Source organism: Gastrolobium bilobum, unplaced genomic scaffold (genome assembly GCF_033153095.1).
Source record: "Gastrolobium bilobum isolate Gb01-03AN ecotype WA unplaced genomic scaffold, APGP_CSIRO_Gbil_v1 utg19213, whole genome shotgun sequence".
In the NCBI taxonomy this organism is placed as follows: domain Eukaryota; kingdom Viridiplantae; phylum Streptophyta; class Magnoliopsida; order Fabales; family Fabaceae; genus Gastrolobium; species Gastrolobium bilobum.
Genome location: NW_026898822.1, coordinates 135,588 through 252,730, shown reverse-complemented (window position 1 = coordinate 252,730; position 117,143 = coordinate 135,588). Strand labels below are relative to the sequence as shown.

The 117,143-nt window shown below is 36.4% G+C and overlaps 8 protein-coding genes and 1 pseudogene across 12 annotated transcripts; 4 read left to right on the top strand and 5 right to left on the bottom strand.

Moving 5' to 3' along the window:
* Positions 1-3,196: 3,196 nt before the first annotated feature.
* On the bottom strand, positions 3,197-4,723 carry LOC133284390 (uncharacterized). The gene has a single exon (XM_061481392.1). It carries the CDS (start codon positions 4,721-4,723, stop codon positions 3,197-3,199), a length of 1,527 nt encoding a protein of 508 aa, XP_061337376.1.
* An 87-nt stretch (positions 4,724-4,810) lies between these two features.
* LOC133284389 (coatomer subunit alpha-2-like) lies at positions 4,811-14,623 on the bottom strand (annotated as a pseudogene).
* Positions 14,624-37,174: 22,551 nt separating this feature from the next.
* On the top strand, positions 37,175-40,144 carry LOC133284398 (uncharacterized). The gene is made up of 5 exons (XM_061481398.1): positions 37,175-37,302; positions 37,412-37,611; positions 37,729-37,830; positions 39,562-39,613; positions 39,724-40,144. Exons 1-5 carry the CDS (start codon positions 37,206-37,208, stop codon positions 39,834-39,836), a joined length of 564 nt encoding a protein of 187 aa, XP_061337382.1. The 5' UTR covers positions 37,175-37,205; the 3' UTR covers positions 39,837-40,144.
* Positions 40,145-43,801: 3,657 nt separating this feature from the next.
* On the bottom strand, positions 43,802-72,067 carry LOC133284383 (DNA mismatch repair protein MLH1). 2 transcript variants are annotated; one of them, XM_061481385.1, is made up of 16 exons: positions 71,807-72,067; positions 71,525-71,697; positions 71,302-71,374; positions 70,416-70,550; positions 70,099-70,309; positions 69,591-69,739; positions 63,286-63,384; positions 61,585-61,654; positions 61,289-61,478; positions 56,899-56,993; positions 56,703-56,811; positions 55,278-55,443; positions 53,052-53,213; positions 52,573-52,744; positions 46,106-46,266; positions 43,803-44,108 (listed from the first exon to the last, which is right to left on the bottom strand). In XM_061481385.1, exons 1-16 carry the CDS (start codon positions 72,005-72,007, stop codon positions 44,064-44,066), a joined length of 2,211 nt encoding a protein of 736 aa, XP_061337369.1. In that variant the 5' UTR covers positions 72,008-72,067; the 3' UTR covers positions 43,803-44,063. The 2 variants fall into 2 exon arrangements, with proteins under 2 accessions (XP_061337370.1, XP_061337369.1); XM_061481386.1 differs by lacking the exon at positions 61,585-61,654 and having other exon boundaries at positions 43,802-44,108; positions 61,289-61,464.
* A 1,501-nt stretch (positions 72,068-73,568) lies between these two features.
* Positions 73,569-75,587, top strand: LOC133284388 (uncharacterized). Its single transcript, XM_061481390.1, has one exon. The coding sequence runs from the start codon at positions 73,569-73,571 to the stop codon at positions 75,585-75,587; it is 2,019 nt and encodes a 672-aa protein (XP_061337374.1).
* Positions 75,588-76,400: 813 nt separating this feature from the next.
* On the top strand, positions 76,401-79,268 carry LOC133284387 (uncharacterized). The gene has a single exon (XM_061481389.1). It carries the CDS (start codon positions 76,401-76,403, stop codon positions 79,266-79,268), a length of 2,868 nt encoding a protein of 955 aa, XP_061337373.1.
* Positions 79,269-91,051: 11,783 nt separating this feature from the next.
* On the top strand, positions 91,052-96,541 carry LOC133284415 (uncharacterized). The gene is made up of 10 exons (XM_061481424.1): positions 91,052-91,241; positions 91,498-91,627; positions 92,810-92,954; positions 93,109-93,236; positions 93,553-93,624; positions 94,392-94,521; positions 94,615-94,721; positions 95,177-95,218; positions 95,839-96,051; positions 96,251-96,541. The coding sequence occupies exons 1-10, from the start codon at positions 91,102-91,104 to the stop codon at positions 96,317-96,319; spliced, it is 1,176 nt and encodes a 391-aa protein (XP_061337408.1). The 5' UTR covers positions 91,052-91,101; the 3' UTR covers positions 96,320-96,541.
* A 1,623-nt stretch (positions 96,542-98,164) lies between these two features.
* Positions 98,165-103,275, bottom strand: LOC133284402 (uncharacterized). Its single transcript, XM_061481402.1, has 5 exons — positions 102,846-103,275; positions 102,224-102,294; positions 100,262-100,367; positions 99,387-99,519; positions 98,165-98,551 (listed from the first exon to the last, which is right to left on the bottom strand). Exons 1-5 carry the CDS (start codon positions 102,920-102,922, stop codon positions 98,387-98,389), a joined length of 552 nt encoding a protein of 183 aa, XP_061337386.1. The 5' UTR covers positions 102,923-103,275; the 3' UTR covers positions 98,165-98,386.
* A 2,797-nt stretch (positions 103,276-106,072) lies between these two features.
* LOC133284403 (glycerophosphodiester phosphodiesterase GDPD4) lies at positions 106,073-112,119 on the bottom strand. 4 transcript variants are annotated; one of them, XM_061481403.1, is made up of 9 exons: positions 111,893-112,119; positions 111,648-111,734; positions 110,954-111,051; positions 110,768-110,828; positions 110,331-110,411; positions 110,007-110,105; positions 109,007-109,096; positions 106,633-106,775; positions 106,073-106,543 (listed from the first exon to the last, which is right to left on the bottom strand). In XM_061481403.1, exons 1-9 carry the CDS (start codon positions 112,073-112,075, stop codon positions 106,375-106,377), a joined length of 1,011 nt encoding a protein of 336 aa, XP_061337387.1. In that variant the 5' UTR covers positions 112,076-112,119; the 3' UTR covers positions 106,073-106,374. The 4 variants fall into 4 exon arrangements, with proteins under 4 accessions (XP_061337387.1, XP_061337389.1, XP_061337388.1 ...); XM_061481405.1 differs by having other exon boundaries at positions 106,633-106,760; XM_061481404.1 differs by having other exon boundaries at positions 110,013-110,105.
* Between the last annotated feature and the right edge of the window lie 5,024 nt (positions 112,120-117,143).

Below are 117,143 nucleotides of genomic sequence, written 5' to 3'. Positions count from 1 at the left end.
TGCCATAAGGAAACACCTCTTTAACCATAAAAGGACCAGACCATCTTGATTTCAACTTACCTGGGAACAACCTCAGGCGAGAATTATACAGCAAAACTTGTTGACCAGGCTCAAATTCCTTGTGTCGGATCTTGCTACCATGCCATTGCTTGGTCTTTTCTTTATAAATCCTTGCACTTTCATCGGCAGACCATCTGAACTCATCAAGCTCGTTCAATTGAAGCAACCTTTTTTCTAGAGCTCTTGATGGTTCAAAATTCAGAAACTTTGTAGCCCATAAAGCCCTATGCTCTAATTTCACAAGCAAATGGCAAGACTTCCCATACACCAGTTGATACGAGGACATACCTATGGGTGTTTTGAATGCAGTCCTGTATGCCCAAAGCGCATCATCCAGCTTCTTCGTCCAGTCCTTCAAGGAATTCCCAACAGTCTTTTCAAGGATCCTTTTAATCTCTCTGTTAGAGACTTCAACCTGCCCACTAGTCTGCGGATGGTATGGGGTAGCCACTCTATGCTTCACTCCATATTTAGAAAGCAAGCTCTCAAAGTGCTTATTACAGAAGTGACTACCTCCGTCACTGATGATAGGCCGAGGAACTCCAAACCTTGTGAAAATATTCTTTCTCAAGAAATTCACAACCACTTTAGCATCATTAGTAGGAAGAGCAACAGCTTCAACCCACTTAGAACATAGTCAACAGCAACAAGAATGTATTGGTTGGAATAAGAAGAAGGAAATGGTCCCATGAAATCAATTCTCCAAACATCAAAAAGCTCCACCTCCAGTATGCTATTGAGAGGCATTTCATCCTTGCGGGATATGTTACCCGCTCTCTGACACTTATCACATTTGTCAATAAAGTTTCTTGCATCTTTGAAGAGTGTAGGTCAATAGAACCCGCTTTGTAACACCTTCTGAGCAGTTCTATTACCTCCAAAATGGCCTCCATAATCTGAGGCATGGCACTGCCACAAAATCTGGTTCATCTCAAACTCTGGTACACATCTTCGGATGATACCGTCAGAACATTGAAAATACAAGTACGGATCATCCCAGTGATATTTCCTTTCATCTCGCAGAAACTTCTTTTGGTATTGCCTAGTAAGATTGGAAGGCAACTCCTTCACCACCTTGTAATTGGCAATGTCAGCAAACCACGAAGGAATAAAGATAGCCATGACCTTCTCATCAGGAAAAGAATCATTAATCTCTTTTTCCGGACTATCCTGCAACTCTTTCTCTTGGATTCTGGACAAGTGATCTGCCACTTTATTCTCCACCCCAATTTTGTCTCGGATTTCCAAGTCAAACTCTTGAAATAAGAGCATCCACCTCAGCAACCGTCGCTTTGCATACTGCTTAGTCATCAAAAACTTAATAGCAGAATGGTCAGTAAAAACAATGACTTTAGAACCCAACAAATAAGGCCTAAATTTGTCTAATACATAAACTACAGCTAGCATTTCCTTATCAGTTGTTGCATAATTAACCTGAGCTTCATTCAGAACTTTGCTAGCATAGTAAATAACATGTAACAATTTTTCCTTACGCTGACCAAGAACGACGCCAATTGCATAAGCATTGGCATCACACATAAGCTCAAAAGAAAGACTCCAATCAGGAGCTGTAAGCACAGGGGCTGTAGTGAGCTTTTCCTTCAACAAGTTGAAGGCCTTGAGGCATGCACCATCAAACACAAAATCAGATTCCTTCACCAAAAGTTGGCTCAACGGTTTTGCTATCTTGGAGAAATCTTTGATGAATCTCCTGTAAAAACCTGCATGTCCTAAAAAACTTCTAATACCACTAACATGAACAGGAGGAGGAAGTTTCTCAATCAACATCAGTTTAGCTTTATCAACCTCTATCCCACTCTTAGAAATTTTATGCCCCAAAACAATCCCCTCATGAACCATAAAATGACATTTCTCCCAATTCAAAACAAGGTTAGTTTCCTGGCATCTTTCCAAAACTTTAGATAAATTATCTAAACATGAATTAAAACAAGAGCCAAAAACTGAGAAGTTATCCATAAATACCTCTAAATATTTCTCTACCATATCAGAAAAGATAGAGAGCATACACCTTTGGAAAGTGGCAGGTGCATTGCAGATACCAAATGGCATCCTCCTATAAGCAAAAACTCCAAACGGGCAGGTGAAAGTTGTCTTCTCTTGGTCTTCAGGGGCTACTGGGATTTGATTATAGCCCGAATAGCCATCCAAGAAACAGTAGTAAGCATGGCCCGCCAATCTCTCCAGGATCTGATCAACAAAGGGAAGTGGAAAATGATCCTTCCTTGTGGTCGTGTTCAACCTTCTGTAGTCCACACACATTCTCTAACCAGTTATGGTTCTAGTTGGAATCAGCTCATTTTTGGCATTTTCAACCACAGTCACGCCTCCCTTCTTCGGAACAGTCTGTACCGGTCTCACCCAAGCAGCATCAGAAATTGGGTAAATCATACCTGCATCAAGAAGCTTCACAACTTCTTTTCTGACAACCTCTTTCATCATTGGATTAAGCCTTCTTTACGGTTGCCTCACAGGTTTGATGTCTTCCTCCATGAGTATTTTGTGAGTACAGAAAGAAGGACTTATACCCTTCAAGTCAGAAATAGACCACCCCAAGGCAGTCTTATGCTCCTTCAAAACTTCTTTCAACCTCCTCTCTTGGTTAGAAGACAACCCTTTATTAATGATTACTGGGTAAGTTTCCTCATCCCCCAAGAAAATATATTTCAAAGTGTTGGGCAAAGTCTTCAATTCAACTTTAGGTGCTCCAACTTCTATATCATCAGCTTTTTCTTTAAGCATTTCTACACCAACTTCCTTCTCTTCAAAGGGAACATGGTCACGGGCTTTCAGTTCATGATCAAGCTCTTGAGGGCGAGATTTCTTTTGTTGTACTATCTCTTGAAAGAAAATTTGGAAACAATCATTATACTCAAAAGGTCTTTTCATAGCATCAGAAACATTAAAAGTGATTGCTTCATCATTCATCCTCAATTTAATTTTCCCTTGCTCGACATCAATCAAAACACGAGCTGTAGCCAAGAAAGGTCTACCCAAGAGAAGTGGTTTTTCACTTCCTTCCTCCATGTCCAGCACCACAAAATCAGCAGGAAAAATGAACTTGTCTACTTTCACCAGAACATCTTCAATAATGCCATTGGGTGTTCTTAAGGACCTATCAGCAAGTTGGAGAGAGACCTCCGTAGACTTCAATTCCTTGATCCCCAAAGATTTGTAAACAGAGAGGCATCAGATTGATACTTTCCCCAAGATCACACAAAGCCCTGCCAATACCAATATTACCAATGGCGATGGGGATATTGAAACTTCCTGGATCACTAAGCTTTGGAGGAATCTTCTGTTGAATAAATGCACTGCACTTCTCAGTAAGTGTCACAGTTTGACATTCCTGCAGCTTATGTTTCCTTGATAAGAGATCCTTCATGAACTTGGCATAATTTGGCATACTCGCCAATGCTTCTGCAAAAGGAATATTTATGTGCAGATCTTTGAAGATATCCAAGAATCTGCCATACTGCTTGTTCTGAGCATCTTTCTTGAATCTCTCAGGATATGGTGCCATAGCCCTGACATACTCAGGACTCAACTCATGCTTTTTCTCAACCACTACATGTTGTTCTTTTGCCTTCACGTTCTCCTTCTCTGCTGGCTTCACAGTCTCCACAGGTATCTCAACTTCTTTTTCAGCTTCAACTGTCGCATCATGTTTCTCTTCATCTCCTTCACACTCTATATTTGGATTTTTAGGAGATGCTACCACCTTGCCACTTCTAGTAATAATGGACATACAATCTCCCCTTGGATTAGTAACTGTATTACTTGGAAAAGTACCTGGAATTCTTTCTGAGACCTTCTTTGCCAGTTGGCCTACTTGATTCTCCAGATTCTTTATGGAAGCATTTGTATTTTTATTCTGAGCTCTAGTTTCTTCCATAAAAGCATTAGTGGTCTGAGCTATCTCATTAAAAGTCTTGGCCATTTGTGCAAAGGCTTTTTCCCACTCAGCAGGCTCTCTTTGTTGACTTTGTGAAGGCTGAGCATAATTGTTGGGCTTGAAATCCATACCAGCTCCTTGACTTCTCCTCTGAAAATTACTACCACCACCACCAGAAAAATTCTGGTTTCTTTGAAAAGTCGGTTGCTGAGGCCTTTGATCATACCATATACCATTCACCTGCATTTGTTGAGGAGAATCAGAAGAAGTAAGAGTAGGACATTCATTAGGTTCATGATTGTCCTGGCAATAATCACAAACAAAGGCCACGGATTTAGCCTGAATGCCAGCAATTTGCATCTTGTCAAGCCTTGAAGACAAACTTGCCACTTGTTGACATAACAATTTGTTTTCAGCCAATAAAGAATCATTGTCTCCCAGCTGAAGGCTACCTTTCTTAGACTTTGATGATAATCCCTGATTTTCATTCCTGGCCATCCTCTTTATCAGCTCAAAAGTCTCATTCGCCCTCATAGTTTTAATAGTACCACCAGCTGCACCATTCAAAACCATTCTATCCTCAGGTGTACTGCCATTGAAGAATATTCTGACTTGATCGCCAGCAATCAAGTTATAATGAGAGAACTTCCTCATCAAATCCTTGAATCTATTCCATGTCATGCACAAGGTTTCACCCTCAATTTGAGTGAAATTGGTGATGTCATTCACTCTTTGATTATATCTCTCCATGGAAAAGAATTCAGAGAAAAATTTCGTAGATAAGTCATCCCATGTAGCAATGCTCCGTGCCAGTTGTCTTTCTAACCAACTGAGAGCTTATCCCTTAACAGCAAAAGGGAATAAATGCAACCTGATTGCATCATCAGATACCCGAGGGTGCTTAGTCGAATCACAGATCATAAGAAATCGATCTATGAATCTATGAGGGTCTTCATGCTCTTCTCCTCCAAACTGAACTCTTTCCACCAATTGAATGACGGAAGATTTCAGCTCCCAATTATTGTTGTCAATCGTAGGCTGGACAATACTTGAATTTGGCATGTTGAACGTTGGAGTGAGAATAGTATCTATAAGTGGATTTTCTGCCTCATTCTTGGCTGCCATGTTGTGTACTTCTTCAAACAGATTTTCTAACTCGTTGAAAGCAAGCTTCTTCCGAGTAAATTTTCTGTTCCTCTTTTCTGTTTTTGTAATCTCCCAATCAAGTGGAAATTCGGGCTCTTTACCTCTCATACAACTCAGAAAAAGGATTAGTAGCACTGTTCAAGAATCACAGAAAAATAAAAATAAAAGAAAAATCCAATCTTAAAAATCAAAATTAATTGATATAAGAAACGCCAATCCCCGGCAACGGCGCCAAAAACTTGATGCTAACCGGCAAGTGTACCGATCGAACAAGTAATAAAGTGATGAATAAGAGTATCGTATCCACAGGGATTGTGATCGACTATCAATTAATTTTTCCTTTTAAGATATAAAAGCTCAAAAGATTGTGGGAAGAGTTTGTGAATTTGTGTAAAATAAAATTTGAATGTAGAAACGTATTTTGATTTTATAAGATCAGAGATTGTATCAAGAATGAATTTGTAAAATATGAGAAGGTATTGTAGATAGAGTGCACTCACCGAATGATCCCCGCCTTTCACTTTGGAATGATTTAAATTACTCAATTATAATAAATATTCAAACAATTTATCACCAACAACATGAATTAACTAAACCCCAATTCCTTGCAGGCTCAGTCGTTTAACCCCAATTGGAACCCCAATTCCTTGCAATGTTCCTTTCGAAATTAAGCATTAACAAGATAAATTAAACGTTTGCGATAACACATGCCTATTTCTAGCACGCATACAAATTGTTACCCTATCCTCTTTCTAGGTTAGAAAACCCCAATATTCCTATATAGGGTTCTAACCCTCAAACTATCCTCCACTATTAAATTGATCAAGTTTAACACAAAGAATAGACAATACGCATAGAATAGGAATAAAATAAATAAAAATAACCGAGAAGGATAAATCAATCCGCCGTCAAAGAGGTTCACATAGGGTTTGGGACCCTGACTACAATAAAAGGGTATTAGCCGACCATAGTCATGATTGCTATACAAAAATCTGTCATAAAACTGTAAAAGAAATGGAAAAGTAGATGAAGATGAAATTTCTCTCTATTGAACTCTCTGAACCCTCGCCTCCTCCGTCTCTCTATGTCTCTTTTCTCTTTAAATAACAAGACCCCTTCTTCCAAATTTGACCTTGACAAAATTCTCAAATCGCAAACTAGCGCGTACCCGCTCCACTCTAGCGCGAGGTCGCGCCAACTTCCTGGAAAATAACTTGGATCATTTGGCGCAAGATCGCGCCACACCCGCGCGGACCCGCACGAATCTCTGGACTTTGGCCTGGGAATATTTTAACAATGCATCATCTGTGACTTTGTCTGATCTTTGTCCTTCTTTCCTATATAAAAACAAAAAATATGTGAGAATATAAACTGAAATAGAAAAACAAAAATATAAAGCAAATACCTACTAAAACTACTCTTTAAGGACTTAAAACTTGTTGTTTTTGTCTTGGAAAATCACATATGCCAGAGGCACATCAGTGGCCGTGACGATCTTAGTGAAGAAGACCTGGTGGCGACACTTCCATCCGGGGATAAATATTGACTTTGTGGTATTGACGGACTAAGGAGGAGAAGCAATAGATACTCCTTTATAGCAGGTCATTATCCGCATGACACATGAAAAACAAAATTCGCTTTTAATGATGACGAGTCTTGTTCTGTGGTATGCCAAAACGTGACATTTTGGTGGTTTTCCTGCAATTGCAAGTCTTGTCATCTATAACCATCATGTGATACAAGTAGTACCTCTCACTTTGAAAGCAGTTTTAAAGTAATAAAAAAGAAAGAAAGGAAAAGGTAAAAAATTATCCAAAAAGAAAATTCACAGATAGAGAAATTTACTTGAAAACAAAAAAAAATTAAAAAAATCCAATGCTATGAGAATATCAAGCTCATTTATCAAATATGACAAAAAGTAATCTATTATTACATCTTTATAATTATTTCTAACTATATTTATGTTTCTTAATAATAAAGGAATCGGTACTTCCATATGAGTAAAAATATCCTCCTCTTGAGGTGCAGCAGCACAATCAATGTATCTGAGAAGGTGAATACAGCAGTCGAGAAGCATCTTCCCTTACCACTGCGAGATCACGCACATTACATAACTTCCTTTCGTGGCTTGGCACAAAACGACAAGTGCAATATCAGCAAGACATCCTTTTGTCCTCCATAAATGGGCACACATAGGTTGCACCACAAATCACAAATGGGTTTCTAAAATCATACTTCAACTCTGTGCCATCTGTCATATTCCTTTATGTAGTTGCTTGCCACCACTTGCCTTGGGGGTTTCAACACTAGGGTCTAGGGTTAGTCTCAAGTAGCCTCATGAAGGTTGTTTGCCTTAGGCATAAAGTCACCCACATCAACCATGTCAAGCTACTTAATTACGAGCTCATCTTTAGTACATCAGTAGTACATACTACTTCCATTCAAAATTTAACACATGTATTTAAGACCATATATTTTTTTATTACATGTCAGCATTGATGTTTGGTGTTTGATTTTGATTGGAGGGATGTATAGAAAAGTGGGTACATCTGTAGCGTATTGTAGAAATTTCCCTTAATTACCCCAATCAGCTTCAGCTGCCTCATATTCTTCATCAGCAACATCATCAAATATGCCTTTCATGACCCTAAGAAGGGGCCAATCACCACCACACATGACTGGAAAAGGTGGCATTAAAAGAGATGGCATTTTTCCCTATGCAAAGATGGAACATTCCCTCCAAGTTCTACTTCAAGCCGGTTAGCAACATCATGCATCTCATGAACTGAGGCAGTGGTGTAAGCAAGAGGCAAATGACCAACATTCTTCAAGATTTTAACACGTTCTCGAACATCACCCATATATAAGGCATTGTGAAACTGACCCATCACATCATTCTTTATTTCAACAATTTTCAACATCTTCGAAAGTTTCTCCATGTTACCAGTGATGAGATAAAGGAAAGACAATCTCTATTACAACTCATCATCTATTTATCTGGTGATGTATCAGTTTATATTCATTAAGTTAGATGAGTTGGTTCATTAAGTTAGTTTCTTACCGTTGTGTTAGTTCCCTAATTTACGGTAAAGTAGTTTCGTTATAGTTGCTACATAGCTGCTGTATAAATAGTGACTTGAACGTGTAGTTAACCAGTTTTTCTGTTTCTAATATTTCTTCAATAAGATGAATACAGTTTTCTCTCTTTCGAGTTCTTTGGATTCTGATATGGTATCAGAGCTCTAGGAGCTCTGGTATCGCGTTCTTGCTGTTTCGTTTTGATCATTAGCGTTCTTATTGCTTCATCTTTGATCTTCAATCAGCAAACTCTTCAATTGCGAACCAAGCTCCTCTTCTGGATCATCTTACGAATCCTTCGAACTCTTTGTATCTCCATGCAAATGAGAATCCAGCACTGGTTCTTGTTACACCACTTCTTAGTAACAAGAACTACCACACGTGGCTTCGTGCTATGAAGATGGCGCTCCGTTCCAAGAATAAACTTACCTTTGTGGATGGCACTTTCACCATTCCAGCAGCAACAGATCCTACGTACTAGGCATGGGATCGTTGCAACATGATGGTCTTATCGTGGATTCATCACTCCATTGAACCCTCCATTGCCAAATCCATTCTTTGGATCGAAAAGGCACAAGATGCTTGGAAAGATCTCCAAGAACGGTTCTCACAAACAGATGTGTTTAGTATTGCGGATTTGCAAGAAGAAATCCAGCGTCTTCATCAAGGAGAATCATCAGTAGGTGATTTCTTTACTCAACTTAAAACTCTCTGGGATGAACTTGACAACTTACAGCCATTGCCAAATTGTTTCTATGGTGCTTCGGACAAGTTGAAGAAATACCGAGAGCGTGATCAAGTGGTCTGTTTCCTGAAAGGTCTTAATGACCAGTACTCACATGTTCGTTCGCAAATAATGCTGATCGAACCTCTCCCTAGCATGAACAAGGCTTTCTCGCTTGTTACACAACAAGAACGATAGATGAACACTGAGTTCTTGACTGAAAATATATCAAGTTCACGAGTCTATGCAGTTGAGCATCAACGTGGAACTTATGTGGCTGAACATCAACGTGGACGTGGTAATTGCTATAACAGAAGAAGGAATGGCAGAGGACGTGGAACCAAATTGTGCACTCATTATGGTCGCACCAACCACACAGTGGAGACATGTTATGCCAAACATGGATATCCACCAGGATTCAAAGTTAGGGGAAGGACTGTATCAGCCAATGTAACCTTTCTTGACCAATTGAAGATGCTGATGGCACCAAGGATACTGATAAAGTTTCTATAACTCAACAAGAATATCAAAATTTTCTTGATCTAATGACTCAAAGCAAAACTGATCATGCAGGTGATGCAAGTTCTCACACTGCAAATTTTGCTCAAGTCCAGCATGCTCAAGTTCAGCATGGATCTGCTTTCAATGTGAATTCTGGTAAGGTCCTCACTCAATGGATTCTTGATACGGGGGTGACGGATCATATATGTTCAATGTCCTCATTATTCTCTCATTTTAACAAGATTATTGATCCTATTGCAATCACACTACCTAACAATCAGAAAGTGATTGCTAAATACTCTGGGACAGTGGTTTTATCTGAATTTTTACAACTCGATAATGTGCTTTACGTTCCTGAATTTCAAGTGAATTTAATTTCAGTTGGGAAGTTAATATCTTCAGCTTGCTGTGAACTCACATTTCATGATTGTGCTTGTTCCATTAAGCAGATATCGACAGGCCAAGTGATTGGTTCTGCTAGGCTCCACAATGGGCTCTTTGTGTTGCTTTTGGATGGAAGATCTGAAGTCAAGAGATCAAAGTTTTCTGTTAATAATTCATCATGTATACATGCAATAGTTAGCAATAAAAACACGATGGATGCCTCCATGTTATGGCACCATCGTCTAGGACATATTTCCCATTCTGTTATGTTCCATATGCACAAATCTTTTCCCTTTATGACTTGTAATAAATTGAATTCAGCTTGTGATGCATGTCATAAAGCTAAACAACGCAAGTTTTCCTTCAATGACAGTAGGACCATTACATATAAAGCCTTTGAGTTAATTCATGTTGATATATGGGGACCCTTTGCTACCCCTTCTATTAATGGTGATAAGTACTTCTTAACCATAGTAGATGACTTCTCAAGGTTTACATGGGTTATTTTGATGAAAAACAAAGGAGAAACAAGGCTTCATTTGCGCAATTTTTTTGTTATGGTCGAAACTCAATACGCAGCAAGCATCAAAACCATTAGGACTGACAATGGTCTTGAATTCATGATGGAACACTTCTATGCATCTAAAGGAACTGTTCATCAAACCTCTTGTGCCTATACCCCAGAGCAAAACGATTTTGTTGAAAGGAAACACCAGCACTTACTGAATGTTGCACGATCATTGTTCTTTCAATCCAATATTCCTATTAAGTTTTGGACTCACTGCATTCTTCATGTTGTCCATCTTATCAATCGACTGATTACTCCAACATTGAATGTGAAGACTCCATTTGAAGTTCTCAATTCTGTTCCACCTTCATTTAATCACATTCGCGTATTTGGATGCCTCTGTTATGCTACAACTGTTGCTTCTACCCGACACAAGTTCTCTCCTTGTGCACGAAAGTGTGTCTTCCTTGGATACCAAATGGGTACCAAAGGTTATGTGCTTCTTGACCTCTCCTCTCATCATCTATTCATATCACGAAATGTAGTCTTCTATGAAAATTCTTTTCCTTTCATTGAAAATTCATTAATCCCTACTGTTGACATTGTTGTTCCACCTAATACATCATCTCCTACATTTGATGATTTACCTCCATCACACTCTTATCCTATTATACGTGAACCTATACATACTTCTCATATTCATGATCATCACACACAGCATACACCTGATACTATACCTGAACCTATACATGCTTCTCCTATTCATGATCATCACATAACCGAACCAATGAACATTCCTACTCGACGTTCTTTACAATCTCTCCAAATTTTTGGTCCTCTGGTATGCATACTCAACTATTGCAGCATTGCCCTGTCTAAGAGCCTCAACCCCTAATCGATGCCATTGATCTTTCTCATTGATTGCCTTAGCTGAAGCAGCTGCAATCTGAATGTTCCCAATCTCTAAAGCCAAATTGAATCGAATTCTCTCATCATTCACAAAATGGAGGGCAATCTCAGGAAAGCCTTTTTGCTGAAGATAAGCCGTCATAGCCTGTCCACAAAGCTTCAAATTCTTTATCATGTTCATAACATGGTCGTATCTTTTGTTCAACAAGGAAAGCTTAAAGTTATATTCAGTTGCGTCAATACTTTCGGCTCTTGACAACCCATCCCGATCCAGGAAGAAGACGATGTTTTTGGTAACCTTAATTTGCGATATAAATGGGGACTGCCAGTGTTTCTATTATCCCACTTTCTCCATTGGGAAGACAGTATTTGATGTGATTCAATGTTGTGTAGATAAAAACACCATTGTCATCCCAGGCTCCACTTTTTACACGGAATTTCTCGTGGAGAGTGCATTGATGCACAAGCTTCTTGTCAGCAATGATAATGGCATGTTTGCTGAGCAAAGCAACACTTTCCATTTCATTAGACCAAACAATATACTTAGTCAATGGCGTGTGAAGTTCACCAAGAACAATACTCTTTTGAAGATCAAACAAGAAGACCCTATCATCTGACCTACAAATCAAGATGTGGGTTCCTGCATGGAATATAGCATCAGCGGGAATGGGAAGGGCAATGTTATTAACAAGCTCATTCTTCATATTGTTTAAAAGGACTAATTGGTTGTTGCATTTGTCAAGCACAGCAAATGTATTTGGATCCACGAACACTGCTGATCCTCCAACACCTCTCTTTGGATCAAGCAATGCAGCCTTAACGTAGCCTTCCTCGGGTAAGCAATGCAACTCAAAAGAGCCACCATCATCATCATCATCCCAACAGAGAAGAACTGCATGTTGAGTTGGGTTATAGGAAAGAATCTTTGGACGTCGTTCAAGTGGAAGCATGTATTTCCATCTCCCAGTTGAAAGCTTATCGAGATACAAGCCGTACCGGGATTGGTTGTATAACAAAGAATCACCAGTAACTGCAAAAGCAGGCCTTTCCCTCTCAAGCTTAAACACAAGCATGCCATTATCATGACCAGCAGTCAACAAATTTATTTCAGGATGTGCGGCGAGAATCCAAAACCGATCACGCTCTCTGGGGAATGTTTGAATTTCAGTCACCTTGCTGGTTAACCTTGTATTCCACACACGAATGCTTTTATCGAGGGAGGTGGACACAATAACCTCTTGATTGGCATGGAAGACGACGAAGGAGACATCATCCATGTTCCCTCTCAAGGTCTGCACATCCCATTCCTTTGTGTCGTTTGAAAAACAATTCATTTATTCAAATGAGCAAATATACCAATGATTCATTCAATGTTTTTTTTTTATTCCTTCACTTTAATTACTTCCTTTGCCTTTGGGGCAAGTCTGTGTCCCCACAACCTAGCTATGCGAAAAAGAATAAGGTAATGTTCTCGTCCATCTACATAGGCTCGGTATGCTGGGCCAATTAGCTACAGGCTCAATGAAGGTCCTTACCAAGATATCCCTCAACAGGCTCACCTTTTCTCACATTTTCTCTCTTTTATAAGGTTTATGCAAATTTTACCGATTTTTCCTAGATTTTGTTTTGTGTAGAATTTTTTTTTCAAAATACCATCTAAAAATATAATCAAATGGGTGATATTCTTAGAATAAAATCTCGATAATATTTTAGGGAAAGTAATTTTAGCCCATCATATTCCTGGGAATTATGATTTCCTAACACGAAAAAATTTATCCTCTACTAAACGTCCTTTTTAAGCAATATTATTCCCCTGTATAAATCCTACTCTCCAACAGAAAAGCATTTGAATTTAATAACTTTCATGAGATGTTATTCTATTGAATTTTAGAGTTACTGTAGTTTACACACCATTCATTTTTTGCAGCCCTCTCTGCAATAGAACTAGCAGTGACTTTGCTTGAATTTTGGTCCATACCGCTAGTTGTTTGAGCACCTTCGTATCGATGTACTACACCCCTTAGGAAATACCTATGTAGCACCGACACTGACACGGAACACGTGACACGATACGACACGACACTCCGACACGTTAATTCCAAAAAATGTTAGATTTCGACACGTTAGGACACGTTTTGATATTAAATAATATTTTTAATTTATGTAGTGTATATTATATTTAATATTCAATAATTTAACAAAAAAATGAAACTAAACTTATAATATTCATAAATTTTGCAAAGAAACATAAGATATCCCAAATATTTATATTAAACTCAATAAAATAGTAATCGTGATCCAACGAATCTAATAGTTGGAACTAAAAACTCAACACAACGAAACCTTTAAACCCTCTTTTGAATTTCTATAACGCGTGTTGAAGTGTCGGAGAGTGTCAAAGTGTCGGAGTGTTGGAGAGTGTTGAAAAGTGTCGGACATGACACGTCAGGATTTTTGAAGTATCGTACTTCATAGGGAAATACAATCCTAACTTTTAGTATCACTCTAACTTTGCAACAAGACTCATAAACGAATTTTGGTTTACTTTATAATTTTCTTTTATTTAGTATTTTGGGTTTATGCGCGGAAATAGCTGCTACAAATCAAAACCTATTTATGTTATCTTATAACTTAATGCATGGTAATAAGTGACATATTTACTTGACATAACCTTACGTTAGAGGGAACAACCATTGTGTAATGGTCGAAGTCGCCCTAACAATTCACTTACATTCCTTAATATCTTACCATTGAACTTCCAAAACTTTAGTTGGTGGTCATCTGAGGCGGAGACAATTTCAGGACACCGTACACAATAAGGATGAAAGTGGGCCCAATTGACACCGCCGTCGTGTCCTTCCAACACGTACTTAACAACGACGGCAACATCTGAAGAAGACTGGCTGTTGAGGGAGGAGATGTCCCAAACGCGGATGGTCTTATCAAGAGAGGCCGAGAGAAGGAGGTTTTCTTTTGGGTGGAAGGAAGCGGACATGACCAAGCGATAATGACCGGTGACGGAGATGCAACTACGCGACTGCCAGTTCCATATGCGTATGGTGTGGTCATCGCTGGCGCTGACAATCCAAGGTGAGTCATGATGGAACTGAACGGTGTGGATGTAACTGTTGTGTCCGAGGAGAGTGAAGACACATCTGCGGAGGTTGTAGTTCTACACCTTGATCTTGTAATCGTCACCACCAGAGACAAACAGGGGTTCAGATTTGTGGAAGTGAACACCATGAACTGGACCTTTATGTCCCTCGAAGCTGTCAATGATGGTTCCTTTTATATAGTCCCATAACTGGATGACTCCGCTGGAGAGGCTTTCGAGGATCGTCTGAATGTGAAAACTGAGGCCTGTTACTGTCTTGCTTTTCGTTTCGAACTTGGTCAGCATCTTCACAACTTACACTTCCTTAAACTTGTTATTACAAAAGTTTGTTGGGAGGAGCATATTTGAGAAAAGTAAAGGTTATAGAAAGATATAGAGGAAGAGAACACTTTTATTACTACACAACTCTTTTTCTCTTTGGCTTTTTTACAAAATGATGGAGGACACACCTATTTATACTAGTGGCACCTCCTTAATCAATGGTTAGGATTGTGCCAACATAATTCTCATCTAAGGGCTACAAATTATTCTCTAGAATTTTTTTATAACCTCCTAGCCTAGATATTTATGATGGTAGTTTCTAGATACAACTATTCTCTAGATATTTTGATGGAGACATCTAGAGTTGATTATTCTAGAATTTGGGCTAGATAACTCTTGGATATTTCTAGATGTTGGGCTAAATGTATACTAAGCTCAATGGACCAAAAAACTAAATCAAGTTTATTTATTCAACACCCCCCCCCTTAAACTTGATTCTGTAACTCCAAGCAATTGTGGAACACATTTGTCCGGTGGCTTTGGGATTGGTGGAAGATAAACAATCTTTATCAGTGTTTGTGGCATCTCCGGTACATACACGATCTCTTCTAAATTTGACCAAGTAATCCTTGGTTTTTCCCTTTGCTCATTCTCCAAAATATCTTCTTTCTTTTGCTTTTCTAGCACATCAACGAGAGTTTATTTTTCTTTTATTGGAATTATTTCTCCTTTGTTTGTCTTCTTTGTTGGTACTCCCCCTGACTTGTTGCTACTGCTCCTTGGCTTCACTTTTTGTTTAATTTCTTTGTTGTTGTTGCTTCTTCCTGTTGATGGTGTAGATGCAAGAGTTGTTGGAGTAGGACTTGGTGGAGGAGTTTGATCATTTCCATCTTGAACTATCTGCCTTTCTGAGTCATCAACATTTCTAAAGAATATGTCTTCAACTTTCATTTCTTCAGTTGCTATATGCTTTTACTTGGTTGTCATTGTTTCATCCAATATGAAATTTATGTGGGATTTTATAATATCCCTCACCTAATTAAATAATAAATTACATGTAATTAAGTAAATTAGCATGTATTAGTGAGTTGAAATAAATAAAATGCCTAATTAAATTAATTAGGGTCACTTTTGAGGTAAAAAGTGCAATCAGTGAGAATTAAAGGGGTATAAATGAGTGTAGGAAAAAGTACCCAAAATATAAAAGTAATAGTGAAAATATTCTTAGAAAAATATTCCAGACCTTTGGGTAAAGTTTAAAAGAGAGCGGAGTTGAATAGATAGATGAGTTCATACCCGGTTAAAGTCACTTAACCTTTTATAAGTGACAAAACACTTAACCCCATGAGGGTGAGAAGCCATGAAAGTTGAGCTCTAAGCCATAACTCTCTCATTTCTCATCCAAATCAACTCATTCCAAAGCCAAAACCACTCCAAATCTCCTCCTCTTCATTAACCCTAACTTAGTTTTGAGTGGGAACCATTGTGGAGGGAGATATTGCTTGTAAAAGGGGGCAAAATTTTGGTATTGGTGGAGCTTGAGGTGGATTCTTCCATTCTTGTGGTTTGGAACTCATCCATTAGACCATTGTGGTTGTGTTTGTAGTAAGAAATCTAACCCATTTGGTTATTTTGATTTTGAGCCATAGTTAGGGTTTGGTTTATGAAGATGTATGAATATTGGGGTATGTTGGAGAGGGATTGAGACTAAATTCCTTTGTAAAAGTTGTTAGGAATGGTAATTAAACGGTGAAAATGAACTTAGATAGTCATTGGTTATTGTTCATTATTTTGGAAAATTTCATGCTTGAAATGTTGAGTTTCTTGCATTGGTGAGCCATGACTTGGATTGGTTGTGTTGATGGTGTTCATGTTACTGCTAGGATTGAGGCAAGTGGACTACATTGAGTGATCAAGCTTTGGTGGAATCCAAAGTTGATTTGGCTAGTTGTTTGGGTATTGGTGATTGGAAGGAATTGCCAAGTGGACATACCAAGAAAGGTTGGTGTGGATATGTGAGCTAGAAGAAAGCTTGCAAAAGAGGAAAAACATCATGAGGTAAACCTTTGGATCTTGGAGGTTAATCCCTCTTATTGTTCCATCATTGCTTTTATGGAAGTAATGGTTAATGAATGGATGATTGACTGGTAATGTTAGTATTATATATGTTTGCATTCATATAGTATTGTTGTGTCATTGGAGAAAGGGCCAATGGACAAGCACTAGGGGCTAGGTTGTAGGCTTAGTGGAAAGGACTAAGATGCAACAAGCGTGTGTGATGATTTGATTGTTTAATTCTGTGGCCATTTGGATGCATGAGTATGTTGTAATTAAATCATTACTGTTATTGCCTCTGGATATAAGATGTAGTTCATGCCATGTGGATACTAACCCTTCATGCAGGAAGTGAACTCTGGGGTTGGAGCAATTCTCCAAGAACCCTGGGTTTATTGAGTTTTATCTCACCCCGTTTGGGGAATGCTATTTCAGGTACTAGAATAGATGATGCGGAACGAGGCAAGAGGCCTGAGTAGATTGCTCTGTGATAGCATGTGAGATGGCTGTTTTGGATTGCATGATGTCTAAGATTGTTAGATGTATGTGCCATTTACATAATTATGTGTTTGTGAAATTTAAGGCCATATGATGTAATATGATATTATGTTGTTGTAATTATAGAATGGTGCCAGGATTATTTAAGGTATTAAAGATAAATGATGGGATGTAAGAACCACAATATATGTTGGATATTGTTGGCCATTCCTAGTCTATTCGGTGTTAAGAGAATGGTGAAAGAGGGAGGAATTTCCTCATGAGATTGTGTGAAAACAGGGGAGGGTATGTTTTTCCTAGGTGCAGAGCGTTTTAGCACTGAAATTGCGCTAAAACGCGCTATGTTCGTAAAATGGAGGAAAAGTCTCTGCCCTTGGGCGTTTTAACGTGAAAATAGGCGTTAAAACACTCAAGTGGGCGTTTTAACGCGCCGGTTAGGCGCTAAAATGCGCTGAAGGCATGGAGAAGGCAAAATTTTCTGCCTCTGGGCTTTTTAACGCTCAGTTTGGCGCCAAAACGCTCTACCCGAAATCAACACAAACATAATTTAGTAAAACTGGCATAACTCGAGCTACGGTGCTCCGATTTGAGCGTAGTTTGAACCCAAGCGTAGCTATCGAATAGATCTAAAATATAGTAGGAGATAAGAACTATAGAGGAATTAAAGAATTCATTTAATAATAAAAGAGATAAAGACATTCAACAACGTGTGATCTAATAAAAAAAGAATATAATGTTAAGCTTAGTTTCATTTATTCCGCAACGTCATATGGTTATGATCACGCAATTAGTTATTTTAAATTCGACTTTGTTCAAAAAGAAAAATTTATTCAGATTTCTAATTAAACCAATGTGATTATAACTGCGCTTAATATCATAAAACAATGTTAACAAACTGATTCTAGAACGGGGTGTTACAGGTTCTATCTTTGATTCTGGCAGTGTTAGTACTGCTTCATTTTCCTCTTCTTCCTCACGTTCCTCATCATCATCATCGACGTCGTCAGGATCTCCACTACGCTCGCTGTCACCTTCTCCTCTTATTTTTTCTTCATGTTCTTTCATCAAATCGGATTTATTTATCCACTCAGCAGCTTCTGTATCTTCTTCCATATCATCAATATTATCAGCTTCAGCTTCAGTTTCTTCTTGATGTTCTTCTTCTTCTTCCATAGTCTCTGATTTCTCTTACTCCAATTCATTTTGGATATCGAATTCTGATTCTGGATTGCTTGATTCTGTCTCTAGATACCATGTGTTCTCTTGTTCTCCTACATTGTCATTGCGTACCATCAACAGAGTGCCATCTTCGTGACTCCTTTCCTCCGCATAGTTCGCCTTCTCCTCAATTTTTCTTGTAGAAGTTCTACATTTATAAGAATAATGGTCGAACCTCTGATAGTTGTAGCACTTGATTTGAGATTTGTCACGTCTTGGGTGCGAGCCACTTCTTCCACGACCTCTTGTTGAGCTCTCTCTAAGATCTTCATTGGCATTGTTGTTGTTAAGGCCTATTCTTCCACGTCCACGACCTCTTCCTCGACCACGATATCCTCCTTGTCCTCTTGTGTTGCCAAAGTCTTCTTCCTTTTCTTTGAAGTTGAGTTGTGTCTTGAGTAATTGTTCACCAACCCCTTGCTTCTTCTTTTGTTTCTCCTCATATGCTTGTAAGGAGCCTAAGAGTTGCTCTATTGTCATAGTTTCCAAATCTTTTGTTTCTTCTATGACAGTGACAATATGATCGAATTTCGAATCTAAAGATCGCAAAATTTTCTCTATAATTTTTACATCATCTATCTTTTCACCATTTCTTTTTAATTGATTAGTCACCGTCAATGTAACAGCTCGTTACGTACCGGTATTGTTAACATTGATTATGATATTAAGCGCAGCTACAATCACAATAATTCATTTATAAAAATGCGAGTATACTTTTTCCGTTTTATTATGCGAGCATTTAAAACAATAATAAAGCGTAATAATTAAAAGTTGTAACCGTAACTGAAAAATCTTTGCGGAAAACTTATTTAAACTACTTAAATATCATACAACACTTCTCTCATGGCACCAAGGGATTTCCATAAACCCACTTAGCCAAAATCTCACTTTTACGTTTTCTACCTATCCGAACATGGTTTGGTCTTTTAATTACTGCGGATAAACGGCATGCCGCGAACCTATCATATTTTAGTATGTTATTCTAGACTTATTTACCTTTCTAACAAGCTACACGCGAGTCATAAAGTTCTCGTTTGCTCCGGATATCATCGTTTGAAGTTGGACAAGAAAATCTGCCAGCCAACCCCAAACAGCACCCAAAACAGTCTTCGCTCTAAAAATTATTACGGACAAACCACTTCACCAATTGCTCTCGAATTCTTATATAGTAAAATAGACACCTCAAGCTTCAATTTTACATATCATGCACTTAATTTGACCAAGAAATGAAGCAGGAATAAATTTTCCAAAAACTGCCAGAGACAGCCCCATGTGCAGGGGCGTTCTAGATAGTTAGTGTTCACAGGCTTCTACAGACCAGCGTGGTTCTCCTTTGGTTCTAAAATTTTGATACAAGGTATTTGACATCTCAAGCTTTAAAATGGATTATGGCACGTTCCTATTGGACTTTTGTGGAGGGATATATGTTCTCCCAAAGTTCACCCAAATTCTGCCAGAGTTTCCTTTGTATTTCCAATCAATCCCATCTTTGAAGGTGTGTTATCTAACCTCAATTTTGTACCTAATAATCATGAGTGGCACTCAAGGACCAGCAATGTCTTCGTGCTCTTACAACCTTTCACAATACTTTACGACTCAATCATTTCATTATAAAACCATAAATCATTTCAATCACATTAATTCCTTTTGCATGCATTCTTCTTGACATAAAACATAAATCATATCCTAAAAGAGGCCTATTGCCCTTTCATTATATAACATGCTTCAGTATTTCATCAAGTTTTCATAATACAAATTACAAGCCTCTTTACAAATATTACAACAATTCTCCAAATATACATAATAATCCACCAAAATAAATCATGATAAACATAAGCTAAACTTAGACAAAATATGGCATGAACAACGATGATACAATGCATAAGCCTAACTCTACATACAGTGTTCATGCCCTAAGTCTAGCCTAGGCCCAATGGCCACAAAATGCAAAATGGCTCTATGTCCAAGCTCAACCTACGGGCCTCTTGCCCGCCGCTCCAACTCCACTGGCACTACCTGAAATAAAGTCCCCAAAGCGGGGTGAGAAATACGGATACATCTCAGTAACCCAGAGGTTCTGGAGAATACTCCGTCCAATGGCTCACTTCGATGCATATCAACAACATATTATAACATTTAAAACGGGATAAAGCAAGGGATTTAGTGAAGTAGGGAAGCATAGGAAAATAAAATACGACGAAGCTGGAATGGTCAATGCCAAACCCACGCAACGTCAGGCCTATTGGCCTCGGCACATAGCCTACGGGTTTCAAACCAAGGAGTGTTCCCATAACATCAACCAAGGCACCCTCCATCCATATACACTCGAGACTTCTTAGTGTGCTCCTCTACGGACCACACACCACGACCCCAGGCCAACTGGAACTCCCTCATGAAGACCTAACCAGTGGAAGTCCGTAACGCACGAAGGCAACTGTCTACATCCTATGTACCACTATACATACAATATGCATGATCATGTTATATTACATTATTCACATACACCTCCAACCATTACCCTCAACGGGCATGGTGAAGCAAACACGGGGATCAAACCCCAGTACCAAGGGATTACCTGAATAATCTCCTCCGCTTGATAGCTCTTAATCACACTCTCAACAAGCTTGGTTCTCCAGAAATGCCTACACATAGTCCATTTCCATTTCAATATCAATCGACCAATGAATATGCAAGTTTATACAGTATACATGCATAGGTTCAAGACCACTTACCAAAATCCCTTTGGTCCAAGACCAAAGGCAACCCACCAAGCTCACAGTTCGGAGTTCAATTCCGCAGGAGGCAACCTACAATGATCACACAAGGATCATCAATACAAGGTGAAATCAACAAGATTTCAAAACACCAAAAATTCTCCCTCCCACTAGGTAGGTTCGGCCAAACAAGGCCATTTTTACAAAATATTTTCCTAAATTTTATTTTAATTTTTCTTTAGCATCACAAGGTTATCACAACACCATTTTAGGTCCCGCTTTCCATCCTACACCATCACAATACCATTTAACAACACAATACATCCATTGCATGATTTTACAACATCACACCCCATAATTAGCTCTCTTGGCCGAAATATTCATGGCCCTACACCAAGAGTTATTCAATCCAATTCAACATTCTCACACATCATACAATCCTACTATTAACTCAAACAAACACTCAACAACTCAATTACACAATCCTACAATCAATCAAAATCACAAAGTCATGGAATCACAACCCAAAAATTCACTAAGTTATCATCCAAATTTCTCAATAATTGTTATGACATTTATCACTCTAAAACATCATTCTAAGCCACAATTGTCTAATACACAATTTCCATTTGAGCTCTCTAACTACATCAATCATGCAATTCGGCTCTAGGTTTTCAAAATCTAGATTAATGAATCAAGCCATAAAATACGTTGAAATATTCTAACAAGCTTGGCCTAGGCCCCTCCAAGTGATCCCCAAGCAATGGCTTGAATAGACAACTCCAAAAAATCCCAAAACTCTTATCAAATTTGTGGCTAGTTTTGCCCCTTTTCTCTCAAATGAGAGGGTTTCAAGGAAAACTAATCGGTGGGATGTGTTCGAATGATGATTTCCAACAACTTTGCTCACAAACTTTACTTGATTTGAGGTTGTATTGAAGGAGTTATGATGGAAAGAAGATTTGAAAGAAAATGACAATGGAGCGAGGGTTCACAGTTTTGAGGAGAGAGAGGGAGGAAAAGGATGATGAATAGTGACATTGTGATGTTGTCATATAGTCACTTAAGTAAGGTGGGCCCCTCCGCCACTTCACGCGATTCAAATTAATCCAAATCTCCTGCCTATTCCACTAAACGTCCATAATTTCATAACCTATTTAGAAACTCTAATTTTTAACATTAACCATTGTCCTTTAATTTTCCTTGATCTGATGAATCCGGAGTTTTCCGATCGTTCGGAGAAATCGTAGTTTTAAGCTGTTATGCGCGTCGTGGGCACGCTTCCCCAAACTCACTAATTTCCGTCAATTTTCATCCGAAATCATATTTCCTAGTCCTATGTACCATTTATAACTTATACCCATTCCTAGAGCTCAAAATTCAATCGGCACACTTTACGGTGCAATTGTACTGCGATTTTTTTACCCGGTAAAAACATTATTCATCAAATTTTTAGAAACTTGCCTAACCACTCAATTTTTCGTTCTGAATCCATTTCCAGGGTTATTTTTATCATTTGAGACCTCCTACTCAATTTTATCTTCCTAGGGTTACGTGTTTGGCTAATTACTGTTTTACCCTTCCTTTGTATTTTGACCTAATTTTCAGGATTTTCACTAATCCTTCCCTTTAATTCATATTTAATATATTAATATATGTTTTAAAAATGCGATGTGTTATATTCACCCCTCCTTTTTGAAATTTTGTCCGCAAAATTAAATCATACTTGTCTGTTAACTTAGGATACAGCCGGAGAATCTCATCTTCCCGTTCCCAAGTAGCCTCTTCAGGTGTACGTCCTCCCATTGAATCTTTAACATTGGAATATTTTTGCTTCTAAGCCTCTTTTCACTGCGGTCATGTATATCAATAGGACCTACAGGAGTCTTCAAGTTCTCCTGAATCTCAATATCATCCGGTATCACCACGTGTGATTCATCCAGAACATAACACCGCAGCTGCGATACATGGAAAACGTCGTGTAGATTCGACAACTGTGGTGGCAAGGAAAGCTGATAGGCCACTACTCCAACTCTTTTCAATATCTAATACGGCCCAATAAATCGAGGACACAGCTTCCTCACGCCCAATGCACGGCCAACACCCGTAACTGGAGATAATCGCACAAATACATGATCACCTTCTTCAAATTCCAGCGGTCTGTGTCTATTATCATAGTAACTTTTCTGCCGATTCTGTGCCTGTTTAAGCTTTTCTCTGATCATATCAATCTGTACTGTATTTTCTTGAACAAAATATGGACCAAACCTCTCTTTATCACCTACCTCAGTCTAACAAGTAGGAGTACGACATCTTCGTCCATGCAATGCCTCATACGGTGCCATGCCCAGACTGGAATGAAAACTGTTATTATACGAGAATTCAACCAATGACAAGTATCTATCCCATGCAGTACCCTGCTCCAGTGTGCAAGCTCTCAGCATATCCTTAATTGTCTAAATGGTCCTCTCAGTCTGACCATCAGTCTGCGGATGATACGCAGTGCTCAGCCTGAGCTGAGTGCCAAAAGCCTGCTGCAAGGCTCCCCAAAAGAGCGAAGTAAATTTTGGGTCTCGATCACTGACAATACTAACTGGTATCCCGTGGAGCCTTACAATCTCATTTACATATAATCTTGCTAACTTCTCCGTAGAGAAATCCACTCGCACTGGTAGGAAATGTGCAGACTTCGTAAGCCTGTCCACTATAACCCAAATTGAATCGTAACCGGCCTGAGTCCGAGGCAACCCAACAAAGAAATCCATAGAGATGCTTTCCCATTTTCACTCTAGTATATCTAGTGGCTGAAGTAAACCAGCAGGTGTCTGATGCTCTATCTTTACTTTCTGACAAATTAAACACCTTGATACATACTCAGCAACATCATTTTTCATCCCAGGCCACCAGAACTTAACTTTGAGATCTTGATACATTTTTGTAGCACCTGGGTGAATAGAAAACTGACACTTATGAGCCTCAACCATTACCTCCTCTGCCAGCTCCTTGGGCACAACAATCCTGCCCTCATATAATAACACTCCCTGTTCATTCACAGATACGCCGCTCTGGCCTTTCAAGTATTTCACACTATCATTCTGTATTTGTGTTTCTTTAATCTTCTCTAGCAACTCATTCTAAATTCTAGTCATCTCAATAGAACACACTATATCTGCAAAGAAATCCGATAACTTCAAATCCCGGAACTGCTCAATCACCTCATTATCCCACATCATCAGCTGGGACACACTGACAGACTTCCTACTCAAAGTATCTGCCACCACATTAGCTTTACCCGGGTGGTATTTCAGCTCAAAATCATAATCTTTTAAGAATTCCACCCATCTCCGCTGTCTCATGTTCAACTCTTTCTGATCAAACAAATATTTCAAGCTTTTGTGATCACTGAACACAGCAAATTTCATCCCGTATAGGAAATGCCTCTAGATTTTCAAGGCAAACACAATAGCAGCAAGCTCCAAGTCGTGCATTGAATAATTTTCTTCATGAGGCTTCAATTGCCTAGACGCATAAGCAACCACTCTCTTTCTTGCATCAACACACTCCCCAAACCTTTCTTGGAAGAATCACAATATAGTTCAAACTCACCTTCCAGATCGGGAAGATTCAACACAGGAGCAGTAGTCAACTTCTCTTTAAGTGTCAGAAAACAGTCTTCACATTCCTGGGTCCACACAAAAGGAATATCCTTTCGTGTCAGTCGGGTCAACGGCAATACCATAGCGGAAAACCCCTCTATAAATCTACGATAATAACCAGCAAGGCCCAGAAAGCTCCTGATCTCAGTCACAGTCTTAGGTCGTTCCCAGTCACTTACCGCTTCAATCTTACTCGGATCCACCGCAACACCACTAGCAGAAATAACATGACCCAAAAATTGCACTTCAGATAGCCAGAATTCACACTTAGATGGCTTAGCATACAACTTCTTATCTTTCAACACCTGCAACACAGTCCTTAGATGCTCTGTATGCTCCTCTTACTTTTGGAATAAATTAAGATGTCATCAATAAACACTATTATAAATTGGTCCAAATACGGTTTAAAAATGCCATTCATATAGTCCATGAACACCGCCAGGGCATTAGTAAGCCCAAAAGGAATCACTTGATATTCAAAGTGTTTGTATCTGGATCGAAAAGCCGTTTTAGGCATATCCTCCTGCTTAATCCGGATCTGATGGTATCCGGACCGGAGATCAATCTTAGAAAATACACAAGCACCCCTCAACTGATCCAACAAGTCATCAATACGTGGCAATGGGTACCTATTCTTAATTGTAACTTTATTTAGCTGCCGGTAGTCAGTACAGAGTCTCATGCTACCGTCCTTCTTTTTCACAAATATTACCGTTGCTCCCCATCGAGACACACTCGGCTTGATAAAATTCTTTGCAGATAGCTCTTCAATATGCTTCCTCAACTTAGCCAGCTCCAGTGGCGACATCCGGTAGGGAGCCAAAGAGATAGGCCCCACACCAGGCAACAGATCAATCGAGAATTCAATCTCTCTCTCAGGTGAAAATTCTGGTATCTCATCAGGAAATACATCGACAAATTCATTAACAACCGGAATACTTGAAATTTCTAACTTCATATCACCAACTAATCCACCCAAGAATACATAACCCAAATCACCAGCCTTCAAGGCTTTAATTGTTTGACATACAGACAGATAAGGAGACGGACAAACTAAGGGCTTCTCATGAGATAATATCAATCTCTTTCTGCAACAATCAATCATTGCGCAGTTTTGAGACAACCAGTCCATACCCAAAATCAAATTAACAGAGGCCAGGGGCAAGATAATCAAATCAATAGTGTAACCCCTGCCTTCGTAGACAAACCAGACCTCTTTACAAATAAAGGAGGAATTACTAACCTCTCATGTAACAGTAGTAATACGCATATAGGGAATCATCTGTGTTACTCTTAAACCCAACCCCTTAGCAACATATTCTGCCACGAATGAATTCCTCACTCCTGAATCAAACAAAACAGATAAATCAGTATTAGAGATGAAAATTATACCTTTAACCAGATTCGGTGCCTTCTCCATCTGCTGCGCATTAGTATTATATACGCGTCCAACCGTAGGAGCAGATGGCAAGGCCTGCAGATTCGCAGCCTGCCAAGTATTACTATAGCACTCCCTAGAAAAATGTCCAACCTTACCACATTTGAAACATGAATTCGGAGCCGCAGTACAAGGACCCCGACGGTACCTCTTACACTTATCACATTGTGGAGCATAATTTCTGTCATTAAAACCACTCCTCTGACCACCACCCCCTCTTGAATTGATCGGGAGGCTGCCTTACCTGCAACCCCCTACCTCTGTTATTATTATGATGGTAGCCACCTCTATTATTATTTCCAGAAGGACCAGATGTCCTCTTAATTTCCTGCTCTCTTGAAGAAGTAGACTTCTGATACCTGCCACATTGATGATAGTGCTTTTAGTTTGAGTTGTATAAACTATCAGGGTTTGTCTGGTCTATGTGTTGTAGTTCCGGGACTAGAGACACATTTATATTATTTATATATTGAGGTATTTCAGTTAGCTGTCTATTTGCAATTACATACAGGTGATGTTTTGGAAAATGATTAAGTAAGCAAGTTGGTAATGATAATGACGTCATAATTGAAAAGAAAAAGATATTCCGCATTTTAAAATTAAGCGTAGCTTAATACGATGACATGTTAAAAAAACCGGGTATACACGGGGTGTTACACATGTCAATATTAATGTTTATATAAATTTTATTCTTGTTTTCTGATCATAATTGATGATGACAGGGTCTTCATGGAGCTCCTAAGTTTGATATATCAAGTGTTATTGCAATGCCACATCTGTTGGGTTACATTTTAAGTAAGACTTATCATTTGGTCCATTCTTATTTTTCTAACATAATTCTGTTACTTTATTTCATCTGATTGGGTTTTTCTTGCAGAACTTAGGATATCATCTCTGAAATGTGTTACACATCATATCCCAAAATACTATTCTACTTCCAAATTCTGGGCTTCATGAAATAGTTATCAATTTATAATAACCTTTCTAATTTTCTAATTTCATTTATGCAACTCTTTGATTTTTTTATTATTTTTGAAAGCCAAATTCTATTTAGTTATGTAACAATGGGATGGTGTAATATTGGTTTTCAAATTATTGATATGTATTCTAATATTAGAATGAAATTTTAGCTGAAAACTCTTTGTATTGAATATATTTTTTAATCGTTTTGAATCTATGTGGTTTAAAAGGAAGATAGAATTTTAAATGATTTTTTTTTTAATTTTTCAAATAGAACTGCGACGGTTTTACCCCGGCGCTTCACTTAAAAAAAATTAATTAGATCCTGAGTCTGTTATTCCGTTGGTTATATAATTCGACGTCAAATCTCATAAATTGATTTAATGGCGTTATTTTTGTTGTCGGTTTTAGAAAACGCCATTGAAATTTGCAAAGGCGGTTTAAAGAGCCGTCAAACCAAATTAAAACCGCCCCTTTTTTTCCTAGTTATTTTGTTGATGAAACAAAGGCTTTCAATTTTGTGGGTCCGTTGCTAGGTTGCTGTTGTGAAGTTAATAACGTGCTAGCCTATATGTTCAAAAAAATTGTGGAGGTTAGTAAAACCCAGGAAATAATACAATATTTGTAGGGGTCTTAAACCTCCAGAAAGTGTAATATTTGTGAGGGTCTGCAACCTCCAGAAAATATTCTAACAAATTGTGACGCTGCACACAAAGACGCCACAAAATATGTTGTGGCGTAGGCAAAACTGGAGGTTGGGGTGAATGCCACAAATGTCTTTTGTAGAAGTCAAAGACCCCCACAATATAAAAATATGACCCCTACAAAATGCCTGAATTTTTATAGTGTTACACTCAATTTTGACCATTGATCCACTTGTATTCAATGGCTCACATTACCAAAAAATTTGAGCCCTTATATATAAGTGAAATCAACGAACAAGATTTACACTGGTGTAAAATGATCCTGACCCATATATATATATATATATATATATATATATATATATATATATATATATATATATATATATATATATAAACGCACATACAGAGCCAAAAGCAAATGGCCAAAAACTTATAACCATTCCTTGTATGGTGACAAACCAAAGATGATCTGGTACTTCAACAATTTTAAAACTTATCATAATTTATAGGGTAGTGTTTCCAAAGTTGCTATTTAAAAACTCTACTTTATTTGCTATTTGGGACCCTTACTTTAGATTATATCGATTTTGAAGATGGAAGGGTTGTGATAAGTTTTTTTTTCATTTAAACTTGAAAATTCACTGTGTGAAGAGGGTTTGTGACTAAAGAATCACAAAATTCCAAGTAATGAGTTTGACTCAAATGATACACAATTTAATCCTAAGAGGTGAAAGTGAATTTTTCAATAATATTCAATAAAAAAATTTATTTTAATTTATTTCTGTTAATTAAATTTAAGTCTTACTAATCTAAAATATCTTATCTAAATCATAAGCCATAAATGTTGTGAGGGGAGAAAATGATGGAATCTATTTCCATCATGTTATGACTGATCAATGCATCTACCTCCTGGTCTATGTTAATGATATTATCATTATTAGTAGTGATCAGGTTGGAATTGAACAACTGAAACAATACTTGTTTGGTCAGTTTCAAACCAAACATCTTGGTAAGCTCCATTATTTCTTAGGTATTGAGGTGGCACAATCAAGGCAGGATATCTTCATCTATCAGAAAAAGTATGCCTTGGATATCTTGGAAGAGACTGACATATTGAAATGCAAGCCTATTGATACACTCATGGATCCTAATATCAAGCTTCTACCTGGACATGGGAAGCCTTTTATTAATCTTAGTCATTATCGAAGACTAATCAGGAAGTTGAATTATTATATTGTAATAAGACCAAATATCTCTTCCACAGCTAGTGTGGTCAACTAATTCCTTGATTCTCCTTGTGATTCCATTAGGACACAGTTGTCATAATTATTTGATACATCAAAGGAGCACTAGGTAAAGATAAGGGCCACATTGATGTTTGTAGCTATTTTGATGCTGATTGGGCATGTTCTTCTTCAGATAGATGATCTACTTCAGGTATAGTGTCCTATTTGGGGGAAATCTATTTTTTAGAAAATTAAGATAAGCAAATTGTGATAGCCAGATCAAGTGCAGAGGCTGAGTATCAAACAATGGGAGATGCAACCTGTAAGCTTATCTTGTTAAAGCAATTGATTAAAGAACTTAGTCTATGAGAATAACGTCCTGTGAAACTAAATTATGACAACAGGCAATACTACACATATCTTTTAACTCAATCTTTCATGAGAGAACCAAGCATATTGAAATTGATTGTCACTTCATCCAAGAAAAGATTCAGTAGTGAGAGTTCGAGACAACATTTGTCAATTCCATTGATTAACTTGCAGATATTTTCACCAATGCTCTTAGAGGTCCCCGAATAGACTATATATGTAGCAAGCTTGGTGCATATGATATATGCACACTAGCTAGAGGGGGTATTGGAAATACTAAAATTATGTGCAGCTAATGTAGTAATTATCTATAGTTATTAGGATTTGAGTTTATCCTTTAAACCTAATGTCACGACCAATTTCTGGCTAGATATTGACTAATCTCTCGTCTCCCTTAGCCAATATCCTCCTAGATACTCAATAAAGGCATTCATCGCCCTTTGATAAAATAAAGCAAGTTTAGGGGAATTGAATAACAAGAGATGAAAGGAATTATGAAATAATTCGTATATTGAATGGGTACAGGTGTGTACAATATATAGAAAACCTAATGGGCTTAGCCCAAGCTTAACCTAAATACTACTAAGGAAAATATATATTTATAATATTATTTCCAACACTCCCCCTGAAGCTGGAGCGTATAAATCATAAGCGCCAAGCTTGTTACATATATACTCTATTTGAGGATCCCTCAAAGACTTAGTAAATACATCTGCTAATTGATCATTAGAGGGTACAAAACTAATTATAATTTCACTAGTAAGGACCTTTTCTCAAACAAAATGACAATCTATCGAAAGTTTAATTTCTTTCTAATATATTAAATTAAAATTAACATCTTTATAGTAATTAATTTTTTTTATCTTTTTTACATAATGATATTTATCATTTTTAGTTTTTATATTTAATTTTAAAATTTAAATTCTTTTGTATTAATTATACATACTTTTAAAAAATAATTTTGTTCTCTTTTGATTTTATTATATATATATATATATATATATATATATATATATATATATATAATGGATTATACATATATATTTAAAATATTTTAAAAAAAATTTCTTGTACCAAAATTTTTTGCTCTTTTTGTATCATTATTTTAAGTTAAGATTTTAATTTATTTTATTTTAAAGTATAAATATGTCATTTCTTTTTTTTCAATTAAATTTCAAATTTTAATTATGTTTATCAACTATACATATATTTTTATAACTTTAATTATTTTTTACGTTTAATATATAATTTTATATTAAATTTATTGTATATATCTTTTTTCCTGCTTTATAATTAATCCTAATATATATAATAATTAAGGCCAGTAGACATAATAATAAATATTATTAATATGCTTAACAATTTTCCATGCAGAAAGTAGTGAGAAACATTAAGTGTTGAACTCTTTTCCCGCCTATCAAGTTCAAAATTCAAATTTAGAAAGTTTAAATTTTAAATATAAATTTGTTTCCCACCCAATAGACATAATAATATATGTTATTAATAGGCTTAACAATTTTTCATACAGAAAGTAGTGGAAAACATGAACAGAATGTTGCGCACATTCTCCAAGTAATAGTCTGTAAAATACTTAATGTCAAACATCATTTTACGATGCAGAAGTTGGATGGTCATTGGTTACTGAATGATCATTCATTTGAGTTGAGTTATTAATAATAATAAATAATTATTTGTTATGAATATTTGTGGCTTTTTTCCACAATCTAAATTATTTATGTTTCTTAAAATTAAGCCCAATAGACATTGATAGGGATATTTGAAGAATTGATACGGAATAAAATAACAAAAAAGAGATGTTCTTTTCAACTGAGAAGTCATATTAATTAAAATAAGATTGTCTCATTCTTAGAAGTGGGGATTATAGTTTGGGATACATAAGAAAATTGAGGGAAAGAAAATCTTGATCAGAAGTACTACAAAACAACAAAATATCAAGTTCGATTTTGATCTCGCTTGACACCTTTTTTTGAAGCCTACAACCTCTGGTACATTTGAATCCAAGATAATCTTTGTCATATATTTTGTATTTGTTATTTCGATTTTCTCTATACAATTAAGAACACGTAAAAGTGGTAGATACAGAGAGACAATTAGAGTAGAACAGAGTTAAAAATAATTAACAAATATTAAAAAAAATTTAACTGTTGATCCTCGCAAGCTTGACTATTATGATGTTCTGAGAAGACTGATTATTTGCCAAAAACGTTTGCACTTCATCAACACATTGCTTCCACAAAATGCACTCAAGCTTGTGACCCCTATTTTCGCAGAAGTTGCATGCACTATTTTAATATCAAAACGAAATTTAACAAATAAACAATAAATATTCCATAGACATAACATAAATACCTGATATTGTCAAGCTATAACACAACCATTTTTGCCGACCTACAAAGAACCCTTGAGAGTAGCATGGATCTTTCTACCCTACAAAATACTTACATTAGTATATCAATCAAAACCAAATCAAGCAACAACAGAGTTGTCAAAAACAAATCGAAAACTATTACATGTTTATCTAACAGAACCATATCCACGTTATTATCAAAATCTTTACGCTAAAAATTAGGAACCTTCAAACTCTTTACCACCCTAACTTTAATCCTTCATTCCTTCTTGGTAGGATTCAGATCCTTTATGCAATCATATTTGGAGTACATAGCTTAAGAAGTCGAAGAAGAGAAACTGACCAAAACAAAAAGAAATACGTTAAAAAGAAAGTGATTACCAAAGGAAAATATGCACCACAACACATCTTATTTATAGAGGAAGTATTTCATTTTTTGAACTAATTTTTATTGTAACAATTAATAGCTTAACAATCAAAGTAGTGGGTCATTAATATAGATGTCTGCCATCAATGAATTTTGAATTTTAAATATATTCCCACCCACTTCAAGTTTAAATTTAAAATTTAAAATTGAAAAATTAGTGGGACATTAATACAGTTGTCTGCCACTAAGGAATTATGAATGTGAAATATTATCTCACCTATTTATTAAATTTTAATTTTTGAATAATAAAAAGTTTCCAAAAGAAGTAACTTTTCAAACTAAGCTTCAGTGTGAACACAAAGCTAAGAATGAAGGAGAGAGCGACACGTCAGCAAACTTTCCAAAGTTTGGTTCTGCTTTCTATATATTAAGATATAGCATAAAAAAGTTTTTTAAATCAGTGGTGAAATGTTTTTTAACAAGAGGATTATTAATTACGAGCTTAAGTAATTAAGCCTGATTCACTTATTATTTGTCATTAGAAGGATGTAGTTGAAAGTCACTAGGTATGGTATAATAGTGAGGGGTTTGAGTAGTTTGTATTAGGTTGTAGGTTCAATTTCCATCCATGTGTCAAAAAAAAAATGATGTAGTTGGTTAAGTGATAATTACTTACAATGTTTCTAGTTATCATCTTGTATGTATCTTATTGCCTGTTTGAATCCTCTTATTTTAAACTCCTCTTAAAAAGCTCTTTTTTATAATAAAGAAAAAAATCAAAAACTAAAAACTCCTAAGAAGAGCTTTTTTTTAAACTCCTATAACTTCTTTTGAATTGTGTATTTTTTTTCAAATGAAGAATCATAGAGAGAGAAACTTTTCTTGAAATATATATTTTTAAGTAATTTTTAAGTTAAAAATATTATGTAATAATCAAATAGCTTTTAACCTTTTTTTTAATTTTAACTTAAAAGTAGCTTCTAGCTTAAAAAAAATAGAGGATCCAAATTGTCTCTTAATAGGTCTTTCATTATTCTTTATGAATAATTGTAGACTGCATAATAGGAAATTATCAACTCTCCTTCAATAAATTTCACTCTACTGATTCTAAGAAAATAAAAAATAAAAGAAAAGAAATAATAGAAATGCTGGTTATACTTTCTGACAATTTTTTTAACACATTCTTAATTATTGAGTATATTTTATGTACGTTTCACAAAATAGAGAGTGAGTTTAGATAATTTGACGAAAATCAAATGAAATTCACATAAAAATAAAGAGGGTACCAATAATTGTTTTGCTGTTATTTTTCAAATTTTAATTTTAAACATCCGAAATAGAGACTCAATGTTTATCCTTGAAATGTTTGTGCAAATAAATCTCCTACTAGGTAGCGTAATTTCATAAGTAACAATTATTTTTAACTTTTCTAGCAATATATATATATATATATATATATATATATATATATATATATATATAGACTTTTTGACCCTTTTGGCCTTCATTAATTAATTAATAATCATTTTGCCCCTTATCCGAAACTATTTATCAATCTGTCCATCTTTAATCGATTAACTTGAAGATTTAATTGATTAAATGGTCAAAACTGGCAAAAATGGTTGACTTGAAGATTTAATCGATTAAATATATCTCTTACTCAATTAAATCTCCCTCTTAATTGATTTAATCGATTAAAACTTATATTTAATCGATTAAATATACCAAATGAGCGTGAAAACATTGATTGATTGCGTTTTGTATTTAATAGGAGCTGATTGCATTTTATTAGGAGTTGTCATTTTACGAGTTGGTTACAAATTGTCACCAATTCAAATTTATTTGTAATTTGTAATTCTGAGCTTATTTACGGGCAACATTTCAATGAAATGAGTAAATACACCAAATGAGCGTGAAAACATGATTGCGTTTTGTATTTAATAGGAGCTGATTACATTTTGTATTTAATAGGAGTTGATTGTGTTTTGTATTTAATAGAAGCTGATTGCATTTTATTAGGAGTTGTCATTTTACGAGTTTGTCACAGATTGTCACCAATTCAAATTTATTTGTAATTTGTAATTTGCGCATAAATAGACTCAGAATTACAAATTACAAATAATTTTGAATTTGTGACCATCTATAACCAACTCGTTAAATGACAACTCCTAATAAAATGCAATCAGCTTCTATTAAATACAAAACACAATCAACTCCTATTAAATACAAAACGCAATCAACTCCTATTAAATACAAATCGCAATAAACTCTTATTAACTTGCTGATTTGCTTCATATGCATGGAATCTGCTTTTGTTTATGGAGGAGATTTGACCTTTATTGTCTGTTGGAAGATTTAATCGATTAACTTGAAGATTTAATCGATTAAATCTTCAAGTTAATCATTTTTGCTAGTTTTGACCATTTAATCGATTAAATCTTTAAGTTAATCGATTAAAGAGGGGCAAATTGTTAGATAGTTTCGAATAAGGGACAAAATAATTATTAATTAATTAATGAAGGGTAAAAAGGTCAAAAAACCTATATATATATATATATATATATATATATATATATATATATGGAGAATGATCCGTTTACAAACTTTTTGTACAATTTTTTACAAATTACACTATATAATCTAGTGTTCTTCCGGGAGAAAATAGTGTAGTTTGTAAGAGTTTATAAATATAATCTGTCCATATATATAAATATATATATATATATGAGGTATGATCATTTGACACCTCATCTGAGAGCCATTAGATCAAAAAAGATCAATGGTATCACATGCTTACAAATCAGAGCTATTGATTTTTTTTTATCTAATGGCTCTTAGATGAGGTGTCAAATTTGAAATTTGACACTGGTGTCAAAAGATCCTACTTATATATATATATATATATATATATATATATATATATATATATATATATATATATATATATATATAGAGAGGCAAGATATTCTTACACCAGTGTAAGAGTTAAAAGTCTTACACTCAATCTTGACCATTGATCCACTTGTATCCAATGGCTCATATTACTAAAAAATTAGAGCCCTTAGATATAAATGGAATCAACGGATAAGATTAAGAGTGTAACTTACACTGGTGTAAAATGATCCTGACCCAATATATATATATATATATATATATATATAAATATATATATATATATATAAATATATATATATATAGGGGTTTACATTTTTGCAGCTGCTGTACGTGCAGCAATCAAATACTTGCCATATATATACGTGTAAGCATTAAATGCAGAAAATCATAACCATACAAAAGATGAAAGCATTAAATGTGGAGAATCATAACCATACACCTGTCATTGTTGTACGTAAAGCGGCTGTAGAAATGATCTTACCATATATATATATATATATATATGTGGGTGTTAGTTTTATTATGTTGCCGATGATAAACCATGATTCCTGCAGACACATAAATATATGGGCCCACCATTTTATTTCAAAAAAATCAAACAAAAAAATGGCACAAGTTTCGATCTATCAGCATAAGAGGAAATATGTTTTCGTACAACAGGAGAGAATGTTTTTCCTATATATATATATATATATATGAAGAGAGATCATTTGACTCTAGAGTAAGACTTATAAGTCTTACTTCCCATCCTAGCCATTGATTTTCGTCCATCCAATGGTTATATATATATATATATATATATATGGAGAGAGATCATTTGACTCCAGAGTAAGACTTATAAGTCTTACTAACCATCCTAGCCATTGATTTTCGTCCATCCAATGGTTATAGTTTAGGAAGTTATATTAATTAATTACACTATAAATGACAACCGTTGATTTCCGTCCCTCAACGACTGAGATGGGGAGTAAAACTTTTAAGTCTTACTCTGGAGTCAAAAGAACCCTCCTTTATATATATATATATATATATATATATATATATATGGCAAAATGATTTCTGCAGCTGCTGTACCTACAGCAAGCAAGGATACACGTCCGAATCCTAGGATACGGCAACGGATCCTGAGTTTTTTTTTTTTTTTTAAAGTCGTGGGGCCCACTTTTCTGTGTCAGCTGTAGATAACACTATCTACGGCTGCTGCAGAAATGTTAAGCCCTATATATATATATATATATATATATATATATATATATATATATATATATATGCTTATTATTTGTCAAGCTGCTTGAGACAATGTTATCTCCGGCTACTAAATCATAACCGTACATAAATGGATCAATGGTGATAAAGGAAGAGAGAAAAAAAGGGAATCATTACCATTCAAAGATGAATCAATTAATATAAGGAAATAAATAAACAAAACGACGTGGTTTTGGGGTGGCCGGAAATAAACTTATCTCAAGCAGCTTGAAAAATGTTTCTCTCTCTCTCTATATATATATATATATATATATGAGAACAATATTTCTTAAGTTACTTGAGATATATTTATCTTTGGTCAGCTTAAAACTACGTTATTTTTGTTTATTTATTTCTTTATATTAATTGATTCACTTTTGAATGTTTATGATTCTCATTATCTCCATACGGTTATAATTTAGTAGCCGGTTATGAGTTTAATGTTTCTCCTGCAAATATTAGATAACTTTATCTCCGCACACACATTGATATAAGTGGAGCCAATGAGGAAAAAAAATGAATTCAATCTTTTTTTATATGTGTACAAGAGATAAAGTTATCTTATGTTTATAGAAAAAATATTAATTTCTAAAGGTATTAGCTAAGTTAAATTTATACATAATTTTTAATGGTTTACTTTTTGATTTTGCTAGCTAAATGGGTCTAAGACAAAAATAATAAGTCAAGCATAAAATATTGAATGAGAATAGATTCTCTCGTGTTAGAATTTTAGATGATCTAATCATATAAAATTTTGTGTGTTTATTTTATTTATTAATGATAATTAAATCTCACCTATTTAATACGAGCATGCATGTTATCAAACCAATAAGACAAAAAGAACTCAATTGAGAAAAATTTAAAAGAAATTAAAAACTCATTTCACACCGTTTTAAAAAATCGTAGTATATCATCTCCATTTGAGAGTTATTGTTTCCTTTATTGACAGAATGGAGAGGGAGAGTCCTCCTGCAAACGATCTGTGTTCAGTGTGTCATAGCGATTTCCACACTCCATGCCAAGCTAACTGTTCTCACTGGTTTTGCGGTATCAATTTTTTTCAGTCACTCTTTCCATTTCCATTCGAATGTGTTTCTTTCATCACTTAATCGTTAAGTTTTGTGTGTTTTTTTTTTTTTTTAATCAAATTTTTCAGGGAATTGTATTATCTTGGTGTGGCAGCATGGATCGACTCAGCAACCTTGTAAGTGTCCACTCTGTCGTCGTATCATTACTTTGTTGGTTCCATCCGAAGAATCTCAAAGGCAACGCCATGACCCTGAAGTGGCTCAGATTCTAGACAAGATTCAAACCTATAATCGATTCTTTGGTCGAACCTCAACGGGTCTCCTTCAGGTTTTTGTTTTTTTGCACCTTTCTTCCCATTAATTAAAAGTTATTACTTGATTATTGAGTATTGAGTATACTTACGAGTTACGACACCGTTTCTTCTTGTTGTTTTTTTTTTGACAGAGGATGCAAGATCTTCCTTTTCTGTTGCCAAGGCTTCTTCGGGAATTCTTGGACCCTCACAGATCCCTTCCTCTTGTCATTAGAGCTCGTGTTTATATTGCAGTTAGTTACAATTCTACTCTTTCTTGTTTTTCTTTAATTACATCATGTTAATTAATTAATCCGTTCTTTGATTTTATATAGGGTCCGTCGCTTCTCATGTGACTGCTAATGAGAAAAGTTGCAGCAAATTTTTAACACTAGGATACACGTGCGGATCCTAGGATACACGTGCGGATTCTATCAAATAAAAAAAAAAAACAGGATTCAGACGCGTATCCTGTGTTGCTGCAAGTTTTTCCTTCTGCAGTCACATAAGAAGTACTTTCCCCTTTTATATATTGGAACTAAATTTTGAACAATGTGAAATGCGATATCTTCAATGTTGTTAGTGACTTGTATTCCTTAATTGCAAATGCCAATTGCGATTATTATTTGCAGCGCGTTTAATAATCCTAACCATTTTTTTGTTTCTGAATGGTCGAGATTTGTGCATGTAATCTCAATAATAAAACTGTTCTTACTTCGATGTATTTATATATATAAATTACTTCAACTTAGTACAATAGGGCGAGCCCGGAGCAGTGGTAAAGTTGCTCCGAATATGCAAAGGTAAGACTGCGTATAAGGATTGCCCTCACTCTTACTCTCGATAGGCGGAGTTTATGAGGAGTGGTTTTACTTCAACTTAGTATAAGATGAGGGGGAACTGTACAAGGGGTTTTTGGTGTGTGCACCACGACGAGTAGATGATATAGTGGAGTTTGGAAGAAATTATGGCATGGAATGACATGAGTGTGAACTGTGAAGTACTAGGGTAGGATATGGGTGGTGCAGAAGTACTAGTGGAGTGGAGAATATAATATTTAAAAGAAAATTATGAAACAGAAGAATTCATGAGGATGATCACTAGTAGTTTTGATTTTCAGAACTATGTAACTTTTTGCTGTTTGTGAATAGGTGTGTCTTTTTCAGGTCAGCGATGTGGATGATAAGAAATTGTTGAATTGGTCATAGGGAGGGAGAAGATGCAACCCAATTATTCATTCATTTGTCATGGATATATTGTTATTCTGTTTCTCAACAATTTGATGGAGGGTTATTGAATTGCAGTCCTTTTCTGTTTCCTTGACCCCATTCTTATGTTTTTCTAGCCCAGATAAAATCATAAAGGATTTGGTTTCATTGACCCTTCTGGTATGTGATTGTGCAATTTTTTTCCATATTGGTACTTGGTATGCCTCATAAGGTTTTGTAACCCCCCCAAATGTGTGTGTTTTATGTGGAGCTTGCTTAGAATCAAGTCCACATTATTGTTCTGCTGCTAATTCATTATTGAATTCCTTGTATGGCTTTTCTGGTGAATGTTCAGTTTGCCCTAGGTCCTTGGACCAATTTTTGATAATTTGCTTTAATGATTCTGGTAGGAGTCTAGGGGCTAAATTTTTAAGCCAATGTGAAATCTTTGTTCAACTTTGATTCATAGGGTTGGTATGTAACTCGTTTCTTTTACACAGATGCTAATTTGGGATAATATTAGGCATGTACCTACCTTCTATTTAGTATAAAGCACATTTTTTAGGGTCCCGGACTGATATGTTTAGGGATTGGGCAGTTTTGCTCCATTGCTGTTTTCTTTTTTCTTTGTCATTTGTTTGAGGATCCTTTAACTGCCAAATTCATTGTAATTTCTTATATTCTTCTTAATGTATTTATTCTTTTATATTAATATAAAAAAGGATCATATTGGTGCATCTTCATGTGAGGGTTCTCACACCGTTTCTTTTTATACAGATGATACTAAGTGCTGTATACATCGTCAGTCCTATTGACATAATTCCTGAAGGTAGTGTATTGGTCATTATAATTTTCCATTTTGTTGGATTTGTGTAGTTGTTACATAAACTAACTATTGTTCATGCAATTTTTTACCCTCGTTATTCATCTTTCCTGCAGGGATACTAGGAATAGTTGGTTTATTGGATGATCTCCTAATTGGGCTCATATGCTTCCTGCATATTGCTGCCCTTTATAGATCAGTACTCTACACCCGTCATGGGGGTTCCTGAACTACATGTTTGCAATTTGAGGTGAAGTGGTGAAATGAGATAATGCCTAAGTTCCTGAGCATTATTCTCTCATCTTGAAAATTGACATACCCTGTTTTGTACAGAGACAACTCCATTTTCAAATATAGGATTTAAATGACTCTGCAAACGGTCAATGGAAAAAAGCTTCCTTTAAATTTCAAATAGGTATTGTGAAATAGGTATATTTCGTTTTAGAAAGCTATCTTATTGAACCTCTGAGAGATGCGTGAGGGAGGGGGGCAATTACTATCTTCAGTATAGGGGTATTCAAAATCCAAAGCAATCCGAAAATTGAATTAAAGCATACCAAATTTATAGTTGTAACTGGTTGGAAAATTGAGCAATATTTGATTTGGTTTAGGATTAGGTACTTATTTGTTGAGCAGAAATTTCCTATGAGCAAAAGGAAAATTTTGTAGCTGCAAAAGCTAAAACAATTATATCATTTGATACACCAAATAAATTGACATGGAGGATGATCATTAAGCCCAACAAATCCCGAAAACACCACGATCTAAGATTATGTACTTTCTTTAGTGTCGCAATCCTATTCCTGCAATAATTTTATAGCTGCAGAAAAATGTGAAATCGATGCTAAGCAAGCTCCACATGTAGCACGCATATAAGAAGAAAGAACCCGTGGTTGCTTTTGAACTTGCACTATTTTTATTGGTATTAATTTTATTAGGTAAAATGATCCAAATAAAAGACTCGGCTTATAGAGAGCTTGAGACTTTCGAAATAGTTAATCATTATGGAAAGTAACTCTATTCAACAAATGAGTTAGGAAATGGCTAAAGAAAATGCACAATACACCAAAAGGGACTCCAATTCAGAATATGTACCCTATCAAATAGTTAAGAAAAAGAAGAATAAGTTATGCATGAATAATTGGATTGCATCCTCTCCTTCCCTATGGCTAATTCAACTATTATTTACCATACATGCTGTTGACCTTCAAAATACACACCTATACATACATAGCAAAACGTTACTTAGTCAGGTCAAAGAATACCATGATTTGAGCATGGAAATCCAGCCTTGTATTCAGTCTTAAGAAAATCTAGAGAAAGTCCATTGCTATAGTGCTTGAGCGGAGCCTAAGAAGACCCGTGAGCATTTTGTTTCGTTATGCCTTTCTTCTCTTCCTCCTTCGTTACCTGTGGACTTGCTAAAATACCTTTTCTCTTTAGTCACACACACCCTTTTCACTTTTTTCTTTAATTTATCTAAGAGAATTTGGGTTCAGTCACGCACACCCTTTCCACTATTTTTTCCTTTAATTTATTTTTCTTCCCTAGTGAGAATTTGGGTAGTTGCTGTCATTCTATTTACATGCCAACATACGCCAACGAGGTTTGGTTCCCCCAATCAACTTTTCAATCATGATAATTGCATCACTTTGGACTTAAATGTTGAGCTTGTTGTTTGCCTTCATTGTAGAATAGAAAGAGCTTCCCCTTCATTCTAAACTTTTTATTCAACAAAAAATTAAATGAATTGTAGTTGTATTTTAATTATTATGCCAAGGTTGACCAACTCCCAAATCTGTCTATTATATTATTTAATAAAATATACTATTATTAAAAATTAGATTCTTTTTAACTGCATAATTATTAGAATACATTCTCTTAAGATTGATTAAATCTATTTGTATATTCTTTTTTAAAGACTAATACATTCCCAACTTTATTTTCTTTTAAATTCTATATTTAAGCTCTTTTAAATTATTTATGCATATTTTTTTATATAATTTTAAATATTTTCATATATTTTAATTTGAGACATTTGGAAAAACCAATTTCATCTCCGCCATTAGGGGTGAACTGAGTTGGGCCAGCCCACAGGGGCCTATAGCCCGGCCCATTAGTGGCCTAGCCTGGCTCGGCCTTTTTACTTAGCAGGTTGGGCTTGGACTGGTGTAAAGGTTTGATTACATAATTGGGTCGGAGACTTAATATATTAAGCCTGACCCATGAGCTTCCAAGGCTGGCCCAATTGTTTTGGATAGTTCTGCTTTGGAATCTCAGTTACTAGAGTTAATAACATACCAAGAATTCATTTTACTCTTTACTCATATCTTGTAAGACGACAGCGTTATTGCTAAGCCTTATCGTTCTAGCTTGGCTGAAGATACCATCCAAGCTTTAATATGTGGAGGAGATTGGCTACGTAATAAGTATGACTTGAAGAAAAAATAAAAGGTATAAATTTAATCAATTTAAATTATTTTATAATTTAATTATATTTAATTAAATTTTAATTGAAATTTGGCTTTATTTTCATGTAGGAAGAACCAATATCTCAGTATGTAAGATTGCCTATGTGAATCTATTAAAAGGTTTTTTTGTTTCTTAATCTTGTTTTTTTTGTTTCTATTCTTTATTCTTGTTTTTTTTCTACATTTACAAATTATTTGCCAACTTGTGTAACCTTGGAATTGTATTTGCAGGGGAGAGAAGATGAAGATAAGTTTTTGGCTACTCTTGTAGTCATCATGATGTGTTTGTTGTATTCATGTAGTTATTTTAATTTACATAGTATGGATTGACTTGTTAGATCTGATGAAATATATGTTATTTAGTTTGAGCATTTTGTTTTAATTGTGATTTTTGTTTTAACAATAGAATTTGAGTATTTTGTGGAGTTGATTCATGATCTGCTTAGAAGTTAAAAATTAACAGGTCAACGGGTTGGGCCGGGCCATTTGTTTATTTTATAAATGGGTCAAGACAGACTAACAGTTAGACTCATATTATGCTATTGGGCTGGGCCAAATTAAATTTTTTTGACATAAGCTTGAGCTTTACGGGGCAAAGCTCGGCTCAGCCCAGCCCACTTTCACCCCTATCCGCCATAACATTTTGAAACAAAATATACATATTTTCTCACATCGATAAGGTTGGCAATTCGTCCTCAATCTTTTATTCTAATAAATTTCCTCAATCTTTTATTCGTTCTCACATATTTTCACTTTTAATCCTAGCAGATCTTTTAAACAAAAAAAAAAAAAAAAACTTAACAAAATTTAATTTCCTGGGCTTGAAACTTCCTTCTTGTTAGTGAATAGATGCTTCTCTCGTTTGTTAAAACAAGTCTACCTATTATAAAATCATGTCATCCAAAAGTCAATAATAATATAATAAAAATAATATTAATATATGATAGAAATTTATTTTCAAGCATAAAGTGATAGGAATGACATGTTACAACATGACTATTCGAATAGTCTCTAAGAAAATATTTTCTTCTAATGCAGACAAATTTGCTACTTCAAAAATTTTCTATTTGAAGACAAATTTTAAGGTGCCGAGAGTATAATACTTTGCCTCTTATCTAAAATAAGACCACATTTCTTGCTTCAACTTCACCTATTATGTATCTTAAATTTTTATTTTTTTGGTTTTCCATAGTATCCTCCGACCGACCGTCGAAAACTAATCCTTTCGAAACAGGAGATCACATTAAGTAGGTAAACCTCCCAACAAAATCTTTTTCATTCACATGGAGATCTACCTTTTTAGCCTTTTTATCTAACCTACCTGATTTCTTGAAGGCACATTATTAAATTCATCTAATCATATTCCTGTAAGTGTTCCAATATTCTAAATATCAATTGATCATGCTCTCATGTACGAACTTCTCTACTCAAATTTGTCAAAGAAAATTGACAATCCCTGCCTATTTGCCTCTACACCTGGGCACATATAGGGGCTCTAGCTTACTTAACACTCGACTTGAGCCATTCTATACGTTACTTATAAGTAACTACCTAGCAAAACAAAAAAATTCAATTAAACTTTACGCTGATTGCCGAAGCTTAACATAATCCTTCTATTTTATCTAAAGCTTAGGACCAACGATGTGAAGTTGACAAAAATGCAAGATATAAGAGTACATGACAACAATATGACAAAACTCATAAGTGAAATTCTAGTATTCATCATTTTTCTAAAAAAATATCTGCATCACTGAGATAAGGCCTATACATTCGAAAATACTATACAAGAAATTACCAAAAAAAAAAAAAACTTTACAACTTACACCATGACGCAAAATCACTGACCAAGAAATCCTACAGGGCACTTGAATTATCTAGATAGATATTCACGAGCAAAAAAAGATGTAGCATGGAGCGCAATTACTCCCAAAACCAAAAAAGGCTGACAACACGCGAGATTAGTTTCATAAATTCCATATGGCTGCCTAGCATCTTTCAAAAATTCTATACAGTTTCTCCAATGAAGCTACCTGCATAAAAATACAAAGGAGAAAAATAAAAATGAAAGAAGTCAATGACGGTACTAGTTAAATTCCTTCTCCGGGAATAAATTGCATGTTTCCCCTCCCCACTTCATTATGATTATAAATCAGTAATTCTTAGCTATTGGCTCATGCCACGAACAAGAAATCCAAGAGAAAGATAAAAATAATACATAGGCTAGGCTACATTTATAAACATGTACAGCAACTTCAAAGGAACATAATGAGGCTACATTATTTCGTGTTCCATATAACAGACCTTAAACACAACAAAACTCGTTGGCTCGACTTTGAAGTATTATTTACCATTCTAAAAACCATAACTAAGATTGTGTTAAATGAATATGTTGAGAGCATATCTGAGTAGAGGAGACTGGGATGAGTTCAAGAACACTAACAGGAGGCCGAGTAGCAGCTGAACGTAGTCAGAAGAGTAAAGATGTGGACTCAAAGTGCTTGACGTGCACATGAGGGTGATTGGAGGGGTTATGGGGCTGGGTCTCCGGTGGTCGGCAGGTAGGCAAACAACAATTGTGCTGGTTGGGATACAGTTGGAAAGGAGGCCGCGAATAGTGGAGGCAGCAACAGAGAGAGTTGTCGGGAAGAGTTCGAGCACAACGAAGGCACAAAATGAAAGGTCAAACTGGCTGCAATGAAGGCGGTAGCTGCAATCAAGGAACATTGGGGTTTTTATGCAGTCTCCCAAATAGGGAGTTCCGATACCAAGTTGAATGGAAAATTATTGAATATTATTTCTTGATTATTCATGTACAAAGTGTGACAATATATAGATATCCATGAGTATTTACTTTTCTAATAAAGAGATGATTCTAGGAAAACAAAAAAGAAAAAAATCTACCCTATAATCTCTTGTAAATATGTCCTATAACCTGTCCTAGCAAATCTGTCTTATAAAAGGGAAAAAGGAAAAAAAATACAATAATTCCAAATTTATTTCTTTTATATTTACAACAAATTTGATAAATGTTTCAATGTGTAGCTCTCCCAAATGAAACAAAAGAGAGAATGAACTCATGGTGTGTATGTGTCCCTGTCTACGTTAGTGAGTTGTACGTATGTATTATGTATGTAAAATTGTTTTTGCCATGTTAATGGAACAATTAAAAGTCTATAATTTTTACATGAAGAAAGAAATAATTACACAAATAGATAAATCATCAGAGACATGAAAAACTTTGATCATTGTAACTGCATCATATCAATTGATGGGAACAATAGTAGAGATGTTTTCCATGTTAATCTAAGTAGACAAGAATGATAAACCAGGAAGATTTGACAGGTTATTTAAGGAAAAATGTTTAGATCATGATGGGCCACGACAAGTGGGCCCAAGTCCAACAATTCCTAGTGGTTATAAGCAGGGGAAGGAGGGGCATGGAAAAATTGCAGTAAACATGGGGAGGTATTTGGGGAACTCTTCAAGCAGGTGGTAGCTTGTAGAGGGAGCTGATGAGTATGGGTTGTTGTACTTGTTATCTTTTAGTGTTTTCTTCTGCAACTGTTAGTCTTATATTTCCATTATAGTCGTTTGTAATTGTGAGCGGTGTCTGTGTTAGAAGGTGGAGTCAGTGTCTTGAGTCGTCTGGTAAGGGCTGGTCCCTCGATTTTCAGTAATCAGTACAATTGTGTTTTTCTGGTTCCATCAGATCACCAGTGATGCTTACATTTAGCCTTACCTTATCCCCTCCCCTCACCAATTCTCATGACCTTTGCAACAAGAGAAAGAGAAGAAGAAAGAGGGAGGGAGGGAGGGGGGAATAAGTAAACGCGTCTTAATGCATACTCAAGTGGCAGGCCAACATATATAATCAAGAATATGATGCAGCTGTAAGGAATCTGTCATACATAATGTGTGTGTGTGTGGGAAGAAGGAAGAGGGGGGTTCTATGTCATAAATGAAATGTGAGCTCCCAAGATTACCAATATATATTAGTAATAATCAGGAAAATATATATATATATTACCTGAACAAAGGTTCCATTACTAGCCATAGAAACTGGTGGTTTGAAAAAAAGTCTCATGGAAGGAAAAAGTACATGTTGTATTGACCATTCACGCTGGGCCCATGTAGTCTCAGCTTCGGAAAGCAGTTCGTGTTCAACTTTATTGTCAATCACATCACTCCCTGAACACAGAACTCACTCACATTGGAGCTTAATAACAACCAAAAAAACTTAAATGGAAGAATAAAATTCAAAGTCAATTCTACCGTATTGCACCTCCCTAATGACATTTTTTCTTAGTAACAGTTTACATATATTTTCCAAATTAAGAACCAACAAGTTTACATGGCTAAAACCACCTGACATGATACAGGAAGTTTGAATCAAGTTGAATTTTCAGCTTTTAAAGTTCAACAGACTTAGTAAATGAGTACTCAAATAACATGCAGTATTCAAAGCAAAAATATATGCAATATGCTGAATACATAGTTGAACTGAAAGTAGGAAGTAAGGCCTGTTCTAATCCAAAATGCTCAGTGTAAAGTATCCTCGTATGTGCTCCTTAAACTTTCAAATCTACACAAAATTACACATTGTACATAGAGGAGTGAATAATGATATACTTTACTGTACAAAAAGAATCAAAATTGAACAGAGTCTAGCTCAACAGTCGAGGGGTTTCTGCAAGGACAGGGGTTGGAGCACATGGGAAAATACTTGTGGGGAAGGGCACCCTCGGAACTGTGAGCAAGGATTGGTTCGGCTGAGGTGGGTTGGGTCATCAAGTCACACTACACATATGATCACCCCAGCTCCAACTCGTAAGACCCAGATGTATTTTCCTTTCTTTTGAATATTTCCTTCCTTTACAAATAATAGCCCCTAAAAATGTTTAATCATTGAAGCCTATGCCAATAGCAAAACCACAAACTAGTCCTTTGCATCTACTACTTGACTTGGATTGACATTGCGTCCATCATCAACAACCAAGGTTCCCAATTGAATTATACGCCTAAGTCATTAAACTGCCAATTTTCCCACTGTGATTTTGATATATGATAAAAGTTGAAAAAGAGATAATCTTTTTGATAAAATTGTATATTACATCTGTACAATTGCTCTCTATTTAAAGAGACTAAATAACTTAATGGGCTAAGCCCAAAAAAGATTCTAAAATGGAAAAATAAATAAATAAATAAACAAATACAATTATTTACAATACTCCCCCTCAAGCTGAGGAATAGATATTTACCATTCCCAACTTGCAAGTAAGCTCTTGAAACCTTACTGAGGGAAGTCCATTTGTCAGAATATCAGCTAATTGACGTTCAGAAGAGATGTATGGAGTGGTGATCAACCCGCTATCAAGCTTCTCTTTGATAAAATGGCGGTCGACCTCAATGTGCTTAGTCCGATCATATTGAACTGGATTATGAACTATACAAATGGCGGACTTATTATCACAAAACAGCTTCATAGGTCCTTCACATCTTATTTTAAGATCACTAAGTATAATTCTCAACCACAATAATTCACAAATGCCTTGAGCCATAGCTCGAAATTCAGCCTTAGCACTCGATTTGGCAACCACGTCCTGCTTCTTACTCCTCCATGTCACTAGGTTACCACAAAGAAACATACAATAACCATTGGTAGATCGACGATCAGTTAGGGATCCAGCATCGGAATAAACTTCTAAAAAGAGATTGTCATTACGCCGGAATAATAGTCCTTTACCAAGAGTGGCTTTAAGATACTGAAGAATTCTCTCCACTGCCTGCATGTGTTTTTCTTTCGGATTATGCATGAATTGACTTACAATACTGATAGCATAAGCAAGATCTGGTCTAGTATGAGCCAAATACATCAGTCTCCCAACTAACCGTTGATATTATCCTTTATCAACTGGAGGACTCCACTCTTCATAACCCATCTTGTGATTCTGCTCAATAGGCGTACTAGAGGGTTTACACTTGGGGTGCTAAACGACCCAGGGGCCTTTGGCTCGGCTCGTGAAGGCTTGAGCTTACATGTCTAAAATTGGTTGTTGGCATCAGGCTTAAACTTGTATAAAAGCTCGTTTAATAAAAAGGTCTCATACTCCAATTCAAAATCTCGGCCTTAGAGCCTCTCAGGCTGGCCTAGTATATTATTTTTTATTTTTTATTTTATATTTTTTATACTACTTGTAATAGCCTCTCTTTCTCTTCAATCCATTTCACCCCATTTTATTGGTTAAACAGACTTTTTGAATGATTTTGTTCTATATTATGTTGTTTTGATATACATTAAATTTATGAATATTTAAGGAATTACTAGTGTTGTTGATTATATATTCTGTTTAAATAAATTTTTGTTGTCTTATTTTTTTTAAACAGGCTAAATCAGGCTTTTATTTTTTGTAAATAAGTCAGGCAACAGACCGGTAATTATATTTATAACAAGTAACAGGCTTGGTTAGCCTGACACATTTAAACACAATCTTAGCTTTTTAAGACCAAAGCTCGACTCGGTGCGTTAACACCCCTAGTTTAAACAAAATTTTCCTGCTTCTTTAAGAAGATCAAAGACATATTTTCTCTGGCGGATAAAAATTTCTTCCTTTGAATGATTTATCTCTATTCCTAGGAAATATTTCAATCTCCCAAGATCTTTAATTTCAAACTCAAAGGCTAGCCGTGCTTGTAGAAAATGTTTCTCCGTAATATCATCACCTGTTATAATAATATCATCAACATATACAAGGAGCACAGTTAGCTTCCCATCTTGGGAGTGCTTGAAGAATAATGTGTGATTTCCTTGACTGTGTTTATATCCTAAGGCCAACATAACCTTAGTAAATCTCTCAAACCAGGCACGAGGAGATTGTTTCAATCCATACAAGGCCTTTTTTAACCTGCAAACTTTATTTCCTCCATCCATAAAGCCAAAGCCAGGTGGGATTTCCATGTAAACTTCTTCTTCTAACTCAACATCAAGGAAAACATTCTTCACATCAAATTGATTCATATCCCAGTTGTAATGGGCAGCAAGGGACAACAAAGCTCTCACAGTATTCATCTTTGCAACTGGGGCAAAAGTTTCTTCATAATCAATGCCATAGGTCTGAGTGTAACCCTTAGCAATTAACCGAGCCTTATATCTCTCAAGAGTACCATCAGAATTATGTTTCAAGGCATAAACCCATCTGCACCCTACTGCTTTCTTTCCATCAGGTCTATCAACAACCTCCCAAGTTTTATTTTTCTCCAAGGCATTCATCTCATCTTGCATGGCTCGCGCCCAATTCTCATCTTTTAATGCTTCATGTACTAATTTTGGGATTGAGATAGAATCTAGTGTTGAAATAAAGCTTTTGTGCTGCACAGAAAGGTTACTAAAATGAGAGATAGGGTGTTGGGTACAAGATCTTTTCCCTTTTCTTAAGGCAATAGGTAAGTCATCGGAGGTACTGGGTAAGCTATTAGAAGCAACAGGAAAATCATTAAAGGCAACAATATTAGGTTCAGAAACAGGAGAAGTAATAATTTTAGGATCAGAAACAAGAGATTCAGGACTTACTCGTGGTTCATACGATTGAGGTTGCTGGTGAAGCAGTGTGGGCTGCTTTCTCTTGTGATATACCAACTCAGGTGTCACAATCCTCCGTATTTTCGATGTATCATATGGGTCAGACACAGAAGAAACAGAAACAAGAAGAAGAGGTGTAGGAGAAGACATAGAAGGTTCAGACTCAAATATAGAAGGTGATGAATCTACTGAACTGCTCTCCCCATGAAGATGAGGACTTGGGAAAAAAGACTCAAATTCATGAAATGTGACATCCATTGCGACAAAGAATTTCCGACTAGCAAGATGATAACACTTATAGCCTTTTTTATCTAGGGCATAACCAAGGAAGATACATTTGAGAGCCCTGGGATCCAACTTACTGCGAAAATGTTTACGAACATGGACAAAAACAACACACCCAAACACTCGTGGCTGAAGACTCTGCATAGAGGGAATAGAGGGAAAGAATGAAGTCATTGAATGAATAGGACTTATATCGTCAAGGACCCGAAATGGCAAGTGGTTGATTAAGAAAGCTGCAGTAAGAATGGCATCTCCCCAGTAGCACTTAGGTACATGATTCTGAAAAAGAATGAATAGTGGAGCTCATACCAGCCATAGCCAAAGTACTAATACTAGATGGCTTACTCAGAGAATCAAGCATAGTCTGAATCCGCTCCAACTCATCTCGGCGAATAAATTCTGAAGATGTAACATTTGAACCCGCCATAATGTTGAGGTGAAAATCACACAAACGCAAATCCAAATGATGTCTGACCGAAGACAAAAAAAACAAAGATCTGGAAAGATGAGACACTTTTTTTTTTGGCATGGACAGTACCCCGTGAACAGTACCAATGAACAGCGCACACGGTGAACAGTGCCGATGAACAGTAAATGCGAACAGTGCCCGAAAAGGTCCGTGAATTGATAGATCTGGAAAAACGGAGTCAAGCAGTAGTCCTCTTGGTCCAAAAGGTCCCCGAAAAATTTTCGGTAGCAGCTAGTGGCGACGAGAGGCAAACATACGATTCCGCTCTAAAGGCGACAGTTGCGGAAGCAGAGCCCTCATGATCGAGTGCTTTGATACCAATTTGAAAAAGAGATAATCTTATTGATAAAATTGTATATTACATCTGTACAATTGCTCTCTATTTAAAGAGACTAAATAACCTAATGGGCTAAGCCCAAAGAAGATTCTAGAATGAAAAAATAAATAAATAAATAATTAAACAAATACAATTATTTACAACAATAAACAAGTAAAAACAACGGATGAAATAACTAGGCTAAGTCTTGTTAATTCTCTAAGTGCTAATATATATATGATCTCTCATCAAATATCACATGAAGACAGGACAGTTGTACTGGAAAATGTAAAATGCATTCCGTTGCAAATAGAGTAATTTAGTGAGGGATGAAATCCCACATCATCTATATCACTTTGTGATTCCTTTTCATTTCGATATCACTTTTGTGATATGGTATCTATAGCCTAATGACAGGAACCCTAATCAATGCCTATTCGGTGGACCAATTGTCCACTAAGTAAAAAATATTTTCCCAAAACCGTCATGCTCGTTAGTTTCCGGCCTCGGTCCTTTCCGATAGTCGTCCAAAAGCCTTTGACCACCGTTGGCCTAGATTATGGAGACATGTTCTCCCCAATGGCGAAAATGGCTTTTGTATACCTTTTTCTTGCTATGGCTGCTATCCTTCACTAGCTTCTTTATCAGCTAAATGTCAAGGATGTTTTCCTCCATGGATATCTTGCAAAAGAAGTTTATATGGAGCAATATCCTAGGTTTGTTGCTCAAGAAGAGTCTGACCTAATTTGTTGTCTCTATAAGTCCATGTATGGTCTCAAGCAATCTCCACAAGCTTGGTTTGGAAGATTTAACATTGTTTTACAACTGTTTGGCATGACTTGGAGTGAGGCTGATCACTCAGTATTATATCGCGACTCTGTTTTAGGATCTATATATTTGGTAGTGTATGTTGATGATATTGTCATTAAGGGTAATGATCATCATAGCATTATTCAGGTAAAACATCTATGCTATCATTTTCAAACAGAGTACCTTGGAAGACTCCGGTATTTCTTGGAGATAGAGGTGGCCCAATCCAAAATTGATATTGTGATATCCCAAAGAAAATATGCTATGGACATTCTTGATAAGACAACTATGTTGAATGCTAAGCTCTCTGAGTGTGTGCTACACCTGATTAGCTCTCTGAGTCTGTTAGTGTGTTACAGGCTGTCATGAGCTGTTACACATCTATAAATAGTTTGTTACTGTTGTATATTAGTTTTACGCAATGAATAAACACTTTAATGGCTTCTCTCTTTTCTCTCTCTCTCTCCCCTATCTTCTCTCATCTTCGAATCCTTTTCTCTTACTCCATGACAAAAGAATAAAATAGAAAGCAGCCAAAAATAAAATAAAAAAATCAATGGAGCAAAGCTGGTCAGCCCCTCAACATAGCAAGTTTGGGTATCCATAGTAAGTACTTAAAGAAGGCTCCAATGAAAGTGGGGTGTGCGTGGTATAAAGATCATGGACATAGATTGAGGCCTTTATTTATGGCCTGCATACAGATTGGAATCCCACTAGTGTGCGCTGAAGGAAACCTAGTTCTATGCAAAAGCAAGAGGCAGATGTAATATGTACTTATGAGATCTAGAATGGAAGCAAAGTATCGCGAAACAACACAAAATACTTGCAAGGTCATATGAATTCGACAATCACTATGTGAATCACTTCCCAAACCTTAACTACAATAATTTCAAAATTTCAGTCTCCCAACAAAACCCGACATTTTTATTTTTCTTTTCATTAGAAGTACACATATTTCAATCATAGGTACTGATATATATGCACATGCGTGGGTCTGGGTGTGGGTGACCTAGAGAGAAACAAGCATGAAGTCCATACCAGTACTATCACAAGTATTCTTCTCAGCACAACCATCGGACATTTTTCTCTTCTTGTAAAAAGCCAAGCCCTCACCAGATGGATTGGGCAACATTGGCGGATGCATAGCATAGAAATTTCCCAGAGCAGCTGAAACTGCTTGAATACAATTCCTTTCATCTTCCCAATCAACCTATCATAAAAATGCATATCACAATCTCTCAACATGTTGAAGGAAAATAAGATGTTATCAGAAGGATTCATGAATATCAAAAAGCATGCACTTGAATATTCAGTTGGTAACGAATTCAATGGAATAACAATTAGATAAACAAGATGGTGCTTTCTCACAAAAGGTGTAATCAAAATACAAAAAAATGCAGAGATATTATGACTGTATAAATTACTTTAGTGCATGAACTGAATTTCGGTAGCACAGAAATAGCTGACAATATTACCAATGAGCCAGACTTAGAGAAAAAGAAATCACAGAAACTAACATCATTGCCTAAACAAAGCGCAAACTCAGGGATGCGATCCATGTCAGGAGTGTACTGGTCAAGTATCACAGGAAGTCTAGAGACATTTCCATGTTTGTCAATGTGGATACCGAAAAACTCCTCCAGCATTTCAGCCTTTTGTTTCAGCAGTTCAGTGTTCATCTGCAGAATAGCGGAAAAAAAAAACCCATAAATATGAAAAAGGCAGATTCAAAAGCAACAATCAAATGATAATATGCATGTACAAGAAGTTAAATTTCCCACATTAACCTAAGCAATCAAATTGCATTAATTATTCCACTAATCAAATTCAAAATCTAATAGAGCCAGTGGAATCTTACGAAGACAAAAACAAAAGACATTCTGTGGAGTCAGTAATGTTGTCAAAAGCAGTCCATGTGACAGTATGAGCTTTGAAGCATCATATTTGAGGCTGTTGCATCAGACAGCCTGAGGTGCCTCAGGTTGCATGAAGCGGGGTGTTGCAATACTTTTCCAGGTTGGTGCTGTGAAGCAGTTGATATTCAAACAGCTAACCAGATGCCCAGTTATGCAGTGTTCACTGGATGTCCATTGTTCTTAAGTTACCTATTTTTTTATTCTATAGGACCTCTAATTCTCAAAAGGAAAAAGTGAATCTCTTTACGCTAATGATGTGTAGCGTCTTTATTCAGTGATATCTAACATGATGAACCTGCAACAACTTGATTTGGATGTGGCTATCTATCTCAGCAAGGCGCAATCTGTCAAGCAAGAATTTTCTGGGCTCCAAGGCCAAGCCATCCACTGTTTAAGGTTGGTTTGGCAGCTTGTTACCACAATCTGTGCAGTGTGTTTCCTTGATATAATTGGAGGTTTGCTTTTCATAAAGTGCTTGTGGGTTTTAGAATCTGATGTCTAACCACTGCAGGTGCTGTTCAGGTTTCTGGTCTGAAGGTACACATGGCAGTTTCTAAGGATCTTGGTTGCCTTGTTATTTGTTGTTGGGTTGGATCACTGAGTTGTCCTCGGGGAAAGTTTTCGAGCATGAATTTGGATGCTTTACTGTGAGCTGTTACTTAATGAGGTGACAAGGAGTGGATATAGTTCTCAGGAGTTAAAGAGATTTTGATTTATTGCTTTGGTTAGGTTTGGCTTTGTTTCTGATTTGCAGTCAAGGGAATTGTTGTCTGAAGATTTTGATTTGCACAATTTCATTTGTGAATTACGTGGTCTAAGAGCTTGTGTCATGCATGGGGAGCAACAGGGAGGAAATTGATGGGGCAACTAGGAAGAAAGGTCAAAAAATTAAGGAACTTTGCTCGTGTATTTGGTTCATGTGCCAAGAAATAGGAGAAGGTCGAGAGGCCATTAAGGAGAAAGTTTGAAAACTTATAGGAGCTCTCTACCTAGGACGTAGGCAGAGGTTGTGTTATCCAGGGAGAGTGCTAGTTGTCTAATGGAACCCAATTTGATTTACTGTAAATTGAAGGAAATAGTAATGGATACAAGCTCCTTACAAAGATAAAATGCAAGAACTAATACACCAAAAGACCTCAACTCCCCCTTAGAACCAACTCCCCTAAGCTCCAAGAGATCCCCAAATTCCTCACTCAACCAATACTGAATTCATGCCTCCCACACTACACATACACTCTCCTTTTATAATAACTCTTGGAATATTCAAGAAATTTTCCTAACAAACTAACTAACCTCTCATCCCTTTCAGCCCATAGTCCCATCATTACCTATCTTTCTTGAGTAAGCTTCAGCTTAAGGGGCAGTTTTAAGAGTATATAAAACTGCTAAGGAAAGTCTTGTGAATTAAGGAAGTCCTGACATCAAGGGTGATTAATAGGGATTGATGCTAGGTGATTGATTGGAAAATATGCCTGTAATATTCCTCTGGCATCTAGCATAAATCAAGGTGGAAGCTGGGATCAGTGTACACAATACATTGTGCTTCATCCAACAGCCCTTCTAAATTGTCTCTAATTCTCCACTCCATCTTTCTCCCTCTTTTACTCATCCAAACGCTGTTGTATCTCTAATTTTAAAACAAAATGAAACACAAACAAGCTTCTCATGTTCTTTACAATCAAACTTATGATATAAATAACTTAAAAAATAGTTTCTCTTAAACTATACTGTAAACAAAAGCTACAATATGCTCATACTATAAGATTATAAGATGAGATATATAGAATTCATAAAACTAGCAGTAATTTAAAGCCAAGGGAAGATTACTTCTGCAATCTTATCTTTTAAGTCATCGTCATCATTACATTCTGAATCTAAATCGTCTTCCTTCAGGGCCAATATAATCAAGTCTTTCAAGGGGACTGGATCACTTAGTTGAATGGCATTGAAATGGGCAAAACGGCTCAAAACTTGCTGATACATAAGCTCTTTGCTGCAAATGAATTAAAGATAAATGTCAATGACCAATCCCCTAAAAGCTTCAACTATGAGATAAAGGGTAAAAATAATTTTATATCTCTTAACATGTTCCATTATACAAGAGTGCTTTGCACTTGAAGCCTGAACAATGTACATGCCCGTTTTACCTTGTACCAACATTTAACTAGGTTATGAAAAATGGGAGCAACAAAGAATGGGTTCCTGACAAGTTGTTCATAAAGGACTCTTATACTATGTTAAAAGCCAACTCTCCTAATAGCTTAAACTGTTGATAGAGACCCAAGAACAATTTTATAGCCTGATTTGGATGAGTTTTTAAAAAAGTTTATTACAAGTTTTTTTAACAGTTTATTCACAACCCTAAAAGAAAATGTCAAGTTTATGAGGCACCCTAAATGTCAAGCTTATGCGTTGGAGTCTGTTAGGGAAGAGGGGTTCCGTGAGTCGAGAATGCTCTGAAGCAGATATATCATTATCCCTTTCTTGAATTCAAGCAGAGATGGGAGCACTATGCTTTCAATCTTTAAACTCAATTATAGCACTTTTTTGTGTAAAAGTTTTTTTTTTTAACTTCTTAAGAATAAAATAATTAAGAAAAGACATAAGAAAAATAAAGGGCTGTGATCATGCCATGGAGATGAAAGTAAGAAGGTTCAGGTTTGGCCACGTCACTTCTACTTCAATGACTTAACAGAGGATGAATAAAATGGTCTATTGGTGTAATTGTTATAGTGTAAGGACTAACAGAGACGATTTTAAAGTTCATGGTAGCAGTTTGCAAATGATCCAAAGTTTAGAGGGTAAGCATGCAATTTTCCCTTTTTTTAAAATAAAAGAAATTCATTATGATGGGAAGATGATTCAAGAATGTAAATTCATATCATCTATATAAGATATATAAGTAAAAATTTAAACTGTTAAATCTCTAGTACTAACTCCAATCATAAGCATCACAAGCGGGAAAAGAGATTATGCTTTTCGAGGACTTTAAAATTCATCCTTGAACTGAAACCTCTAAAATGGATTGAGAAAAATTGTTTATAGGCGGTTTTTTACAAATTTCACTCACCATCCATTCCTTCCCTCAAACCATGTTAATTAGCTGCCTATAAAACACAAATGGTATAATTTAAATGCAAAATCAGTAAATCCAATCACATATCCACTATTAATATTCATATGCTTCAAACATTATGACTTATTATAAAACTTTTCAGTTAAAGATTCCATTAACATAAACATAATGTCTACCTCAAGTTTACAACATTTGCAAGATAGAGATGAGTTTTATGCTGAAGCAAAGCGAAAACATCATCCGCCATTCCAACATATGTGCAGTGCTGTACAATGTCCATCATGCCTACATGAAGATGTTAGTAAGAAACATTTTCCACATCAACCTACATCACAGAATGGAGTTATCAATATGAGCAATCTAGGATCATACCGGTGTGACAGTTGCTATTGATCTCATCAAGAAGCTCTTGAACGCTAGTGAGTTCAGTGGAATCTTTTGGGTTCCTTCTTTGTCTAACTGAAGACCTAGCAAAGGAAAAAGTAATTAAAAATAAATATATTCAATCGTTATAGAGGTGTCCAAAACTAAAATTTCAAGCAGCCAAATATACTTGAAAAGGGAGAAAATTTCTAAATTGCTTGAGCAAACCTTGCACGATTGAAGATATAAACATAATTTGCATTCTTTAATTTCAAGAAATTAGGAATCAACATCAACAACATATTTATCAACAGTCGATGAACCCAAATAAAAAGTAAAAAAAGATTGAGAGAAAAAAATAAAAATAAAATAGTTGATAATAATAAAAAACCAATTCTCGCTAAACCTTGAATAGTGAGGGTAGAGGTGAGTACTGTTATCAAAACCGGATTGGACCGGTCAGTCCGACAGGTTCAACCGGGAACCAGACCATGGACCGGTCTGATTAGTCAACGGATCGGTTGTGCAAACCACCCGATGGATTGGGTATAAACCGTGGTCCAACTGGTAGTGAACAAATACGGGTTTTTCAAATGAACCGGTTTTTGAAAATTTGCCTAAAAATTTTTAAGTCTTGTATTCTCCGAGGATTGAACCATGACCTATTACTGCTTGTCAACAACACTTACCACTAGGTTACAAGGATTTCGCTGATGAAAGACACCTATTACTATATTTATTACATAGTTCTATATTTATTACATAGTTCAATATAAAATTGGGGGTCAGTGTGTTGCTTGTAAACAGCCTTACCTTTGCATATTTGCAAAGAAATTGTTTCCTAGATTCCAACCAATGACTTTTTGTTCACAAAGAAGAAACTTTACCGCTACTCTAAACTCGTCTTCTTAGTAAAAAAATAATAACATACAAATAAAATAAAAATAAATGAGAGATAAAAATGAATATGAGCAAAGAAGACAATAAGTAAATTAGAGAGTAATATAAATAAATAAATAAATATAGATAAAGAACTAAAAAGGATATTCTGGAATATAGGAAAAAAAGGTCTACTTCTCCACAGTGCTAATAGTTTTCCTCCACTCTGTCCTAAGACACACCATCCACCAATCTATTTTGTTGAACCATAGGGCACAAGCCTAAGACATTAAAGTTTTGATGATAACAAAGCATCAACTAGCTCAACATGGATGCACAACATGGAAAGTAGTGCAACAAGTCCCAAATGAAGTTAGAAGACTAAGGCAACTTGCAAAAGTGAAGGGACCACTCAAATTGGCAAAGTCAACTATAAAGTCAAAATTTCCAACCTATACAAGGCACTACAAGACTCAAGAGTTGAAGATCAATGAAGAAAACTGAAGACTCAAGCTAACACTGTTGTAAATTGTATTTTAGAGTCTTAGGAACTTAGAGAATGAGTTTATTGAGCTATATCTCTTGATATTGCATTTAGATGCATATGAGAGACACACATACTTGATCCTTGCATACAAGACTCACACACATGGAACACTGTAAGATTGATGCTAGAAGCATACATTCATGTGTGAGAAGTGAGTAGAAATCATTTAGAAAACATTTGGATCGAAATTGGATTGCATAGGGATGTTATGCTGGAAATATTCAGATATGGATATTTGAATATCCGAATATGGGCCCGGCAAATATCCGGATATAAGCCTGACGAATATCCGGATATTGATCTGGAAGCACGTGATCATTAAAATTTCGGGGTCCAATGACTATAAACGGTCATGTAACTCATAATACTCCTATATAAACATGTAATGAGGAATCATAATCACGAATTAACAGAGAAAAACACCAGATCACTAAAAATACAAGGATTAACCCTCATTTAGGCTCTTTTTGTACATCTTAAGAGAAAAGCTCAATATTCCTCATCTTATTTTATTATTTTTTTGAAATCTTTTGTAATTGTGAACATAGAGAGGCTGTTTGAATGTTGTTTGTTGCTGTGATTGAGTTTAAGACTATTGGAGTGATCCTAAGGGGCTTAGGTTGAGTGTAATCATGGTTGGCCATAGAACTTGTAAAATTCCAATTGTAAATTGGATTCTCAAGCACCAGTTGGAAGCTCTGAGTATAGTGGATCAACGACCTCAGTCTGGATGTAGCTCTCGTGTGATTTGAGAGTGAACCAGGATAAATTATGGTGTTTTCTTCTCTTTTCCCTATTCTCTTTTATTACCGTTGCTATATCTCTATATTTAACATTATCTACATTGTTCTTAATATGTTTTAGGGATTAGAATTGATTGATTTCTGTTTCTACACGTTTTTGGTTGATTTCTTGAAAAAAGGGTTTGGTTTTCTTGGTTTCCTGCAAAAAAAAGTTAAACATAATTCAACCCCCCCCCCCCTTGTGTTATTGTTTTAGTCATTCTTTCTTTACATATTTCTCACCCCATAAAGTCTTGTTTTGCAACTTTACCCCAAGTTAGTTTTAGCCTACCACTTTCTCTCTGTGTCATGCTCTTCATAACAAATTTCTGTTCTTAGGAAACAAATAGGGGTCTTTAAATAATATGCTCAAATTATCTCAATCTATGTTCTCTAATCTTTTCAACCATAGATACTACTCCTATTTTCATCGAATATATTAATTTCATATCTCATCCATTCTTGTATAACCACACATCCACCTTAACATCCTCATTTCCACTACTCACATTCTATGCTCATGTTGTATGTGTTGGCCAACATTCAGCCTCCATACAACATTGTGACCTTACTATTATTCTATATAATTTTCCTTCTAGCCTTAGTTGGATTTTGTGATCACACAACAATCCCTATGCTTTGCACGATTTCATCCAATCTGCTTTAATTCTTTGGTTTACATCCGCATCAATCTCTCTACTTATGCTATATTAATCTCAGATGTTTAAAAGCATCTTTTTTGGATACCTCCCGTCCTAGCATATGCACGAAATCTTGATCTCCATTTCTTGTCATAGCAAACTCACAGTTCATATACTTAGTCTTATTTTGGCTTAACACAAATCTTTTAGACTCCAACATGCTTCTCCACAATTCTAAATTTTTGTTAACATTAGCATTGGTCTCATCAATAAGAACAATATCATTTGCAAATAGCATACACCATGGCACCTCATTTTGGTTATCTTTGTTAGTTCATCCATAACTTTGGCACCTTAAGAAAACTTGGGTGTAAACCATCTAGTACTCCTATTGAGCAGAATCACAAGATTGGTTATGAAGAGGAGAGTCTTCCAGTTGATAAAGGACAATATCAGCAGTTAGTTGGGAGACTGATATATTTGGCTCATACTAGACTAGACCTAGCTTATGCTGTTAGTATTACGAGTCAGCTCATGCATAATCCAAAAGAAAACACATGTAGGCAGTAGAGAGAATCTTCAATACCTTAAAGCCAATCCTAGTAAAGGATTATTATTCCAGCATTATGGAAATCTCTCTTTAGAAGTTTATACTGATGCCGATTATGCTAGATCCGTGACTGACCGTCGATCTACCACTGGTTATTATATGTTCCTTTGTGGTAACTTAGTGACATGGAGGAATAAGAAACAGGATGTGGTTGTCAGGTCAAGTGCAAAGGTTGAATTTTGAGCTACGGCTCAAGGCAATTGTGAATTATTGTGGTTGAAGATTATACTTGATGATCTTAAAATAAGATATGAAGGACCTATGAAGCTATTTTGTGATAATAAGTCAGCCATGTGTATAGCTTATAATCCAGTTCAACATAATCGGACTAAGCATATTGAGGTCGACAGTCATTTCATCAAAGAGAAACTGGATAACGGGTTGATAGTCACTCCATACATTCCTTCTGGATGTCAATTAGCTGATATTCTGACAAAGGGACTTCTCTCGGATAGATTTCAAGAGCTTACTAGCAAGCTAGGAATAATAAATAACTATTCCTCAACTTGAGGGGGAGTTTGTAAATAATGGTATTGTAATTATTTATTTTTATTTATTTTTCCTTCTAGAATCTTCTTTGGGCTTAGCCCATTAGGTCATTTAGTCTTTATAAATACAGAGCTCTTGTTCATTTGTAATATACAATTTTCATATAATACAATCCTACTTTTCAAGTTCTTTCTTTTCAAGTAAATGAATAAGGCAGTAAGGAATTTTCAAACCATAGACAAAAATCTCTTTGAACATGGTATCAAGAGCTTAGATTGTCCAACCATAGAAAACCTTAAAATTATAATCAGTCCATTCATACCAAGCACCCTCAAACATCATCTAGCGCATGCCCAATTCATGCTAGAAATTACCACCGACAAAAATCAAATTAAAAAATGAGTATTAGCTTGTTAGATACAAAGTTGTACAAGATGCAAATGGGAACCACCTTACTGCACTCAAAATAGCACTCCTTTCAAGATGTCCATCAGGCGTTTGCATGTAGGCATGTAATCTTCCTGCAGGATCTAATGAATCTGTTCTAACCAACTTACGAACCGGCACTTTCTGTGATCTTGGGCGATCTAACGAATCTGTTCTAACCAACTTATGTACTGGCACTTTCTGTGATCTGTAGTCTATCACCAATAAAAGCTATTAGCAGATAAATAGAAAAACATAAAGAGTATAAGCCAAAAACAAACAAAAGGCATGCAGCAAAAAAGACAAGAAAATTTCACATACCCGTTGGCATAAGACTGAGGTCAGCCTCCTTGCTTGTATTATTACGAGACAATGAAGACTGCCCAGTTGTCTGCCACAAGCATGTAATGTAGGTGATAAGTGACTGTAATTGAATAAAACAAGAAGAAAAGCAGAATCTGCATTCATCATTTACAAGAATCTTTTAATAATTAAAAATGAAGAGATATTTTAGAAATTTATAAACTTGATGCAGGATATATCTCTTGAGATTTGAGTATGAAAACATATAAGGGTTTAGGAGCAAATCATTTCAAGGAAATTTTTCGGAAAGTATGGCTTCATTTAAATAAAAAGAATCAACCTGATTATTTGTGAAACAAAACAATGCTAGACAGAGAGGTACTATACTTTTGATCATATGCAGGATTTATGTAAATCACTATTTTGAAGCCTCAAACAAATAAAAAAACAACTTCAAAATCGAACTCTAGAGACCCAAGAAGCACAAAAACCATTCTTGGAATGCAAAAAACTGACTTTGGCTGGGCAAGCTCATCAGCTCAGTTTGGACAGTTGAAGACCTCCCACAAACCTGGTGCCTGCATGAGATGGTCATTACATATCAACAAGGATGGGCACATGGATGGGAATGCTATAATGCTCTTCAAGAATCCCACCTTTTCAGCCCTCTCTAATGATAAAGGTCGGGGGTGAATCCGGAATGACTAAGTCAGACTGTCATATGAAGTAATTGTAAAGAACCAATTCACCCAAAAGCTTAAGCTGTTAGGTGAGGGCCTCTTTAATAGTTTATATTATACTCTGACGCCCCCTCACACGAGAGCCCACTGGGCTTGAAGGATGGATAATGCACAGGCCCACCTACCTGTGCTAAGAAAATTCCGCAAGAGAAAGTGAGGAGCGGTGAGTATCGAACTCGGGACACAAGGCTCTGATACCATGTAAAGAACCAATTCAACCCAAAAGCTTAAGCTTTTAGGTGAGGGCCTCTTCAATGGTTTATATTATACTCTAACAGTAATTATCAGATATGGAACAGTAAGATTCCAGAAATGCTAGAAGATTGTGAGACAAGATAGGAGTAGGTCAAACAATTCTGATTCTGACAATGATCTTGGAACTTGGATTATCGGAATCTCAAGGATTGGGAAATCATGAAAATTTATGCACAACCAGAATGCAGAAGGATTGAAACTGAAAATGACAAGGGAATTAGATCTCTGATAATGTGTGAGGCACTCCAATGCTATACCAAGTGGAATCATGAGTAAAGCGCAGAAGAGGGATTTGGATTGAAACAACCTTGCCATCATGGCAAGGAAGGTGGGAAGGAAAGGGAAATGGTTAGAAGCAAAGATAAAAGGAAGGTGAAGGTAGGGGAAAGAGGCATCTAGTCATTGAGTGAGCTTTGGAGCCTTTGGACTGGGAGATTTACATACCCTCAAACCGAACTCAAAATTCTGCAGTTCTATCTTTTTTTTCTGGTTTAATGAGTGCTTTTGATCTTAGAAATTTGGGTTTATTCCTATTTCTTTACAATAAACATTAAAACACCAAGTTCCTATCAAGTGATATTAGAGCTCTTGATACCTGGTGACAAAACCAACCATTGTGCCAAGGTTCTTTCACTAGAAGAAGCAAAAATCTATATACTAAAAATTAGCAAATAACCAGTTACTAAAAAACATATCAAAATTGGGCTTTATGCCATAAACATACTTGTTCTTGAAATGTTCGTGCCTCATTGGAACCCCTCAGTGTTGATTCAACCACCGACTGTATCTTCTCGATGATAACTTCTTGATTTAAAAGGCTCACCTATATGCAAACAAATGCACTGTTTTCAATAACAACGAAGAAAGAATAAGTAAATGTAGTGTTTAAAATTTGAAAAATGATGGAACTAAGTGCTAGCTACATAGTAGGGTATCACAGCAACAGTTACTTGGGGGACAGCTTTTGTCCACTCATTTTTAAATAAGATTGTTTCCTAGCCTGTTTATTGACTACTGCTAATTGTCCTTTTAGAAGGCGTATTTGTCCAACATGCAAGCGTTATATCCTTGCCAGTTGCCACCCTCATTCTTTTAAATAAAAATTTGAATTTAGCACAATGTAAAATAGGTCTAGGCATCATCTCCACTTCAAGCCCAAAAAACTCTTGCATGAGGATGTGTTAGATAAGACCATTCTTGAGCCTTCACTTAATAGTTTAAACTTTTGAGAGAGTTGATTCATGACACAATATCATGGCTTCTATGACCACGTAGTCATGAGTTTGATCCTTGTCGCCCCATTCTTCTACATAAAAGTTGTATTTCAACACAAGATAAGTGAGCCTATGCATTGTCCACACTTGAAGCCAAATGAGTCTTGTATAAGGATGCGTGTTAGATAATAAAACCATTCATCCTCCTCCACCTAACAGGTTCAAATTTTGGGATAGTTAATTAATGACACATCAAAATTTGATTTCCTTTGCAGACATCATTAATAAATCATGTTGTAAATAATTGTATTTCTTTATTTCTTTATTTATTTATTTCCATTTTAGAATATTCTTTGGGCTTAGCTCATTAGGTTATTTAGTCTCTTTAAAAAGAGAGCAATTGTACAGATGTAATATACAATTTTATCAATAAGAATATCTCCTTTTTCAACTTGGTATCAGAGCTCTCGATCATGAGGGCTCTGCTTCCGCAACTACCACCTTTAGAGCGGAATCCTATTTGTTAGCCTCTCGCCGCCAGCGGAAAATTTTTCCAAGGACCTTTTGGACCAAGAAGACCATTGTTTGACTCTGTTTTTCCATATCTATCAATCTACAGATGTTTCCAGCAATGGATTTTTGATCTCGTCATAAAAATCGGATCTTTTTGGCCACTCGCGTCTCCTTTAATCAGATCTGATTATTTTGTTGTTGTTTGGGACGTTCAGAGATCTCTACTTGTCATAAAAATTGGATATTTTTGGCCACTCGTGCCTCCTTTGATCAGTACTGTTCACGCGCATTGTTCACATGGTACTCATCGGATACTGTTCACGCCAAAAAAAAAACAGTTCCAGGACAGAACTGCTCGGTTTTGTCTCCTCTTTCCAGATCTGTGTTTTCTCTTTGGTCAGACATCATTTGGATTTGCGTTTGTGTGATTTTCACCTTAACATTATGGCGGATTCAAATGGTGCATCTTCGGAATTTATTTCTATTCGCCGAGATGAGTTGGAGCGGATTCGGACTATGCTTGATTCTCTGAGTAAGCCATCTAATACTAGTGCTTTGGATATGACTAGTATGAGCTCCATTACTCATTCTTTTTTTACTTTTTGTACTGATTTTAAACATTCTTGGATTATCGATTCTGGTGCTACTGATCATATGGCTTGTTATGCTGACTCCTTTCTTTCTTATAACCCTACTATTAGCACCCACAAAATAGTCGTAGCTGATGGTTCACACACATCAGTTGCGAGTTCCGGTAACATATATTTACAGCTTCGTTACATCTCCAAAATGTTCTTTATGTTCCCAAACTCTCCACTAATCTTCTTTCTATCCATAAAATTACCAAAAATTTTAATTGCACTGTAACTTTCTTCCCTACTCACTGTGTTTTTCAGGATCTCGCCACAGGGAAGACGATTGGGGGTGCTAAGAAGCAAGGTGGGGTGTACTATCTGGTGCTAGAAACTTCTGCAAAGTATGCTAAGGATCACACCTTATTGACTCAATCTCAGTATTGCCGACTCTTTGATTTGGCTCCATCATAAACGCTTGAGGCATCCTCCATTTCGTTTTCTTAAGTCTTTATTTCCATCATTACTTTTGTCTAAGTCTGCTGAGTGTTTTCATTGTGATGTTTGTGAGTTTGCTAAACACCATCGTGTCTCTTTTCCTTCTAGCACCATTAAAAGTGTTGAGCCTTTTGATCTTGTTCATTCTGATGTTTGGGGTCCTTTTAAAGTTCCTCATGCTTCTGATAATAAATGGTTTGTTTCTTTCATTGATGATTGCACTCATGTAACCTGGTTTATTTAATGCATGAAAAATCGGAGGTACCACAGTTATTCTTTCGATTTTATAAAATGATTGAGACCCAATTTGGTAAAAGAATTAAAAGACTAAGGTCCGACAATGGTACTGAATATGTCAATCAGCGTCTTTCCAAATTCATCCAAGATCAGGCCATGATTCATGAACTTACTTGCGTGGACACCCCTTAACGAAATGGAGTTGCTGAGAGGAAAAATCGTCATCTTCTTGAAGTTGCTCGTGCCTTACTTTTTTAGAATCATGTACCCAAGTGCTACTGGGGAGATGTCATTCTTAATGCAGCTTTCTTAATCAACCGCTTGCCCTCTCGGGTCCTTGACAATGTAAGTCCTATTCACTCAATGATTTCATTATTTCCCTCTGTTCCCTCTATGCAGAGTCTTCAGCCACGAGTGTTTGGGTGTGTTGTCTTTGTCCACGTTCATAAACATCTTCGCAGTAAGTTTGATCCTAGGGCTCTCAAATGTATCTTCCTTGGTTATGCCCCTGATAAGAAAGGCTACAAGTGTTATCATCCTACTAGTCGGAAATTCTCTGTCTCAATGGATGTCACATTTCATGAATCTGAGTCCTTTTTCCCAAATCCTCATCTTCAGGGGGAGAGCAGTTCTTCAGTAGATTCATCACCTTCTATCTTTGAGTCTGGATCTTTCATGTCTTCTCCTACACCTCTTCCTCCTGTTTCTGATTCTTCTGTGTCTGACCCATCTGATACACAGGAAATACGGAGGATTGCGACACCTGAGTTAGTATATCACAGGAGAAAGCAGCGCACACTGCTTCACCAGCAATCTCAATCGTCTGAACCACTGGTAAGTCCTGAATCTCTTGTTTCTGATCCTAATATTATTACTACTCCTGTTTTTTAACCTAATATTGTTGCCTCTAATGATTTGTCTGTTGCTTCTGATAGCTTACCTAGTACCTCTGATGACTTACCTATTGCCCTAAGAAAAAGGAAAAGATCTTGTACCGAACACCCTATCTCTCATTTTGTCTCTTCTACTAACCTTTCTGTGCAGCACAAAGCTTTATTTCAGAACCAGATTCTATCTCAATCCCAAAATCATTACATGAAGCATTAAGAGATAAGAATTGGGTTCGAGCCATGCAAGATGAGATGAATGCCTTGAAGAAAAATAAAATATGGGAGGTTGTTGATAGACATGATGGAAAGAAAACAGTAGGGTGCAGATGGGTTTATGCCTTAAAATATAATTCTGATGGTACTCTTGAGAGATATAAGGCTCGGTTAGTTGCCAAGGGTTACACTCAGACCTATGGCATTGATTATGAAGAAACTTTTGCCCCAGTTGCAAAGATGAATACTGTGAGAGCTTTGTTGTCCCTTGTTGCGCATTACAACTGGGATATGAATCAATTTGATGTGAAGAATGCTTTCCTTAATGGTGATTTAGAAGAAGTCTACATGGAAATCCCACCTGGCTTTGGCTCTATGGATGGAGGAAATAAAGTTTGCAAGTTAAAAAAGGCCTTGTATGGATTGAGACAGTCTCCTCGTGCCTGGTTTGGGAGATTTACTAAGGTTATGTTGGCCTTAGGATATAAACAGAGTCAAGGAGATCACACACTATTCTTCAAGCACTACCAAGATGGGAAGCTAATTATGCTCCTTGTATATATTAATGATATTATTATAACAGGTGATGATATTGCAAAGAAACATTTTCTACAAGCACGGCTAGCCTCTGAGTTTGAAATTAAAGATCTTGGGAGATTGAAATATTTCCTAGGAATAGAGGTAGCTCATTCGAAGGAAGAAATTTTAATCAGCCAGAGGAAATATGCCCTTGATCTTCTTAAAGAAGCGGGAAAACTTGGGTGTAAACCCTCTAGTACTCCTATTGAGCAGAATCACAAGATGGGTTATAAAGAGGAGAGTCCTGCAGTTGATAAAGGGCAATATCAGCGATTAGTTGGGAGACTAATATATTTGGCTCATGCTAGACCAGATCTTGCTTATGCTGTCAGTGTTGTAAGTCAATTCATGCATAATCCAAAAGAAAGACACATACAGGCAGTGGAGAGAATTCTTCAGTATCTTAAAGCCACTCCTGGTAAAAGACTGTTGTTCCGGCGTAATAGCAATCTCTCTTTAGAAGTTTATACCGATGCTGATTATGCTAGATCCGTAACTGATCGTCGATCTACCACTAGTTATTGTATATTTTTTTTGTGGTAACCTAGTCACATGGAGGAGTAAGAAGCAGGACGTGTTGCCAACTCGAGTGTTGAGGCTGGATTTCAGGCTATGGCTCAAGTTTGTGAATTATTGTGGTTGAGAATTATACTTGGTGATCTTAAAATAAGATGTGAATGACCTATGAAGCTGTTTTGTGATAATAAGTCTGTCATTTGTATAGCTCATAATCCAGTTCAACATGATCGGACTAAGCACATTGAGGTCGACCGCCATTTTATCAAAGAGAAGCTTGATAGCGGGTTGATCACCACTCCATACATCCCTTCTGGACGTCAATTAGCTGATATTCTGACAAAGAGACTTCCCTCAGAAAGGTTTCAAGAGCTTACTAGCAAGTTGGGAATGATAAATATCTATTCCTCAGCTTGAAGGGGAGTGTTGTAAATACTTGTATTTGTTTATTTCTTTATTTATTTATTTCCATTTTAGAATCTTCTTTGGGCTTAGCCCATTAGGTTATTTAGTCTCTTTAAATAAAGAGCAATTGTACAGATGTAATATACAATTTTATCAATAAGATTATCTCCTTTTTCAACTAATCACCCATCAAAAACTTAATTAATTCTATCTTTAATTTTGTCTAGAACCATCCAACCTGAAATCCTAATTTCACAAGCACTGTTCACGGCACTCAAAAAGCCAAAAATATGACCGGAACCAAAAACACTTCAACCCATAGATTATCTATTCATGACACATTGGATAGGATATTCTCAAAAGAGAAGACACTACATGCCTGCTTCCCATTTCTACCTTTAGCCAAAACTTAATTACCAGAAACAAGGCAGCCAATCTCAAAGAACCTGTCACAAATCATCTCTCCCAAAAACATAAACCACTTGGGAAATGCATATGAATAGTTTCACCGTATCTCTGACATGCCCACGCATGCAAGAACCCTTGTTGGGAAGGGTGGATAATGCATAGACCCATTTTACCTTATGCTGAAATTTAAATTTTTTTTGTTAAAAAAATGGGAGCGGTAAGGATTGAACTCTAAACTACTTGGTCATAGAAGCTTTGATACCATTTCACGAACAATCTCTCCCAAAAGTTTAAGCTATTGCAGAAAAACACATGAGTTGTTTTATTATATCTCTATATAGGCTCTAACAGAACCACCCATCAAAAGACTTGAGCTTTTGGCGAAAGATTTTGCAACATATTATCCAGAAAAATGGTAAGAAAAAGTTAGGGAGTGTTTGGTTTGATTTCTTTTTTCATTGATAATGACAAAAGTGCCACATTGTTTTCATTATGCTTCCTGTTTTAAAAGTTTTGTAGAGCAAAAGGTGAAAACAATATTTTATTTTTTTTCACCATTTTTGAAAAACAAGGAGAATGAAAACAATGTGGCATTTTCATAAATATTAATTAAAAAATTGAAAATGAAAGCAGAAAACAAACCAAACACTACCTAAAGTTTTATTTGCAGATTGAAACATAGCAAAAACAAGAAGTCCAAAAAAAGTTATTATTATGCAAAAGACTATGAAATATGAGTAATTATGTTGAGGACAGACTAAACCAACAATTCATCCAAAACTGCAACAACAACAAAAGTAAAAAGAAATTATTAACCAACTTGACAGAAACAGTACACAACATTCTCTGTAAAATAAGCATGAAGTTTAGAAGGTTTATCAGACCAACACCATAAAAAATCAAAGGTCTTTGCCAGTTACATGTAACTTTATTTTAACAAGTCAGTGACTTCAGCATTATTTATGACAAAAATTAGGTTTGTACCTCTCTTTTTGTTGGATGCACATTGACGTCAATATTCTCAGGTGGTAAAACAATTGAAATATATATAAAGGGTTTAGATGCTTTGGGCAATGTTGCTGCATAAACAATTTCAATAGCTCTCTTCAATGCAGACCACTCAACCAATCTATCTGAGGAGCATAAATGAGAAGATTTTCATGAGAATCTGTAAACAATTAGCTCATGTCATGTATATAAACATTGTTCAATGACAAAATTGAAGAGTATAGAGATATAGGATAATATAGAAAACCAATATGCTCCACCAATTATGTTGTGTAAGGATATAGAATACACACTGAGGTGAGAGAAAGAGACAGAGACAGAGACAGGGGAATTTTTCATATTTTATGCATAGAAGCATTCAGGATAAGAATTAAGTGATGATGACTAATAAAATAAATTATTAATGACAGGCTTCATCTAATAAAATAAACACCTTAAAATTTTGAAAAGCACCACACTTAATGCTTATATAGCTAATGTATACCATTGATGAAAAGCACCATAGTGATTTTCTTGGCAGCATAATTCGCATTGGACATGTAGCCATGCATCTCAAAAAGTGAAGTAGATGGATCACTGTCTGAAGCTTCAATTTTAATCAGATTATGAGCAACTGAGACCCCGTAAACGGTTCTGATGGCATCAAGCCTTGAAGAAGTGGCAACTGTGTGAACATCTGCTCTAACAGCTCCATGCTGATTGCAACAGAAGTCCCAAAAATTGAATGAAAATTAATATATGTAATTTGCAATGCAGCTTATAAGATTGTAGTAAATAAGTTTAACTGCTCAAGAGACCAACCTTTCTGCAAGAGAAACTGACATTAGTGTGATGAATAGCAAACCGGCTTACTAAGTCTACTATCTTTGAATAATCATCAGAAGAATTTTGTAGTGTTTTTCTCCTTGCAGCCATGTTATAGAATAGATTCTCAACCTAATAACACAAGCACAAGAATTTCAACCCATAACAAACTTAATTCCAATTCCTCATTTAGAGGATAAGGACAGCTCAGTTCAGAAAATCTCCAACAAGTCCTAGCATTTCTGTCAAATAATCAGAAGGCAACATCCTAATCAGCTTCAGTATGGGAAATTTATTGTAATAGTGAAGACAGATGTCCAACACTGAGATTAATATAGATGGAAATGTTCAAATGTACATCTTGTAGTAATGTAGTAAGTGAATTACAATATTACAGAATGAAAATTACAGAAAGACAAGGACATCCCAATTGAAGACGAAAAGAATAATCTGAGCCATTATGTCACGTCAGATAATTTGGTAACCTGCCACACTAAAATGGCAGTACCCAAGGCACTAACTTTCATATGTAAGAACAATGTATCAGGTTACAAGGGTATGTTGAAAGTTTAAGACCTAGGAAGCAAAAGAAGGGTTCCATCTAAAGAAACAGGCCTTTCAAATTCTGCAGTTCAGGAAGTTTCAAACAGTCATAATTCGAATATAGCTTAGATATTCTAAAAGTTAGAGAGTTCATTCGGAGGATCTCAATGAAGCTTTTAATTAGTTAGCTAAACGAAACATGTGCATAGTTGGCTGTAAAATTTTGGGACCAGAGTTTAGTCCATTAATATCAAATATTTACATGAAATACATCCAAGTGTTCAAACAAAATTCTACCCATAAGAAGCAACATTAGTTCAACCAAAATACTTGATGATACCATTATCTGTGTTCCTTTCACAGCAGCACATGGCCTCGGTTCATGCTCCATGACACCATCTCTATAAGATACCCTAATCCATAAAATTCAGAAATTTTTAAACTAATTAATTAATTAACTCATAGGAATTCAGAAATGGAAAACAACAAAAATGTGAAAATGTGTTGATATTTGTTTCTCTTAATAAAAATCCAAAAACGAAAAGCCTCGACTCAGTAGAGACCTGTAACCGTGCAATTGGCCTTCAGTAATGGTAGTAACAGTGACATGACCGACATACGTCATGCTTGCGAGAGCCTCTCCCCTAAAACCCATAGACTTCATGCACTGCAAGTCCTCAAACGCAGATAACTTGGATGTCGTGTGACGCTCGCACAGTATCGGTAGGTCCTCGAACTACACAGTACACACACAAGCAAACGACAATCATTCGCCAAAACGCAAACGCAAACGCGCAATGGATGAAATTAGAGATAAAATGAGTGAGATGAGAATAATAACGAACTCGGATTCCGTGGCCGTCGTCGGAGACTTGGATGAGTTTGAGGCCGCCGTCCTTGATATGGAGGTTGATGGAGGTGGAGGCAGCGTCCAGGCTGTTCTCAACCAGCTCCTTCACGGCGGAGACAGGGCGTTGGATAACCTCGCCGGCGGCGATTCGGTTCACCACCGACTCGCTCAGCCGCAGGATTTTCGGTGGCTCCATTCAATGTGGCGGCAAATTCAGAAGGAGGGAACTCGAGAAAAAATAATTTTTGCTTCTTTCAATTGCTATTCACTTATCTGTTTTGAGGCATCCTTACTTACTCCTATTTTGGTACAAGGTATTTTGCGTCGCAGAAATATTGAATTTTTTTAAATTTTTAATTTTTAAATATTATCGTAAACTAAATATTTTTATTATATTTGTAAAATTTGAAATTTTTGAATAAAAAAAATTTTCCTCTACCAAATATTCCTTTGAAGTAGAGTAAAATGAAAAGTATTATTTCCTATAAATTTAAATATCTTTTGACACTTGGAATCTGGATTAGAATGTTTTAGAAGTTAAACTTGTCTCAAAAAAATAATTAAGATTGAGTTAACTTTAGAAAAAAAAATTAAAAAATGGGAGGGAAAAAGTTCATAAACCTTTTATTCATATTCCTATATTCTATATTTTTTTTTTTATCAATTACTCACTACAATTTTTTTCATCCAAATCTCCTTTAAACATTAAACATCGTTGATAATTGAGTTAACTTATCTATTTTACCCTTTGCTATCTCTCTTTCACCTGAAATACATCAAAGTTGATTCTCAGTAATTATTTTGGCTTGAGGCATATGACTAGGAGTAGAATAGGCACTTTAGTTATCATCACCTTGTTGTAGCAGAGTAGTAGGGGAATTGGGAACGGGTGGGTGAGGAGAGGAATCAATGTTTTGATCCTTGTCTGAATGTCGGTGTTGCAAAGTGGCATCAACAACCTCCATATCAAAATTACCATGGGAGTTACCCCCAGTGTATCACCGTCCTCCATCTCTAAGTTTATGCTCGCAACCACGTAAACGTTGTATTAATTATATAATTAGCATCATTTCATGATTCATTCAAGATTTATGACAACAGAATGACGAAATTAGTGTATCTATTCCCAATAACTATTTACGTAATATATATAAGGATAGAATATTGTGTCTACATTTTTTTCATTTATACTGTACCTATTCATCTCTAACATTATAATATTAAGCAACTTTCACCCTTTCTCTTATCTCCTAAGATTCCAATCCAACAATGGTATAAAGGAATAGGTAGAATAGGCTTGAAAAAAAAACTAAGTGTTATGGATATGAATATCATATCCCAACTACCTACTAGAATATCTGGTGAGATATGGAATCAGCAACATCTCAACAACTCCAAACAGCCAAAGGATATAAGATAAAGATCACATCCCAACAGAAGGAGGGTTGAATCCTACTACGATTGGGGGATCTCAAAAGGCACAAGCCTAGGAAGGTAATCCTATAAATAAGAGCCTAAGGACCCCAGGTAAAGACTCAGAACTCATTTATTACTTCTGCCCACACTGTGCACACACCCACCCCTTGGCTATAAGCCTATTGCTTGGGCGCAGTGATTGGGACCTCGGCTGTAAGCCTAGTATACACTTGATATACACTATCTCTGAGCGCATACCTTACGGTATAGCAATACGGTCTATCCAGGACCGAACATTGGCGCCGTCTGTGGGGACCGTAAATTTCGACTCCCACCCCACGATGACGAACACACGTTCGACGTCGGGAACATCCCAGATGCCTCCGCGTCAACCACAGTCTCAGCCTTATGGCATGCCTCAACACCAACCCGCGTCGGAACAGCCCCAATTGGAACCAGACCCGGTGCTGGTTGAGGTACAGGTCGGCGAGGTCGGCACACAAGGACCGACTCCCAGACCCCAGCTGAACGCAACAGTTGCGGCAGTTCGTCAGCCTCCACACAGTGAGCCGCCAAACGTGACAAACATGGCCATGGGAGCAATCCTTCAAAGGTTGCAAGAGATGGAAAACAGATTTCTGACCCAGCAGCGCATGGATGCCCAAAGGATGGCGACGGTGGAGGCTAAACTGAGGACTTTGAACGCGGAAGGCCAGACTAGGGGAACTGGAGGGGTCGCAAACAACCGACCTCCCCAACAACATGCGGAAGGCGTACTTCAGAACGCCGCAGGCACCCAGCATCAGAACGCTGAAGACCTCCGTCATCAAAATGTTGGAGAACGACCTAGAAGGCCCGACAATGCTGGCGATGGAGGACCGCGCCAACTGAACGCGGCCCCACTCGAAGGGCACGCCCAGAATGAGCAGAACCTTAACCTCGGTAACAACCGAAATGGTGGTGGGCCGAACGAACACCAGGACGAAAATTATTTGGAGGATGAAGAGGCTAATGATAGCCCATTCACGGTGAGGCTCATGAACTTGGCCATTCCGCCGAGATTCAAAGGCACCAGGATACCTCCATACGACGGAAGTCAGGACCCAGAAGCCCATTTAGAGGCTTTTAAAACCGAGATGCTATTCAACGGGATCACTGGACCTATTAAGGCCAGGATCTTTGCGACAACGCTGACTGGCCAAGCGATGACTTGGATAACCAGGCTCCCTAGGAACTCAATCGACTCGTTTGAGGACCTAGCTCGGACCTTCCGACTTAACTTTGCAACAAGCAGGGTGCATCTGATGCCAGCCTATGCTTTAGGAAGAATCCGGCAGAAGGAGAACGAATCGCTGAGGAAGTACCTCGACCGATTCAAGGATGCCGCCCTCAAGGTACGCGGGTTAACTGAAGCAGTGCACCTCCACTTAATCATCTCGGGATTGGATGGCGATTCCCCATTGGCGAGATCCATCTATAAGAACCCAGTGAACGATCTGGAGGGGTTCAGGAGAAGGTCGGACAAATACATTGACGTGGAGGACATGCAAAAGGTTTATGTCGAATCACGAGGACGAATCCCTACTCGTCGGAGCCCGAGTAGGAAAAACAACAAAGATCGGGATCAGAAGGGATCCAAAAAAGCAAAGGACACTCGTGATAAGAGGTCGGAAGACCGGTCACCAAGGAGGAGATATGATGACTATACACCCTTAAGCATGGCTAGATCTAAGATATGGAAAGAGGTAGCACATACCGAAATGCGCAACGTCGAGAGACCTCGACCTTTCAGAGCCAAGTTCGGGTTAGATAAAAGCAAATACTGCGCATTCCATGACCAAAACGGTCACTACACAGATGATTGTTGGGACCTCCGGGATGCAATTGAGAAACACGTCAGGGAGGGAAAGTTAAAGCAGTATATCATCCGAACTCAGGGCAAGAAAAATAATAAGCGCAAGCACAATAGCCGAAGCCGAAGTCGAAGCCCAAAGAGAGAGGATCGAAAGGACCAAAGAAAGGACCGACCTTCCAAAGGCAAAGAGGTCGATGAAAAGGACGATGTTTTTCCTGAAGCCGAGTTCGAATGCAACGTGATAAGTGGAGCCCTAGGAGGAGGAGGAGACTCGGCCAACGCCCGGAGAAGATACCTAAAAGAGGTCATGTCGGTAAGGGACATGCCAACTTTCAAAGAAAAGGACGGCAAGTCGGCTCCCCCAAGACTGTTCTTCACTCAGGAGGAACTAGCGAGGGTTGTACCCGGACACACTGACAGATTGGTGATCACCGGAGTACTAGTCAACTGCCGAGTCAAAAGAATTTTTATTGACCACAGAAGTTCAGCTGACATCATTCTCTAGGACGCTTTCCAGAGGATGAACTTGGACGAGAAGGACTTGAAGCCATGTATCACTGAGCTGGTCGGGTTTAATGGAGCGGCGTCCCCTCCAAAAGGCTACATCGACCTAAAACTGACCTTGGGCACGAAGGATTCGTTCCGTTCTGGTAGGGTTCGTTTCGTTGTAGTGGACACCTCGTCTTCCTACAACGTGATTATAGGTCGGCCCACAATTCACGAATGGGATATGCTGATCTCCACCAAACACCAAGCATTGAAAATGCCTGGGATGAACAACGAGGTCGTCACCATAAGAGGCGATCAAGAATAGTCAAGAAAGTGCTACTACGAGACTCTACGAGTCCATCATGGAAATCCATCATCTCCAACTCGGCTTAAAGAAGGAGGAACCAAAGGCCAATCCCTGAAGACCTGCGGAAGAGAGGTCAACTTGGTTGAGCTCGATGTAAGGGAGGAGCTCTTGGCACCTCGTCCTGAACCCCAAGGAGAATTGGAGGATGCCGACATTTCAGAAGACGGCGAAGGACGCACCAAGGTCGGAAAAGACCTAAGCACGGAATTCAAAGAGGAGCTGGTTTCTCTGTTAAAAGAAAACCGAGACGTTTTTGCGTGGAAAGCTTCAGAAATACCTGGAATTGATCCAACCTTCTGCTGCCACAAGCTCTCCATGTACCCCGGTTCACGGCCAGTATCCCAAAAGAAGAGGAAGATAGGGACAGACCGACGTCAGGCATTAAATGAGCACGTCGACGAGCTGTTGGCAGCCGCATTCGTGAGGGAAATACAGTATACCACCTGGCTGTCCAACGTAGTAATGGTAAAAAAGCCAAGTGGGAAATGGAGGATATGTGTGGACTATACCGACCTCAATAAGGTCTGCCCAAAAGACTCATACCCCATGCCAAGCATTGACCAGTTAGTTAACAATTCGTCAGGATTTCAGCTGTTATCGTTTATGGACGCGTACTCAGGGTACAACCAAATTCCGCTACACCCCGAGGACCATGAGAAAACCGCATTCATCACCGAGAAGGGAAACTTTTGTTACAAAGTCATGCCTTTCGGTCTCAAAAATGCAGGGGCGACATATCAGCGGATGATGAACCGCGTTTTTCAAGGGCAGATCGGAAGAAACCTTGAGGTATACATCGACGACATGATAGTTAAGTCGTTGCAAATGTCTGCTCATATAAACGACCTCAGGGAAACTTTTGAGCAGCTGAGAGCTCACAGGATCAGGCTGAACCCGGCGAAATGCGCTTTTGGGGTACCAGCTGGAAAGTTCCTGGGCTTCATGCTTACCAACCGGGGAATAGAAGTGAACCCCGACAAGTGTAGGGCCGTGCTCGAAATGAAGCAGCCCGAAAGTAAAAAAGAAATTCAACAGCTCACTGGACGCCTTGCGGCTCTAACCAGATTCTTGCCCAAATCGGCGGAAAAGGCTTTGCCTTTCTTCAAGCTTCTCAAAAAGGAAGCCGAATTCGGATGGGGAGAAGAATGCAAGAACGCATTCGAAAATATTAAAAGTTGCCTGGCCACTCCTCCCGTACTGACCAAACCAGAACCTGGGGAAACGCTGATCTTATACTTATCAGTCGGGGAAGAGGCCGTCAGTGCCGCCTTGGTACGAGAAAATGACAAATCACAACAGCCGATCTACTTTGTGGGTCGGGCCTTGCAAGGGCCCGAGCTTCGTTACCAGAAGCTCGAGAAAGTCGCATTCGCACTACTTACCACGGCGAGGAGGCTCCGACCTTACTTTCAGAGTCACCGAGTTATTGTGCGTACGAATCAGCCCATCAGGCAAGTCCTCCACAAACCGGACCTCGCTGGCAGAATGATAAACTGGGCAGTCGAACTCTCAGAGTTCGACATTGCATATGAGCCCAGGCAGGCGATAAAGTCCCAAGCGCTGGCCGACTTCATCCTGGAGCTAACCCCATCCAATGAAAAGGAAAAAGGAAATGATGATTTCTGGACAATACACGTGGATGGGTCGTCCAACTCCAAAGGAAGCGGAGCCGGGGTAATCATTGAGACCCCGGAAGGAGTGTCCATCGAGCATTCACTTCACCTGGCCTTCCCGACTTCTAATAACCAGGCTGAATACGAGGCATTTATTGCCGGAATCATACAAGCAAGAGAGCATGGAGCCAGAAAAATCAAAATAATGAGTGATTCGCAGCTGATTACCTCACAAGTTGAGGGAAAATATCAAGCCAAGGGTCCTCTCATGATGAAGTATCTCCACCAGGTCAGGGAACTGCTAGCCGATTTTGACGAGGTGATAATTCAATACATACCTCGGAACGAAAACAATCGGGCCGACATCTTATCCAAACTTGCCAGCTCAAAGGGCCCAGGAAATCATCGCACCGTGATACAGCAGAGCATTTTGGAGCCGACGTGTGTGATGGTGATTACCGAGACTGAGGATTGGAGAGGACCCATAGTGGCCTACCTGGAAAAAGGAATCCAGCCAGACGAAACGCAAGAGGCCAGAAAACTCGTGAGGAATGCGGCCTGCTTCACCATAATAGAAGGGCAACTCTACAAGAAGGGTTTTTACACGCCCATGCTAAAGTGCCTAGGCAGAAGCGAGGTCGAATACGTGCCGGCCGAGATTCATGAGGGCATAAACGGGCATCACATGGGAGGAAAAGCCCTGGCCAGAAAGGCATTGAGGGCAGGATACTATTGGCCAACTATGGAGGCAGACGCGAAGGAGCACGTCAAAAAGTGCGAACAATGTCAGAAGCACGCGCTGATCCTCCGTGCTCCCCCAGAAGAGCTGCAAAGTATCACGGCTCCGTGGCCGTTCTTCAAATGGGGGATGGATCTACTAGGACCCTTCACTGCAGCGGAGGGTCAACTCAAGTGGCTGATAGTAGCTGTCGATTACTTCACCAAGTGGATCGAGGCCGAACCCCTCACCACCATTACCTCGGCAAGGATACGGAGATTCTTTCAGAGAAACCTAATAAGCCGATTTGGGCTTCCTGCCGAGATAATAACAGACAACGGAACGCAGTTTGCTGACAAAAAGTTCCAAGAGTTGATGACCGACCTCAAAATCACACACCGGTTTGCATCAGTCGAACACCCTCAAACTAATGGACAGGCCGAGTCTGCCAACAAGGTGATCATCAATGGGCTGAAGAAAAGGCTTTTTCAGGCCAAAGGCAATTGGGTTCAGCAGCTACACCTCGTCCTCTGGGGTTACAGGACGAGTGTTCAGTCTGCTACGGGAGAAACTCCCTTCAAGCTAACATATGGGTGCGAGGCCATGATCCCGGTGGAAATCGGCGAGCCATCCTGGAGGACGAACCAGAGGCTGCAAGGAACCGAAAGCCAAAACAAGGAAGCACTCCTTGTAGAACTCGACCTGCTGGACGAGTGCAGGGAGAACGCCAGATACAAAAACATGATGGCCAAGCGTTTGATAACGGCCAGGTTCAACAAAAAGGTCAGACCTCGGTCGTTTCAGGGTGGCGACTTGGTACTGCGTAGAGCCGACATAGGCAACAAGAATGCGAAAGATGGAAAGCTTGCCGCAAACTGGGAAGGCCCCTATAGGATCAAGAATGATCTAGGAAAGGGAGCCTACACCTTGGAAACTATCTCCAAAAAACCAGTAAAAAGGACTTGGAACGCGGACAAGTTGAAGATCTACTACAGCTAGGGTCTAGGCCCGACGCTCGAAGTAGAAAACGAGCTGTCAGGCTCGATTGATAGTTAGAGTTATTTCTACACCAATAAGACGAGTTATTAAGCTCAGTCGGTAGATAGATTTATTTTCAGGCAAATAAAATGAGCTCTTAAGCTCAGCCCTTGTACAAAAGATTTCATTGAAATGCAAGTAAAGCAGTTAATTAATTTCTGTCGTATATGCATATTGACTTCTGCTTAGGAAATTGAAGCCTCAGGAGCTTCCTGACCGAAAGGGAATAAAGTTTTGTTGACGAACAAAAAGTAACCCTATAATCGGCTAATGAAAAACCTCGACAAAATATAAGTCGATTGTGACGAGATCGAAATAAGCACTTCAAGCGTGAATAAAAAAGAAGCAACGATCTCGGCAAAATGAAATTTGCGACATACAATTTAAAAAGCCGGACTAAAGCGGCCACCATGTTCTGACAAAATAAAAAAAGGAGCTCAAAGGCTCCGTAATCAAAACAACACAATAAGGTCGGCATTCCAACCCCTTCATTCTTCTGCAGGAGGTGAAGTGGCGCGAAATTCGGTTCCGACCTCTCCTTCATCAGCGGACTCGGCATCTGGGGTTCCAGGGACTATAATGTTGTCCTTCACCTCGTAGGATACGTCCATGCCATCCACCACCATGCCAGGGTTCAGAATTTGAGCCTGAGCAATAGCGTTGTCGAAGGCTTGAATAGCGGCTCTTGCAACCACAACTTTGGCCTCTTCAAAATCAGCCTGCAAGTCAGCAAGGCGAGCATCCTTCTCCGCCATAGACCCCGAGAAGGACTCCTTCTCAGCACGCAAGTCATTGGCCTCGGCGGTAACCACCTCTAAGTCTTTCGAAGCCTTATCCAGGGCCAAGGACAGCTCTTGAATTCCGCCCTCCAAGGTCGACTTAGATTTGCTCAGCTCCTCTACCCTGACGGAAAGAGATGAGTTAGAAGCATTAGACAAATCGAGGCTCTGATTAAGATCCTGAAAGGTCTGGAGCAGTGAGATCGTTTTCAAAGAATCTTCTTCCATTCGCGCTAACATGGCCCTCACAGTGGTGGTCAAGCCCGAACTCCCAATGAGCCCGGAAGGAGGCTTGAGTACGGCCCTAAGGCGGTCCGAAACCCCCGTTCTCCATAATTCCCCAGGCTCGAGGCTGACCAAATTCCCTGGGAGAGCAGAGGGGGGAACTGAGAGCGGCGACGAAACAGGAGTCGAAGCATCAACCATGGTCACCCCGGCGTCGACCGAGCTGCCGCCGAGTATGGAATCTATCCGCCTCTTCTTCGGAACTCCAGACTCTAGAGCGGCCGACTCTTTTGACTTTCCCTTTCCAGTTTTCTTAGGCAAAAACTTTTTGTATTCGGTAGAGGTCATGCTGACTGCAAAGGAAAGAAGAAAAGTCAAAATGCAGATTATCAATTTGAAAGGTAAGATGAACTACAACAAAAGATAAAAAATAAAATGAGCTACATACCGAGCTCAAAAATGGCATCCTCCCCAAACTTATCTACAACCCGACTTAAGTCAAAAACTCCGAACTCGTCGGTATATTCAATAAGAACTCGGACCGCTAGACGTTCTGAGCTGGAAAGGGCAGTTAAGGGAGTGTCGTAGTCCTTTGGACGCCTTTGATAATGTCTCGGCGTCCAGTATAGTTCAAACCGAGATAAAATGCCGCCATTGTCGAGCCACTCCTCGACAAACCAGGGAAGAGACTCAGAACGGGATACCACCTTAAAATAGGCGTCCTTGAAACCCTTAAAAGATTGGGAGTAAGGAATAAAAATCCCTCTGCCAGGGCTACCTCGTAGGGTAACCCATCCCTTCTTGGCCTTGGACTCGGCGCCAGTACGGAAGGTATATACATCAAAGAAGAAGAGGAAAAGAGCAACGGTGCAGGGGAGGCACAAGTATGCACACACCTGCTCAAAACCCCGTACGAAAGCCCATGAATTTGGATGGAGTTGTGAGGGTGCAACCCTAAGACGCCGAAGAACTGACATTTGAAAGTCGGTAAAAGGAAGCCGGATACCTAGTTTGGTAACAAGATCTCGGTAAAAGTAGAAGAAATGAGGCTCATCTAATATAGGACCTAAACATACAGGAAAGTCGCCAGGCGGAAGAAGATCAACCCCGTTGGGATTTCCCACAGGGAGTTGGGCCACCTCGGAAGGAGACATTGTGGATCGCCTTTGGAGAACTTCAAGAAGGACCCAATCTTGAGCGTCCGAACCATCCATGACGATATTCCTGGAATATGAAGGACAAAGATCAATACACATGCCAACCGATTCCGACCGGGGACTACCAGCCTCAGAACGAGGCGAAGACGAACCCCAAGAGGGAGGAACAGAGCTATCCGAACTACTGACAAGATCGATAAATGAAACCCGACTTGTTGCAGAGTCCTTTAGGGAAGAAGGGGTGACTGACTTAGGAATTCCAATCTCAGATGAAGAGAGGCTGGATGAGCTAGCGCTCAAGTCAAGAGGAGGAATCCGATCCAAAACGGACCTCGTACCCGAGACCACCCTAGAGGATGGCAGTATATACGACAGCGGTACTGGTTCAGGAGAGGAGCTCAATCTGGGAGCTGAAGGACTCACTAAAGGAGGACTACTCGTACCAAGGTTAAGTCGGGATTGATGACCCCCTCTTGACCGACCCACTCCCCTCATACCTCGGCCTCCACGAGAACTATGGCGGCCTCCACGGGGACCACGGAGAAGCTGTTGACGCTTCTCCTCCTCGGTGTATTCCCTACCAAAAAACCAGTACTGAACAGAGCGAGGCAACCGACTCACCACCTCTTCCTCTTCCCTCTCCTGGCCACGTAGACTGGATTCCGGACCAGAGGGAGAACTAGGGGCACTCATTACGAACCCCCAAGAACAGGAAAGGAACCCTCAACACTTCGAAGAAGAAAAGGTATACCTCACCTTCAAGCTTAAACAAAGGTAACTACTCAATGCAACCTAACCCAACCAAAAAGAGATTCGTAAAAGCAAAGAGAATAGGAAGGTACCTGAACTTAGAAGCAAGAATGATGGGAACTAGACTCAATGCGTGAAAACCTTCACTGGAAGTGAGGAGAGCTCCAAGAGAGTTTATAAAACACGGAACCAGAACTGGAAAACGATTAACATCAAAAGCTCACTGCGAAACCAGACGAATGTAAAAGTTTTGAACCCATTCGAAAGCTGGTATTTAAAGGACGACGAATTGCTGAAGGCGCGAAGGCGAAGAGTTTTTCCAAACGGTTAAGTGATGGAGGGCAAAAAGGGGATTTCACCCTGAATGCATTAAATGCACTTCATCATAACCTGCATAAAAGTAAAGCAGAACGCCCTGCACGATGCACGAACTGCCAACGAGCGCGAAACACGTGGATCGCCTTAACCGTCACAGCAAACGTGACACGAAAGGACAGGGTAAATGATAAGGCCAAGTTTCGATTTCCGTGTTCAAACAACGCCTAGACTTCAAAGGTCAGGAAAAGTAGGGCGTAGCTGAAGGTCGCAACATGACTTAGAACGTCAACTCGATCCAGCACTAGGAAAACAAAGCTCGGGTCAATGGTAGTCAAAAGTTCACAATAAGTTCAGGAAAATATCCGACATGCTTACATCCGACTTCAAACGCAAACACCATAAAAGGTCAAGAGGCGTGGTGAATATAAGCTCGACAAAACAACTGAGTCAGAATGCTGACGTCGAAAAACTCGGAAGTCCAAACCCGAGAACAATGAACGTGGATAAACTGAATCCGTGATAACATAATGGAACCTCGACATCCCGGACCCCGAAATACCGAGCTAGGGGGCAACTGTTATGGATATGAATATCATATCCCAACTACCTACTAGAATATCTGGTGAGATATGGAATCAACAACTCCAAACAGCCAAAGGATATAAGATAAGGATCACATCCCAACAGAAGGAGGGTTGAATCCTACTACGATTGGGGGATCTCAAAAGGCACAAGCCTAGGAAGGTAATCCTATAAATAAGAGCCTAAGGACCCCAGGTAAAGACTCAGAACTCATTTATTACTTCTGCCCACACTGTGCACACACCCACCCCTTGGCTATAAGCCTATTGCTTGGGCGCAGTGATTGGGACCTCGGCTGTAAGCCTAGTATACACTTGATATACACTATCTCTGAGAGCATACCTTACGGTATAGCAATACGGTCTATCCAGGACCGAACACTAAGGATAATATCTTATCCTTGTTATAAATAATATGACACTTGGTTGTCCATAATAATATAATGGTTGGATATTTAATCTCAAATTATAATCACTGAAGAAGTAATTATGACAATTTATTATTGCACCTTGTCTTGTGAGCCTATAAATAGAGACATGTACAAAGTTTCAATATACACTATAATACAAGAAGAATATATTCCCCTAGACTCTCTTATTTCTATATTTTCTCCTAATTACTTTTGTTTCACAATACATTATCAACACGAAGCTCTGCCCCAAAAGAGAATCGTGGCACTGATTAAAAGACTTTATCACCACGTTGTTGATCGATCGAAGCTTGGTTGATCCCCATCACGTCGTTCATCGTCGATTGCCACTCTCCTTCGACCACATCTCTTTGTTGAACAAGTGGTCATAAACCCAAGAGGGGGGATGGATTGAGTTTTAAAAATATTTTCGCAAAATGCCTCACTTTCTTTCTTGAAAATGAATTTATTGAGTTAATATGATTTTGACACAAACAAAGCTTAAAGAATAGAAATTATTACAAGCAAATAATATGCAAAGTGTAACTTTAAATATACTCAAGTATTCTAACAATGCTTATGCAAAGAGATAAAGAGTTAGAGAGATTGCAAACAAGATATATCCTGGTTCGGTCACCACCACCGTGACCTATGTTCAGCTTGAAGCCGCTCGTTCAACTTTTCACTAATGATCAAGCTTTAAGGGTGCTTGACAAACCACTACAACCTTCAAGAATTTTGGTTCTTGAAAACCGTACACTTCCACTACAAGCAACCTTTTCACTAGGGTCTCACTACCCTCAACTCAAATAAATAGAATGAGAGTGTTTAAAAATGAACTCGTTGTAAGAACCCGCACCATTAATTAAGGTATTTAATTAATTAATTATGAGAAAATAGGAAATAATTCCATAATTGACCCTAATAATTATTATGAGGCTCTAATAAATATAGTAAGTGATTAAGAATGCTGAAAGTCGCTTTTCGAAAGAAAAATTCAGATATCGATTCTACTAGTCAGTATAAATGCGTACCGAAAAAGTATCCCAGAAAATTAAAGTAAGTTCATGATAATTAATAGAATAATATATAGGACTTGTAAAACGAGTTTCAAGTCCAAATAATGAGAACTGGTGCCAGAAACTGATACTGACTATGAAAAGCGCATACCGGAAAGGTGCTCAGAAAAATATAATAAAAATATGAAAATTCTTGTAAAATTGAGTAGGTTACGAATCCAAAGTTTGGGATTAAATTCCTAAGCATAGCAATTAGCGCTAATACAGTGTGATTGAGACTTAATGTGACTATATATACTATAAGCACAGATTCCTAGGTCATTTCCTTTGGTCTTCTACGTGAGATGGAGCTGCTGACCAGCCTCCTCTCTTCCTTGCCTTCTTGCCTTGGAGAAAAACCACCAAGTTGTCATTTTTCCTTGATTTCTTCTCTAGCAAATCCTTGTAAACACTTAGTAGAGTGTGTGGCGTAGGTAGAGGTCAATTTTCTGAGTTGTTCATCTTTGTTGGAGTGAGTACTTTGGGCTGAGTCTCTTTGTTTGAGTGTTGGGAGCCATCTCCTTGGTTGTGGGAGCTCCAAGGAGCAACCTTTGTGAAGAAAGAACCGTTGTGGGTGCCATTTTCGTGTACCTTTGTTGGCAGCACCATAGAGCTGAATTGAGAGCTCCAAGAGCACCCATTTTGCTGTTTTGAAGCTCATGGGTATATGTCTCAACATTTCCCTTTGTGTTTTCATGAGAATAATAGGATTTAAAGATGTAAAATTATGAGTTTTGATAATTTGAACGTCGGTTGATGAATCTAAGTGTTAAAATACATGTTAAATCGATAGGATAGATGTATCTAGGTGAAAGATGGAATTTTAAATGGATATTTTCGTGCTAGGCTGCTGTTTGTGGCCTCTGTCGTGAAATATCCGGATATGATATCCGGATATGGCATATCCGGATATGCTATCCGGATATGGGGACAACAACGAACCTGTTTTGGTAACAATTCGATATCTTGAGCTACAGAGCTCCAAATCGAGTGCCGTTTGGACCTATGTGTAGCTAACACATAGGGCTACAACTATGTAAAATTTAGTAGCCATTGGATAAGTGGTTTGATCTTAGTGTTAGTTTAAATTCGCATCTTGGTTGCTGGAAATTCAATTGGCAACAGTCATTTTGTGAAAATCATAACCGGAGTTATACAACTCTGATTGAGACATAATATATGTCGTTAGAAATCTTGTGATGTCTAGTTTAACATATTAAAATCTCAGAATTTTCGGTAAAGAATTACAACTTCAGTTTTAATAAAATGGAACCTTGAGAGTGATATCTCTCGAAATGTGAAAACTGCATTCTGTCGCGAAATATCCGGATATGATATCCGAATATTGATATCCGGATATGGGCTTGGAGATATCCGGATATGGATATTCGGATATGCCCCCGACATATATCCGGATATTCTGGGTTTTCGAAGGACAGCAAGGTACTGTTCATACAGATTGGAGTTATGGGTTTGTGGACCCTATTTTGATGGAGTTGAACTTCTGTAAATACTTAACTAAGTCAGAATCAAGGAATTAAGGGCTGGTGGCTTTGTGGGAAGCCTTAAGACGTAAAACGTAACAAAGAAACGTAGTCTTTATGTTTATGCTTATGAGCTATGTTATTGATATACTTGCTGGTCCTAAATCAGATTGTGATCTGCTGTGTGTTGGACTTTGAGCTTATGGCATTGGATAGCTAGCTTAGAGGTAAGCTTTCGTGTCCTCGGGTTAGTCATGTTGTGGTTCCACCATGTCCCATGGGGGTATGGTTATATGCATGCTGTGTTACATGCTTTTGATGTTTTGGAAATGCTGTTGAGCTGTTATATGCAAGTGCCTTTATGATATGCATGTGGTGTTCCACCTATACGGTAAGCCTGAGTATGTGGTACATACAAGATGGTGAGGCTGTGGGTGAGGTGCAAGTGGTGTTCCTTGTACTATATGTAGGTAATAGACGTATTCCTGCATTTCTCTGGCCAGTAGAATAGTATTAACACACATGTCATGAGTATCTGTTACACTGCATAGTTTTGGAACTTATATTAATATAAATGCTTTTAGAACTTATATTGCACATGTAAGTGAGCTTGGGGTGGAAGATCCTTGAGGACCCCTTGTCTTACTGAGATTTCTGTTAGAGATCTCACCCCACGTTTGGGGCGCTTATTTTAGGTTCAGGTAATGTTGGGGTTGAGACCTCAGGCGGCAGCAGGCCGGAGCTGAGTTAGTTAGTGTTGATATTATATGCTGACTTGTTGGATGCTGGATATGCATGTTGCTTTATGCTTTTAGCTTTTATTATGGTTTTGGATTATATGTAGAGACGCTGTTGATTTGGTGAGCATGGGGATTGTCCATGACACATAGTCTTGTTTATGTCTTGTTTTATTTGGAGTTGTATTAATGTATCAGGATTATTGTCCCGACTACGAGTTGTAGATCCGTGATTTAGATACACACTTTATTTGTATATTGAGGTATTTTCAGTTAGATGTCTTTGCAATTTACATACAGGCGATATTTTATGAAATTGATTAAGTAATCAACTTGGCTAAGTATAATGATGTCATAATCAGAAAAGAAAAATAATATTCCGCAAATTTTTAATTAAGCACAGCTTAATACGATGTAATGTTAATATTCCGGGTATACATGGAGTGTTACACTTGTACTCTTGAAGTACATATTATACAAGTTGAAGCTTGTGGGTAGGGTTGGCAAAACGTGTCAACACGGTCCGACCCGGCCCAACCCGCATTCAACCCGAAAAAAACGAGCCGGATTAGGGTTGGCTCGAAAAAAATGAGCCAGAAAACCCAACCCAACCGACCTGAGTCGGGTTAGGGTTGGCTTAAAAATATGGCTCGTGGGTTGGTTGAAAAAATAGCTCGCGAGTTGGCTCAAAAATTACTCGCGGGTTGGCTCGTTTTTAGCCTATTTAAATGACCCTGTAGTATTAATGCACCAGCTATGTGGCTTCCATCAGCTTAAACAAATGGTTACAAAATGAGAAATAAAAGCAAAATATTTTAGTTTCAAATTTTCTTCACAATAAATTTGCATCAACATCAAGAAACAATTAGAACCACTTGCTACCAAGTGGGTAAGATATTTGAACCAAATAGAGCCTACACAGCCTAACAATATAAAAATGGCAGGGATGTGGAAGATTAGGGACTTAGGTTTAGAGAAGGAAGAAAAATGATGACAGCATGTGTGGGTTTTGCTCATTTTTGTATATTATATTTTTTATTTTTTATAATAAAAAAAACTCAACCCGCGAGCTGGCTCGTTTGACCCGCGGGTTAGCTCATTTTTTCACGAGCTGGCTCGGTTCGGGTTGGCAGCTCATTTTTGCCAACCCAACCCGGCTCATTTTTTGGCAGGTTACGAGCCAACCCGATGAATTGGCTCGTTTTTGCCAACCCTACTTGTGGGTATTGATCAATGACACAAGAATGAAGCTCAAAGGAGTTTTATGATCAATATGAGTAAGAACAAGTAATGAATGTATTTGATTCAATGGGAATAATCAAGAATGATAGCAAAATCAATGGAACAATAATTCTTGGTGTTCTGGATCGTAATAAATGAGTTTATATAGGTGTTGGTACGAAACTAGTCGTTGGAATGCTTACTGCCCATTAAGTATTCGAATATTTTTCGTGAAGTATTCGAATACTTTTCTTAAGGTATTCGAATACTTTGTTCATAGCATAAGTATTCGAATACAGTCAAGAAAGCTTTCGAATACTTTCTTGACATAACATAAATATTGCAGCTTTTTGAGTTGTAAAGCATTCCTACTTGCCTCGAATCACTTTTAATGTAATTCCTCGACTTGTTGAAAATGTTTTGAGGTTACGAAATATGTCAAGGGTCTTTTTCATAAATATTAAAGCTCGCTCGGATGATCCCAATCAATGTATGTGAAATGTGGAATTCCATCCCAAAAAGGAGTAACATCGTCACCTGCATATAAGAATTAATACTAGTAACAAAAAAAAATTACATAAACAAAACTAGTTATATATGTATATATATGTTGTTTACTAACATACCTTCATAATGTTGTGGTAATTGAGTCAGGGCCATGTCATTATGTTCTGGGAATTGACCACATCATGTTATTCTTAGATTTGAGTTGCACGCATACCACGTTTCTCATCATTATCCGAAGCACTAGCATCCTTGGCAAGAAGACAATCTTCCATTACGATATTTTTATCATCGTCATCCATAACCCAAGTAGGGTTATTTTCATCTTCCACGGACAGATTAACAACTGGAGTAACAAATGATAATGCATTATATGAGGAATTGAAAGAACCTGACCTCATGGGTAAAACAACATCCTCTGCTTTGGCAATATCCATGTACAACTCTAAGAAATATTTCCTTGACTGGTTGAAGGATTCTCCCATTACCATATCTACATCTTCATCATCCACAACTTGCATTATAATGTATTGTTCTTCGCACCATGTTATTGTCGTGACCATATTGATAGATTGGTTATCTTTGAGAGCTAATTTTTGACGAATTTTCTGATACAGTTCGTTCAATAGTTGAGTTGCGCTCCATACACGTTGGCCTTTTCTTGCCTTCAAAAATTACACCACGTTGGCATTCCACTTTCCTACCGTTATAATATAAAACAACACGAATAGAATCAAATGTGAACTCATTTTTAAATATATAAACAAAAAACACAAAAGAGAGTACAAATAAGCAATAGTTAATGTATCTAAAAGTGGGTGTTTATCATAAAAAAGAGTTGTGAAGAGTGTGGAGAAGAGAGAGGTTTAAACTTGGGATAACTGAGCTTATCGTGCCCAAATTAGGCAGTCTAAGGGGCTGAGTCGCGCCCAAATAAGGCAAATTAGTGTGCCAGCTCTCGCCTTTTTTAGGCGAGATTAACGAGGGTAATTCGCCCATTTTGGGCGAGAGTGCTCATGCCCAATTTGGGTGAGACTGAGTGTAATATGTCTGTAATTTAGTTCCAAAATACTTTGTTTTTATATTTTTTATTTAAATAATAATATTTTAATTTTTTTTTTCCGATTTACTAGTTATTTATAAGGGGAATATATTTTTCATGTTGTAAGAGATAAAGTGTGTGGGGCCCATGTGAAGAGAAGAGAGAGAAAATAAAGCATAGACCCCAAATACTTTTATGTAGGCATAGGAGATAATTTTATCTCTTAATATTGAGAAAAGAAAAAACGCAGACAGAGAGCATTGTGCTCCTAATGAAAGGATCTGCAACTATTCTCATTGATTCAAGAAAAGAAGGTTACACTCAGATATGTATACACTGACATTATTGTTATTCTTACAAAACTGAATTCCGCAATTAATGCTGAGTAAAAACTAACTTATTATCTAAACAATTAGAGTCTATTTGAATTATCTTTTTTTAAAGTGTAAGCTATTTATAAGCTAAAGTTAAAAAAAGAGTTTAAAAAAAGCTAAAAGCTGTTTGGTAATTACATAAAAATTTTAGCTTAAAAGTTACTGAAAAGTACATATTTTAAGAAAATTATCTCTCTCTATCTTTATAGCTATTCATTTTAAAAAAATAATACAATTCAAGAAAAGCATATAAGAGCTTAAAAAACAACTCCTCCTAAGAACTTTTAACTTTCTTCTTCATTATAAAAAGAGAGCTTCATTATAATTGTTTTTTTTAAAATATGTTTGACCTAACTTATATTTATAAGTAGCTTATAACTAAAAAAAAATTAAAAAAAGAGATTAACTACTTGCCTATTCTATTATGATTCAGTTCACGTGTATGGATTGCATCAGCTGCATTTGGAGTTATAAGACTAAGAGAAGTTATTCTGATCTGTGAATTTGGGCTTGGATTATAGTTGAACTTTGGGCTTGGACTGACTTTGATCATCAATATTGGGCTTTAGCTGGTCCGTATCATTGAGGTTTAATACTCAGGTAGTATTTGGTTGAAGGTTTATTTTGAGATTGATGAGAAAGTGAAAGTGGATATTGGAAAATACCACATTTGGTTCAGATTTTTTCAAAAAGTACTAGGCAAATAGGATAGATGAGAAAATGACTTTTGTGTTGATTTTTGGATGAAATTCACTGTTACAGAATACCACTTGAGATGTGGTATTTTGAGATAACTGGGGAAGTGAAAAAACAGGTGTAAAGTTTCTCCCGAATATAGATTTTGCATATTTAAATAAATTTTCCTGGTAATATTTCGGTCAACTAAACAACTTTTTTTTACATTTTCCTACCAAACTTACTTTTCAACTATTTCCCTATCAATTACGTTTCCTTGGTAATTTTTTTTTTTCTTTCTCCCGAACCGAACACTATACGTTAAACCCATAAGTGTAGATAGTTTATTTAAAATAAATTAATAATGTCATTTGGCTTCAGTACCAGCGAAACTAATTAAATAATGAAATATAGTACGTTTTGTCGGTTTTGATAGTCCTCGCCACTGTGTGATGTGGTGAGGAAGAATATATAGTAAAATGAGAAGAGAGAGTCTCTTGAGGGGGATTTTTGGTGGCAGGAAATTTATGTTTTCTGTGGCAGGTTGTAACAGTAACACACGACGGTGGCAGTGGGATCTTGTTGGCACCAGGTTTTCTACTCAAAGCTTAGGAAGCAGGTACAATTTATGTTCAAGTTTAACCCCCATAGTTCTCTCATTTCTAAAAACAATAATGATAATAAAAATGTAAAAAAGAAGAAACAATAATAATAATAATAATAATAATAACAATAGGGTAGAGAAAAAGATTTATAATCAGAGTTTATAAAAAATAAGTGACAACATATAATTTATTTTACTTTTGGAATATATTTTTATTTTATTTTTCTAACCCAATAAAATTACTGGCAACTTGAATATTGCGGCCGTGTAGGTGTAGGGTAGATCTGATGGAGAGAAAGGATGTTAAGAAACAAATGACTCGTGTTTTGTTTTGTGGACCTCACTTTCCAGCTTCTCATGAATATACAGCACAGTATTTGCACAATCATTCATTTATCAAGGTACTTTTTTTTTATATATTATCTCATTTATTTTTACATATATATATTGTATTGTATTGTACCTTTTGTTTGACATTTCTTTTTATTTTAAAATTACTCTTTTTTTCTTTTTCTTTTCCTATGCTAATGTTTAAAGTTGTGTGGAAGAAGAACGATGGGTATAAATGAAATTTTCTTTTCCATAAATTTGTGCCAATTTTCTTAATTTTTATTTTATTTTTTCTGAAAGAAGTATGTTAATTTCTGCTTCTGAAATTTTCAATTTGCTGTGTTGCCTGGAGCTCATTTTAAAACTCAGGAGTCTACAATTTGCTTATGTTTGGGAGAAAATGATGATTGTTGTTCTGCATTGTAGGCTTTGCTGAAACTATGCTAAGTTTACTTCTAGGATCAATGTGGTTTCTGCTGCATCACAGATTGTCTTGAATCTTTATAGTCAACAGTTACTTACAACTGTGTCTAGTTATGAATGATGTAGTATTCTCTACCTTTGATCCTAGCTGTGTAACTCAAATGTCTTAATAATTGTAGTATCAGAGTTTCATAATCATAAATGATTGCTATTTTGAAGTTATTTCTTGCGTTTTTAGATTAAGCGGGAGTGGCTTGAAGGAAAATTATGAGGGGTTGCTTTGGTCTGGTGTGGGTGACTAGAGAAGGGATCTACTCAGTTGGTAGGTTATTGCAGGACTAAAATATAAAGGGGATTTCGATCTTAGGAATTTGATGACTCAAAACATTGCTTTGTTACCTGAAATGGCTTCCTATTTGACCTAGAGTAAGATGCATTGACCCTGTTCGGTAGAATTACGAAGAAAGAAGGCTAGGCTTCTTGAACTAGAGCTAATATCAAATTAGAATGACCCTTTTGACAATGTGTTTGAATGGCAAGCTTTCCTTTAGACTACTTCATTATGGCACCGATTAATGTAGAGTAATTATGGTTAAATTAAAATGGATAGGATGTCAATCTGATTATCACTAAAACTGGTGCTTTTGCTTTTACACTATCTGTTTTTTTATATATTATTCTAACTCTTGTCTATGCAGTTACTTGTAGTTTAAGCTAATACAATTTCTAGATTGTTCAGGCTTTGCAGTTATATGATCTTTGTATTACAATGAGAGAAATATTCCATTTAATTTTAGATTAGTTTAATAAGTTGTCTATTGCATTTGTAGGTTGATGTTCTTCCCTTGGAAGATGTGCCGAAGGCTATTTCCAACTATCATGCTTGCATAGTAAAAAGCATGAGGCTAGATTCGGACATAATTTCTCGTGCAGTTCAGATGCAGCTTATAATGCAGTATGGTGTTGGGCTGGAAGGTACAGTGATTATTGTTGGTTGAGCTTTTGCCAGGAATTTCAGGAAGCTTCATTTTTTCTATATTTATTATTAGGATTATTTTTGCATGTTAATGATTTCTTTCTTAAACCTCATTTTGATGTTAAATTGATAAATTACGAATTTTCCTCCAAGGTGTTGATATTGATGCTGCAACAAAGCATGGAATCAAAGTTGCTAGGATCCCAAGTGATGTTACGGGAAATTCATCTTCATGTGCAGAAATGGCCATATATCTAATGCTGGGTCTCCTCCGTAAGCAAGTATAGTGTCTTCAATTTTGAAATGAAAAATGTACCCTCGTTCTTTCTAATTTATGGGGCACAGGTTTCTATAAGTTACTCAAACGGGGACCACCATAGTCAGGGGTTTCAAAATACAAGTAATAAAGTATAAAACAACTCTCAAATGCTTACTTAATGTCTCCGAAATTGGTTGTTGTCCAACTTCAAAGTCTTAGATCTCCAGGGAATCTCTGACAAAATCACTTTTCCTTCTCTTCATGAATTCTTTCACTTCTTCTGTTTTCTTCCTTTTTAATTTTTGTTTTCGTCTTTTTTTTTAAAAAATTTCTTGCAGAATGAACTGCAAATTTCAATACAACAGAAGAAGCTTGGAGAGCCAATTACTGAAACGTTATTGGGGAAAACTGTGAGTGTGTTGATTCTTCTTGGAAAACGAATAATATTCTGTATGCCTCACTACTTTTTATTCTTGTTTCCTATGTGATGGAACATAGCTTTTCATACTGGTTAGATGCATGAGGATAGTTACATGCATTGATTAAAATGGATCTCTACCTATTCTAGCTAAATAAAATCTGTCATTTGTACTTTGAAAAGAGGTCGAAGAGGATAGATGATTTAAAATATTTATTTGACAGCTGGCTTGGGGACTTAAAAAATACTATGGATAATGTGTATTGTATATATATATATAGCTTCTTCTTCTTGGGAGTTCCTGTCTTCCTGATAACCAAAAGTTGATTGAATTAAGTTTCTTCTTTTCTTAAATAATGTTGAGTTAAACAAATGATAATAATGATGTACTATTCAAATGCTTCTCTGCTGTGCCTGGAGAAGCTCTGAAATGTATGTGAGAAGATCCGAACTTCAGTTTTAGGTGTGAGAGCCCTTACTAGAGCCCCCCCTCAGCATTGCTTAAATTTTGACTTGGATACTGGGATAGTCATCACTAATAAAGTACAATAAGTAATGAGGGATGCTACCTTACTATCGTCCCTATCACCATGTTGTCATTTATACCCAAATTTGTTATCTGTACTACATATAAATAGAGGTGAGGCAGTCATGGTGAACAGTATAAGGGTCTTCCGTGGTGTAATTTTCACATGGTGGTAGTGTTTGCAATCGTTGAATATACTGTTTATGGAAGACTATTTTTTCATGATCATGTAGATATTCATTTTGGGCTTTGGGAACATTGGAATGGATTTAGCACGGCGATTGCATCCGTTTGGTGTAAAAGTTATTGCTACAAAGCGGAGCTGGGCTTCAGATACACAGCACACTAGCAAATTAAGCAGAGGTATTTTCCTTCCCAATTGCTTTGGATAATTATTGGTATATAAGTCTAGTTTGTTCTTCTAATTCTTAACATGTTTTGTATTATTTGTTGAAGACGAAGTTGATGATCTGGTTGATGTGAAGGGTAGTCATGAAGATATATACGACTTTGCAAGAAAAGCTGACATTGTTGTTTGCTGCTTAAGATTAAACAGTGAAACGGTCGAACCTTTCCGAATCCTTCATTTATTTGTTTTTGGTTAACTTTCCATTTTCTCTGTTACTTTTAGCTAGTTTGATTCCACATTTGCTTTTCACTCTAAGCTTATGAGATTTGTGAAGACATATGGTTTTAAGATTTTGGTAGATGGCTGATACAGATGTTGACAAACTAGTAAAAAGGCATCTTATGTGTTTTTTATCCTATCCTTTTTCTCCTTTTGTTGGCTTAGAAATCTGTGTTATTTTCTTTTTCTTTAGCAGTGAATGATGTACTGATGCAGAGTCTCAAGTTGAGTAATAGGTCGAATTCGCTTGTGCTCAAAAGCTTCAATGACAAGTTCTTCTAGCTTTTTTTGTTTTTTTTTATTTTTTTTTTAAATGCATGCTGTGAACTAAGCATAATTTGAATGGACTTTTTTTGTTTATATACTTATTTGGATACGATGTTTTTTCAGGCTGGTATCATAAACAATAACTTCATATCTTCTATGAAAAAGGTTTGTTTACCATCTTAGATGAACTTATCTAATTTAATTATTTCTCTTTTTGTTGCATATAAGCTCATAAGGAATGTACAAGATGCCAGGACATGCATCAATGTCATTCTGTATTTGGTACATATATTGGGTTAGGATCTATCGAGACACCGATGTAAGATTTATTTCAAACCGACACTATTGAATAACTTATGATAGGATTAATGAAAGCCACTGATGGGTTAAAGTGCACATCAAGTAGTTCATGTATTTTATGGTTCATAATCAGAATCTAAGTTGAAAGAATGTGTGATGTGGATTGGAACATAAGAATCTTTTCACTGAAAGAAGGGCAAAGAATACAAACTTGAGAGGATGTCAATTCGAAAATATGGTTGCAAACGTGAATAATTATTTCGTATAAGATTAAATAGTGGAAAAGATTATAGCCAGTCCTGGTAAGTTTTGCTGGCTGTTTCTACCATATTCTTTTTGTATCTAACACGGATATCAAGTCATTGCGAATCTATTATCATGTTTTCCTTCTGACATAAAAAGAAGAAAAGTAACTTTGATGTAAATATCGTTATTTCTTGTTAGTTGTAACTTTTAATGAATTTCTATCTAATTTTACATTTCAGGGTGCCCTTCTGGTGAATGTTGCTAGGGGGGGTCTTATGGACTATGAGGCTGTGGTTAACCACCTTGAATCAGGCCATTTAGGAGGATTAGGCACTGATGTTGCTTGGACTGAGCCATTTGACCCTGATGATCAAATATTGAAATTTAAGAATGTTATCATGACTCCTCATGTTGCTGGTGTTACAGAACATTCTTATAGATCCATGGCTAAGGTGCGTGGGGCTATTTCATATGCTGCTTCTCCCGGAAGTTTCTGGATCTATAATAAAGTTATTTTCACTATGCTTAAATTGCACTTTACTTTTCTGAATCATATTATGCCATTGGATTATTGAATTCTTGATTAAAAAGAGAGAGCATAGAAACTCGCATTGTGAAATGTGATAATTTTTCATGCCTGTTCTACTGCAGGCTGTTGGTGATGTGGTTCTTCAACTTCATGAAGGGCTTCCTCTGACAGGAATAGAGTTAGTCAATTGAATTAGTGCAGAAAGTTCATTCCTATATCTTCCAGTTATTAACTTATGAAAGCGTTTGGCACGTGGACATAATAAAATAGAACGTTCTATCTTATTCTCTTCGGTTCTATGATTTTTATGAAGCCAAAATGTATCACTTTTTAGTTTCATGTCTTGTTCTGTTCTGTTCTGTCAAGTATTATTCTGACATGTATGGCCTGGTCTAGAATGGAATAACCCAAAATGGGGCTTGATTATAGACTTATAGTCTATAAAACACGGACTCGTCATTTTTTTGGAATTGTGTGTGTGGGACGCGGTCAATATTTTGGGATACGTAGTTAACTCTCCGACACGTTCCGACATGTTTTTTCGATACGCAGTCAATTTTTTTGGACACGTGGTCAATGCTCGGACACGTTTTTTTTTTTTTTTTAGTCTTAATCTTATTTTATTAACTAAAAATAAAAAAACCATTTATAAATTAATTTTTTTCTGTTATGAAATTTGACATGAAAAATTAATAAGGTACGAAAAATTATTTTTGTTTATATTTATGTTATGAAATTTGAATATTTGATTGGTTATATGATTTATTATGGACTGTTATATCTATTAAATATAAATTATATTATATATATTAAAAATATTATTTAATATTAAAATGTGTTCCAACGTGTCAAAATATGTTACTTTTTAAGATTAACGTGACGACATGTCATGTCCCGTGTCAGTGTCCGTGCATCATTGCTTATATTCATATTCTAAGTCTTAATGACTTCACCTAGAAGACCTTATTTAATGCTTTGACGTTTGTCTTATATCAATGGGTTTTATCATTTTTTTTATTCCTGTTGTGATTTATTTATTTTTTCTACGAAGAACGAAATTTTATTCTAGGGAAGAAATAATTACAAAATGGAGTGCAAATTTTAATGGTTTTAATATTTCTAATTACTTTTGTTTACGATATAGATCAAAATTTTAGTTGTCTTAAGATTTGTTTTTCGATATCTACTTTTCATTGATGCTTACACGCGTTTGTTGACAATTTTAGTATTTAACACATCATTTTCAAAGACTCATGAATAAATTGCACAAGTTTGCTAGTTTTATTAGCATTTTTTTACAATTTCATATTTTGTTTAAATGTTTGAACTTGATATGGTAAGTGAATACTAAAAAATTATACTACCCACCAAAAAAATTATATGCATTGTAATTTGTGACCATTGATCTACAAGTTCATACGCTTTTTTCTTTTTTTCATTTCTAATATCCAAGTAAATCACTTCCACGCACGTTTGTATATAGCTTTTCAAGTTATCGTGACATAAGGTATATGCACCCTATCCAAGGGCAATCATTTTAATCACAACTTAGACATTTTATTCCCCGATATATTAGGTAAAAGAAATCATAATCCATGAAGAAGTTTCATGTCTCTTCCCCCAACTACTGATGACCTTTTTTTTTAAAAAAAAAAACACTAAATGGAAATTGCATATTAGCTGTGCTTCTTAGATTATCTTCATGAGCCTGTCTATATGAGAGTTTGAAATCCCTATTACTTAGGGTCTTTAAAATTCTCATAGCTAATATTATACTAATTTAGATAAAGGTTTAATTTAATGTTTCTCATGTTATAGGAGATAATAAATTTATCTTCTATATACATTTAAAAATGTGTGGAGCCCATATGAACAAAAGAGAAAATATAAGCTTCACACACTTTTATGTACGTAGGAAATAAATTCATCTCATACAATACGAGAAACACTAAACCCTTTAGATAATCACATAAAGGGCGAGTTTTGGACAGGCGGTAAGTTTAGGAAATAGCCTCTTTGTAAAAATGTTACGGCAAGACCACCTATAATCAACCCTTACACCCCTCACACCACCCTTGTCCTCGGGGTTTGCCCTTTTGATAATCACATAATTTACAACATGGGGTACATAAATCTCAGCATTATAAACAATTGCAAGTCTTTGTTCATTATGTACAATTTGTGTCACGAAAGAACAAATGAATGACTGATCACTTTCACTAAGCAGATTTAGTGACTATGACCTTGTTAGTACTTTGTCAGACATCCCTTACCTTGAGCCTTACTTCTGCGTGTGGATGGAGCGACTTCTTTGGACTTGAAGGAACACTTGAGAATTTATGAACCAGAATTTTGAAGCATGGTAAAAATACTATGTATAGAGTTCCCAAAATAAAAGGAGATGCAGCCAGCCACCCTAGTAACTGCAAAAAAAAAATGATAAACAATTAATTTTCAAATGTGATCATTGTATAAACTTGGAAATGAAATCAAAAGGCAAAATGATTGAAGCAGAAAGACATTTGTACAATATCAAGTGAATTTAGAAATGATTTAAGAATAAGTTAGAGACAATCAGTGGAATATTGCTAGGTGTGATACTACAAGCAGTCAGATTTTAAGCATTCATTAAGTGGCAACATCTCAATCCTATATGCTGCTCCATGATTAGTAACGTTCATATGAATCCAACCAACCATCTACCAGACATAAAGTATCTCCATTAGGTTCTATAATATAGATAAATTTAGATTTTAAATTTCAACACTGACCTGGGGAAAAAAAGGAAAGAGACATGGATTCAAGCTTGATAGCATTATGAACATCTTAGCCAGTGTATTTCATGGAAAATGATTACCATTAAATTCCCAAGCTACCAAAGTATTCTACTAGCATTGAACCCCACCATTTCTTCTCACTTTGATTAAACCCCAGTCATGCATTATGGCCAATATATTATTTGCAACCATATTTATATAAGCATGTAATGAAAGTCAGATACTACACAAGGAAACACTACCCTTCCCACCCAAAGAGTAAACTTGAATTGCAACAGATGTTGGAATTTGCATCATTAGGTACAAAAACACCCCAAAATACAGCACAGAAGGGCCACAAGCATAGAAAGATTTATTGTCAATGCATCGCAAAAAAGTTAACTCCATTGTGCATAACTGTTATCTATAATACTTAATTTCAATACATTCAGAAGAAAATACTTATATAATATATCTAAATCTATGGTACAGTAGGACCTACCGCATGGGCAACACTTAATATGACTTCATGTGAAGCTTGACCAGTAATAACTTTCTTTAAAGCATCAGTTGTCAAAGGGAAATGAGGTCCACCAGAGATAACTTCACCAAAGCGTAGAAAGGGCACAACCAGACTGAAATGCATATATAATATAGTCAATTATGAAAGAAAACAACATTGACCTGGGAATAAGAATGAACCTAACTTTCAAACACATGACAAAACAGGGACATGAAAAGACGTATGAGCATAATTTAAAAAAGTCCGTATATTTTCATTGTTTTTGACGGTACAAAACAATGTTAATACAAAACAGATTAGGGACAGTGGGTGATTCAACTTGGATTTCCTATTTGGAAACCTTTTTCTCAAAGTAAAAACATTGTTTCTCTGTTTTAACATGATTTACAACATATTTATTGTCCAACCCGCCTTAACTCTGAACCCTGAGGAAGCAACAACAACAACCAAACCGCATTCCACTAAGTAGGGTTGGCAACATGGATCTATCGACGTCATTGATCTCTATCAAAAACAAAATTTCAATGAAACAATTTAGAATAAAATCTTCTTTAATGGTTTATTATCAAGTTTTCTTGGATTTTCCTGATTGGACTATCTTCCATTTGATGCATTTATCACTGGAGCCTCTATTTGTCCTCCTAGGATGCAATTTGATTTGAAAATATATGTTTTTCATGAGACATCAAAAAAGAAAGAAAAAAGACCCCTTCTAACAAAAGTTGAATCATAAAGTTGTTTAAAATATATTTGCATAAAATATCTTGATTGTAACATCATCAACAGAATATAAGTACAATGATTCACCATAAAGATGAAAAGTAGACGCAAAGATTGCACTAAATGCACATTACCTCAACTCTATGGGAGTAGCAATAAAGTTTGCAAGCATCACAGTCGGAGCATGGCAAAATGATCCAAGCAATGCAATAGCCACCCCGCATAGGAATATAGTCACACCTATTTGAAAAGAATTAGCGTGACTAACAAATTGTAGAAGAACTGCTACATTTCAAGTCATTTTACTTTCTCATATATCTATTTGACAGCATATTTTGCTTCTTCTAAATGTTTTGCCATTTTGCGATGCATTTCGTAGGTTAAATCAGTTTATACTTAAATTTAAATATGTAGTTGCTTCCCCATCTTGAAATCATACGTAGTTTTGGGGTTATGTTAGTCAAATCTGCATTTTCCACGAGTTGCATCTCTTTTTTTTTTGGAAATCGAGTTGCATCTCTAGAGTTGATGGAAAGACATAGTTTTGGATATATATATATATATATATATATACACACACACACACACATAAAGAGAGAGAGATATGAACAACAAACTGATTATGCAAGGCGGCCACCAATACTAAACTGTGGTTACCTAGATGTGGTTATGCTAGACAAATTAATTTAAAATTGATTGTTTAAACCTCATGGCAAACAGATGAATGATGCGAGAGAGCCACTGAAAATCCATGATAGATATTGACTTGGATGCACAGCTGCTTACACTTTCTGTCCGAAACCACTTTAAGAAAATTCTGACAAAGAAAACCAGTACTCTATGCAGCAGCCAATTTTCATTTTGGGATACCCAGCCCGTAAGCATCGCTATGCTTAGGAATATGGTAATTGATTTCCTACATATCCATATATATCATGAGGAATTATATTGTTTCCAGAATGCCTCCCTTACCAAGTCCATTGATGATTTCAATTAACAAAAGTAAAAAAATAGAATTAACCATAATTTTATATTATGTTAACTGGTATAATGTCTAAGAATATTAACCAAACTAGAAATAAATTTGATAACATAATTTATCCAAATATAAAAACAAAATGAACCATTGATAGTGATACAATACAACACTACAGAAACAACAATCACTCCAAACTCATTACCCATTTTATATACAATCACTTTTTACTATGATGTATACAAAAACTTGTAATAGTAGATAGAATAACTTTGCTCTGCATCTGGTGTCAGTATCAATGGTTCGGTTAATAAACCGAGACATTATATATTGGTTGACATAATAATAACTGTTTAATCAGAATGAGTGCGCTTGTTAAGGAAAGGTATTTTGCGAACCAAATTGTCCCTTGTGATGAATTTGTTGTCTCCATCTTTCAATGGAAATTATGTTGACATCCAGCCCCAAAAGTTCAATATTCCATTTGGCTGACCAACTTGGTCATTTACCCATTCATTTTTCACTAATTCAAAAATTGATGTACACCTAGCATGCAGTTTCTCTTAGTTGGTCCTATAACCAGCATATTGAATGTAATCACCTCTCTAAGATGCCTACTGAGTTAGAAAAGAACTCACCTAGTCATGTTTCTGAAGTTATCATTCTTGTCTGCAATTAGGACTTAAATATATAATTGACGCTCTATATAGTAACACTCTACATTTATCTCAAAAAAAGAATAATATTTTATAATTCAGAAGCTGTCAACAGTTTCTTCAACTCTTCATTTCTCTCAAATACATGTATGAGAGAAGGGTCTCCACTCTCCACTAAGTGATATACGTGCACCACATTTTAAATCAGTAATAGGAAAATCAATAGAAATTTGTAAAGTTGTTGAGCATGAATGTTGGACACCAAACAGTATCCAATTCAACCTATATGATTGCACGCAAAAGGATCTCGGTTCTAAGAGCAAAATTTCAAGTTCACAACTGTAAACATGATGAAGATTGTTCAGTGGCAAGAAAGAAAAAAAAAATCATCTACTTCACTGGAGTAAAAGTGGAAACCAACATAAATGACAGGTATAATTCCAGGTGGGTTAATTACAACATACCACATATAGGAAATACTCCCAATGTAATGCCAAGAGCAGCAGAGAAAGCCAATTGGTTGGGCTCAGCTCCTCTGAAAAGGAAAAAAAAAAACAAAGCAAAATTATCTAACCACAGCTATCTTTAGAAGCCTAATTGTAAATTGTAATGGAATATAATAAATAGACAAAGATTTCTAAATGAAAAACTTGACAAATTCTGTTCCATAAAAGCATTTGATTTTTCATTTTTCAGCATAAAAAACATACTTACATGGCTGCCAAAGATATGGAGAAAGATAATAAAATTACAGAAACAACAACCATGTCTGAACTTAACCAAACATCAATAAGAGGTCAGTCACATCAATTTTTTTTTTTTTTTTAAATATACCCAGAAAATTAAACTTCACAGTCCTAATTTGTTTTAATCAGAGAATGATTGAAATGAAGAACAAACTTCAACACATAAATAATTTAAGACATTTGAAACATTTATTAAGAGTTCAGAAACAGATCTCATATAACCATCAAACTGGAAAATCAAAGGAAAAAAAAAACATTGCAGATGAATCACGCCTAACAGTGATTAACAAACAAATGAATAGCAGATCAGAGCTGAAAAAGTGAAAAGTTTGAAGAGTACCTGCGGAGAATGGAGAGAAGAGGATCAGTGATCTTCGTGTGGAACCAACCGGTTATTCCAATCTTCCCAGACGCCATCTTCGTGCAAAGTTTCAATTTTGAACTTTGAACTTTAAAGGGTATTCCAAAAAATTAAGATCAAATCTTCCTAAACAACAGAATCAGGGTTTCTCTCTTACCACAAGAAACCCCCAACTCCAATTTTTTTTTTTTTTTTTGTTTTTTTAAAGAAAAAAACAATCTAGCTGTAAAATTGAATGATACGTAAAATTGAAAGAAAGAAAGAATATTAATTTCAGTGTATTAATTAATTAATTGAATGATAATGGGAGACAGTAATGATAATCTTTTATTGGATTAAGAAAATGGATATTGAGAATTGTATTATGGAAATTGTTTTGAGTGTTGATGAATGGCAGATGCAAGAGAGTTTTGGGAGTTGGCACCACATGCATTGCACACCAGAACCGCAGAATATGATGCATAAGCTACAACTTTATCTATATCTAATTTTATTTTTTATTTTATCCATTTGAACGATACTAAGATTAATCCCTTCATGTCCATGAGATGGAGCCATGGAGGGCAATGACCTAGACGTGAAGGATTTTACCATTAACAAAATATGTTCAATTTGTTTTAAAAAAGAGTAAATACCTTTTTAATTCTCAAACAAAAAATACGGTATTCACTTTAGTCTCTTACAAATAAAAAATTATTCTCAAGGTCCCTAAGAAATTCAAAGTAGACCCGTTGAAATCGTGGTCCCTCACAAATTCAAAAAAGATCCACATTAGTCCCTCAAAAGGACTAAAATTGGTCCACTCTAAATTTCATAGTGACCAGACAACTAATTTTTTTTTGCAAAGTAGGGACCGAATATTTTGTTAGGGACCAAAAATAGTATTTACTCTTTAAAAAAATATAATTGATGAAAACTTAAAAAAGATAGGTGTCATTTTTTACTAAAGAGAAGTAGATTAAGAGATTAAGCAACTTTTAATTATTTAATACATAAAAATGAATTGCTTAAAAAATATTTGACATTTGGTACATCCATATTTGTAAAATCATATCCATCAAAATTTGATATTTGATTAAGCATATTAATATAAAGATTAATATTTTTCATGTTGTAGTAGATAAAATTATTATCTCCTACACACATATAAAGTGTTTGGGATCCATGTGAAGAAAAGAAAAAGAAAAAAATGGATCCTACACATTTTTTTTATATGTTGAAGATAAAATTATCTTCTATAACATGAAAAATATTAATCCTATTAATATATATAATAAGCAAATAAATACTAAATTAGATAGAAAATTGATTAAACAAATTAAGAAAAATTAGGAATTATCTAAACATATTTTATTTTGTAAGCGTGGAATTGAACTCTAGATGGGAAGATATTTAAACACGTGTTGGACAAAAATAAAGAGTATTTAAAGATATTGTTCCCATCTCATGAGTGAATACTCTAATTTATTATGATAGATTATTATCTCAATTATATTTTTTCTATTTTATCCGTCTTAGCATCTCCTAGTGAAAATAATAATAATAATAATATAATGAAGTATTTTATATTTTGATTTTTCCCGTTCGATTCGTTTAACAAAGAAATGTGAATATTTGAGGATACTACTTTTGTATTTTTACTATGTATGAGGTCATTATTATTATTATTAACACATTGACCATCGGTTCTTTTTTCTTATTTTTTAAAAATCTTGATTAAAATTTATCGAATCTGTGAATCTTATCCGACCAAAGTAAAATGAAAAAACTTTTAAAATAGTCTTGATTCTTGAAATCTACTCTATCTTGACTGCATATCTGTAAAAAAAAATTCCATTCAGTAGAAATCCATCTAATAGTGTTTGTCGTTGGGTAAATTATGCATAATCCATAATGTTTAATTCAATTTTGTAACTTATAAATATATCAATATTTTGTAACACGCTAAGCACGCTTATCCAAAGTTTGAATTAGAATGAAAATTGTTCTATTGGTAAGTTTTGAGGTTTCCTAGATTGAATTGAAAGTGGATCAAAAAAACTTTTAAGTTACTCAGCTTTTTGTTTTTAAAGGCACACGCTTCTTATATAATTTATGAGACATTAAAACTAATAGAACTTAATATTTTTAATTGTGGCCCATAATTTAGGAACTTATGGGTAACAAAATAATGAATAGCATATTATCTTTTATTATATGCAATTTATTCCTAATGTTTTTAAAAACGATAAAAGAAAAAACTCCACACATTCTTAAATGTGCGGAAAAACTCCCTTTATCCAACATATCAATTTGAGCTAACAGTTTAAATTTTATTGATTTTAATAAACAACTTACTAGGGGAGAAATAAACTTTTTTTTTTTGGTAGACGGAGAAATAAACTATAAAATGACTGAATAGTCATGTATAAAATAGATGAATGAACTTATAAAGTAGCCAAAAAAGATCCCGAATTCAACATTTCCATATTATATATTTATAAATTAGACTCATATTCCTACAATATTTGTCTAAATTAAAAGTACGTGGAATATATAAAAATAAACACACATAATATAAAATAGATATTTTTCCGTACGTTGTATGGTAAATATGTTTTTAAGAATAAAAAATTATAATTGCTTAGTCACAATTTACAATATTTATTTACATTAAACGGATGAAATACATATAAAAAAAAAATGTCTAACGAATTTTTTCTCTCTCATAAAACTAGTATAAACAATTCAAGACCCCCGTGACCTTCATTCAATCAGAATTATTCCCTCCCCGTTTTCTTCGCCTTAATAGTAACATTTATATTCTTCCTCGTCAACCCAAGTTCAAAGATTTCCGTTACTCCTATTTTTCTTCTCCCTAATAGTAAAACTCCTTTTACGTAGTGTTTGGTAAAAGATTTATTTTGAGATTGATGAGAAAGTGTAAGTGAATATTGAAAAATATCACGTTTGGTTCAGGTTTTTGAAAAAAATACTAGGCAAATAAGATAGATAAAAAAATGACTTTTGTGTTGATTTTTGGATGAAATTCACTGTTACAGAATACCACTTGAGATATGGTATTTTGAAATAACTGGGGAAGTGAAAAAACAGGTGCGAAGTTTCTCCCGAACATAGATTTTGCAAATTTAAATAAATTTCTCTGATAATATTTTGGTCAACCAAACGACTTTTTTTACATTTTCCTACCAAACTCACTTTCCAACCATTTTCCTAGTAATTAGGTTAGTGTCCTCAACCAATGTCACATGTTGCTGCCATACATATTTGTTGCTTAAGCAAGGAAGGACCTTTGCAGTCCTCCATTTTGATGCCAATAGTTCCATTGACAAATAGCATTAACTAAAGACCCATTAAATATCCCAAAGGCAAGTGTCTTAGCCCTGTATGATATTCTTCTTCCTTTTTTACGGCTCATTGTCAAGTAAAGAATTGAGGTTACACAAACAATTAGCAATGTAATTATCACCTAATACATTGAAACAGAGGTTATGTATTGAAACAAATGTTAGTCTGTAAATGAATAACCTCCTTCGAGACATTGTGTTCTGGTATCTTGCATTAGACCTTGAAGTAAAGTTGGGTTGCCCGTAACAATAGCATCAACATGCTCAAACAACATCTTTTGCATGGATTCCACATCATCAACTGTCCAGGCATACACCTTTTTGTTCCTCCTGTTAACCACAATGCAAAATATGATTAATAGACCACACATCCACGCTTATAGCTGCCAGATGATAGATGGTTTAATAGAAAATCACACCTGTGCAAAACTCTCATAAGCTTTTCATCAATCAATGGGTGGTAGACACCGACAACCTCAGCGCCTTTCATCCTCAACAAGTTTGTTCTCGCCCCAGTAGAAGGTTCCCTCATAACAATGTAGCCAACCTGCATCATCCCAGACTGAACTATGTGGAAGTTGAAGTGGACGATAAAAACAATATGTTAAAGTAACACATCTACAACACCATTTCAGCTAGCAGCTTCGAAATGATGCAAATAATTCACATTAATAATTACAAAAAATTAATAAGGTACAATAAAGGCAGAGACTCACAGCCAGTTCAGAGTGTTCACGTAAATCTTATATCCACTTCCTCACCCATTCTCCAAACAAGGATAACCTTCATATTGATAACTCACTTCAGAAATCTATGCCCAAAAGGTCCATATCACCAAAACTCTCTCTCCTAGCGTTTTGCTCCTCTCCTACCCGCACAGCTAGTAATATACTTTTACACTGCCCCACTGCAAGTTATTTGTGGAGCACTAGTATTTTGAAAACGTTGGATAGGTCTAGACCCGATTTTGAGCACTTTTTCATATGCCATTCCACATGATTTGGGATGAGAAAAGAGGGCAACACTCTTTCAAAAATGTGCAGAGTTAAGGCGTTTATGGACATAGAGTAATGTGTGAATATTTAAGGATGAGGATTTTCTGGTGCTCAGCTCATGGCTATTTAGAGGGGTTCCTTTAATAGACATGTGCAGAGACTGGCAGGCTTTGCAGAGCAGATGTTTTCTGTGTTTTTTGTTTTTCTTTTCCCATTTCTTTGTATTTGGGTGAGAAAGTGAAGGAATGAAAGAAAATGAAGGAAACTATTAAAGTGCAGAGAGGAAGGCAGAGGGTGTTCTGTGTAATTTGTGTAATTTCTACTCATCCAATGAACTCAAGACAGAGTTCTCATATTTATCCAGTCAGTTAAGAACAGTTGGAGATAGCTGTCTTAAGGGAATCCTTGGGTAGTTGTAAGTATGTTACAACAGACTATGATACAAGTAAAAGAGACTCAACTAATTCTGTTTGTTAGAAACAGAAGATCAGAATTAATCCACGTGCGACATTCTCCATCTGGTATGCTGTTGTTAGAATATTGTGATATATCAAAGAAGAAACAAGGAAAGGCTTACTATATGAAGATAATGGACATTTGGAGAATTGGAGTTACAGAGATACTATCTGGGCAGGCTCTCCATCAGGCAGATCTACTGTGTTCTTTTTTGAGTACACTTGATTTCATGAAAAAGTAAAAAGCAAAATGTAGTTGCCCAATCATCAGGCACAGGGAACGATGACTAGGGCAATGGCAACAATGACTTGTGAACTCATTTAGTTGAAACAGTTGATCAAAGAATTGAACATTTGTGAACCACAACCGATGAAACTCATATGTGACAATCAAATTGCACTCATATATCTACAAATCTTGTATTTCATGAAAGGCTTTAGCACACTAAGATTGATTATCATTTTGTTTGGGAGAAAATCCCATCAGGGGAGATAGCAAAAGCATTTGTAAACACCGATCATCAACCTGCAAATAATTTTGCTATGGCACTAAAAGGTCCCTAAGTTAACTATATATGTGACAAGCTCAACACATATGATATATACACATTAGCTTGAGGGGGTGTGTTAGAATATCTGTTACAATATCTTAGGTGATTGCATATATTGTAGAATCAGTTCGAAACCAAATTACGATTGTATATTTCTGGAATAAAATCATTGTAATTAATACCGACACTAATATATATATAGAGCTTATGTGTGTACTATTACAGACACACAGTTTCATCCGATCTAGTTTACTCTCTAAACTTCAAGTAAGAGCATCAAAACTAGTATTTTTTAGTCTAGCAATGCAATTATCAGAATGCTGTAGATGACTCTGGCAGCTTTTTTTTCCACATGAAAGACTCAAAATGTGTTGAATCAGCATACATATCTGACACCAGCCCTGTGTCTTTCCATGCTTTGCAGAAAGAATTCTGTTATTTGCACATCAATTGTACACCAACTCTCAAGCATTATTTACATCATTCACTGTATATATTAAATCACTGGTAACAGCCATAAAATCAATGGTAAGTAAGCAGGTGTATAAGTTAATAAAGCCAAAAGCTGTGCACAATCTTTTGTTTTATGTTCCCCTGCCAATTGTTAATTGTTTAGAAGCATAAACCAAATTCCTTTTCCGTTTCCATTTTAGATCAAAATGAAGCCTTAAGAAAAAATAATAATACATGAAAAGCCATATCACACAAAAAGAACATTTCCATTGGTAAAACATTCTAGTCACAAAAACATGAAAAAGTCTTGCGGATAAAGCAAAATAAACTGCTTCTTACAGTAATTTCTGATGACAGTCTAATTACATCCCTTGCTAAATTGTCTCTTTTAGCCCATATGAGGCAGTTTCTACACTCTGTCTTCTCCACCTGAAAGAGATATTGAATGACACTTTTAACATTACATAGCTGCAAAAGCAGAAAATATTTTGAAGACACACTTGCAGCTGGGACTACATTATCATACTCGGTTTCACATGTCCAAGACACATCAATATTCTCGACTAATTTCACTAAATCCAGATTGTCTTGGAACTATAAGGGAGTTTACAGTTTAGTATGGGGTTTTGAACTTGGTGTATGAAGTTTGTGATAGTACCCTTTAATTTCAGGGGGACAAATGTATTTCACCCATAAGGAAATTACATTTATGGGAAAGAAGTGAAATCTACAGAAGACAGTCATATAATTCTTCAAAATTTAACATTGAAAAAGATAGGAAAAGAAAATTAAAACTTAAGATCTCGTTCAACAAATATGATCCCAAAAGTCAAAAAAAGCCCATATGCTAATTTCAGAGGAATTCTCATCATGCCACTTATACATACTTTCAGCAGGTTGTCAACTACAAGGCAAGTTAACGCTTTAGGGCCCGTTTGGATGAGCTTTTTTTTCTCCAAAAGTTACTTTTTTTTCTTGAAAAAAAGTACTTTTCATTTTTAGTTCGTTTGGATGTCTGCTTTTAAAAAAAGCAGAAGTTACAAAAAAAGCCAAAAACCTACTTTTTTCAGATGCTAAAAATTTTAACTTCTAAAAAAAGCAGAAGTCGAAAGCCAAATATTTTTTTCAAAAACTAAATGTTTTTATAAAAATATAAATAGCTTTAACTTTTATAAAAAACACTTCTAAAATAAGAAAGAGATAAAAGTTACTTTTTTTAAAAGGCGAAACAAACGAGCTTTTAATACGGTAACCATGCCAGACAGCAAAGAAAATAGGGACTAACAGTCATTAGTAAATACAGTATTTGAGTGCCGAGGCAAAGGGACAGAAGCATTACACTTACAATAGAGAGAATATCTTTGGCAAGTCCTTTCTCATAAAATGGGGGTCCAACTTTAACGTCTAGAATTATCTGTCGTACTGAATTTGACGTGAACTAAAACAAATAAAATGGAACCACAGTCAAAAAGTATGATACAGCATTGAAAGGACAAGTAAAAACATGTAAGGAGATAATTGTCAACAATAACAGAAAATGAATATAATCAAAGAAAGCAAGCAAACCAATACGGGGTGAAAGGAATAGATTTAAAACTATTCAAGAAAATACCAAATAGCAAAAACTTTTAGGGAAGAAAAGAACTGAACCCTGGAATCATACCATCAAAGCATCTTGAATTGTAGGTATACTTTCATCATTAAACTTCACAACAGACATACGTGAAGCACTAAGCTCTCTTATCTACAGAAATAAACTGAAGACAATATTAGTCAATGTTACTCCTTTTAAAGCCTCAAAGCATTCTCAGTAAAGGAAAAAAGAGAATAAAAGGAAATGATTTTAAAATGTATATATTAGTTAGTTTTAGGTCAAAATGATCATATATGGTGAGTTTTTTTTTCTCTCTATCTTTTACTAAATGCAAATATCAAGATTTCCAAAAGATATTCCACAAATGCTGGAGAGGCTAATATGGTATACTACAACAGCTTTGCAAGTTAAATCCATTGTCTAAGAAAAATTTCACATGCCAACATGAATACATTAGCAACATTTAGAATAACTTGCAGAGATAAAATAAAATCTGCAAGTCTCACCTCTTTTGAAGTCATATAACCAACTTTAGAACTAGTGTTTCCAGATAACCGCTGCAAATCCCTGCCTGCATCATTTGAGAATTAATCTCATCTCAAAGTGGCTATAAAGCTATCTCTACATGCAATGAGAATTAATAAAAAAACACTTGTTGAGAAATTATAAGAAATTGAGAAGCCTAAAAGTACCTGTCATGCAGAGCAAACAAAACACCATCTGAAGAACGAGAGACGTCAATCTCTATACAATCCACTTGAGAATGAAGAGCAGAGACATAAGCAGCCATCTATTAAAAGAATCCAAAATAAAATAAAATTAGATAAAAAAATAAAACATGACATAAACAAGGTAAATAAATTATAGTAATATTCACTTGTTTATAAACTCTTACAAACTACATTATGTCTGACCGGTAATACACTCTTGAGTGAAGTATTATCGGTCAGACATAGTGTAATTTGCAAAAATTTGTAAAAAAAATTTGTAAACGGATCCTTCTCCATATATATATTCATATAAATATATATATGGAGAGAGATCATTTGACTCCAGAGTAAGACTTATAACTTTTTCTCCTTATCTCAGCCCTTGATTTTCGTCCATCCAACGATTATAGTTTAGGAAGTCATATTAATTAATTAATTATTAATTACATTATAAATAACAATCGTTGATTTCCGTCCATCAACGGCTAAGATGATGAGTAAGACTTAAAAATCTTATTCTGGAGTCAAAAGATCCCCCAACGAGGGATTGAAAAATTAAAAAATTATAATTATAAAGACTATAATAACCGTGGAATAAATAAAAATTACAAAAACACCATGATTTTCGCCCAATAGCACGTCGCATTGGGCTTACAAAAATTACAAAAGCACATACAGTGTTGGAGGATGCTTTGGATGAATCACCGCCATGTGCACACACAAGAGGAGGATCACGAATCCAACCACACTTTCTCCGTTGCATCTGAAGTGCACAATCAATCAAATTCAAGTTAACACTTCACCGGTTAGTTACTTAGTTATAATATGAAAAATCATAAAAAAATAAATCAAAATAATGTAAAATAAAATGTAAATAACCATATTATGAATGATTTGAGTTAAGTATTTATAAAAAATGACCTGATGAAAGCGTCTGAGACGGAGGTGGAAGAAAATTGGAGGCAAAATAGCAAACAAGGCGAGACATACAATGATGATTCGTATAACCTTCCGCGAAGAAAATCGCAACTGTCTCCTTCCCGCTCCCACTCCCACTCTTGATCTTGATCTCGTTGTGCCTAATTCTGTGTGTTTTGATTTCATCGCCACATACACAACGCAAACGCAAACGCAATTCCGCACTTGGTATGAATGTGAGGGAAATGAAAGCACGACAATTTGACTGGCCTATGAATAATATTTTTTGGCAAATGACTGAAATGACCTATAAAAAAAAATGAATATAGTTTAAATTAGGGGAGGATTGACATTAAATTAATGATGGATAAACTTTTTTTTTTCTCCTTTACTAAGAAATAATTAATAAATTATGGCTTTTAACCAAGAATTTGTAAAATATCTTAATTAATTTTTTATTTTTATTCAAAGCTGAAAGTGACATATATAAATATTCTTAAAATAGATGAAAACTCTTATCGTTGACTCAAGTGGTAATATGGGCTCTAAAATAGATGAATCTTGAAACACAAGAGAGCTTTTGAGACATAACTAGATAATTGTCAGGCAACTCAACTCGTAACATAATCTCATAGGATTTGGCTCTTCTTATACGAAAAAGTAGTCATATTATTTAATAACAACTAACGAATGAGATAAGAAAAAGAAAAATGTATGATTTTTAAAAAGTGATTGTGATCAAATAACATGACCAGATGACCACTTTTTCATATGAAAAGATATTTATATTATTCGGTGAAAATTCATGCTAGTCGCATTATGTAACTTGAATCTACTCTCTCTTAATAGGATCAACATGGAATTTCACCAATAGTATTGAGGGCGTTTGGTTGAGGAGAAATTTTTTGAATACTAGGGAAATGTAATTACTAGAAAAATGGTTGAAAAGTGAGTTTGGTAGGAAAATGTAAAAAAAGTTGTTTGGTTGACCGAAATATTACCAGGAAAATTTATTTAAATTTGCAAAATCTATGTTCGGGAGAAACTTCGCACCTGTTTTTTCACTTTCTCCAGTTATCTCAAAATACCACATCTCAAGTGGTACTCTGTAATAGTGAATTTCATCCAAAAATCAATACAAAAGTCATTTCCCCATCTATCCTATTTGTCTAGTAATTTTTTCAAAAACCTGAACCAAACGTGGTATTTTCCATTATCCTCTTACACTTTCCCATCAATCTTAAAATAAATCTTCTACCAAACACCTTAGTATGAAGTCTGAGTGCTTGTTTTACAGAATGGCCATGGACAAAAGAAGATTTGTTATGAAAATTTATATTGAATGTTAGTCTCTCTATACAATTGTACACATAGCCAACTTCAGTTGAACACTAGATGTTTAAATTTGTTTTGCTGTAAATGGATTTGGATCCTCTCATGTAAAAATTCACATGACAATGTCATGTGGGGAATCATAACCATACAAAGGTGGATCAATGATAAAAAAGGAGGAGAGAAAAAAATGATAAAATAGGTAGTTACGAAATCATAACCGTTGATTTACCTTTGTATGAGTGTGATCTTTCCACATAACCATATCATGTTTTTTCGGCACATGAGAGGATCCATTTCCGCTGTGAATAGACTTCTAAAGAGAAGGTTCTGAGAAACTAAGATTCCCTGATTTGCTAAGATTACAAAATTTAATGAGATTAGCGGATCAAATCCTAATAAAATAGAGATTTTTTACACTATTAGAAGGATCAAGGAGACATGTAACGTCCCCGTCTCGAGCCGGTTCAATTAACATACATATGATAAAACAGAAAACAGCGGAAGACTTAACTTCTGAAAATACGAGCTAACTTTTTTCTTTTTATTTTTAAATTCTCATTCGTCGTAAACGAAAATCGGGCAGAGTTTCCTCTATAAATCGGACAACTGGGGATTTTCCAATCCCACACAGAAGCATTTCCTGATAAACAGTTTATACAAATATACTCAAATGCCCATCCATGGGCGCATGCATAACTTGGCTCAGTGCCACTATATCTAACAGCATGCAATCCAACAGGTAAACATATCTGAATACTACCTCATCACATAACGTGCCTGAATACCCAAATGTACATGCATCAAAGCGACAGACGTGTACAAAACATATACAGGCCATATACAAAATAAAGGATCAATATCATGATCCATCAAATGCGAAAATACTAAAATACATCAAACACTCCAAAAAGGTAGTAGCCTACAACCACTCAAAATCCGATCTGTCAACTGCCTCAGCCACGTGTCGTGTCCCTGCCTAGTGAGGACTCACCGGGAATCTGGGCACCTGAAAATGTGTCCCCAAAGAGGGGGGAGATTACAAATCTCAATAAGCTCCAGGTTTATGGAGAATTCTCCATACCCCTGGCTCACTCCTGCATGAAAGTCAGATACAAAGTATACGAATACAACATATAACAAATATCATAACAGAACAGAGCATATATCCATATCATATCAGAGATGTGCGCCGTCATTCCCAAGGGAGGACCCCAAGCGGAAATCAACGCACGTGTTCCCGAGGGAGGACCCCAAAGCGGAACCAGACATATCAGAGGCGTACACCATCAGTCCCGAGGGAGGACCCCAAAGCGGACGTCCGGGTACTATACAATCAATGGCCAGAGATTGTTACAGAAATCATATTACAGAAGTCATATCAGAGCAAGACATATCATGTTATCAAATAACTCTATATGAATGCATCTATACAAAGCATCTAAATAACAGTCATACAGTCCAACCATAGTTCACTAACCATGGTGGAGCACTCAAGCAGGAAAAGACTCCTTAAACATAGAGCTTACCTCTTGAAGCTTTAACAATCAGCTTACTTGTGGCTCAAGTTACTTATATATCTTCAAGAGATTCTGATTCCTTTTTAGTCCCTAGGTACACCTAGAGCAAGAATCCACAAATACCAATTAATAAAATGCCATCATGCCTAGTTTTCACATAAGGCATACATTTTACCGCCTCTTTTCATTTCTTTGTATTTTTGCCAATCCTATGCCAATACACAAGTCTAGACCGTTTCACTATATAATCTTATTAATTTCATACATTGGATACTCAACACTTTAATAAAATAGGACATAATCTAATTCTCCTTATTTTTACCCTATAAGGCCGAATTCCTAAAGGAAAGGCCAATGGTGCTCTTTCTTTTCATTCCATTTCTTTTCCTTAATTTTGCAACTTGCACCTACATGCATATTTATACATTATGTCCAATTAATTTTTTTTTTTAAACAATAGACCCCTCAATGGCACATTATGGCCTAGCCTAGAGGCATGACACCCTAATATTTTTCTTATTTTTGTATTCTTACTCATTCATCAATTTTCCACTTATTTCAACACATGAAGCCTTCCAACTACATGGATTAAAATTTTATACATCATTCCCTCATAATCTTATGAAGGCCGAAATTAAAAGGAAGCCCACACCGTGGATTTTTTTCCATTTTAAACATATACAAATACTTACTTCCATTCCTATATAACACCCCTTCATAATCTATCATCAATCCAAGTGGTGAACTACTTTATTTCTCACTCAAAATATGCTCACAATATTTTTCACAACATAAATCACAAGACTAAGTCATAGGGTTAGAGTTTTGTTACCTTAAAGCAACTACCCAAAGCCTAGGAGACCTCTCTCAAGCAAAACTCCATGGAAGCTCCACTTTTTTTTTTTCTTGGGATGAATAGTAACTCAGATTTGGGAGGAGGGAAAACTCACCCAGCTCTCAACAAAAACTCAAATTGATGGTTGGAATAGCTTCATTGGACTTTTTCCCATAACTTTCATGTAAGGCATAATTCCTTTTGATGACCAAAAGAGTGAGAATGGAAGGAAAGAAAATTTGAAAACCCTAGGTCTCCATCTCCAAGCAGCCACGGGTTTGGGAGGGTGAGAAGAGAGAGAAAATGCTTTTTGGGTAATGAGAGATGAGTGGTTTGGTTCTTTTAAGCCCATGTGGCATTATTTTAATCGGATGTTTTTCTCTCGCGTATTTCACTTAAACTAACCCGGATCTAACTCAAAGATACTAATATATTTTTATTTTTTTAAAGTCATTTACATTAACTTTTATTTTCTAAGGAGCACTATTCATAATTTGCAGTGTGGTTTCTGCACCGTTTTTGACGAAATGCACAAAAACCCACTAACTGTACTTTGTTTATTTATAAAATTTGAAACTTATAAACTTATCATTTTCTTGGGTCTATATTGACTTGCTTGGCATATATTAGACTTTCTTATTCTTATTTCATCAATTATTTATTTCTGGACTCTACCGGTTGCTCAAATAGCAGTACAAAATACCCGGTAGAAACACTATTCACGAGATTTTCACGGAAAGTGCCAGACTATACAATTTTTCATTCTGAACTCATATTTGTCGTCAGAATTGTCAAATTATGTCTCTAAAATAATTTTGCTTCTTTAAGCTCTACCGGTTAATTCACGAGACTGCGAATTCTCCGACAGAACGCACTGTTCATAACATAGTCATGATTACAGTCAAAATACTCGGAATCACTCACTGAATCTAATTATGGCATTTAAATCCTTAAATTAAATCTCTAATTAAGATTTACCATTTAGGGTCATTATAAGACACATGGAATAATTTTCTTGTGTTCAGGTTAGATGGAAAACTCATTTTTACCTAGATGTAATGCAATTCATATTTTCAATATTAAGTGAATTATCCTATTCCTAATGTTTTCTATGATTTGGCCCCTCATGAATTGATTTTGGATTTGTGTATAGCCATAGGAATATTGGTACAGAACTCTGAATGTGTAATTTTATCATGTTCTTTGTATGGTTCTAAGGTTAAGCATATGAGTACTTGTATTCTTGAATCTTGATAATTCTTTGCTTGGAGATAGAATTGAATTAGGTTACACAAGTGACAATTGAAGTCAAAACCCTAACCGTTTTATCATTGTATTTTTTTTTTTTTTTTGAGATATTTCAATCGGTTTTTTTCGGGGCTAGTCCGGATCGAGTCAAGTCTCGGGATTAAGGCTTTAAATTCCTCCCAAAAATGATACTGAAGATGATTGAACATATGCTCTCACCAGTCCGATTCGAGTCAGGTTCAGGATTAAAGCTTTAAATCAGTACTGAAGAGGATTGAACACATGCTTTTACCCTCACCAGCTTAGTTCCGTGACGCCA

Excerpts from the sequence above, each read along its gene's own strand:
- LOC133284390 (XM_061481392.1), bottom strand. The coding sequence starts at position 4,723 with ATGGAGAGATATAATCAAAGAGTGAATGACATCACCAATTTCACTCAA.
- LOC133284398 (XM_061481398.1), top strand. The coding sequence starts at position 37,206 with ATGGAGAGGGAGAGTCCTCCTGCAAACGATCTGTGTTCAGTGTGTCAT. Across the intron at positions 37,612-37,728 it reads CCTCAACGGGTCTCCTTCAG|AGGATGCAAGATCTTCCTTT; the intron begins GTTTTTGTTTTT and ends TTTTTTTGACAG. Across the intron at positions 37,831-39,561 it reads GAGCTCGTGTTTATATTGCA|ATGATACTAAGTGCTGTATA; the intron begins GTTAGTTACAAT and ends CTTTTTATACAG.
- LOC133284383 (XM_061481385.1), bottom strand. The coding sequence starts at position 72,007 with ATGGAGCCACCGAAAATCCTGCGGCTGAGCGAGTCGGTGGTGAACCGA. Across the intron at positions 69,740-70,098 it reads TATGGTGCTTTTCATCAATG|ATAGATTGGTTGAGTGGTCT; the intron begins GTATACATTAGC and ends TATGCTCCTCAG. Across the intron at positions 46,267-52,572 it reads GAATACTTGTGATAGTACTG|GGAGTGATGTGATTGACAAT; the intron begins GTATGGACTTCA and ends TTCTGTGTTCAG.
- LOC133284388 (XM_061481390.1), top strand. The coding sequence starts at position 73,569 with ATGACGAACACACGTTCGACGTCGGGAACATCCCAGATGCCTCCGCGT.
- LOC133284387 (XM_061481389.1), top strand. The coding sequence starts at position 76,401 with ATGGTAAAAAAGCCAAGTGGGAAATGGAGGATATGTGTGGACTATACC.
- LOC133284415 (XM_061481424.1), top strand. The coding sequence starts at position 91,102 with ATGAGAAGAGAGAGTCTCTTGAGGGGGATTTTTGGTGGCAGGAAATTT. Across the intron at positions 93,625-94,391 it reads AAACGTTATTGGGGAAAACT|ATATTCATTTTGGGCTTTGG; the intron begins GTGAGTGTGTTG and ends ATGATCATGTAG. Across the intron at positions 94,522-94,614 it reads CACTAGCAAATTAAGCAGAG|ACGAAGTTGATGATCTGGTT; the intron begins GTATTTTCCTTC and ends TATTTGTTGAAG.
- LOC133284402 (XM_061481402.1), bottom strand. The coding sequence starts at position 102,922 with ATGGCGTCTGGGAAGATTGGAATAACCGGTTGGTTCCACACGAAGATC. Across the intron at positions 102,295-102,845 it reads CTTCTCTCCATTCTCCGCAG|AGGAGCTGAGCCCAACCAAT; the intron begins GTACTCTTCAAA and ends TTTCCTTTTCAG. Across the intron at positions 99,520-100,261 it reads GCTACTCCCATAGAGTTGAG|TCTGGTTGTGCCCTTTCTAC; the intron begins GTAATGTGCATT and ends TATGCATTTCAG.
- LOC133284403 (XM_061481403.1), bottom strand. The coding sequence starts at position 112,075 with ATGAAATCAAAACACACAGAATTAGGCACAACGAGATCAAGATCAAGA. Across the intron at positions 110,829-110,953 it reads TTGTTTGCTCTGCATGACAG|GGATTTGCAGCGGTTATCTG; the intron begins GTACTTTTAGGC and ends TGATGCAGGCAG. Across the intron at positions 109,097-110,006 it reads ATATTCTCTCTATTGTAAGT|GTGGAGAAGACAGAGTGTAG; the intron begins GTAATGCTTCTG and ends TATCTCTTTCAG.